Source organism: Condylostylus longicornis, unplaced genomic scaffold, assembly GCF_029603195.1.
Source record: "Condylostylus longicornis isolate FDR11 unplaced genomic scaffold, ASM2960319v2 ptg000254l, whole genome shotgun sequence".
Taxonomy (NCBI): domain Eukaryota; kingdom Metazoa; phylum Arthropoda; class Insecta; order Diptera; family Dolichopodidae; genus Condylostylus; species Condylostylus longicornis.
Genome location: NW_026578219.1, coordinates 68,569 through 192,500, shown reverse-complemented (window position 1 = coordinate 192,500; position 123,932 = coordinate 68,569). Strand labels below are relative to the sequence as shown.

At 30.5% G+C, this 123,932-nt stretch overlaps 1 protein-coding gene and 1 long non-coding RNA gene across 4 annotated transcripts; one reads left to right on the top strand and one right to left on the bottom strand.

Annotated features, from left to right (window-relative positions):
- Positions 1-22,153: 22,153 nt before the first annotated feature.
- LOC129616629 (pyruvate dehydrogenase (acetyl-transferring) kinase, mitochondrial) lies at positions 22,154-91,931 on the bottom strand. Of its 3 annotated transcripts, XM_055532252.1 has the most exons (8): positions 91,840-91,905; positions 91,577-91,758; positions 54,655-54,862; positions 54,408-54,598; positions 54,001-54,347; positions 53,665-53,889; positions 53,500-53,598; positions 23,552-23,890 (listed from the first exon to the last, which is right to left on the bottom strand). In XM_055532252.1, the coding sequence occupies exons 2-8, from the start codon at positions 91,677-91,679 to the stop codon at positions 23,834-23,836; spliced, it is 1,230 nt and encodes a 409-aa protein (XP_055388227.1). In that variant the 5' UTR covers positions 91,680-91,758; positions 91,840-91,905; the 3' UTR covers positions 23,552-23,833. The 3 variants fall into 3 exon arrangements, with proteins under 3 accessions (XP_055388228.1, XP_055388227.1, XP_055388226.1); XM_055532253.1 differs by lacking the exon at positions 23,552-23,890 and adding an exon at positions 22,154-22,460 and having other exon boundaries at positions 91,577-91,931; XM_055532251.1 differs by having other exon boundaries at positions 91,577-91,931.
- A 2,547-nt stretch (positions 91,932-94,478) lies between these two features.
- Positions 94,479-95,257, top strand: LOC129616630 (uncharacterized). The gene is made up of 2 exons (XR_008697570.1): positions 94,479-94,624; positions 94,701-95,257. It is a non-coding gene; the product is annotated as an uncharacterized LOC129616630 (long non-coding RNA).
- Positions 95,258-123,932: the final 28,675 nt, after the last annotated feature.

The window sequence follows — 123,932 nt, the reverse complement described above, 5'->3', positions numbered from 1 at the left end:
CCTATATGCGTTGAATCATAGCTGAACATACGAATAACTAACACAACTATAAGTAACGCAGGGACAAATTTGATTTTTATGGAAAAAGCTTAAAATTTTATATACATATGTAGATCTTTTATTTATACATATACTTAGTTTAAAAGCTTAAAATTTTATATACATATGTAGATCTTTTATTTATACATATACTTAGTTTCTCTAAATTGTAGGATTACCCCTGTGATAAGTCGCTCACAGGTAAGTACGGACTGTACGAAGCCTTTTAGATTTCCTCATGGGTTACAAGATGGAACTCAAAGTAATTATTTTTATATATTTTATAGTCGTGAGGCTCAACGTGTTAATTTTGTTTTTCTGTTTTCAGAAATATTTGAAATTAGTGCGATTCGCACGAGGGGCTTCTAGTACGCAATATATTACAATAATACGATGGTAATTACTAATTTGTGGAAATATGGAAAAAAAAGTTGTAACTTGGTATTATAACTCCCACTTATAGAAATATAAGTTACTATATACAGTATTAAGATTACATATACATACATATCAAAAGTAGGTACAAATTATTCCTGTAAGATAGTATTATATAAAATAAAGAAAAGTACAGATAAAGAAAAGATTTAGGCATAAAAAAATACTAATATTATTCAAACATATGTGCATTTGTATATATTAAAATTTAAAATTTTAGAATTTTCCGCTCGAGCAATGAGAAATGAAGTATTAATATCATGATGTCACAAATCATCTCATGTGTTTGGAAAAATTTGACATTTACCCAACCTTTTCCGGTTTGATCTAAAAAATATGTTAGAGTATTATATTTTCAAATATTATTTAATTTTTTGTTCTGTATGGTAATATAAATTATAAAAGAAAGACATTTTTCATACACATTTCGTGCGCAACATACACATTTTATCAAAGCGTATCAATTTGAAATTCTTTTTATCAGATTTTTCTAGAACTCTACCTAATTCAAAAACCCTATCTAAAGTCTTTTTTACGAAGTCTCTAGCCATTCCAGAAGTACCCACACTTTTTCACAACTTAGTTTTTCTGGGACTCTATTCGCAAAACCCTATCTAATACCTTGTATCCTAACTCTCTAGCCTTTCTAAATGTCCTCGTCCTTTTTCACACTTTAGAAGTACACCTAATTCTCTTTTTACACGATAGAATGGTTCCCGAGAAATTCGTGTAAAAAAAAATCCTGTAAAAAAAGATACTGGCTAAGTACAAAAATAATAGATTGGTTCTAGACCTCAAAAAAGTTGAAATACACTAAATTATACAAAAAAAAATATTGTCGTAGTTATTTTAAGAATTTATTTTCGTTTTAATTCATTATATAAAATAAATCATAATGAAATAAGTTAAAATTTAAATTTTAGAAAAAAATATGTACATATTATATCAGAAATTCATTGATAAAAAACTTAAATAACAAGAGTACAACCATAACAAAAATTTAAACATTAAACAATTTTATTTATTGTCACTGTCTGATATTGTTGTCTTTTAATAATCATAATTATTTGAACAGTTACTGTTACTTCTGGCTCAATCGGAATACCAGGCTTGTTTTAAGTAGAAAAAAATTTTCTTTTGTATTCGTGTTATTTTAAATTATATCATGTAAAAATAGAAATATTTTTTGGTGTTTACTCGTGCTGTTTCAAATTCGTGTAAAAATAATTATTGTAAAAACAGAATTGGGTCTAGTTACATATAATATAATTTTAGATGTAGAAGTTTTTGGGTTGTTTAGAAGTACTTCAAAAACACCGTTTTATGATTAATCCAGACAAATTATGTACTATTTAACACATTCCTTTATTAGCTAAAGGAAAAAATGAAAGAAACACCGAACTTAAATCAAAAAAACATCAAAAAAATTAAATCAATAGAAAATTTAAAACGATCACGTCGATATTTATTACTTCTATTACGAAGCTATATAGTGTCTGTTAGGTTTGTCAAATTTAAAAAGTTTTGACTCAAAGTATTTTGAAATAAATTTTTTAACTAGCAAACACTTTCCTTAATTCTAAAAAGACGTTTTTAAAAATTTGAATTAAATGAATTATTTTCCTTTTAAAAATTTTTGTGCGAAGTTGCGGATTCACAAAATTATCAATTCAATTTTTCAAATATTTTTTAATCTGTAGAGTGAAAGAATCACAAGAAATAGCAAAACATATAATGTGAGGCCACCAAGCTAAAGTTATTTTCCGAAATATTGCAAACTGAGCACATTCTCTTAATAAGCTATGCAAACAATTTTTAATGCTTTATGTTTTCGAAGTATTCCGGTTGTAATATGTTTTTTTTTTGGAAATTTTTGAATATACTCTGCGACTCTGCTTTTAAGTATGTCTTAAAAAACGATCCAGATTATAGTTTTGATTTTTTCTAAGTTTTAAGTAAAAATGTTTGCTTGTTTGTTTTAGTTTTTTCTTTTAGGGAAATCATATTATGATATGTTGTTTGAAGAAAAATAGTATACGTATTCCGAATTATACATTTTTTAAATATAAAAAAAATTTTCATTCTTGAATTATAATTGTTGTTCAATTATTTTTATAGCCGTACGAACGTATGTTCAAAGGATATACTAAATTTGCCTTGCTGTTTGTAACGCTAAGAAATGGTCTGAGATATAGGCTCAAGTATATATTTTAGATTAGCTTCGAATTCTGAGTCGATTTAGCTAAATTTAACAAATTTTCACAAATGATTTATTATAGTAAATTCCAGAACCCTATTTAAATTGGTTATGATCGTGGTACTGGTTCGGATACCTGGCATAAAACTTTCAAATTTATTTGGCTCTTTTTCAGAGAATATAAAAGCTGTGGTATTGAAATTTCACACAAACGAATATATACTTCAAAATTTTTTTGACTATACCTCAGGAACTATAAAAGCTGCGGATGAAATTTCGCACAAGCAAATATATTGGTAGAACCAATGTGTTTGATAAAGTCGTTGAAATTATGCGGCTCCTTTTGGTAGCCGCCATACAACTTGAGAAGTTATTTGGCTATGTCTCAGAAACTATAAAAGCTGGGGTATTAAAATGTTCCACAAACGAATATGTTAGTAGGGCCAATGTGTTTGCTAAAAGTCGTTAAAATTGCTCAGCTCCTTTTGGTAACTGCCATACAACTCTATAAGTTATTTGGCATTATATCAGAAATTATTGGAACTATAATATAGAAATCTCATGAGAACAAGTGTATTATTAGGGCTGTTATGAGTGATAGGGCTGTTATGTTTGGTCATATCTTAGAAAATATTGAAAAGCACTGAAACTTTTCAAAAGACACAAAAAGTACACAGTACAGAAATTTTGCATAAATTAATATGGTAATATGGCAACTTAAAGTCATAGTCTGTCCTATAATCAGCAATGGGATATTCATAACTCCCACACAGGATAACAAAATCGAACGGTCATCACAGAGGTGACACGGTTAACTCTACGTTTTCTTTTTTCAATCAAAATTTGAATTATATATATATGTACGTATTTTTGTTAGCAAGTAACCCCAACATTATATTTCATATAAGAAAATATGTACCTCATATTAAAAATTATTAATAGGCACATATGCCATTTTAGCGAATTTTCGCTATATCCAAGGAAATTTTGATTTTTTTAAATTAGAATAATGAAAAAACAACTAAAGTGACAGAAAACTTGATCAATAGAAAATCAAATTTGATTTGTAAACAGTAATTCAATTAATTGTCCAATTTTGTTTGGTTTCTTTCATGTTTGAAAATAGTTGACGTTTACTTTTCCATCTATTGAAAAATTTGAAAAATATAATGATCTTACAATATTTCACGAATTATTGTATGTATTTGTTATAATATAAAGAATTTAACAATATTTACAAAAAAAATCTTTATACATACAACCAAATAAAGACGGAAAAACTTAAGGTGGGGCTATTTCGGGACTACAAGTACCAGATTTTTCTGGGATCTTACACATAATATCTATCTAATGCTTTTTGTCACAAGTCTCTAGCACTTCTAGAAATACCCATACTTTTTCACACCTCAGAGCCAGCTATATAAACATACTAGTCGTATTGTGGGTGTTTGCATTGCAAGCATTGCAGCTGGGTTTGCTTCGTTTTAAGATTTTTATATTGCACCCTGCAAGGCTAGCAAAATTACTTATTCGCGGTTTTTTATTGGTTTGCAATGTCATAATTTTCTTGGACTCTACTCACCAATATTCTTTACTCACCTTTTTCAAGTATCCAGCCATTCTAGAAGTTCAAATAAAGTTAACCATTGAAGCAAATCAAATGACAAACATATGCTTGAAAAAACACCAATTTACTGTTTATCTTATATACATATCTTATTTTAAATACTATGCAATATTCCTCACCTCCTTACCCAATCTGCCGAGTGTCTCCTGGGAAGCTTACTTAGCAAGGGTGACGAGAGCGGAGATTAATTCGGGTTTCGTTGGTTAGGAAGCGCGCAGGCGGTAAATACAGAAGCGTCTGACCTAGAATAGGCGGCTCCCTGGTCTGCGTCTGATCCCTGAGGGACGGCAGTTTTTGAATCCTGGCAGGAGATATAAAATGCAAACATGAATCATTTGTGCAATAGAAGAAACAAAAGGATTTAGTACCCTAGGTGGTAATCCAACTACGTTGAAGAATCTACCCCCTTCGGAGGTCGGCTTTACAGATTCTGGGGAGAGCCATTTATTGCATTTGATTTATCCATTCAGGAGGAACGCGAAAACCCGGCGTTCACCACCTACTTCTGATGTACGGATTTTAGAAAAGAATAATATAATAGAAAGTGGACTACCGAACACTCAAGCTCCACAAACCGAGAAATAAATAAACATGAGTAAAGCTCAAGCCAAAAAAAAGTTGATCAGAATGCTGACATACATAAAAGAATTAGCCAACTAGATCACCTCTGTGTGGCTTTGAAAAACAAGGTTCTTCAACTGAGGACTGAGAATGAGAAGCTAAAGAAAGAGAAACATGGGGAAATTAAAAGCAATATGTCTAATGATAGTAGTCATACAGAAAAAGACGTTACACCACAAGCAAAGCAGGTGAGGTCAATCTTAGACGCTTACTCAACAGATGAGGAAGAACTCGCCATTTTTTGCCCCTGTTGCATCTTTGTTTTTAATAGGAGCGAGATGTTTGATAGGTTGCTTCATTTTCTTTGTTGCCCTCCACAGAGGAGTATTTGGTTTTCCCACACGCCGTCAAATTTTTCACACCTCTTTCTCGCCCGCCTGCTTCATCTTACTTTTGCTAGTATATGTGGAGGATATTTAATGCCCCCCTTCTAATAGCATTAATTTTGAAACTACTCCAAGCCAACGGTTTGAAACATTTCTGCCGTAATTTTAAATCTGGGGTGACAATATAATGCAGCCACTCTAAATTTTTGCTTAGTCGAAGTGATCTGAACCGCCGTTATTTGCATTCCCTCGGTTTGCATCTGGTGCGGATCGCAATGGACCACATTTTCTTTTATTATTATCGCCGTTCCGGCCTTCGCTATATTTCCAAAGTGGTTCGAGTTGTAAATTTTATAACCTGGAAACCGAATCCTGCTTCTTAAGGTCATATGTGTTTCAGTTACGAGACACACGTCTATATTCTGTGTATGTAGAAAAACTTCAAGCATGTCCTTTTTATTTGCAATACCATTGCAATTCCATGTTTCTTTTTTAAAATTACCTCGCACCATCATTTACCAGGTCTTTGGGTACTCGATTTTGTCCCTTCGCTCTCTAAAATGCTCAATCTCTGAGAGATTTTGTCCATCACATCTAGAATGTTCTGCATCATATTTTGCACTTTATACAAAACATTCACGTCACTGGCCCTTGCGTTATTGCTCCTGCCATCGTCATCAGTTTTCGTTTGGAGAACGTTCTTGTATGTTACATCTTTTGAGACTATTCTCGAGATGAATCGCCTCGGTGGCCGTTCAGAATTCTTCAAGTTGTTGTTGCTGTTCTTATTTCTACGTTTTTGCAGTTCCTTAGCTACAACGCATTCCCTATAGTTTGCTGGGTGGACCTCCAAGCAATTGGAACACTTTGCTGCAGTACTCTTTGGCTTACTACAATCTGATGTTAAGTCCCTGCATGCACGTTTAACACAATTTGGTTCTCTCTGGCAAAATTTTTCTGTATGGACCTTTGACACCTTTTACACTGCGGAATGGTCCTATCCTTTCGAAGTGCCTCTATTATAACTTTCATCCTCTTTATGTGATCGATTTCATAAATTTTTTTCATCTCCTCTTCTTTTGAGAATGTTAACATAAACAGCGGTAGAGGCACCATAATGTTTTTCCCATTTTCTTTCATTTTTTTAATTTTATTGGTTACATCTAAGATCTTGTAACCCCTAGAGCTTAGGCCTTCTTTTATATCTTACAACTGGGATGAAGATTTCTTACCATGGTCTTTTGTTGGTCTGGCCTGCTTGTTTTCATAGGTATGCCATTCTAGTCCAGATTCATTCATGGCCCTGTTAAGATTCCTGTAGTCTATTTCGGAATTTACAATAAGCTTAAATTGATTATTATTCATTTTAACCTTATAATTGATGTCCTTATTTTTTAATGTTGACTCTATTTGATTATAGTCAACCACATTACTTATGACTACTCGAGGCGGCCTAGAGTTTTTCGTGACATCGCCACGACTTTTAGAATCAGGAACATCTGCTTTCTCAGCGTTGATCGTCACCTGAACCACTTCTGGAGATGATTCCGCTTTTCTTTTTTTACGGGACCTCTTTTGCTTTAAAATCCAATCTGTTTTTCCGGCGAGTTCTTCCTTATCTGTTGAGTAGGCGTCCAAGATTGACTTCACCTGCTTTGCTTGTGGTTCAGCGTCTTTTTCTTTATGGCTACTATCATTTGACTTATTGTTTATGATTTGCACATGTTTCTCTTTCTTTAGCTTCTCATTCTCAGCCCTCAGTTGAAGAACCTCGTTTTTCAAAGTCACACAGAGCTGTTCTAGTTGGGTAATCCTTTTATGTGTGTCAGAATTGTGATCATCACTTTTTTTGGCTTGAGCTTTACTTATCCCATATATCCTTATTGGTCTGTGGAGCTTGAATGTTTGGTAGTCCACCTTCTATTATATTATTCTTTTCTAAAATCCGCACATCAGATGTAGGTGGTGAACGCCGGGTTTTCGCGTTCCTCCTGAGCGGATCAATCAAATGCAATAAATGGCTCTCCCCAGAATCCGTAGAGCCGATCTCTGAAGAGGGTAGATTATTTAACGTAGTTAGATTACCACCTGGGATACTAAATCCTTTGGTTTTCTAAATTGCACAAATGATTTATGTTTGCATTTTACGTCTCCTGCCAGGATTCAAAAACTGCCGTCCCTCAGGAATAAAACGTAGACCAGGGAGCCGCCTAATCTAAGTCAGACGCTTCTGGACTTAACGCCCGCGCGCTTCCTAACCAACGAAACCCGGATTAAGCGCCGAGTACTCGCTTTCACCCGCTCTCGTCACCCTTACTAAGTAAGTTGCCCAGGAGACAACGGCATATAACTATGTTACCTACCTTCTGGGAGTTGAGAGTCGGATTTGTTGGCAGAGCTGATGTTTTCAGAGAGCATTTCCTAGCATTTTCAGCTTCACATGTTAGGAAAATGTGAAACTAACTAGGACCCATGCCAACTTTTGTCCCCCGACGAGGAAATGAAAAAAATTTAATAAATCGATAACATAAACCGGATGAAAGTTAGATAGAGACACTTTGAAAGGATAGGACCATTCCGCAGTGTAAAAGGTGTCAAAGGTATGGGCATACACAAAAATTTTGCCAGAAATAACCAAATTTTGTTAAATATGCAGGCAGACACTTAACCGCAGATTGTAGTAAGCCAAGGAGTACTGCAGCAATGTGTTTTAATTGTGTGGAAGCCCACTCAGTAAACTACAGGGGATGCCTTGTAGTTAAGGAACTGCAAAAACCTAGGAGTAACAACAACAACAATTTGAAGAGGAATTGTCGCCGGCTACCGAGGCAATTCACTTCGAGAATAGTATCAAAAAATGTAACATACAAGGATATTCTCCAAGCGGAAGCCGATGACAGTAACGCGAGCAATAAAGCAAGGGCCAGTGGCGTGAATGTTTTGTGTAAAACGCAAATATGATGCAGAGCATGCTAGATATGATGGACAAAATCTCTCAGAGGTTGAGTATTTTGGGGAACGAGGGAAAAAAATCGAATACCAAAATCCTGGTAAATGATGGCGCCATTTCTTTTTCAATCTACTGCGAAGCCAATGTATTGGCCAACCGATGTCAATAAGTGTCCAGATTTAATAGATTTCTTTATAACAAAGCGGATTGCGAAAAAATTCATTGAGGTGCATCATAAATATGATCTGAACTCCAATTACTCGGTGCTTATTATTAAACTTAACAAAAATATTGTAATGAAAAGAACGAAACCTCTGCTGACAAATAGAACTACAGATTGGTCAAGTTTTCATTTAGAGATTGTACGACAAATGGATCTAAGGAAAAGAATAAGAACAACCCAGCAGATAGATGAGGAGGACGATAATTTTACTAAAATTATTCAAAATACGGCTTGGAGTAGTTCGAAAATTTATGCTATTAGAAGGGGGCATTAACTATCCTCCACATATACTAGCAAAAGTAAAGCAAAGAAGGGGGTGACAAAGAAGTGGCAGCAAACACATCGCGTGTTTATCCTGCTGATAAAACTAGATATAATCGTGAATTGCAACAACTAAAACGTTGTATTGGAAAATGAAAGGAGGATTCGGTTGCCAATTATGTTCAAAATTTGACGGCGTGTGAGAAAACCAATTGCTAACTGTCGAGGGCAACAAAAAAAATGAAGGAACCTATCAAACATCTCGCTCCTATTAAAAACAAAGATGAACGTGGGTAAAAACTGACAAATACAAGACAAATGCGTTTGCTGATTATTTGGCAGATATATTCTGTCCGCATGACAGCCAAGGCTTGCATGAAAATGAGGAATCTGCTTTTGTTGGGGTTAGGGTGACTATTTCAATTGTCTAGGAAAGAGATATTATGGAGGGAATCAGGACTCTTAAATCTAGAAAGGCTCCAGGCTTTGAGCTAATAACGGCCGATATTTTGAAAAAAATTACACAAAAGGGGTATAACGATGTTTACGCGCCTAATAAATGCGTGTTTAAGGCTTAATTGCATGCCTAATATTTGGAAAGTTGCAAAGGTAACTATGCCGTGCGAACTTGGCAAACCTATAGACGAGGCGACTTCTTATAGACCAATCTCATTGTTGCCGATAATTTCAAAACTGCTAGAGAAATTGTCATTGAGAAGGCTTCAGCCAATAATTGAAAGTAAAAAGTTAATCCCGAATAATCAATTTGGTTTTCAAAAAAATCACTCAACCTTAGATCAGATTCATCGAATAACTGACCTAATAGAAAATTCACTGGAAGAAAAATCAATATATTCTATCATATTTTTGGACGCAGCCCAGGCCTTTGGTAAGGTTTGGCATTATGGACTACGTAAAACGTATCATTTATTTCTTGGTTTGTGTTTCTAATTATAAAGAGTATAAAAGAAAAACGTGCTTTTGTTATACAAAAATTTTTTCAGAAAATCTTAAAATAGAGCTATTTCGGGGCTAAAAAGTTCCAATGTCAGATTTTTCTGGGACCCTGGAGGCAAAACTCTATCTAATGCCTTTCGTCACATGTCTCTAGCCCTTCTAGAAGTACCCGTACTTTTTGGCACCTGAGAAGTAGCTATATATATATAATGTAAGATAGAATGGTTTTTGAAGAGTTATACGAAATATGAATAAAATATAGAATTATGAAGGGAAATTCAAGGTACTGCGTAGCCTAGTGGGTAGCGTGGTAGTCTCATAACCACAAGGTTATTAGATCGATGCTTGCCTGGGATGTTGTAGTATTTTTCTTTTTTTGGATTATTTAAAACATTTTTTTTTATTTTGTTTAAATTTTTTGCTTTATTTTTTTTTAATATATAACAGATAAATATTATTATAAAAGTTTAAAGAAAATTTCCAAAAAAATATTGTTATAATAGTTAAGTACATAAATATGTATGTATTTTTTTTTTTAAAGCTTCCTAACTAATTTTTTTTAAGCTTTCTATATGATTTGAATAATATTCAAAACAGTGGTTTGGCATATAGAAAAACATGATTATTAAATCATGGTGGTAACATACAGAAATAAATTTTTCAAATAAAGAAAAGGTTTAGGCATAAATAAAACAATATTTTTATTCAAATATATGTATGTACATGAATGTATTAGAATTTAATATTTTAAAGTTTTTGTTCAAAAAATTAGAAATAAAATTTTAAACACAAACATACATAATTATGAATATATACCTATTTTTTTAAAACTGCGAGTGAACATACAGAAATAAATTTTTCAATAAGGAAAAGGTTTAGGCAAAAATAAAATTATAATTGTATTCAAATATATGTATGTACATATGAATGTAATTTTTCAAATAAAGAAAAGGTTTAGGCAAAAACAAAATAATAATTTTATTCAAATATATGTATATACATATGAATGTATTACATACGTACATACATATATTCTGTATGTATATTTTTTTAAAGCTTGCTGACAAAACATAATATTCAAAACAATAACAAATAAAGCATTAATATTCAGATACCACAAAACATCTGATGTCTCATAAAAGCTGACATTTATTTAAGTTTATTTCGATTTTTCGAACTTAAAATATGTGAGATCATTATATTTTCGAACATTATTTATTTCTCGTTCTCGGTTTGTGTTTCCAATAATAAAAAGTATTATTTATTTGTTAGTTTGCGTTTCTAGTAATATAAAGTATAAAAGAAAAACGTGCTCTTGTTATACAAAAATTTTTTCAGAAAATCACAAAATAGGGCTGTTTCGGGGCTAAAAAGTTTCAATGTCAGATTTTTCTGGGACCCTAGAGGAAAAACCCTATCTAATGCCTTTTTTCCCATGTCTCTAGCCCTTCTAGAAGTACCCGTACTTTTTGGCACCTGAGAAGTAGCTATATATATATAATGGTCTGAAAGGTTTGCGTAGCTGCCATATAACTGTAAAAGCTTAAACTAAATATTAATTCAAAAACAATACTTTATACTCAGATTCTCGTGGTACAGAGTATAATTCCGTCGATTTAGACCTGTTTTTTCCTTCTGAAAAACATTGGAACTTCAATTAAACAATTTTTGAAAGGGCTAGTAAAGAGATTGAATCAACATACGAGTATTATACTTGATTTTGTATTTTATGTACTTTCGGAATACTATGCATTCTAAATTTAGAAAAAATAGAATTTTTCTTATTTTTACTATTTTAGTTTTCTCTAACCCTAAGCTTTAATTTAAGTCATCAAACGTTAAAAAGTCTTTTTTGGTATAGAGAAAAAAACCATTTCAATTTGAAGGTTTGAAAGGCTTTTAGAAAAAGTATAAACTTCCAAGATTTGTGTCATTATTTTGTTATTATTTTTGGTCTTTATTGATTATGAAATTAAAACTTTTTATATATAAAAAAAATAATATAACCTAATAATTATGTATTAATTGGATTCGATGAAGTATAGAGTTTGTGTTGGCGGTTTAAAAAAATTGGATTGAAAAAATTGTGTGCTGCGAATATTTACCAAAGCTCCGAAGCTGTTGAAACTACAGTAAAGTTGTGTTCTCAAACTTGTGTGTAAATTGACCGTCTGATGGGGGTCAGATTTACCGTTTTCAAGTAATAGCTGTTAAACATAAAATTTGTACTTATACTTTTTGTGAAAGTGCGAGATATCACCTAACTTTTCACGGAAATCAGATGTCAGCATTTGCATTTTTACCATGGTCAAATTTACATTTTTATCCATATGCAGAGATGTAATTAACTGGTTTCCTTAAAATTTAATATTTGAATTGAGGGCTTTAAAAGAATGAATTAATCGTTTTTTTGGGAATATCAAGACGCGAAAACCAAACTCTAATTAGGAGCCAGTTTCGCACTTTTTGTGGTTATACACTTTCGAATGGAAGGTCTATAGTAAATTTATGCTGGCAAATTTACTTTTTTCTAGATATGTGAACGAAAACTTGGCTAAGACTTAGAAATTGAAAGAAGTCTTTAAAGGTCATTTTCATAATAAATTGCAACATCTGCGCTAAACAAGAAAATGCCTTGGTGTTAGTTAAGTACTTTATTGTGATTTGTATAAGACTTTTATTTAAGGGAATAGTCGAGAATGAAAAGTAAAAATTTTTTGGTTGATATTCTAAAAAATATTGTTAAAGTTCTTGTTATCGTAAACGCAAAAAATAACGTCTGCACTTACTCAAAGAAGTGATGACATTGGTTCCACTTTATAATCGGTGAGCAAATTTAAAAAGCTCATAGAACCTGCGTTTACCAGCGAGGTAAGAAGGGATGTTACTTTTATCTTATATTCTATTCTAATTCTAATTTAAATCATATATTATACCTATGTGTGTATGTAGAAAAAGATCTACATACACATAGGCATATAAAACATATTAGGTTTATGAATTTTACTAATACAACATCATAGTTGCGGAATTAATAAGAATGTGCTTATTACACTACTAATTTATCTTAATGGAAATTTCTTCATGCAACTGCAGAACAGATGGATGACGTAATCAAAGGAACGAGTTAAAGGCAGAAAAATTAATTAAAAAATTTTTCTCCTCAAACTGGACTTCAACCAGTGACCTACCGCTTTCTAGGCGGACGTTCTACCAACTGAGCTACAGAGGCATGAAGAAATTGCCGACGAAATGTTCTCTACATTGCTTATACTGTAATTCACATGATTACTAAGTATTTGTTTTGTTTACATTGATTGCTACATACAATCTACTATTGAAACACACAATAACAAGAACATATATATTTATAGGATTGTGCCTATTGCACTAATTAAATTATGAATTTTACTAATACAACATCATAGTTGTATTATCATAAATTTCCATTAAGTTAAATGAATTCATTCTATTTGATGATAAACAAGTTTTAAAAAAAAATTATTTTTCTTAATCTTTAAAAATCTTATTTAAAGAAATGTGGTTAAAAAAATTAATCAATGAGCTATGAAAATAAAAAAAATATATCAGATTTAATAAAAAACAATATGATTGGTCTTAAAGTAGATATAGCTACTCGAATGGAGAAAAAAATTTTGGGGATTAATATGGATTACATAAAAGATTCTGAAATATGCACTAACATATTGGGAATGTTACAGCTAAAAAGAAGACATACTGCACAATATTTAAAAGAAGAAATAATTATAAATTGTATTAATGGTTTTGGTATTGGCTTAACACAGGTATATTCTAACACAACTGTTAACAGTAGCAATGTGATAAAAACTTCAAAACTATTACAAGAATTACAAGAAGAAATGCATTGTGACGGATCAGATTCTACTGATAGCAATGATTACGAATCTGAAACAATTCAACTTTCAGCATATAACGTTTTACAGCCTATTGAAAAAAACGTGAACAAATGCAATAGACAGTAGGGCCAATGTGTCTCATAAAAGTTGTTGAAATTACTTGGCTCCTTCTGGTACCTGCCATACAACTTCAAAAGTTATTTGGCTATATCTCAGAAACTATAAAAGCTGTGGTATTGAAATATCACACAAGCAAATATATTAGTAGGGCTGATGTGCTTGATAAAATTCGTTAAAATTTCTTGGCTCTTTCTGGTAGTTGCCATACAACTTCAATAGTAGTTTGGCACACACAGTTTTTTGAAAAACACATTGTACTGAAATTTTGCATAAATTACGAGTAATATGGTAATACGGTAACTTAAAGTCCCATTGTCAGTAATACGGTAACATAGTCTGTCCCATTGTCAGTCATGGCATCTTTATTCGCACATAACTCTATTTCTATTTTTTTCTCGTTTTTTCTATTTTTTTGTTTTAATATTTCGATGTATAGCAGAAATTAAAAAAAATCTCAATTGATGGGTCTGCCAAAAATCTGAAAATCGTAAAATTTTTTATATTTAAAAATTGTACGCTAGATTGGATGTCTTTTAAATATATTTTTCAGGTCTTTCCTTCAGATCATATTCCTTTGAATCTCCGATAGGGAAAACGACAAAAATGATCCTTTTTATATTTTTTTTAGCAATATTTTTTATTAATTTAACTGCGAAGTGTTATGCTGCAAAAACATAATGCAATAGGCCTTTTCATAAACGCAGTCAGTATATTGCGACATATAGCGAGAGTTGCGTTATATTTGCGTTTATAAACAAATTTGCCAATCAAGTTTGTTCATAAACATTGCTAACTTATCACAAAAATATTTAAATTATCATGGCTAAAATTATTAGATTTAAATTATCAGCTGTACGTTTCTTATTTACTAATTTTTGCAGTTTTTTTTAGAATTCGTCTGTGAATTGTTGTACTTAAAAATAACAACATTTCTTTTTGTCTCAGTTTTCTTTTTTTGTTTTTCCTAATTTTTATTTTTCCTGAAATAGAATTTTCAACTATTTGGCCCAAAATAAATAAATTTGTTTTGTCAACGATATTTTTTGTTCATGAACACTATAATGGCAAATGTCTTTATACAACTTAAAAAAACGTATGTTCGAAGGTTATACTAAATTTACCGTTTGTAACGCTAAGAAATAACGGTCTGAGATATATACTCAAGTGTATGTTTTTGATCAGCGTCGAATTCTGAGTTGATTCAGCTTTGTCTGTCCGTCCGTCCGTCCGTCCCAACGATAACTCAAAAACTAATTGAGCTAAGTTCACCAAATTTTCAAAAATGATTTATTGTAGTAAGTGCCAGAACCCTATTTAAATTGGACATGGTCGGGGTACCGGTTCGGGTAGCTGCCATACAACTTCAAAATTTATTTGGCTATATCTCAGAAACTATAAAAGTTGTGGTATTGAAATTTCACACAAACGAATATATTAGAAGGGCCAATGTGTCTCATAAAAGACCTTGGAATTACTTGGCTCCTTCTGGTACCTGCCATACAACTTCAAAAGTTATTTGACTGTATTTCAGAAACTACTAAAGCTATGATATTGAAATTTCACACAAACGAATATATTAGTAGGGCCAATGTGTCTCATAAAAGCCGTTGAAATTACTTGGCTCCTTCTGGTACCTGCCATACAACTTCAAAAGTTATTTGGCTATATCTCCGAAACTATAAAAGCTGTGATATTGTAATTTCACCCAAGTGAATATATTAGTAGGGCCGATGTGCTTGATAAAATTCACTAAAATTTCTTGGCTCTCTCTGGTAGCTGCCATACAACTTCAATAGTAGTTTGGCACAACCAGTATTTTGAAAAACACATAGTACTGAAATTTTGCATAAATTAATATGGTAATACGGCAACTTAAAGTCATAGTCTGATCCATAGTTAGTTATGGCACATTCGTTATTCGCAAATAGGATAACAAATTCGTACGAGTATCACAGAGTTGACAAGGTCAACTCTATTTTTTTTCTTGTTGAAAATAAATCTGCAAAAATAATTATTAATTTTACTATTTATACCCGTACAAACGTATGTTCGAAGGGTATACTAAATTTGCCTTACCGTTTGTAACGCTAAGAAATAACGATCTTAGATATAGACTCAAGTGTATGTTTTTGATCAGCGTCAAATCCTGAGTTGATTTAGCTTTGTCTGTCCGTCCGTCCGTCCGTCCCAATCATAACTCAAAAACTAATTGAGCTAAGTTCACCAAATTTTCAAAAATGATTTATTGTAGCAAGTGCCAGAACCCTATTTAAATTGGACATGATCGGGGTACCGGTTCGTGTAGGTTGACAAGGTCAACTCTATTTTTTTTCTCGTCAGTATTATATTTAAATTGTTTAATTTTTGGTTTTTTATAAGGGTTCATAAAAATTTTTTTTTTTTTTAAATTGTTGAAATTTTGATTTATTTAATTTTGAATTACGGTTTGAGTTAGTTTAAAAAGAAATTTTTTTTTTGTGTTTGGATTTGTTGCCGTTGAATACCTGAGAAGGTAAACAGTATATTCATAAGTTATAAGTTATATTTTTATTTTGTTTTCCCGTAGATCAGAGAAAACTTTTGTTTGATTATAAGAAAAAGTATTTTTTTTTTTTGTGAATCGAAAAAAAAGTTTTATATTTTTTATTTTTATATTTTTACTTTAACTTTTTATACTGGACGGAAATCCTACCGACTGCGCCAGTTTTATGTTTTTTTCTTTTTAATTATAAAAAAAACTCACTTTATTTAATTTAATTTTTTATTAACCAGTTTTATGTTTATATATATTTTTTAATTATTATAAAAAACTCACTTTATTTTATTTAATTTAATTTTTATTAACCGATTACATGTTATTGCGATTAAAATCTAACTTGAACTGCCACGATAAAAGATTGATATCGCATAAGCTTGCAATATGATACTTTAAATAATTAAAATTTGCAATCAGCAAAACGTGTCTTGAACTTGGATAAGAAATATGAATTTTGTTCTTATTATTTAATGCAATATTATATGTAGTTTAGATATTTTATTATACTTAAGGTATTTTTATGGGAACGGAAGTTTGAAAATTTAATGGTTTAGGTGATATTACCGACGAATATATAACTTGCACGGATTGGTCAACTTTTGGGATATATCAGGCCTCGAGAACTGCACTTTTTAGTGGGGCTGTTTTACATTTTTGACCATTTTGAAAAAACTATTCAACCGATTTACTTGAAATTTCATATATAATCTTCATTCAACCGTCCGCGAAACCTTCTAACTTTTGTTTAATACTTTATAATAAACCTTCTAACTTTTGTTTTGTTTAATATTTAAATTCCTGGTGTTAAAAAAATGAACATAAAAATTTTTTGGAAAGATCAGGGCTCGGAAACTGATCTGTAGGACGATTTTACATTCTTTACCATATATCTACAGGACGAATGGATGGAATTTTCTGAAATTTGATATTTGAGTTCTGGTTGTTATCAAAACTAACTGGCGAGCATTTCAGGGAAGTCAGGTAGCACAAAGCGAAACTCTACCAAGAGCCAAATTTACATTTTTCTATGTACATATGTCAACTTACTAGCTTACTAAAGCCCTCAAAATTGGAAAGAAGCATTTAATGGGCATTTTTATAATATTCTGTAACACTTTCACTTAACTAGACAACACACATTGCGGTCGGTTACGTGCTGACACGAAGGTATGTTATTAAAGCTTAGAGGATTGGTACCTTTCCGATTCGTGAAGTTATTTGAATAGCATTTTAAATGTATCCTTAAATAAGGGTCAATGCAGTATTCTAAGTCCTATATTATAGCAACTTTATACAAATTATTTGCTATAACTGTAGAATGTAAATGTGATTCCATTTGCCCACGATACAGCAATATTGACAATTGGGTTTATGTTGAACAATCGAAAACAAATCATGTCAACCTAAAATTATTACATGTCGGATCAGTATAGATTTACAGATTAAAAATCTATTTTGAATAGCACAAACTGGGGTTTTGAATAAAAATAATGATCTATTAATTTTCTGTTACGATTATGGTAACATAATAGCAGAATTAAAAGGTCTAAAAAACATAACAGAAAGTTCCGTTGTTGTTAAAATAGAAAAGTATATAATATTGAACACATGATCATGTAAAAAAAGTTATAAATAAGGCCGACACTTATTATTCATGTATTTACCAATTACATACATACTATAGTATTGCGAATTAAGGTAAAAAGAATATTGCAGATTACGGAATACTTAATACAAGGTAAATCAACGAAAAAAGTTACGATACTCGTATACATTGATTATAATAGTAATATTAACTAAAACTAAAGCTGTTTTTTATCGTTGTAAATTTAAGATCGTACAAACTTTATTAACGTCTTTTAAATTTTATTTTTAGCACTTTTACAAAAAATTTTTGAAAAAAAGTGTTTATTAGTTTCACTCTGTCCGTCCGTCCGTACGTGGACACTTTTTTTGTTTACAAAACTTCTACACGATTGGATATAGAAAGCTGAAATTAAATATGTACATAGATCCCCAAAACCCTAAAAATGGGCTTTTTTAACTATTTGTTGCAAAGCACCATAAGCATTTCTGAAATTTTGTAAACGTAGAAAGGCAGTAGCTTGCTTCCCCTAGCGCGATATACTATAGTTAAACTTTAGAAAAACAAAATGACCGTTCAAATTTACCGTGATCTAAAGTTCAGGGGCTTTAAGGCACTAATAAATGCTTCATTTCGTTAGAAGAAAATTTTTTTCCATCTCCACCCCCTCTCAAGTTATCGCCTCTTGAAATTTGTAAAATTTGAATTTTTGACGCCTTATATTTCCGAAACCGCAAGCATTTTCAACTTTCTATAAACGAAAAAAGCTAACGGTAAATTCCATGGCATTAAAAAATATAATTATTTTTCTTAACTCACACAATTAACCCTTAAAATGGAGCATTATGTTAACCCCACTTTATATTAATTTTTGCTTTATTTCAAAGACTGCATAAATCGTTCATCCTAAATATATGCAATCCTATAAATAGTTTCGTTTATGAATGAAAATAATTTTAATAGTATGGTGGATATACATAGACTGTATTTAAAAGCAATATTTTCACTTATTGAAGGGAAAAGTGCTACAATACAAACCATTGGTTTGATCCAACTTTATTATACCCTGCACTTCGTGAAGGGTATATTAACTTTGGTATGGAGTTTGTAACTACTTAAAGGAGTCATCTGCGGTATGGACATATATATCTATTCTTGCTCAGCGTAAAATTCTGAGTCGATTTAGACATGTCCGTCTGTCGTTCCGTCCGTCCGTCCGTCCGATCGCCCGATAACTCAAAAACGAATAATGCAATCGGCACCAAACTTTCACAAGTTTTTTCTTTTGTGCCAAGGACGAGCTCTATTGTTATTGGACGAATTCGGACAACGGGTTCGGGTAGCTGCCATACAACTCAAAGAGTTTATTTTAATTATTTCAAAAACTAATAAAGCTATAAATATAAAATTTTGTATACATGTGTCCAATTATATTCTACACATACTCTAAAAATTATAATGGGTTAGCTGCACCGGTTCGGGTGGGTGCCATACAACTCCAACAGCAAATTTTTTATATTAGGAAAAATAATAAAGTCAGATTCATGAAACTTGGCAGTCATGTGTCCAATTATAGGTCAAATATATTTCTGAAGTTTTAGAGGAATTGCTTGACAGGTTCGGGTACCTGCCATACAACTCCAGAAGCTAATTTTAAATATTTGGAAAAATAATATAGTAGATACATGAAACTTGACAGTTGTGTGTCGAGTTATAGGTCATATATATTTCTGAACTTTCGATGGAATTGATTAACAGGTTCAGGTACTTGCCATACAACTCCAACAGCAAATTTTTTATATTAGGAAAAATAATAAAGTCAGAATCATGAAACTTGGCAGTCATGTGTCCAATTATAGGTCAAATATATTTCTGAAGTTTTAGAGGAATTGCTTGACAGGTTCGGGTACCTGCCATACAACTCCAGAAGCTAATTTTAAATATTTGGAAAAATAATAAAGTCAGATACATGAAACTTGACAGTTGTGTGTCGAGTTATAGGCCAGATATATTTCTGAAGTTTTGGTGGAATTTCTAGACAGGTTCGAGTAGCTCCCATACAAGTTTAGAAGCAGACATATCCGTGAAATTTCTATAGAATGGTTTCACAGGTTTGAGTAATTGCTATACAACAACGAAAGGTGCAGGGTATAAATCAATCGGTTTATACCGACTGAAACGTTTTTACTGCCAAGTTTCATGAATCTAACTTTTTTATTTTTTCAAATATTTAAAGTGCGCTTTTGGACTTGTATGGGAGCTACTCGAACCTGTCAAGCAATTCCAACAAAGCTTCAGAAATATCTTTGACCTATAATTGGACACACAACTGCCAAGTTTCATGAATCTGACTTTATTATTTTTTCAAATATTTAAAATAAGGTTTTGGACTTGTATGGGAGCCACTCGAACCTGTCAAGCAATTCCACCAACACTTCAGAAATATCTTTGACCCATAATTGGACACACAACTGCCAAGTTTCATGAATCTGTCTTTATTATTTTTCCAAATATTTAAAATTAGCTTTTGGAGTTGTATGGCAGGTACTCGAACCTGCCAAGCGATTCCACTAAAACTTCGCAAATATATCTTATCTATAATTGGACACACAACTTCCAAGTTTCATGAATCTAACTTTATTATTTTTTCAAATATTTAAAATAAGCTTTTGGACTTGTATGGGAGCTACTCGAACCTGTCAAGCAATTCCACCAAAGCTTCAGAAATATCTTTGACCTATAATTGGACACACAAGTGCCAAGTTTCATGAATCTGACTTTATTATTTTTTCAAATATTTAAAATAAGGTTTTGGACTTGTATGGGAGCCACTCGAACCTGTCAAGCAATTCCACCAAAACTTCAGAAATATCTTTGACCCATAATTGGACACACGACTGCCAAGTTTCATGAATCTGACTTTATTATTTTGCCGAATATAAAAAATTTGCTTTTGGAGTTGTATGGCAGCCACCCGAACCGGTGCAGCTATCTCATTAAAATTTCCCTGCACTTCGTGAAGGGTATATTAACTTTGGTATGGAGTTTGTAACTACTTGAAGGAGTCATCTGCGGTATGGACATATATATATATTCTTGCTCAGCGTAAAATTCTGCGTCGATTTAGACATGTCCGTCCGTCCGTCCGTCCGTCCGATCGCACGATAACTCAAAAACGAGTAATGCTATCGACACCAAACTTTCACAAGTTTTTTCTTTGGTGCCAAGGACGAACCCTATTATTACTGGACTAATTCGGACAACGGGTTCGGGTAGCTGCCATACAACTCAAAGAGTTTATTTTAAATATCTCGAAAATTAATAAAGCTATAAATATAAAATTTTGTATACATGTGTCCAATTATATTTTACACATGCTCTAAAAATTATAATGGGATAGCTACATCGGTTCGGGTGGCTGCCATACAACTCCAACAGCAAATTTTTTATATTCGGCAAAATAATAAAGTCAGATTCATGAAACTTGGCAGTCATGTGTCCAATTATAGGTCAAATATATTTCTGAAGTTTTAGAAGAATTGCTTGACAGGTTCGGGTACCTGCCATACAACTCCAGAAGTTAATTTTAAATATTTGGAAAAATAATAAAGTCAGATTCAGAAAACTTGGCAGTTGTGTGTCCGATTGTAGATCAGATAATATTTCTGAAGTTTTGGTGGAATTGCTTAACAGGTTCGAGTAGCTCCCATACAAGTCTAAAAGCTTATTTTAAATATTTGGAAAAATAATAAAGTCAGATTCATGAGCTTTGGCAGTCGTGTGTCCAATTATAGGTCAGACATATTTCTGAAGTTTTGATGGAATTGCTTGACAGGTTCAAGTACTTGCCATACAACTCCAAAAGCTAATTTTAAATATTTGGAAAAATAATAAAGACAGATTCATGAAACTTGGCAGTTGTGTGTCGAGTTATAGGCCAGATATATTTCTGAAGTTTTGGTTGGATTGCTCTACAGCTACGAGTAGTTTCCATACAAGTCCAAAAGTTTAAATATTTGGAAAAATAAAGTCAGATTCATGAAACTTAGCAGTTGTGTGTCCAGTTATAAATCAGACATATCCGTGAAATTTCTATAGAATGGTTTCACAGGTTTGAGTTTGTAATTGCTATACAACAACGAAAGGTGCAGGGTATAATTCAATCGGTTTATACCGACTGAAACGTTTTTACTTGTTTTTATATTAAATTGTTTTTTAATATAATGACGAGAAATAAAATACATATTTTTATTTTTCATTAGTTTAATAATCCACTTTAATATGATTATTCTTATTCTATTTTCTTATAAGATATATTATATAATAAATTACAATATAAAATGAAAAATAACTATAAAATAATATAAGGTATTATCTATGTATAAATTATATGTTACATTTAAGATTTCATTTCATTGCATATTACTGAAATATTGACAAAACGTGGAATTAAAAAGAGAAATTTATGTAAGACTGTATAGCTTACAGATTAAAATTGATGAAAATTTATTAAATTATTGAATTTTGTTGAAAAATGTAATATTTTTTTTTTAAAGTAATATACAAATAATAATTTCAAATAACAAATAATATACAAATAATAATTACAGAAACTGCACAATTTGTTTACATTTGTACATTTTGTCTGAAAAAAATTGTGTTAAGTAACAAAAAGGTTCTCGGGACGGCAAATTGTCCGGTTTTTCTGAAAAAATGAAAAGTGAGAATGTTTGAAATCCGAAAGAAAAAAAATCTGATGGATTGCATAAAATTATGAAAATTTCCATTAAATATTTATTTCAAATTCTAAGAAAGATAAAAGTTGTCTTTAATTAATGTACCTAGAAAAATGTAAATTTATTTCTGTTCCAAAGTTTCTCAGTTAATTTTGTTAATAACCTGCACTTAAATATTAAATTTTTAAAAGAGCCTTCAAGAAGAAATTTGACAACTCTATGTTATCTGAAACCATATACATATATTAACGACACGTTAACCTGTTAAGAGATACTAGGATTTGTATGTTAGCAATTATTTTCAAATTAAAAAAAAAAAACACCTCTACATATGAGAAAAATTAAGCACATACAAGTTAAAAAATATTCCATCGTGTATCATTACAAATCTGTGTGTGTGTTCCATGTATTAAATTTTTTGCACATATGAATTTTTTGTATATCACTGACCTCAATAACAAAAAATACCATGTTATGACAAATTCTGAAAAAAGCCAACATTTGATTTCTTTCTCGTTTCGTTTGAAAAGTCTTTATCTATTTGGCAAAGAAAGACTTTTAATTACAGTTAAATATATTGTATTTACAACACAGACATCTTTTTTCTCAAGACTCCGTAGTACACCATTTACTAATCCATACATACGGCGAGTTCAAAGTTGTTCATCATATTTTTTGTCATGAAAAGTATTCTTACATTAGGTGTTTTCGAATAAGTTGGAAATGATCAGGGTGATTTTGGATGTTTGAAAAATAAAAAACGATTAAATACAAAGAATATGCAGAAATTATTTTATTTCGTTTAAACATTAACAAAATTAAATTTCTAGTTCTTAAAAACTAGTTACAGGTAACAAATTACATTATAATAAATTACAGGTAACAAAATATTTTTCAGTTAAAACTAAAATAGTAAATACCTAACAAAATATTTTTTGAAAAAATTATTTTACATAACATATTTACATAAAAAAATAAAATTTTAAATCCATTTTTCTTAAAACTAGTAATATTTGAAAAGAAAAGCAATTAATTTTATGACATAAATGTACCTATGTATTCAACTAAATTCACAAATTTTCTATTATATATTATAATTTTCTCTTATTAGAAATTAAATTACCTATTTATTTAAATTGTTCAAACCTTAACATTAGAAGGTAATTGATTAAATTATATTTGCCACAGGCAACAAAATAAAATTTAAAGCTCTTACAAATTAAAAATACTTCGGTGTGTCGAATTCCTTTCTTCTAATGCTTGTATACATTTATCTCTGATGACCTCGTTCTTTGGCAAAGTCAATGTAAATATGTATTTCTGTTCTACTTTTTGTCGTAGACTACTGTTTCTGCATCCTTCGACGCAACACCCTCGGGGCATTTATATGACGCAACACCTATTTATTTGAACGTAATCAAATATATTATTATATTTTATTTAAATATGATTACAATATAAACATTAAAAAGTACACCGAATCTAATATTAAGTCATTTTTTCTTTTTAAATAAACTTTAGTACTATTTTTTCACATTCACCTTTGTTTTATACTAAATATTATGAACAAAAGACAAAATTTAATTAATATAAATTTTAAATCTTCATTTTATTCAATAACACAAAAAATTAATATAATTATTTACTAAATTAAAATTAAAATTAAATTTTTAACAAGAAATAAATTTATTTTGCTGCTCATAAATCATAAATACGAAATTTATATGTGTATTAAAGAAATAAATAACCTATTTTCTGAACAACTTTGGATACACACATACGCAAAAATATTAACACGTGTTGTACATTATAGGAGTTTATGTTTTACAATATTCATGGGTTATTATGGTTTGCGAAGTGATAAGTATTTTCATTAAAAAAATTTTCCGAACTGCTTCATTCGGGTCAACTTCGATATAATTCGCACGTTTTTCCTTAATTTATTTTCTATTGAAATTATTTTTTAGTTCAAAAAAAAATATTGAAGAAGTAGGTCCTTTTGGTTTTCTTCATATTTTTACACCCTGCACTTCGTGAAGGGTATATTAACTTTGGTATGGAGTTTGTAACTACTTAAAGGAGTCATCTGCGGTATGGACATATATATCTATTCTTGCTCAGCGTAAAATTCTGCGTCGATTTAGACATGTCCGTCCGTCCGTCCGCCCGTCCGTCCGTCCGATCACACGATAACTCAAAAACGAATTATGCAATCGACACCAAACCTTCACAAGTTTTTTCTTTTGTGCCAAGGACGAACTCTATTGTTATTGGACTAAGTCGGACAACGGGTTCGGGTAGCTGCCATACAGCTCCAAGAGTTTATTTTAAATACATATTTCAAAAACTAATAAAGCTATAAATATAAAATTTTGTATACGTGTGTCCAATTATATTCTACACATGCTCTAAAAATTATAATGGAATAGCTGCACCGGTTCGGGTGGCTGCCATACAACTCCAACAGCAAATTTTTTATATTCGGAAAAATAAAGTCAGATTCATGAAACTTGGCAGTCATGTGTCCAATTATAGGCCAGATATATTTCTGAAGTTTTGGTTGAATTGCTTGACAGGTTCGAGTAGCTCCCATACAAGTCTAAAAGCTTATTTTAAATATTTGGAAAAATAATAAAGTCAGATTCATGAGCTTTGGCAGTCGTGTGTCCAATTATAGGTCAGATATATTTCTGAAGTTTTGGTGGAATTGCTTGACAGGTTCGAGTAGCTCCCATACAAGTCTTAAAGCTTATTCTTAAAATTTGTAAAAATAATAAAGTCAGATTTATGAAACTTGGCAGTTGTGTGTCCAATTATAGATCAGATATATTTGTGAAGTTTTAGTGGAATTGCTTGCGAGGTTCGGGTACCTGCCATACAACTCCAGAAGCTAATTTTAATATTTGTAAAAATAATAAAGTCAGATTCATGAAACTTGGCAGTTGTATGTCGAGTTATAGGTCACATATATTTCTGAAGTTTTGGTGGAATTGCTTAACAGGTTCGAGTAGATCTCATACAAGTCTAAAAGCTTATTCTTAATATTTGGAAAAATAATAAAGTCAGATTCATGAAACTTGGCAGTTGTGTGTCGAGTTATAGGTCACATATATTTCTGAAGTTTTGGTGGAATTGCTTAACAGGTTCGAGTAGATCTCATACAAGTCTAAAAGCTTATTCTTAATATTTGGAAAAATAATAAAGTCAGATTCATGAAACTTGGCAGTTGTGTGTCGAGTTATAGGTCAGATATATTTCTGAAGTTTTGGTGGAATTGCTTGACAGGTTCGAGTAGCTCCCATACAAGTCTAAAAGCTTATTCTTAATATTTGTAAAAATAATAAAGTCAGATTTATGAAACTTGGAAGTTGTGTGTCCAATTATAGATCAGATATATTTGTGAAGTTTTAGTGGAATGGCTTGCGAGGTTCGGGTACCTGCCATACAACTCCAGAAGCTAATTTTAATATTTGTAAAAATAATAAAATCAGATTCATGAAACTTGGCAGTTGTGTGTCCGATTATAGACCAGATATATTTGTAAAGTTTTGGTGGAATTGCTTGGCAGATTCAGGTCCAATTCATTTTAAATATTTGGAAAAATTATAAGGTTCAAAAGCTAATTTTAAATATTTGGAAAAATTATAAGGTCAGATTCATGAAACTTGGCAGTCGGATGTCCAATTATAGGTCAGACATGTCCGTGAAGTTTCTATAGAATGATTTCAGAGGTTCGAGTAATTGCTACACAATAACGAAAGGTGCAGGGTATAATTCAATCGGTTTATACCGACTGAAACGTTTTTACTTTTTTTATTTTTATTTTAGTATATTAAAAGAGGAATTAACAATTAAAGGCATTCAATTGCTCCTTTTCAGGCTCTTCTAACTGAAATTTTAAAAATTATTTTTTGCATAATTATAGTTGATCTTTAATAATAAAAAAATTTACTTTGGTAGATTTGGTTAAATAATATTAGTTATCATTTAAATGTAACCAATAGCAACAAATTATTGTTTCTATACTATGATTTTTTTAAACTTGGAGTAATTCTGCAGCATATACAAAATTTTAATAATGCTTTAGACATTTAGAAGTACTACGATTTTCGAACGTAGCATTTTTTTATCCAAACTTATATAAACTTCTTTTCAGTAAAAATTTGAAATGAAAGGAAATTAAGCTTAGTGTTTGGTGAATTTACCCTATAAAAATTTTTCAATTTTAAATTTATTTTGATTTTTTTTTCGTAATTTAATTCAGTACCTCTTTAAATGGCACTTAGGAAGGTCCTTACTGACTGATTTTCTATAAATTTTTGATAAAATTTATTTTGAATGCAAATTTCTTTCTTTTGACAATTTTTTTTTTGCAAACATCAAAATAAAACTCCATTATTATTTACATAAAAATATTTTTAGGTATTTTTAGATGTAAACAACTTAAAACATAAAAGGACGGTGATAACTTTTTTTCTTAATTAAACTCTACAAATTTTTTTGAAAACCATAAAATGGAAATGCGAATTTCCCTCTCTACGCAGTGGCCTTGTACTTACCAGGGAACAGGTTGAACATTCGCCAAAATTAGACATACAAAATATTAATGAAATGGTTGTATCGAAATTTAAAAAAAAAATACACTTAAAATTATTAAAAAAGTGAACAAAGTAAATAATATAGGTATTTTATTGTGACACTCAGTAGTGAAGACGAGGATGGATAAGGATACGGTATATAAGTGATCAATCAAATCCATTGTCTCAAACAAATTCCATAAAGATATTATTAGTATTATCCATAAAGATATTATAAGATTAGTATATTCAATAAACATGTTCCTTTTGTTTTGTCGTGAAAAAATATGTTTATTAAATGCAAAAGATACTGTATAGATATTGTTTATTGAAAAAAAAGTGTTTCTTTAATTACATCAACAAAAATGCTACATATAAAAATTATAATTGTTATTTAATATTTTTATAATGTTATACATATTTTTTATCAAAATATCACAAAATTAAAAATTATTCTTAATAATAAATTAATATAAAAAGTGCATTTGAAAATTATTTCATTAATCATTTTCCGAATATGTATACATGAAATTTCAGCTTTTTATCTTCAAGGATGTAGAAGTTTTACAAACAGACACGCGGACAGATGGACGAACGTACGGATAGATAGAATGAATCTAATAAAACTTGTTTTCAAAAGTTTTCTGGAAAACTAATAACAACAAATCTTAACAAATGCGATATGCATAGCTCAGTGCTCGAAGTGAGGCGGGATGGAGTGGGATGCCATCCCAGTACTTTTAAATAATTGGAAATCCATCCCACTACTTAATAGGAGAGAAAAATGCGTTTCGGAACATGTTTTTTAAAATTTACGAAAATTTTCTAATGAATTTTAAAAATTTTTTTAACAAAAAATTAAATATATGTAATTTTAAATAAGACCGATTTCAAATAGTAACGTATAATTTTTTTCTATTAATGAAATTTTCGTTACTACATAGTAGTCTATGCATTTCTTTGGTAACAATTTGCACAGTTTTTGGTTCAATTTTTAGTTGATTTAACTTTGAATATAAATATTCTCGTTAGTTTACTTCAACAGTTTGGTAAATTTTGTTTAGTTTTTTTTTTAAAAAAATAACTAAAATAATACTTTTTTTTTTTATTTTTTTTTTATTTTTTTTTTTTTTACCATCCCACCACTTTGAGTATCCCACTTCGAACACTGCATAGTTCTTAATATATTAGAATAGAATAAAATATAATAATAATAATAATAATTACATTAACTTAAGGGTTAAACAGGGTTGATATAAATTGGATTCTAAAAAATGGTACAGCGAACCTAAAATCATGATACTGCAGACAAAAAAATGGCACTTTTTTACCGACCGTATTGTGTAAACAATAGGTAGGTTATGTGATGGCAACAAATTTTGCATATCGAGTTTTCGGAGGGAATGCACTTCTCCGTAGTAGGGAAGTGTAAGTAAACTATTTTTAGCAAGCTGTCGGTCCGTCGGTCTGTCGGTTTGTCGGTCTGTCGGTCTGTCGATCTGTCGGTCTGTGTGTGCACGCGTGTATCTCAAGTTCTCCTGAACCGATTTTGATGAAATTTTATATGTAAGTTTATTTCCACCATGGCACGGATTGATCAACTTTTGGGATATATCAGGCCTCGGGAACTGCACTTTTTAGCGCGCCTGTTTTATATTTTTGAACATTTTGAAGAAAGTATTCAACCGATTTACTTGAAATTTTATATATAAGCTCAGCTCGACCTATAAAATAATACTTTTTTTTTATTTTTTTTTTTTTATTTTTTTTTTTTTACCATCCCACCACTTTGAGTATCCCACTTCGACCACTGCATAGTTCTTAATATATTAGAATAGAATAAAATATAATAATAATAATAATTACATTAACTTAAGGGTTAAACAGGGTTGATATAAATTGGATTCTAAAAAATGGTACAGCAAACCTAAAATCATGATACTGCAGATAAAAAAATGGCACTTTTTTACCGGCCGTATTGTGTAAACAATAGGTAGGTTATGTGATGGCAACAAATTTTGCATATCGAGTTTTCGGAGGGAATGCACTTCTCCGTAGTAGGGAAGTGTAAGTAAACTATTTTTAGCAAGCTGTCGGTCCGTCGGTCTGTCGGTTTGTCGGTCTGTCGGTCTGTCGATCTGTCGGTCTGTGTGTGCACGCGTGTATCTCAAGTTCTGCTGAACCGATTTTGATGAAATTTTATATGTAAGTTTATTTCCACCATGCCACGGATTGATCAACTTTTGGGATATATCAGGCCTCGGAAACTGCACTTTTTAGCGGGCCTGTTTTACATTTTTGAACATTTTGAAGAAAGTATTCAACCGATTTACTTGAAATTTCATATATAAGCTTTTCTCGACCGTCCGCAAAAATTCCTCACTTTTAGAAGAAATCAGGCATCAGCAACTGGACGTTTACTACGGGCGAAATATACATTTTTGCGTATATAAAGGGATATAATTGACCGATTTCATTAAAATTTAATACTCGAATTCCTCATGTTAAAACAATGAACATATAAATTTTTTGGAAAGATCAGGGCTCGAAAACTGATTTGCGTGTAGATTTTACATTTTTCACCATTTTGAAGAAAACATTTAACCGATTTACTTGAAAGTTCATATAAGAGCTTTTCTCGACCGTCCGCAAAAATTCCTCACTTTTAGAAGAAATCAGGCATCAGAAACTGGACGTTTACTACGGGCCAAATATACATTTTTGCGTATATAAAGAGAAATAATTGACCGATTTCATTGAAATTTAATATTTAAATTCTTCGTATTAAAACAATGAACATATAAATTTTTTGGAAAGATTAGGGCTCGAAAACTGATTTGCGGGCCGATTTTACATTGTTCACCATATCTACGGAACAAATTGATGGAATTTCTTGAAATTTAATATTTGAATTCTGGTTAACTGGCGAGCATTTCTGGGAATTCGGGTAGCACAAAGCGAAACTCTTTGCGCCAAAAAAACTAAGAGCCAAATTTACGTTTTCTAGGTATGTTAACTATAAGCTTACTAATGTCCTAAAAATTGGAAAGAAGTATTTAAAAGACATTTTTATAATATTCTGTAACACTTTCACTTAACTAGACAATATACAATACTGTCGGTTATGTGCTGATCACATCAGATTTTTTTATATTTGGATTACTCTGCAGCAATTAAGTTAATTCTCAATATTAAAATATTTAAAAGAAATGTACTTAATTCAACCAATAAATAATTCAAAATTTTACTTATAAAGATATTAAATTAAATATTTTTTGGCATTTTACAACATTGAATCGAAAATACACCAAAATTTATTAAGAAATTGATGTTAAATTAATACTTCATGACATTTAAAGGTTTTACGAACAATTCCACGAAATTTCAAAATGAAACCTTTTAAAAACTTTCAGTATCAGCTTAATCAAAACGCGAAAAACAAAACGGACTTTTAAGGCAAAAAGAAATGAAATGCTAAAAATATTAAATCTTTCAAAATTTATAACGTTGACCAATCTGAAAGTGTGTAAGTCGCAATCTTTAAGAAATTTTATTCAAAGATCCTACTTTTCTTAAAACAGGAGGTGTCTTATAGTTTTCGCAAAATCTTAACTTTAATTAATTGTGCCCACTATTGATTCGGAGAGATATTATACTATATAGATTATTTTACGTTGTAGTATCCACATCAGCCACATCTATCACGATCACCTTCATCGCGTTTATGGTTTTAAATTATTTCTGTTTTACGTATTTAATTAAGTTTTCCTCTGTTTTTTTTTTTTTTTTTATTGGTGTGAAAAGAAATTTTTTTTATTGGTTTTCCTCTGTATTATTTCTTTAGAAAACAAATTTCTTTTGAGAAAAATATCAAAATCTAAAAATTTTTAATCTAAATCAAAAAATAGTACACTTTAATAAAAATTTATTTGATAAATAGTGAATATTGGCATACAATTACAAGTCAAAATTTTGAGATGAGTCTAAAATATGATACCATGAAAATAAAAGTTAAATTGAATATAAAAGTTAAGCTTAATTTAATCATGCCAAATATTAGAATTTTTCTTCTCAATTTTGTGTTCAAGTCTAAATTAAAAACTAAATATTAATAGAATATATTTCTATGTTTTTATCATAAAATATAAAAATAAACTAGGTTAATTTTAAAACTGTATAATTTCTTCCACAAATCAAAAAAAAAACTGCAAGCCTTTTTCAATGTATCTTTTTCCAAAAATTAAAATTAACTTAAAACAATAATTAATAATTAATATTTCCTAATATTTTTCAGTCCTAATATTTTTCAAAATCAGAGTGGCTTCAGACACAATGTGGGATGAAACTGGAAATTAATATCACTGATTCTAGAACATTTACATAACCGACTGCAGAAAAAAAAAAAACTTTTTTTGTGGCTTAGTCACCTCTTCTTCTGAATCCCTCATATTATCTTATTTAATATATTAATCCATCTCCATATACAGAGTGATTCTGTAAAGAGTACATTATTATATATCATTTTTTAGGGCATCAAAAATGGGTAAAATTTTTGTTTGGAACTGGTTGTCAAAACTGAACGGTTCCCGAGATACAAGAATTTTAACGAATTTTCACAAAATTTTTACTCGTCCAAGCTTTTTTGCTTATAGTTTTCCTTCCGAAAAAGGGATAGAGGCTTGAAATGAATAGTTTTTGAAAGGGCTAGTGAAGGTCTTTAAAGCATCATATTACCTGATTTTGTATTATACATATGTATATAGTTACGGAATATCAAGCATTCGAACTTTGGAAAAGCACAAATTTTTTCCATTTTGTATTTTTTAATTTTCTACATCCCACAATTTAGTGTGAAAGTTTCAGAAACTTTAAATTCTTTTGTTACAAAACTTTGACTACTTTTTTAGGCTTTAATTTAAGTTCCTAAAATATTAAAAAATATTTTACGGTACAGAGGATATAGCATAAAAACCATTTCAACGTCAAGATTTTAAGGTCTACTAACATGTGAAATATCAAAAAACTGACTGTAATTTTAATTTTTATTGATTTAAATATTCGTAATTATCAACTGTTAGTAATTTTTGATCACAATAGTGGCTTTGAAGAGCAATTGATATTTTTAAAAACCATTATTTTGGTAAAAAAATAAAAGTTTGAGATTAAAAAATAATGTATAATACCGCACTTTTTACTGAATCATCCTGTATATGCAGGGTGCTCGAAACTCAATGGAGTTCCGTAAGGTAGTGTGATAAAATGACTTCAGACAAACAAAAAACAACAAAAGATATTTCGTTACGGTCAAAAAGTCCTTCTCGATTTATGGGGAATCAAAGTTGGAATATGAAAACCGTCTAAGTTTTACGTTTTTATTGATATTTGACAAGTAAAGCCGACTTACACTCTCTGTAAAAAAGCGAGATCGTGTTTCTCGCTTTTTTACTTACTTTTTTTTCACTTTCAAATCAGAATTCTCAGTATATTCTAATACATGTTTCACTTTTCCAATAAAATTACAAATTTTTTTAATTGGATTTTTGCATTTTTTCTCAAATTATCGACTGAACGTCTCACTTTCAAAAGCAAAGAGAATAAATTTTGTATGCATTTTAGAAAATAACGAGATACGCAAAGCCAAATAATTCATCTCACTCGAAAATTACATTATACAAGTACATATATGATAGTTACTCACTTACTTCCCGTTTTCCGAGTAAAATAGCGAAATAGACGATCAAACTCTTAGTACACTCATTTCAGAGGTAATAAAATTGCCCTTCTGACAGTGAATCAGTTGTTTCATGGTTTTTTGTTTTAAACATAGCAAAGTCAAAATTAAAAAAAAAATGTTTTCAATAAATTTCATAATCAATAAATTCCTTCAATCTTCATATACTTGTAATTACACGTAACTAACATGTCTCTTTTTTTTAAAGTAAAAAAGCTATCTTCTGTTTTCGGCAAGAAAACCCTTTTATTCTCTTATTAAACTACAACAATTTAAAGTTTAGTTATAATGCTCTTTTTATTTTTTTTATATCAATTTATGTATAATTCTTGTTATCAAAATTATAATCACTATATTTAATTTATATATTTAATCTTCTTAATTTTATGTACTAAATCATACATTTAACAAAAACAAACTGTTTAAATATTTTAAATGGCACTTGCTTCTAGTTTAATTTCAACTAATTTGCACTGTTATTTGATATAGAAGACTTTCATGTAGAAGAATATGTATACTTGACTTTCTACTTTCATATAGAAGAATATGTATAGAATTTCAACTCATTTTAATTTATTTTTTTAATTTATTTTTCGATAGTAAATTATATATGTAATATATGTCCTACCATGAATATCGTTCGTAGCTCCGAAAATCTGAAAGTTACAAATTTCATATTCTCAATTCTGAAATACTAAAATTCTACTACTATTACGTTCATAGTTAAAATAACCCTCAATAGTCTACGAAAGAAATACTCACACGTAACCAGCATTTTAAAGAGAGTGATTGTTTTAAGTATTCAACTTTTCAATCTTTTTGTTTGAATTTGAATTCTTCATAAACACCTACCATGAAACGAAATGAATTCATATTCGCTAAAAAAAAATTTTGTCCACTTTTCAAAACAGCTCAAAACAAAAAAAACTGCAAAACTCTGTTTTTAAAAACGATCCCCTTTTATGAAAGTTTTGTACTCAAACAGCAACAAGAAACATAAATAAATATTTGACAGTTGAAATAAAGTACTGGTTTTGGCACTCCGGAAAATTGTGTTGCTATTGCTGATTCATACGAAAGGAATTTGTGATCATTTAAAAGTCTACGTCGTACCTAAATTCATAATTCGTAGAATTCTACGAGAGGAAATCGTGAAATCGTGATAGGGCTGATTATGTAGATAATTTAAATAAACATAATCAAAACAAATTTAAGAGCATATGTAAAGATTCAAAAAAGTGTGTGCCAGTGTTTGCGAGATTTAACGTAGTGAAAACAAAACAAAAAATTTACATTATTGTAATGAAATAAAACAACGCTTAATTTCAGTATGATAAATAAAAATTGCAATAGGATTCCGCGCTATAACAATCTTGCAATCGTTATTTTCGTGTGGTTCGTCGACAAAATCTTGCCAGGTAAACGTACTTATATTTTATCTGTATACCATTTTTGCATAGGAGCATCCCAAATCCCGGAAGCATAATTGGGTCTCAGAGCTCTAATGAACCGTGTTACCACGTGCCCGTAAAGCGGATTTAGGTTGCCGATGAAGCCGTTCCACCATTCCGTTTGGCTGAGGAATATAAGTTGCCGCGTGAATTTGAATACCAAATATTCTTGTAAGTTCCGTAAATGACGTAGATTCGAATTTAGAATCTTGGCCTGTTATAATTCTGAATGGAGTTCCGGTTGGTGGGATGTAAGACTCATGCCGTCACTAAAAACAATCGATCAGAAGACCTCCCGTTTAAATCTCCCCCTGACTCCTTGTTTATGACTTAGTATGCCAATGAACTTTGTATTTTTGCTAAGTCATAATACTTAATTTTCATTTTCGGCCAATAATACTTATCTGCTATCAGCTTAGGCAAGACACAAATTCTCTGATGAGAAAAACTATATAAGTTCTCGAATACACTGCGACGCATAGGGTTCAGAATGTAAAGGCAATTTCACAAGGTAGAAACCTCGCAATACACGTCCAACTCAGAAAGCAAAATTTTTTAAAGTTTGAAATTCGAGGACCAGTCAGAAAGTAGGGCTTTCAACTCCCCGTCAGTAACCTTAGCTTCAGAAACGTTTCTAAGATGGACGGTGAACTTCCTGTATGAAGGAAAATCTAAACTATATTCCCGCGATGAACTTTCAGTGACAACATTATTGTGAATCAAGAAATCCAATTGAGAGACACAGAAAAAGCATTACGACCTGTTAATTTTAACATCATATTCGGATAGATGTTTCAAAAGGATTGGCAGGTGTTGCTAATTACTGCTAGATTGTAGAATCGTTACGCACACATCTGATCAACTAAACTATTGCGTCACTTCAAATCAAATCCGTTATATAAAAATTCCAATGAGTTTGTAAAAATTTGCCAACTGTTCGATTAAAATATACTCGTACATGTGTGCGCATTTGAATATAAACCTATGGAATACAAACAGTTGTAAAACTAAAAATGGCATATCTATCTGAGCCCTATTAGTGTTCAAATTAAATCTTAACTTGTTGTTAAATTGCACATATGTAGTTTTTGTTAATAGTATAAGAATAAAAAATTTAATTCTTAAAAAACTGCATGTGAATGAACATAGGTTTACGTCCAAAATATATATACCTTATGTATTGGGTGTGATATATGCGTGTTTTTTTAAATCCAGTAGTTCAAAATTTTATTATATAATTTTATTTATAATTATACATTTATTATGGTTACATTTTTGGTGTAGGTGGTGTAATTATAAATTTTGCATTTAAGTTTTTATATTAAAATTTTTATTAACATCTTCATTAACTTTTATATTAAAATTTTTATAATTATCATTACTAATTTTTGCATTATGTATTTAATTTTTATTATTCAATATTGTGTTTAATTCGTTGTAACTTATTAATAATTGCATTTTGATAATGCAAAAATATTGTTTTATTCTTTTATTTAAAAATACAACATTTGAAAATTTAGTTATAATGTTCTGTATTATTATTATAGTTATTTATGTATAATTATTGTTCTTAAAATTATTATATTCACTATACATATTTAATCTTATGATTTTGCATTTGTTCTTCTTAATTTTATGTACTAAATTTATTTCATGTATTTAATTAAAAAAACTTTAAATATTTTATTTTAAATGGCACCTGCTTTTAATTTAATTTCCATTTAATTGCAATGTGACTACCTTCGTAAAGAGAATATGCATGTTATAGACAGGCCCGACCCTTCTTTATTCAGTGCCCTGAGCGGTCTCTAAAAATGCGCCCCCCCTTCCATACCTCCCCCCCCCCCCCCCCCTTTAAATATTATGAACAAAATGTAATAAGCATTGCACATTATACATCATAAATCAATTTCTTGTAACTTTATCTTTTATTTTTAAAAAACTCCATCATTGCAAATTCTTATTCATAATTTTAAATTTACAAATGAAATTTTGTATTTTATTTCACAAATTGTCAATGAAGCGGTGTATAAAAAAAGTTTCAACTTGCACTTAACAATTTGTGAAAAATTAAAGTGTCAGTCTAAAATTTGTGGCTTAAAAACTAAGGTTTTTGTGTATAAGCTTTTATATTTTTCATTATATTTTTTAAGATTTTATTAAAATAAATGCATTTATTGGTATTTACAGACTTACATACCTGCATGAGCTTATGATAAGTTTAATTTCAGAAAGTCGCTCAGAGTATTTTAATTTTGGAAATAAATGTATGAAATGAAATTATGCACTATTTCATCTACTTTTATTTTTTGGACACTATATAAATTGAACATTTTTTCAACTCAAAATAAGTAGTAGATATTACCAATTTATATTTAATTCTTTAATTGATAACATTTTTTACAAAAAATGAAAGCAAAACATAGTAGTAGAAATTCGTTGTAATCAGAAACTTTGAAATTCATTCAAAATTTTTTGTTATTAAACAAGAAAAATATATTGGTACACGGGTTATTCTACAGAAACGTGCTTATTTGATGTCCCCAAATTATTTTAGTAAAAAAATAAAAATTTTTATATTTTTTAAACTTCCTAAATTTTCTGGCGGACTAACAGTTCGTTACCACGAAAAAAAAAATTTTAATTTTTTTATTGTTCTAGTAAAAATGTTTTTGATAAGTTACGATTTTGTCATTAGCGGGCCTGTCGCCAAGCCTACTATATCAGCTAAACATCTAAAAATTCGTTATTTCAAATTTGATTTTTGATTTCTAGTAATTTCTAATGAAAACAGAATTAAACAAGTTTTTCTGAAAGCATGCCGCATTCACAATTCTCTTTTTACTTAAACTTAATTTTTCAAAACATAAAATTTTTGAGCCTCAAAAACTTGATGCATGGAGATCAGTAAGTATTTAGTAGTTACTAGTGCAAGGTCAATACATGCCTTTTTTAATGTAAAAAGTGTGTTTTTTAGAATTGAATAAGAAAAAACTTAAGCGTTGTTGTAATTTTCGTGGTAAGTAATTTAAAAAATTTTTGAAAGTTTTTATTTTTTTTATTATAATTTGAATAATATTCAAAATAGTTTTTACCAAATTTTGTTGGACGTAAGTATATGTAAAACTTTTCAATTTTCGAAAAAAAACCCCATAATTTTTCATAAGAGTGGTGTCATTAGTATGAGCATGCTTGTTTTGAAAGCTTACTTAAAATTTCCTAGCTAACCTAACTTTTCCTAACCAAAACAACTTAAATAAATACGTAAATGCCAAATTAAATGTTAAACCAATTAAAATACGTAATGAAGAAGAATATTATATTTACTATATTATGTCATAAGATGCCAGAAAAGAAAACTTCAAGAGAAATGATGCTACAAAAAAAACGTCGCAGAAAAACGACATCGTCAAAAAATTAAAGAAGATTTTTGAAATTTTGATCGGTTCGCAATGAAGAAGAAAAAAAGAAAAAACATCTACGTTATTAAAAACTAAAAAAGGAAAAGAAAATTTTGTCAATTAAAGATATGACTAAAATGCAACAACGACTTCAAAGAAAAGTTTGGAAAACTAATAAAAGAAATTCAGGTGCAAAACAAAAAAATCTACAGCGTTTTAATGAAAACTTAAAATTGATGAAGAATCTTTAGAACTCCATAGAAATGATCAGCATAAATATCGAAACGAATTCAAGCCAAAAATAGGAAGCAACGTTCAAGAAAACTATTAAAAATAAAAAGGGAAATTAAAAAAAATAAAGTTAAGAAATATCAAAAACGTAATGATAGACTTGAAAATAAAAAAGAAACATCTGCATTAGAAAAAAAGAGTTGATATTATTTTAGATAATGGACCGATTGCAATTTCCCAAAATTTACTTATAAGGAAAGCCTTAAAAGAACAATAAAAATTTAACTATAGAATTTTGAGTTCTGTAAAAGCAAAAAAAAATTTTTCAATAATTTTGTTTCCAGAAAAATTAAGAAAAAATAGAAGTTAACTTCAAATTAAATTTTTTTAATTTAAAGAGAGCAACAACCACAACACTAGGAATAAACTGTAACAGAAAATTCATGGCAAACTTAGTTTTGAAAAGAGCAAATGAAACAAATTGAAAAGGGAGCGCAAAAAAAATTTTAAATAACTCTTTACAGAACATTCATATAAAATTTAACAAAAAAGAGAAAAAATAGAGTTGACCTTGTCACCTCTGTTATACCCGTACGAATTTGTTATCCTATGTGTGAAAAATAGACCATAACTAACTATGGGACAGACTTTAAGTTACCATATTACCATATTAATTTATGCAAAATTTCAGTACTGTGTTTTTCAAAATACTGTGGGTGTAAAAAACTACTATTGAAGTTGTATGGCAGCTACCAAATGGAGCCTAGAAATTTCATCAACTCTCATTAAACACATTGGCCCTACTTCGCTCTATTCGCTTGTGTGAAATATTAATATTACAGCTTTTATAGTTTCTGAGATATAGCCAAATGACTTTTGAAGTTGTACAACAGCTACCAGAAGGAGCCAAGCAATTTCAACAACTTTTATCAAACACATTAGTCCTACTAATATATTCGCTTGTGTGGAATTTCAATACCTTAGCTTTTATAGTTTCTGAGACATAGCCAAATAACTTTTAAAGCTGTATGGCAGGTACCAGAAGGAGCCAACTAATTTCAACGATTTTAATCAAACACACTGGCCCTACTTATATATTCGTTGGTGTGAAATTTCAATACCACAGCTTTTATAGTTTCTGAGATATAGCCAAATAAATTTTAAAGTTGTATGGCAGCTACCTGAACCGGTATACCGATCATGTCCAATTTAAATAGAGTTCTGGCACTTACTACAATAAATCATTTGTGAAACTTTGGTGAACTTAGCTCAATTAGTTTTTGAGTTATCGCTGGGGCGGACGGACGGACGGACAGACAACGCTAAATCAACTCAGAATTTGACGCTAATCAAAAACATATACTTGAGTCTATATCTAAAGCCGTTATTTCTTAGCGTTACAAACAGTAAGGCAAATTTAGTATACCCTTCGAACATACGTTCGTACGGGTATAAATATCCAGATAAACAATGCAGTTATGCTATGTTTTGCAGAAGTTGCCCTTTTTGCAGAACCATATGAAAGCGATTGTGAGAATTGTAAATGTATACTTCACGCAAACATGTAGTTTGTTATTTCGACTCTTTCAAAAAATAAAGTTATGGTTGAAAAAAGTACAGCAGAAGTTATTAATTCTTGTTGCTGCTCTCCACCTAAATCAACTCTTTTGAATTCAAGCAGTAGAGTTGTGAAAAAATCATAAAAAAAGTATAACTGTAATGGTAGATGATTTGTTGAAAGAATATAATTCAGTGTTACCGAAATTTTAAACCCACGGTAGAATCATACACCAATAACAGCAAATTCAGAACTTAGAAAAATTACTCGACCAATAATACTAATGAAATCGCAAGTTTCCTTTTCGGTGGATCGAGAAAACAAATCACGCTTCATATTGTTGTAGCTTACTCAAAAATTGGGAATGAGTCCAAAACAACTTCCTTCTGCACACTTACCTCATCCTTATCTCACGATGTTTAAGCTTTTTGTACCCAACTTTTTGGCGAAGTATTTAAAAAATATTTTTTGGGAATAAATAAATTTACATGGAACTATACAGAGTCTGACCATGGAAAAGGAGCGCCGGACGGGATTGGTTGTTTCTGTAAGCAAACAGCCGAACGCCTTGTTGCTTTCGGGAAGGATATGACAAACATACTAACTCTATTGAAACTTTTGAAATCGAACTACAAAGCAATTTTCATAATTAGCAAAGAAGATATTGAAAAGGTAGAAAAAACCATACCAACAAAAATCAAGCCGTTTAAACCTAGGACTGTTGAACTTTTATTTTTGATCATTTTGAATTAATATTTTTATTTCAGGAACACTTGCAGTTCATTAAGTCGTATCTGGGAAAACATTTTCAACGTTACATATGAGAAAATTAAGTTGTTTCAAGTGACAAAATAAGAGTTCTCACTTTGACATTGGAATTACGAAGTATGCAATGACAACAAGGTTGCAATAAATTTAGATGATACAAATGCAAATAATATGAAAAGATTAAATTTTTGAGATGTTTATTCTTCTTCGCCATCTTCATCGTCTTCGACAACTTCATCACTAGCTTTGAATCACGTTAAAACGGGGTGTTTCTTGCTTGTAGAATTTTCAGGACAAAAAAGTCAAAAATAAAATGAAAATTTAATATCATTGAATTTTCTCTTGTATTTTATAATTCCCAAAACACAAAATTCAAAATAATTAAAAATATCGTACATCGAGAAAAAACCAATATTAAAAACTCTTAAAAGTCCAAAAAGTATTGTATAATGATAATGAGCAAATTTTTGAATTTCAGAAAAATCTACCAGTGTATGAACTCTAAATTTATATAAATATTTGCATTACTTTCGATTTTAAATTTCCTATTTTGTTGTAATATTTTTAAGCATTATGATATATTTATATCAAATTTTGTATTTGTATAGTTGGATTTCCACGTAACATTTTATTGCGGAATTCTAGTTATTAAGCTCATATCGACTTTTATAGCACTTTTTATAAGCCTATTAAGGAAACTGGTCTTCTTATTGTTGCGCAACCGAAACGAAATCTTTTAAGTAGCATATAACGCTAAAGTGGAGAATTTTATAGGGCTCCGCAGCAATTGCTACAATATTTATAGCACAAGTAGTTTTATAAAGGTCGAATAGAAGTTCTTTTAAGACTGCCGAGCAAAATTATGGCATCTCTAATATAGATGCACATGAGCTCTACAACACGTAGATATTTCTTTTAATAGTGTAATTTATGTATGATACAAGACTTATGTATGTCAGTGCATGCGTGTGTCATTTTTTATATTAATATAAAAAAAAACAAAAACAAGTGTTAAATAAAAACAAAAAAGAAGTAAATAAAAAGAAGAGAAGTAAGAAGTAAAAAAGAAAAGAGAAAAAATTAATAATAAGAAAAATATTTATGAAAAGAAAAGATAGATATAAAATTTCAAATTTTTTAAACTCTGCCATTTTTTAAAATTTGTAGTAATTTCTGAATCTATTCAAGAAAAATAACCAATTCTTTTTGTGAAACGAAAGCAAAAAATCTGATGTGGTCAGCACATAACCGACCGCATTGTATATTGTCTAGTTAAGTGAAAGGGTTACAGAATATTATAAAAATGTCTTTTAAATACTTTTTTCCAATTTTTAGGACATTAGTAAGCTTATAGTTAACATACCTAGAAAACGTAAATTTGGCTCTTAGTTTTTTTGGCACAAAGAGTTTCGCTTTGTGCTACCCGAATTCCCAGAAATGCTCGCCAGTTAACCAGAACTCAAATATAAAATTTCAAGAAATTCCATCAATTCGTTCCGTAGATATGGTGAAAAATGGAAAATCGGCCCGCAAATGAGCTTTCGAGCCCTGGTCTTTCCGAAAAATTTATATGTTCATTGTTATAATACGAAGAATTTAAATATTAATTTCAATGAAATCGCTCAATTATTTCTCTTTATATACGCAAAAATGTATATTTGGCCCGTAGTAAACGTCACTTGCTGATGCCTGATTTCTTTCAAAAGTTAGCAATTTTCGCGGACGGTCGAGAAAAGCTGTTATATGAACTTTCAAGTAAATCGGTTGAATGTTTTCTTCAAAATGGTGAAAAATGTAAAATCTACACGCAAATCAGTTTTCGAGCCCTGATCTTTCCAAAAAATTTATATGTTCATTGTTTTAACACGAGGAATTCGAGTATTAAATTTTAATGAAATCGGTCAATTATATCCCTTTATATACGCAAAAATGTATATTTGGCCCGTAGTAAACGTCCAGTTGCTGATGCCTGATTTCTTCTTAAAGTGAGGAATTTTTGCGGACGGTCGAGAAAAGCTTATATATGAAATTTCAAGTAAATCGGTTGAATATTTTCTTCAAAAGGTTCAAAAATGTAAAACAGGCCCGCTAAAAAGTGCAGTTCCCGAGGCCTGATATATCCCAAAAGTTGATCAATCCGTGGCATGGTGGAAATAAACTTACATATAAAATTTCATCAAAATCGGTTCAGCAGAACTTGAGATACACGCGTGCACACACAGACCGACAGATCGACAGACCGACAGACCGACAGACCGACAGACCGACAGACCGACAGACCGACAGACCGACAGACCGACGGACCGACAGGTTGCTAAAAATAGTATACTTACACTTCCCTACTATGGAGAAGTGTATTCCCACTGAAAACTCGATATGCAAAATTTGTTGCCATCACATAAACTACCTATTGTTTACACAATATGGTCGGTAAAAAGTTGTTGCCAAAAAAATTTTGTTGACTTTTTTGCATTGTACCTCGAAAAAATACATCCCCATTCAAGAATATGCGGTATTATAAAAAAGTAAAATAATTTTTTTTTAAGGCAATTTTAAAATAAATATGAAAATTTCGCAAAAGTATGTTAAAAAGTTTCTAAGGTAAAATTTTGACATACATATTTAAATAAAAAGTTATTTTGCAAGTTTTTACTTGAATTTAAGTAAAAATTCACTTTTAAAATTTCAAAAATTTACCACCATCTTTTTCATTAAAAGAATATGTCCCTAAGATGGTCTTGTTCTTATAAAATAATCATTGTTATGGGGAACCTTAAATTGTTTGAGTTAGATAACAAATGCTGATTAAAGATTATTTTTGTTGATATGGCACTTCTGACATTTTAGCATTAATATCAATCTAGCATTAGAAGACTTAGTGTTGGTGAACAGCAAAATGTCATTGCAAAAACTCAAAATGTCTGAATATTTTTTTTCAGTATTATAATCACATGGTAGTGTTGGACTTTTTTACATAATCATTTGCTTCTTTCTAGTCTGTTTTTCTTTATTTAATTTAAAAAAGAAATAAAAATCTGCAGGCTGCTTTTTGAATACATATATATATTGAATACAAAATGTGAAGAAAACAGAATCCATGGAATAAATTTTCAAATTTATATCTTATCCACGCGCTAACAATGTGGTCTCAGAAAAGCCGTACCACTTTCTGGAACTTTTTTGATTTTTTGTTATATTTTTAGCTTCAACTTCAGGATCCGGGAGTATGCTTTTTAAATTATAACAGTAAGAGTTATATCAGGATCGGGGAGTATGCTTTTTAAATTAAAGCAGTAAGAGTTATATTATGGTAATTTAATTAGAGAAAATTCTCTATAGAAAAATTTTGTACAGATTAAAATATATTTAATTTATTTATTTTTACTTTATCTCAATGTTACTTAAAAAAAATGGTTTGCGATCACTACTTTGCTTTGACAAATTGGCTGTCATTCGTTTTGTATTATGCGTCATGTTGTAGTAGCGCTCCCAATATATAAACAACCTAAACCCAATTATAGTTTTACTATGGGAAATAAATATACTTTGAAAGCAACTTTTGATCTATAACGGGAAAGTTAATGGTCCAATAGGAAAAATTATGTATCAACATTTGTTTATCAATTTATGAAATATTGCCAAAATGTAAGAATGCTTATTTAAGCTATTTAAGCTATTTTTTGTGTTTAACGAAAAAGTTATACAAGATTATGAAAATTATTTTTGGTCTTTGTTGTATATTTTAATAAAAATTACTGTATTTGAAATTTTAAGAAAGTTGATATAATTGAAAGTAAAGAGCCTGTTCCTACAACTCTAAAATATCTTTAAAAATGCTTTGTGAAAAGTTTTAACGCTATAATGTTTAATATATGCTTATTATATGTTAATTTTATTTGACGTATAATAAACTTTGCTGGCGCACAATGTCAAGAGGTTTCATAAAAACTGTTTCCAGTATGATGCTTATTAAATTTTGCGTTTTGAGTTAATTTTTTAAGTTTAATTTTTTAAATTTTTTAACTCTAGACCTGGCACCAAGATCTAATAACAACTGTTGTTTAAATCGGAATGAATAATTGTGTTAACTATTGACGGCGTTTGAACCAATGTTCTTGGATGTGCTTGCAGCATGCTTGATATTGTAAAGAATAGCCCAAACCTTAAGATTTTCGCGAAATCGTACATACATATTTTGAAATATCCAAATTTACTTGATTTGTCTCATCTTCACTATCGGAACTGCTAATTTTGTCATCATCTTGCACGTTCAGTAAATCAACGTTGTCAGTAACCATGTAGGAATCATCAGACCATGGTCTGCTATCAGCCAAAATATTATTGTTTTCAATACAGCTTCTAGAAGCTGATAAAACATCATTTTTTGCACATTAAGTTCTGATTTCGGTTGGTATTTCCGTAGAAAGAATTTCAATAAATTTTTTTTTTAATTTTTCAATAAAATCCGATGCTGCTTTTAATTTTTTTCCAAGTTTTGGTATATTTGTCCATTAAATACTATTTTTCTGCAGGTATTTTTAAATACTCGTAGCTATAAAATATCACGCACAATTAAATGTCAAAAATAAAGACAAAAGACAAAAGTCAAATGACTCTTAAAAGAGGGATACAGGAACACCACAAACAATACAAAAGCTATATACATAATTGTAAATTTAATGTTTCCTGTCAATTTGAAATTCCTATTGGCGCACTTGTAATTATTCATGGGAAATATAATAGGTTTTTAAAAATTATTCTTTTGCAGCAATTGTTGGCGAGGATTATAAAAACAGTTTTATAAAAGTAATTTTCCCCTTATAAGAAAAAAACTTGGGAGTGTTAAAAGAGCCTTGAAAAGACGATTTCCAAAATTTAGCGCACTAAAATGTTACGTGGGTTGTTTTAAGTTTAACGTTTTTTTTTTATTTTTTAATAATTTTTGTTTTTAAATATTTATTTTTTCAATCTATTTTGGTTTTTTTACCGACCGTATTGTGTAAACAATAGGTAGGTTATGTGATGGCAACAAATTTTGCATATCGAGTTTTCGGTGGGAACGTACTTCTCCATAGTAGGGAAATGTAAAAAAACTATTTTTAGCAACCTGTCGGTCTGTCGGTCTGTCGGTCTGTGTGTGCACGCGTGTATCTCAAGTTCGGCTGAACCGATTTTGATGAAATTTTATATGTAAGTTTGTTTCCACCATGGCACGGATCGATCAACTTTTGGTATATATCAGGCCTCGGGAACTGCACTTTTTAGCGGGCCTGTTTTACATTGTTGAACATTTTGAAGAAAATATTCAACCGATTTACTCGAAATTTTATATATAAGCTCAGCTCGACCGTCCGCAAAAATTCGTATGTTTTGGATGAAATCAGGCATCGGCAACTAGACGTTTACTACGGGCCAAATATACACTTTTGTGTATATAAAAAGAAATAATCAACCGATTTCATTGAAATTTAATATTTGAATTCCTCATATTAAAGCAATGAACATATAACTTTTTTGGAAAGATCAGGGCTCGAGAACTGATTTGCGGGCCGATTTTACATTTTTCACCATATCCACAGAACAAATTGATGGAATTTCTTGAAATTTGATATTTGAGTTCTGGTTGTTACCGAAACTAACTGGCGAACATTTCAGGGAATTCGGGTAGCACAAAGCGAAACTCTACTAAGAGCCAAAGGACCTTTTTTCTTTTGGGCACAAAATAAACAATTATTTACTTATTTATTTATTTATTTATTTAGGAAAGGGAGAGAAAAATAGGGGAATACTTAGGAAAGAAGAGGGAAGAGCAAAAGGGCAAGTAAAATAAATGACGAGCACAACTTTGAAATAATAATAACAACAAAAAACCACAAAGTTTAACAAAAAAAACCGACCACCAGGCAATATAATAGGTAATAAAGATGATATAGATAAATAAAGACGAGAGAGAAAGATAAGAACAAGAAGAAACGAAAATAATACTACAAAATTAAATTAGACCAAAGTTTAAATCCAAGAGTACCCTTACTAATAGCAGGGTCAAATACTAAAGAATTAGAATTAATAGAACACAACATTCTAGTGACCGGCTTATGCCTACCATAATCAAAAGAGTGATAGCGAACATTGTCTAACTCCACAAACCTAAGATTCCTTACGTTATCCCTAATAGAAACCTGCCCTAACAAAGGAGGAGCCACAATGGCCTCTGATAATAGCTGATGGATAAACACTATGTCCGCCACAATCCTTCTTGCCCCCAAGGACTGCAAATCGATCAACATTAACCTAGCCTCATACGACGGCATCCTAAAAGGATCAGACCAGGCCAAACCCCTCAAAGTGAAATGCAAAATTTTCTTCTGAACAGATTCAATACTTGGAGTCATCTGCAAAACTATAAAGCGCGTAACCCACAACAGAACCAAAAGCGTCGTTAGTCGCAACTAGAAAAAGTATGGAACCCAAATGGCTACCCTGCTGAACACACCACCCGGCACAGTAGCCATCAGACAGAGCAGAACGGAAAGAAACCTGATAAAGTCTGCACGCCAGCCAACTTTCTCAGTATAACCTGATGCGGAATAGTATCGAAGGCCTTACTAACATCCGTAAAAATAACATTCACCTGACCAGCCCCTTCCATAATATTAAAAGTATCCGAGACAAACTCAACCAAATTGGTAACAATCGACCTGCCCCTCTGAAAACCATGCTGACCATAGTTAATAAAAGGACTACAAAAATACTTTCCAAAAGCTTCGGAATAGCTGACATCTTAACGATAGGCCTATAATTACTAACCGAAGAACGTAAACCCGTCTTATGAACTGGAACAACGTAAGACTCCTTCCAAGCGGAAGGAAAAACAGAAGACATCAACGATAGGTTAAATAAAGAAGTAAGAGAACCAACAGGGCTATCAGCGCATCTATACAACACCACACCCGGAATCCCGTCAGGACCAGGAGACCAGTCACCACCCAACATTTCCATGGCCCGCAGAACGCAATTAAGGCTCAGAACAATACTATCAAGAACAAAATTATCAGCAGGCACACCGACAATATCAACAAATGCAGCAAAATCCGAAGATAAACTGCCCACATCAACTGGGGCAAAAACACTTGAAAAATTACAGGCAAACAAGTTTGAAATGACTAAAGGATCACCACTAAGATCTACCAGAAAATTCGAGAGAGGATGGATAACCATCAGACCTATTCTTAGAATTAATAAAATCATAAAACTTTCGCGGATCGTCAAACGTATTATGCCGAACATCATTAAGATATGTAAAATGCAAATCACTACAAAGAGACCTAAAGCCATCATACGAGTAGGCTGAGCAAAACCTGACATAATTCATCGAAGACCTCGAAACCACAAAAGCCCGCCAAGCAGAATTCCTAACAATTCTAAGACACCGCAACTCAGTGGCATACCAAGGAGGAGAAAACACACGTAACTTATTTCTAACCACTGACACAGAAGCACACAAAAAACCGAAGACGCACAAATAAAACTTGTTCAACACTCGCACCAGCCAAAAAAATAGATTCAAACTCAACCGAGCGCAACAAACTATTCAATAACTCGAAATCAACCCTGCAAAAAATAAACACAAGACTATCTAAAGCACCTACCAACACAAAACTGTCTAAAGAACTCATACCATCAAGCAGACGCAACCTGAGCAGACAATTCCCTGTAAGTCACAGCCTTACGACCAGCATTCAAACTATGGGTGCAATAACAAATGACAATATACGAGAACGAGAATATACAAAACTTGCGAGGAGGTGAAGTTGGAAAACATGCTTTTTTAGTACCTAAAAGCTGGAAAAGCTTCAGATTTCTATACTACCTATTTTATAGAAGAACACCGATATCAAAAACTTGAAAAAGAACGGGGTTTAGGTAACGGTTAATTTAAGCAGACGTTTCTTTTTAATAGTCGGTTATGCTGCGCCGCTTTAAAACATGTCAGCAGCAACTTTTTTGTATTTGAATGCTTGTGGTTTCTTTAAAATGGCTCTTTGAGAGGTTATAACTTTTAAAGCAAAAGGGAAGATAGCTAAAACTTTTCTTCAACTGAAGTAAGTTTTTAGTAAAAAACCATTTGTATATAATGAAATTTCTTTCTTCAAGGGTGTACAACTTTTGAAAACGAGTAAAACTAGCATCAAATAAAAGTATATCATTTTTGAAGTTATTTAAATATTTTTTTAAAATTCTCAAAATATAAAATTTTTATTTTTTATTTTTTTTTAATTTTGTTTTTATGTTTATTTTTAAAAGAAAAAAAGTCCCTTTTTAATTTTCAGTTTCTAAAATATTTGATGTCGGTGTACGTCGCATTTAACCAAAACCTCTTTCAATTTAGAATCACTTACATCTCTTCAATCTTTAGAATATTTCTGGAACTACTATCCCATAGGTATTCTTTTCTTTGAATAAATTTAATGAAATTGTCGTTAACTAATATTTTTGAAACGTTTTTAATATAAATTTTCAAAAATTTTATAAAAAATAATTTAATTAACTACAAAAAAAATTTTAAAATACTAAAATTTGCTGGCCTGAATAAACAGCTGAACAGTGCACATAACGACAAAAATTTATTTTCATTTTATTTATTTTTGTCAAAAAGGTTTGATAAGAATTAGACAAGACTTTACTCTTGTCGATTTTGCTCGATTTGATTGGGCGTTTATACACATCAAATTTTCATCAAATTTCCATCCAATCAAATGAAATCGTCAAACTTTCTTTAATGTGTACACGCCACCTTAGGTATATTAAAGCCTTGCTTTGAGGAACGCCATTTGCGGAAAATTTTGGCTATTAATGTCATGCTTTCGTGTTTGCAACTTAAGTAAAATTTGGTTGAATTCGCATTTGCAGGTCTAACAAAGATCTGCTAAGACAGCACGTTGTTGCAGTTTGCTGCAAAAAGCATTCCTTTTTACTGGTATTTTGTTTTAACATAAAACATTTTTCTGCTTTTATATTCATAACCTTCATTATCAAGGAATTTGTTATTGGGAGAGTAGAGGGACATCAATGAGATCACAAGGTTTTTTTAATTACAGTGCTGCTGTAGCAGTTCTATTGCAGTGCAGTTTTAATTAATAAGATCTCTCACAATCAGAATTGCACGAATGATCAGCCGTTTATGTCCGACTAGTTGACAAATGCCGAGAATAATAGCAGCACAAATAAACAAGCCAAGAGTGACAATATTAACAGGTCACTCCTGTCAATATTCTTGGGATTGCTGATTACCCCAAGTTATGCAAATTGCTGAACGCCGTCATTTTCAACTATAAGATAATAATGTACTAGGTAATAATGTATTTGGTGACTAATGAGTAATAACTAATGGTAGTAGTTTGGTAACTAATGGGTAATAATGTATTTAAAGTTAACACTGAAAGTCCTTTCAGTTATCGCACTCTACTTAAGAAACTAGAAGAAGACAAAATCCAATGTTTTTCATACGAAGATAAGAATGATAGATGAAAGTTATGGCCAGTGATCTTAAGATCACTGGTATCTAAAACAACAAGGTCTTTAAGTTAAAGGTACCACCAACATTATGAAAAAAAAAGGTTGGAAAATGAAAGGGGAGAAATTTTCCTTGTTAATGCTAACGTTCAAAAAAAAACAGGTCACTCGAAAAATTTATGATATTAAATGTATTCTCAGTCTAAGAGTACGAGTAGAAATCAGTAAGGAAAAAGATATAGGCCAACGTGTTTTCAAGAGTTTAATCATCCCAAATCTTATTGTAAAAAGAAATCCATATCCAGTGTGGTGCAAATCACCATATCTCTGCATGAAACAAAGGCCGCGTACTTTTGGGGATGTGAGATTGCTAAAGCTCATTCTGAGTACCATCGGGGATGTGAAGAAACTTGGTCTTAAGTTCAAAACATAAATCATTAGTTCCTTCCAAGATTCCTCCAATGCATCAAGTCCAACCAATGATCGCCATTGTGTTTTTAACACCTCAAATTGCTGAGCAAAAAGCAGCTATCAAACCTTCAGATAAAAAAACTTTCGCTAAAGTGGCCGCGAAACCTACAACAGACGAAATTTTAGAATTGATATTCAGAAAACATGACGATCAAACAGTCCCTGAAAGACAACTTAATAATAGATTAGATAAACTATAAAATAAAATAAACTCGACATTAAATAAAAGATGACTCAAACTCTGATGGTCCTCTGTAACATATCCAAGAACTTGAACTGTTTCTTAAAAGAGAAAAAATTGACGCTAATTGTTTGGTTACAGAAACTCGTTTTACTAAGTAAACCAACCTAGAAATTTATGGTTGTAAGTGATATAACGCAGTTTACCCAGATATCAAAACCAAAGCCGGCTCATCAAAGCTTCATTTATAATTTATATTAAGAATAAGAATTTGATGATTTCCTCCATTTGCTCTCCCCAAGATATAACTTAAAAATAGAGAACTACAAATAATGCTGGTCTACAAGGGCAAGGGTTTTCTGATCGGCGGCGATTTTAACGCTAAAAATAATTTTTAAGGTTAGAGACTTGCTACTCCCAAAGGTAGAGCCCTATATGAAGCAGCAGCTGGAATGGGCTGTGACTTTTATTTCACGGGAAACGCGACGTACTGGCCGACAGATAAAAACAGAATTCCATACCTTCTGGATTTCTTCATAAGTAGAGGAGTCTCTGAAACTTATATACATGTAAGCGAAAGTTACGATCTGAGTTCTGACCATTCTCCAGTTATCTTGACGATCTCCGAAACATATGCCTAAATTCTCATAGCAAATATGTCCAAATTAACAAACAAAACAACCAAATTTTCTCAAGGGCATAGTTGAAAACAACACAATTCTAAATCGTACCTCCAAGAAATATGTTTAACTTGAAGATGAGCTATTTATCACTAACGTGCAACATATATGTATTTATCACTAACGCGCAAAACGCTGTTTAGGAAGAACGATGGTTCTATTACTGACAATGCCGAGGATACCGAAATGCTTTTCCTTCGGACGCACTTTCCGGAATTCTAATTAATACAAGCAGATTTCCACAGGAGCTGCGAGTTCAACTCGAAGAGCGGACGAGTGCCGAAGAGCTGGGTTAGGTGCTTGTCTGGAAGAATCTTTGACAGGCAGAGAGTTAGGTGGGCTGTGGGGTCTTTCAAACCCCTACAATTCTCCGAGTGGAGATAGAATCTCTCCCGCCATGTTGCAGGAGAGCTTAGGAGACCCGGTTCCCCTCCTCCGTATAAGGCTATGCGGGAAGCCAAGCCCCAGTGACCTCAGGGGTAACCTAAGCATTATTAGGAAGATCAACAGCATACACGACATGGAATTGCCCTTTGGATCCGTTCCGAGGAAGAGGAACATGGTAAGGCCTTACGTTGTCGATCTACGTGAAAAGCGGATCTGGGACGATTGGGGCTGCAACTTGGCCCTAAGGCCGTGGTCTCCATCATTAGTTTTCTCCTTCTCCATCATTAGTATTCTGCTCCATCATTAGTTTTGCATCCTTCTATACAGAAGGATGCAAAACTAATGATGGAGCAGAATATTTGTTGTCAGACAGTAGGGCCATTCTTGGGACCCTTTTGCTATAAAAAGATTACTTTTCTTAGTCAATGCATCTCGTTGACAAAGTTGTCAGTCTCCCTTTTGCCGGCTATTAAAACTATTTGAAAGGGTCTTATCAAATCGTCTGAAGTTATTAAAAGCAGAAATATGATTCCTGATTTCCAGTTTGGATTCCACTATCGCCCATTGGAGAATACAGAGTATTGCTCTACAAACTTTTTAAACTTTGCCCAAAAATTCGATAGGTTTTGGCAAAAGGGTCTGAACTTTAAAATAAAAGAAAATCTGTCGGAGCTGTTTCCTAGACAAATCTTATCTGGCAGACAGATTGTTCAAGGTCAAATTTGAGGAGGAGTACTCAAGCTTCAAAAATTGGGTGCTGTTCTATCAAGGAAGTGTCCTAGGACAAAGGGAAGAGACTGGCAACTGGTAGAACTGTTGTAGAAGCTTCATGTAAGTTACAATAATCTTTAAACAAAGTATCTACTTGGACCAAAAATACAAATTTCAGCTTAATGAATTTAAGTTCATGTAAACTACACAAATAAAAAAGGCGAGTCCATTACAGCTCTATTTAACGGTTTAGAAATTCCGTATGCCAACGAAGTAAAGTACCTTGATACCTTAACCAATGCGAAACTGAAATATAAAGAGCACGTTAAAAAAAAAGAAGACTGGCCTGAATATCAAATATAAAAAAATGTTTTGACTGTTGGGAAGATACTTCGAGCTCAATATTCACAAAAAACTTTTGCTCTACAACCGGGTTCTCAATCTGTATGGACTTACAGTATTCAGCTTTGGAGCTGTGCAAAAGATAGCAATATTAAAGTTATTGCTAATGCTCTATGATACGTAAGTAACTATACTCTGCATCGAAACCTAAATGTTAAAACAGTCAAAGAGGAAATAAAAAAACATACAATCAATCATCAATTAAGAGTACTCCAGCATGACAATTCCAAGATTCTGCAACTTTTGGATATTGGTCAAATGCCAAGACGATTTAAACGTATGAGACTCCTTGAACTAACCAGCTAAACAAAGCAACATTTGTAAGAGGGAACTCGTCAATGGATGATGCATTCATAAACCTTATTTCAACCCAGAAAAATTGCTTCTTTCATAGTTGCAATAAAATAAAAATAAAATAAAACAAAATTACAGCGTGGAGACAAATTTCCCAAAATTGAAAACAAATCTTTTTAGATTATTAACTTAAATATGTATATTTTATAAAACTTTAAAAACATAGATATATGTATAAAAAATAAAAAGTATTTCCAATATAGTAATTTCATAATTTAAAATCTCTTTGAAATCAATACTTGTCTTTGTAATTTTTTCAGCATAGTCTTCTACAGCTGATATGTGTTCCTTGCTTATAAATATGACATTTTTTACAAAATTATATAGTAAGCTTGGAATAAACAAAAAGAATTTTCAAGACCTATAATGTTTTTCGTCATAAACTCATAATTAATATATACATATGTACATATACATGTCTAACTAACAATATTCAATCTTACAAAAACGATAGCACGTAAAACAAAAATTTCTTAATAAAATTCTAATGAACCGCAAAAACTGCAAACAATTTGAAAAGCGTTTAAACTTTTTGACTGTTATACATACTTATATTTTACTTAACGAGTTTTGTTTTGTTTGCGATTATTACCTGATTTGACCAATCCCCTGTAGGAATGGTTGCTTTGTAAAATTTTGAGCTTGTTTTATTAAATATTGGTAAAAGTTCATTTGCTTCATCAGATAAAGCCTAAAATTTTTTTTTATTTAAGTTTTTAATATTCTTATACAATGTAGTACATTGTCAACAAATTACCTTTAAATAAATAACAGCATCAGTTCCAAATCCTTCAGTTGACAATAAAATCAAATCACCATGTAAATAACGGGCATATAATCGTGATATTGGTAATCCATATCCATAACCTGCTAGTGGAACTGTATAATAATCAGATTTTGAAGGTTGAGGAGCTGTACTATACATATATTTAAATAAATGATCTACCGAGGATCGTGGTATTCCACCGCCTTCATCTGACATCTATATAAGAAAATTGAAAATGAATTATGTTTTATTTAATCTTGTCAATGGCAAAATATTCTTAAATTTAAATAAAATTTTTCTTCCAAACTTATTTATATGAACGTTAACCTTTATACAAATATCTTCATGGCCTCTAGAGATCAAAACTCTCACAGGAGGTAATTGATCTGATTTATCATGATCATGATGTTCTACAACAGCTCTCATTGAATTTTTAAATAATTCAAATAAAATGTGATACAAATGCGATGGTACGTAACAAGTGTTAATTGGTAGTAAATTATCAATTTCATTGTGTTCTGTAACTTTTAACTCAGGGCTGCATAAATAATATTGGTCACATAAAAATCGAGAATTTTCATATGCATCTCGAACTACCGCTGATATATCACAAGTTGGATCCAAGCATCCAATATGACGACCTTTATCTTCGTTCAGTTGTCCAAACAACATTGCTGAAGAAGTTTGACTAATAAATAATTAATTGTTTAAAAAAAATGGGTTCTTAATCTTACTGTGTTGATTAATCAACATCCTTATACTTATTCGAGACATATAGAGTCTATCTAAAAAATATTGTATTGAGGTTTCCATAGTAGCTTCTACACTGTCTCCATATGTTTCTTTCATCTCTAAAACACCTTGTGCCATTGTCTGCACAACATCCGAATGACGATTGCGAATCATTACTAAAGTATTACAAAAACTTAAAAAAACATATTTATTTATTTAAACGCTTATTGTAATATAATAATATAATACTTTTGCAAAATCTTGGGAGTCGGCTCTGACTTTTCAAATTGTATAATATCCTCAAAACTTTTGGCATACCACTGGCTAACTTGACTGCATGAATTCGTTGTTAAAAGCACTTCCGGCAAAAGAGCGATTTCTTTCATTATATTAGCTAAACGAACTGGCAATTCCTTTCTTAAAAATATAAATGATTTCTGTTCACATGCATTTCGACCTGAAAAAACAAAACGTCTTGTTTCAATATTAATAATAAAAATATAAGTATTGATAATTGCCAAATATCATAATTCTTCCACATATACTTCAGCTCTTTTTCTTTATGTATTTTATTCGTTTCATTTTCGAAAAATTATTGTATGTGCTGCTCACTAAGATACTTAAAATATCCAACGAAAATTCGCAACTTTATTAATTTTAAGATTGTGAGCGAGTCTTGCAGAGATCATTCTTGGAAAAATTTGTATAAGGGGGGGGGGGAATATACTCATTTTCTACATATAAATAAATGCTTATAACTTCCAACTCACATAACATAGAATTATCATTAGGACCTTATTTTACAGACGATTGATTATTCTTCATTTTTAGCACTTTTCCAAAAAAATTTTTGAAAAAAGTGCTTATTAGTTTCACTCTGTCCGTCCGTCCGTCCGTCCGTCCGTCTGTCCGTGTGTCTGTTTACAAAACTTCTACACCTTTGAAGATAGAAAGCTGAAATTTAATACGTACATAGATCTTCACTAGAAACTTATTTCCGTAGAACAAAATTTTTACCTATCTCCCCCCCTCTAGAAGTTATACCCCCCCAAAACCCTAAAAATGGCCTTTTTTAAATATTTGTTGCAATGAAACTATAAGCATTTTTGAAATTTTGCAAACGCAGAAAGGCAGTGGCTTGCTTCCCCTTGCGCGGTATACTATAGTTAAACTTTATAAAAACAAAATGGCCGTTCAAATTTACCGTTATCTAAAGTCCTTTTTTTTCAAATTTTTGATGTCGTTTTTCTTCTAGACCCCAGACTGTAGAAGCTTGAAATTTTAGGAGCTTTTAAATATTAATAAATAGTTCATTTTGTTAGAAGAAAATTTTTTTCCATCTCCACCCCCTCTCAAGTTATCACCTCTTGAAATTCGTAAAATTTGAATTTTTGACACCTTATATTTCCGAAACCGCAAGCTTTTCCAAATTTTTATAAACGCAAAAAGCTAACGGTAAATTCCGTGAAATTAAAAAATATAATTATTTTTCTTAACTCACACAATTAACCCTTAAAATCGAGCATTATGTTAACCCCTCTTTATATTAATTTTTGCTTTATTTCAAAGACTGCATATATGCGTCATCCTAAATATATGCAATCCTAGAAATAGTTTTGTATATGAATGAAAATAATTTTAATAGTGTGATAGCTATACATAGACTGTATTTAAAAGCAGAATTTTCACTTGTTGAAGGGAAAAGTGCTACAATACAAACCATTGGTTTGACCCAACTTTATTAGTCTTACATCTAATTTGATTCGAGATATGTACACCAAATACATTCATATTCAGATTTTTTGTTTTTTGTGAAATTTTTTTTACAAAACTCGATATTTGTCGAAATTTCTCGAAACTGTGGCTCAAATCAAATTAAATTTAAGACCAAAAATAAAAAACAATCAATCGAACAAACAACCTGTAAAACAAGCGCCCAGCGATAACTCTATGTTGTATAGTTTACAAGCATTTATTTAACTGCTGTGATTTAAATTAATTAAAAGTACAATGGAAAATTAGTAATAAAATTTTTACTTTTTTTCGTCTACGTAGTTAAACACGAGCAAAATTATTTTTACTTTTCACATAAGTGTAGAATTCTAATTACCGATCGTATTGAGGTATCGTAAGAAAATGTTACCAAAATAACAATGTGGTTCTGTAATGTAGGCAAAGCTACACAAATTCTGATCTGGTAATCACAAAGTTTATTTCTTTGAATGTTGCTCAAAATTACAAGAATTTCCTTTAGAAAAGTTTTAAGTTTTAAATTTTCCTTTTAAAATTTAAGAAAATCAGTGAGCCTTTAGGCTAATTTTTTGGATAATTGAAACTTCCATTTATAATATTAACCAACGACGACTAAAAACAACATTTTTTTTCTTGAAGGGTCTTCAATAGGAAAAATGTTACTTTTAATATTAAGGAGAATGAGGATATTAAGAATGTTTAGAAGAAACAAATTACTGTTTAATACGTAAACATTAATTTTAATAACTTAATTTATGTAAATGTAAAAACATTACTCTACATAGTCTAAATATTAGATTTTATGTTTTAATTGGAAAATTATTAATTTTATGTACTGATTTATCACATCTATAATATTTAATTTATAGGATAAAACCATTAGTTCAATAATTTTTTTTTTATTTAAAAAATATAACAACAATTTAAAAACATTAAGAATTTGAGAGTTTACAGAAAAGCTACCAAATTAGAGTTAGATAGAAATCTACCCGAATGGCAACCCTGCTGATCGTAAAAAAAAAATTTGTATATTGCTTCACTTTCGCAACCATATGTTTGCGATTTCTTTTTATATTTTGCCTTTATTTTGTTTTTGTTTTTTGATGTATAACAAGAATTAAAATCTGGTGCAGATTGCAACAAAGCTCTGAAAAATCTGAAAATTGTAAAATTTTTTATAAACTCATTGGAGGTTTGGTGTATTCATCGAACACTACTAGACGTGACATATCTTTTATAAAGACTGTTCTAAGTCGTTTTGTTACAAATACTAGTAGAGCGCATTTAATTGCAGTAAAAGGAACCCATCGATACTTGAAAAATATTATGCCTTATTCTATCACCTAAAAATACGATTGAAAAAAAATTGAGTATTTCTAGAAAATTATTTTCGGGATATGTTGTTGATGTCTATCGGCCCTATAATTTGAAAATCTAAGAAACAAAAATTATCACTATCAACAATGGTGGCACAACCTCAAGGCATAAAAAAAAGTCATCTATGCAAGAAAAGTACCAACAGAATTTAATTTGCCTTAGTATAACACTGTTACATCAAACCATTATGAAAATCAAAGCACAGTGCTCTTTCATCAAATGACAGCAATCTTCTTAAATCAAGATATATCGACATTCGACATCATTAACAATTTTTACCTATCTCCATCGTCTAATACTTATAGTTACCTAAAATCGTAAAAATGCCATTTTTGAACTATTGCAGCGAAACCATAAGTATTTTTCAACGCACGAAAGTTGTGGCTGGCTTCTTCTACCGCGGCATACCATATTTGAACTTTGAAAAAATAAAATGACTGTTAAAATTTACCGTTATTTAAAATCAGTTTTTTCCATTGCTCATGCTAAATGTATGCAATCTTTGAAATATATTCGTATATGAATAAAAGTAATTTTATAAATTTAGCATACAGATTGAAGTGGTTGAAGCTAAAAAAATGCCGTTACTGAAGCTGCAGAAGGAGTAATAGGAAAGAAAACTAAAAACACTAATGATTGATACGATCACGAATGTAAAACAGTCAATAAAACAAAGAACCAAACCCCTACAAAATACATTGAAAGACCTACTCGAAGTAATCTCTTACAATATCGAGAAAAAAAACCACAAAGCAAATACGCAATAAGGTTGAGGAAAGCTCGGTTCAATGAGCCGCAAAACAATTCCTTTCGTGTCTCCGCTGTTCTAATCAAGTAACATACATGAAACAAGGGGAACAGTTGTCGAGTTTTGCGCCTGGAAATATACTACAATATAGAGTTTCAGGGGAGCTAGACTAAATGAGTTGCCAAACAATTCTCTTTTTGCGCTAATTAATTAGAGATACATTCTTAAAATTAAAAGGCTCGGTTCGTTGAGCTTCACAACAACTTGGAATTTCATTTGACATTATCGAATGTTGTGCCCAGAAATATACTTCAATGTGGAGAATAAAAAATTTTCTCATAAGCTTAATAGGCCTGTTACACGCAGCGCAAAAGCGATAACGTTCGTTTCTGTATAATTTATTCTTAATATTATTGTTTTGTTAATCATTTTCTGCAAAATGAGATATTCAGCAAAGAAATATAATTCGTGCATGAATCATATTACCGCATATGAAATAAAGTAACACTCTAAAAACTAACACTTTTTTTTGTTTGGTTTTACTCATAAACCTAAGTAGCCAAAAAAGTTTTTACGCATTTATATTATGTTTCAATAGAAAAATAATGTATATGTAAATGTGTACATATGCGTATAATAACTAGGATTCAATTCGTTTACAGCCGCGGTGATCGCTCGGAAACCGAAGCCTGTTATCATATCTATGGAGCTAATTGATAACTAAAAGATGGAGGTATGTTAACTAAAAGCGTACCTTTTAAATACTCCTCCCTAGACAATACCTTGCGGTCATATGTTCGTATCAGATTATTTATTGATGTAAATCAACATAATGCTTGCAAAAAATATTATAACTTATTATGTTAGTTAATATGTTATGTTCACGTAGAGCCTAATGTGTATATTACCTCTGTATGTTTAGCTTCATCTCAATATAAATTTATTGTTGCAAGCCATTACTAAATTTGTGATACTAAACATGTGATTCATGCACATTGTACTGGTACCAGAGCCAACCGATAATGCATAGAGACGTAAATTTTGTATTTTTGTTTTGAAACTTCAATTCATGTTCATTTCAAATCATTACTTATTGATTTACTTTAATGAGCACTGCGGGAATATGGATGTAATTTTTTATATTTTGCGAGCCAACGTCTAAGTGTTAATTTTCTTTCCTTTATTAAATGAATTACTAATGTACATGCATTTATATTTAAACACGTTGAATGTCAATGTATTACCAGTGAGCAAATCTAAAATGCCAAAAATGGTGAACATAAGAAAACTTGTATGTGTTGAATGGTTGCTGAACATACAAATAACTGACGCAACTATAAGTAACGCAGAGATAAATTGTATTTCTCCAGAAAAAAAGGCTAAAATTTTATATATATAGCTCTTTTACTTATATATACATATACTTACTTTCTCTAAATTGTAGGATTAGCCCTGTGATATAGGGTCTTAAAGTAAGTCACCACAGTTGAGCACAGACTCTACGAAGTCTTTTAGAACTGTTTTCAAAAATATTTGAAATGAATTCGATTCGCACTAGGGGCTTCTAGTAACAATTATAGTTCAGATGGCGTTGCTGTATATACTAGAGTAGATTTATCTTCTAATTGTAATTCAATATCTATAAGTATCGAGCATATAGTCAAATTAACATGCGACCTCGACGGTATTAAATTCACGATTTTTTCAGTTTACAAGTTTCATAACATGACTCTCCATTACTTTTACCGACCGTATTGTGTATACAATAGGTAGGTTATGTGATGGCAACAAATTTTGCATATCGAGTTTTCGGTGGGAATACACTTCTCCATAGTAGAGAAGTGTAAGTAAACTATTTTTGGCAACCTGTCGGTCTGTCGGTCTGTGTGTGCACGCGTGCAACCGATTTACTTTAAATTTCATATATAGGCTTCGCTCGACCGTCCGCGAAAATTCCTGTTTTGGAAGAAATTAGGCATCGGCAACTAGACGTTTACTACGGGCCAAATACACATTTTTGTGTATATAAAGAGAAATAATCAACCGATTTCATTGAAATTTAATACATTAATTCCTGGAATTAAAACAATGAACATATAAATTTTTTGGAAAGATCAGGGCTCGAAAACTGATTTGCGGGCCGATTTTACATTTTTCACCATATCTACGGAACGAATTGATGGAATTTCTTGAAATTTGATATTTGAGTTCTGGCTGAAACTAACTGGTGGGCATTTCAGGGAATTCAGGTAGCACAAAACGAAACTGTACTAAGAGCCAAATTTACATTTTTCTAGGTATGTTAACTATAAGCTTACTTATATCCTAAAAATTGGAAAAAATTTCATTTAATTTGTTATTTCACATGTTTTAGGAAATTATCTAAATTTTTTCAAAATACCTGTTTACGATTTACTTTGTATTTTAAGTGTCTTGCGCGTGTAAAGTTAAAATTATTACTAAAATTTTTGTTGCATGTATTACTATCATACTCATTCATAGAAATTTGTGCTCATTGTTACTATACCTGCATGATAACAGATTTGCTGAATAATTCTCTTGTCTCTTTATCATCTTCACTTTCAATAATTCTCACACAAATTCTTGTAATTGAATTTTATTATTTTCTTGAGATATGATATCTGAGATATGGCTAACTAGGGAAGAAACTAAATACTTCAATATAAAAGGGTATATGCCATATTTTTCAAATAGAAATGAATCTTATGGTGGTGTAGCGATATATGTTAGTGAAAATATAGACTCAGATTTGGTAAGCGAGGAAGAATATGATAAGTCACATTTCTTAATAACTAAATTAACTGGCTTAAGGGTGAACATCATTGCTGTTTATCTTTCTCATGAGACGCGTGTACAGGATTTTATTGATAAAATACAAGATATAACTAATATTAATAGGAACGCAATAATTATAGGTGACATGAATATTAATTTGCTTGACTACAATAATGTGCAAGTTGAAGCATACACAAATAGTTTACTCTGCAACGGGTTTTTAATATATAACAAATGTACTCCTAAATATGCTACGAGAATTACTGAATCGACCAGGACTGTAATTGATCATCTGGCTACCGATTTGGTCGGGTACGAATGTAATTTTATAATCAACAATACATCTCTTTCTGACCATGAAATGTTCCTTATTAGCATGAAGCTGAAACCATCAATTAAAAATCAGATAGAAATTAGAACTGTTCTGGACTATGAAAATATTGTGACTGATAACTTTTGGTCGCACCTAGATATGTACAGTGATTTTGACCATTTTAGTAGGGACCTACAGGAACTTATTCTAAAAAATACTAAAACTATCGAAAACAAAAAAGGCAAAAATTCGAAGAAATGGATGACGAAAGAGATATTAGATAAAATAAGGGTGAGAGATACTTACTTCAAGTACTCTCGTAAATACAGAGATAATGGGCGAATTCTAGGTTTATATAAAAAGATGAGGTTGGAAGTTAGTAAACTTATCCAACAAGCAAAAAAAAATTATTTCTCTAAAGATATCGACGCACAAGTAACGGGCCCCAAACTACTGTGGGATTATTATAAAAAACTTATTTATAATACTGATTCCTTTAAATCGAATACAAACATTAAGTCCTTGGCGATAAATGGTGAAATTGTTAGCGATAAAGGGAGGGTAGCGAATATCATGAACTCATATTTCGTTAACGTTACTGACAATATTGATGCTTCCTCACTCCCGGTGGATCATACTTACATTAGTGGTACTAATCGAACTATCCATAATAATTTCGGTTTACATCCAACAAATGAAAACGAAGTCAAAAAACTTATTTCTGAGTTAAGGATTTCAGCAGCAACGGGACGCGACAACATCTCCTCCAAATTTATAAAAAAATTCTCTTCCCAATTATCATCTCCTTTGGTTAAAGTGATAAATAACGCTATATTGAGGTCTCACTTTCCACAGTGCCTTAAAATTGCTATTGTAAATCCGATTCATAAGGCTGGCTCGAGAGCGAATCCATCTAATTATCGTCCAATATCTATATTAAGCGCTCTTTCAAAAATATTTGAAACTGTAATAAAAAATCGTCTCAAACTGTTCTTGTCTAATAACAATATATTGCACGAAGACCAATATGGATTTGAAAACAATTCTAATACCTCTGCGGCTTGTCTCTGTCTTACGAACTATATTAGCAACAACATTGACAGCGGTAAATATGTGGCGTGTATATTTCTGGACTTTCAAAAGGCATTTGACTGTGTAGATCACGAAATCCTTCTGTTAAAAATGAATAGTCTTGGGTTTTCCCAACCGAATGTAGAATTTTTCAAATCTTACTTAACTGACAGAACACAAAGGGTTAAAATTGGAAATGTGCTAAGCGAGTGTCTCAAAATAAGAAACGGGGTCCCTCAAGGCTCTGTCTTGGGGCCAGATCTTTTTAAGATTTATATAGATGATATTTCACGACTTAATCTTAAGGGCTTCCTTCAATTGTATGCTGACGATGCTGTTGTGAAATATTCTTCAATAACTGAAATTGAATTAAGGATGAATATTGAGCACGATTTAAATTTAATAGGCGTATGGATAACCAAACATAAGTTGAGCTTAAATATTGAAAAAACAAAAATTCTTTTGCTAGGTAACAAAATGTATGGCCAGGAACAGTTCTTTTACGGAAATGAAAAAATTGAAACTGTTGAAAAATTTAATTATTTAGGTTTGGTCATTGATAGGAAATTGGGGTGGACTGATCATGTCCAACACATTATAAATAAAATATCTCCGTATCTTTTTCTCCTACGCAGATTGCGAACTTATATTTCCGCTGATGCACTTTATAAAATATATTCTTCGTTTATAATGTCACATATGGTGTATCTAAATACAATATGGAGTGGTGCTAGCCAGCAGACATTGAATCGACTGGATATCTTGCATAGGAAATCCATTAAGATAATCCATTTTTATCGGGCTATGCATCCCACAAACCTATTATATACCGGGCGGTATTTAAGTTTCGATAATATTTGTAAGCGTGAAGTATACATTACGGCTTTCAAAATTATTAATAATCTCATTAAGCACAGCTTTATTTTGAATAGAATGATTGATATACATACACACAATACGCGTAATAAATCAAATTTTTACCTCTCGTTATTTAGAACTAATCAACATAAGAACAATTGTTTATACAGGTGTTTGAAATTGTTTAATGAACTTCCTGCTAAACTGAAACAAATTGATTAAATAGGAATTTTTAAGAATGAAATAAAAAAATTTATTATTAACAGAAACTGAGTAGTTTTGAAGAGTTAAATGTGAGATGTTAAAAATACCTACAGATATATTAAGATAATATGTAATAATACCTAATTGAAATTTTTTTTTTCTTTAATTGAAAAGTTTAATGGTAGAATATGAAATTATCATATTTTATCATACAGCTTTTATTTATATAATGAATGAAATTATTATTGAAGTAATCAAACTGATATGTAACTATGATTATTTAAAACAGCAGATAGCTTTTTTTTTTTTGTTAAGTATATTTAAAATAAAAACAAAATTTTCTCGATTTTATTTAAGGTTAAATTAATATAGGATCATACAGCTCAGGCTAAGATCCGTATGTATATATAATGTTAGTTATAAGTTAATGAATTTATATTACATTGAAAATTATTAACTAATAAATAAAGGAAAACAAAAAAAAAGTATTTGACAGACATTTTTTTAATATTCTGTAGCACTTTCACTTAACTAGACAATACACAATGCGGTCGATTATGTGCTGACCACATCAGATTTTTTTAATGGTTTTGACGATATTCTACAAAAAAAAAATCTTGTTATAATTGGAAAAATGGACATTGACTTATTAAAGGAAATCGCCCTTGGTAGAGTTACCGGCGCGAATTACAAATTCTTGTTCTACATGTATAGGTCACATTTTTTTGAAATTTTCTAATGATCTAAATCATAGCGAATTTGAAAATGGTAATTTGAAATTAGGTATAATTGAATTATTAATAAATAATTTGAAATAATATAATTGAATATCATTACTTTGAATATGTTACCTCTAGTTCCTTATTCGGATTACAAGGAAGACGGCAAATAAGAATTATAAACTATGATCGTTTAAACAGATTTTTAGATTCGGAAAGTTGGGATAGTCTTTTTAATGAATTGGGCGCTTCAATGGCCTATACTGGTTTTATTAAAATATTAAATTTACACATATCAAATAGTTCTAAGTAGCTATCTTAATTTAAACTGTCTTAAAATAAGAAGAAACTTAAACAATGGATAGCAGATTTTCTTTTAACTAAAATAAAATATAGGAATAAAGTGGCATCAGCCTAATAATGTTGAATAAAAAACTTCTTTTAAAGATCTTTGCAAGGAAATGAGTATTACTATAAAAGCAGCGCCAAATCTATAATATAACGGAGTCCTGAACTTTCAAAGCAAAGCGGTAGTTCAAGTTTGAGTGGCAAACTGTCAATAATATTTTAAACAAAAACTCAACGAATATACAAGTCAACGAAATTGTAATTAGAGACAATAAAAGCTACTAACAAAAATAATATTGCAAATGAATTTAATAATTTTTTGTGAATTTAGCTAAAACTTTAAGTTCACATAATGTAGGTCAAACAAATTGTTATGGCACAACGAATCTGTTTAATATACTAGGTACGAAGATGCATTTTAATACTTTTGAAGATATGGATATATTGGTTGAAGAAGTATATCAAGCTATTGCTGAATTAAGTAACAACAGAAATAAAGATAGCCAATTTAGTAAACATGAAAAATTGTAGTTCCTGTAAAAAGCATTTAAGAAAAAATGTAGGATTTATGGCTCAATATATAAAAAAGAAACACTATTTTTAAATATAATAAAAATTAATCTTTAATTAAATTATTAAATTATAATGAAATATATATAAAATATTATTTAATTCGATCGCGCACGTCTGCTATGTGTTTTACGTCTAACCGTCACGGATGCTTATAAGCGAAAAAAAACAAAAAATAATAGAAGCGTACGTCAAGTTGATCTTGATATATATGATAATATGATTAGTTATGAAAAGTTACAGGAACATAGACGCATAATAGTTGTCTGAAGTTATGTAGTAGAACGATTAGTGTTGAGCTGTCATTTTCAATTCCTAAATTCGGCCATTCTGATAATCAGGGCTCAGCACTGACAAATGTTCGACCCATGGTTTGATGTATTCGGCGCAAGTTGATGTGATATTCGGACCTTCATGGCTGCCTTAGCGACATCATAAATACCATTCGATTTCAACAGAGTAATTCCATAAGGTCCCAAATATTTGGACTTCAATTTACTTCCAGGACCCACTTGAATTCGTTTAATAGCGACAAAGTCACCTTCTTTGTATATATTAGCTGTTTTACGGCGTAAATTATATGTTTTGCGATTTTCCTCTTGCACTTGCAAAATGTTTTCTCGAGCTTGTAGCCTGGATTCATCACGTTGTTGCATAAAAGTTAATTGGAATTCTTCTTCAACTATGCTTTTTAAACGAAGATCCTCGGAATTTTTCATTGTAACACCAAACATTATTTCGAAAGGAGTGCTATTAATACTGCGATTATATGTGGAGTTTATGACACGTTGAAGATTGTCTACATACTTGAACCGTTTACTTGTATTTTCAGATGACAATTTAGTTTAGATTGGTCCTTTCTATTTGATCATTTGCTCATGGAAGTCCGGTTATTACGCAATGATGGTTAATTGATTCTTGTTTACAATATTCTTGAAATTCATGGCTTGTGAAAGCAGTGCCTCTATCAGTTATAATTTTCTCAGGATTACCAAAAGATTTTTCCTGGAGCTCTAATTTTGTTATAACTTCTTTTGAACTAGTTGACTTCGTGGGATAAACTTAGAAAAATCATCCACAACTGCGAGTATATGATTATATATTTTGCTAGTGCTTTCCAAAGGGCCAAGATGATTCACATGATAACAGCTCAATGGCTGCGAACTTTTCTTGATATTATATAAAAAAACCTTCTTGCTTTCCGGATTTACGATTTTTTAAAATACATTCAATACAATTTTGCACGTAGTTCTCCACTTTGACCCTCATGTGTTCGAAATAATAATGTTGTTTTAACTTTTCCAATGTCCTCAATACTCCGAAGTGACCAAAATTATGTATTGTTCTTATAACTTCTTGCTTCATAACAGATGGTTCCACAAGAACCTCTGCTCCATTAACGAATTTATAAAGTACATCATTCCTCAATAAATATTCATCAAAAGATTCTTTTTGTACTATTTGCTTTATTGCACGAATATGATCGTCTAACTCTTGTGTCTTAATAACTCTACATATTACCTCCTCATGTCGATTTTCTTCAATATTGAGAACCACTGGGGTAATAGGGTGCCTACTTAGAGCGTCTACATGTTTTAACCTAGTTCCAATTCTATGCTCAATCGTATAATCGAGAGATCACCAAATTACAAGAGAGCCCATCTCGGCGTCAAATCTTTTTTACTTATCGTCATTATGAAAGCAGCGCTAAAATGATGTCCAGCTAGATAAATTCTAAATTTTTTTAAAACGATTATCATTGCTAGCACCTCTAGCTCATAGCTTGTATACTTTTGTTCCGCCTCAGTAGTTTTTTTACTGGCGTAATAAATAGGATGCATCAAATTGTCTTTACTCGAATATTGAACTAAAATGGCACCAAAACCATCTTTGCAATATGTTTATGTTTCTCGTCTATGTGGAGTTCTATTACAACACCGCGTTTAAAAATCTGTAAAACTGGGTCTGATGTCAACATAAACTTTAATTTATTGAAAGCTGCTTTTTCTTTATCTAAAAATTGAAATTTTATATTTTTCTTAATTAAATTAGTAAGAGGAAGTGCTATTGATGGAGTAATTAGGAATGAACTTTCGAATGTATCCACTCAATCCCAAGAAGTAATTCCCTTATGTTTCTCGGTTCAGGATACGACAAAACTGCATTGACTTATTCTGTTGACGGAAAAATTTAATTATTTTCAATTATATGCCCCAATAATTTTATCTTTTATTTCAGAAACTGGCACTTATTAAAATTAATTTCTAAACCATACTTAGATGAAACTTCAAATACTTTTTCCAAATTACAAATGGCTTCTTCTTCAGTTTTCGCTGCAACAACCACATCATCAAGATAAAGAGAAACTATGCCTTCATTGTACAACTCCCGAAAAATTATATTCAAAAAACGTTAAAATACTGCCGACGAATTACAGAATCCGAAGGGTACTTTTAAAAATTGATAATGACCTTTATGTGTAACAAATGCTGTGTACTTTTGACTTTCTTCTTCTATTGCAACATGAAAAAACCCATTTTTGAGATCTATGGTGGAGAATACTTGATAACCCTATAGTCTGTTTATTTGGTCTTATTTGGTTTATTTGCTTATTAATTTCTCGGTAATCGATACAAATTCTGTGTTGCCCGTTTTTCTTTTTCACAACAACAACTGGACTAGCGAATTCTGACACACTTGATCTTATAATTCCATCTCGTAACCATTCCTCTACTTGTTTGTCAACAATATCTCTTTCGGGGTAGGGAAGCCGTCTAGGTCTTTGAAATATAGGCCTTTCATCTTTTAAAATAATTTTCATTTTAATGTCTGCTTGTTTGGTTTTCATTGGTTTGTAATTATAAACCAAAGCCTGAACTTTTTTCTTACAAATATCGTTACCAATATGATGCAAATCGATTTCATTTTTATAATTAACAGCACTTATTTGAAAAATATCTGCCTCGTTGCAGCCGTCATTAATTTTTTTTTTGTCCTTTTTCACTCCTAGGAGGAGTATAGGGCTAGTGCATGATATCTATCATGCCCTAGTTTCTATAGTCATAGAGAGTTAGCTAGGTAGGTGACTAGCCTACCTTATTTTTTTTTTTTTATTTATATTAAATATTTCAGTTTATTAATGTTTACTATTTATTTTTCTTAGTCTTTTAGTATCGAATATTATGTGTATTTGAAAATTACTTGTATAATATTTATTAGTATGACATATTAACTTATATAATATTGAATATAATTTTTATAGTGACCTGACCGGGGTTTGAACCCGAGACCCTTCGTTTAAAGGGCCGGTGCCATAACCACTGCACCAATGGTCAGCCGTCATTAATAAGACGTTGAATTGAAATACCACTCGCAGTAATTTTCAATTCAATAGATGATATAAATTCAATACCCAAAATTGCTTGATATTTAGTAGAATTGGTTGGTACAATATACCAATATACATTATAATCTTCATTATCTATTTTTGTCGTCACCATAAAAGAGCCAGGAGTATGCACCTGCAAATTATTTTGACCAAATCCATTTAGCATAATACGGGAAAATTTCATGTCCAAATTTCTTATATTTTTAACAACATCTTCTCTTATAATATTCAATTCACAGCCGGGGTTAATCAATACTTCAATTTCTAGCTCCCTTATTTTTATTAATTTACACATTTTTCTCATTTTTGTAGATACAATATTGTTCACATATTTATTAACTTTAGATACGCCAGAAATTTCTTCGCACTCTGTTGATTTGTGCATCGGAAACATTTCAAACCCAAACTTCTTACATCGGAAACATTTTAAACCCAAAGACTTATGTCCTTGTTCGCCACAGTTAAAACATCTAAATATTTTTACTTCTCTTTCATCTACCTTTTAAGCACTTGTATGTGTACTAAAATTTCTAAAATTTTGAGGTGCATATCGTCTTGTGTTTTTATCAGAATTTTTTTCAAATTGACGTGTTGATTTTTTAAAATTTTCGTAGTCTTTAATTTTCAACTTAAAGTCTTTTATATTTTTTGATCCAAACAATAAAACTTTATTTGCAGGTAAATCGTCTATTCCTTCAATAACATATTGTATAAGTGAATCGTCTCCAATATTACCACGGCTAGCAATTTGTTTCATTTCAATATAATATTCATAGTTTTTTGCATCTTACGTGACGCTAACATTCGATGTAAATCCACTAAATTCACCTAACAAAGCAAATCTCAAACTTTCCCAAGAATTCAATCCGCTTTCTCCAAGAACAAATTTCTTTGCAATTCCGTCTAAAGATTTTTTCGCAAATATAAATTTCTGCAATTTATTCCAACCCATTAATAGTGCAACGTCTTGAAAATCATCTACCCAAGTCTTAATGGGATAATCGTCCTTCCCATTGAACTTCCTAATAGAATCTTCTACATCACGAAACGTAATACCAAAATTGTATATTTATTTTACCAAATTTATTATAATAATATGTCAAGTGTAATATGTTTTTATATCAATACAGGTAACGTGCAATTTCTTACCATTCAGTCGAACTGTATTTTTTCTAAAAAAAATGCTTACACTACCAAATAAAAGCAAAACTTTTGACAAGAATATACATGAAATTTCGAATACAAAATTCACACAAACACAAACTATATGTTATGCGTCTATAAAAATAAAATTGAAACAAATGTTAAATGTGTGTACGTGTAAAAGAGAAACCAATACTATATTTGACTATTGCAAGAAAGAGTTAACCGTATGTATATATGTACATAAAAAAAAATTTTTTGTGTATGTATGGATATTAGCTTTTAAATTCTAACTGTAAACAGAAATTTTGCAAATCTATCAATTCTATCTATCTATCAATTTTGTAACTCTGGTTTTATATTTTATATGCAAATATTTTCACACTTTATACTAATTTAAAAATTCACAATTCTTATGTTTTATCATTTTTTTTCTTGAGGATATTATCCACAAAGTTAAGCTTTCACTTATTTTTTAATTCAACACACATATATGCACTAAACAACCTGATCCCGGTTGAGCCCCCAATTTGTAGGATTTATGGTTCAATATATAAAAAAGAAACACTATTTTTAAATATAATAAAAATTAATCTTTAATTTAATTATTAAATTATAATGAAATATATATAAAATATTATTTAATTCAATGGCGCACGTCTGCTATGTATTTTACGTCTAACCGTCACGGAAGCTTATAAGCGAAAAAAAAAAACAAAAAAATAATAGAAGCGTACGTCAAGTTGATCATATCATATCATATGATCATATTCATATATCAAATATAGGCGCATAATATGATATGATAGATGAATATAGGCGCATAATAGTTGTCTGAAGTTATGTAGTACAACGATTAGTTAATTGAGCTGTCACTTTCAATTCCTACAAAAATGAAAATAAGATTATTTGCGATGGAAATTGTAAAGCAGTTTCCACATAAGTTGTGTAGGACTGGGTATTGAAGAATTCAAGAAATTATCCACTAGCGATGAGATATATTGGTTTTGCCAAAGTTGTAAAAACCGTCGTAAAAATCGTCGCTCAACTTTAATTAGTAACGAAATTAGGACACCTTCAATACCCAAAGATAGTATAGATAATGATAAAAATACATCTGTAAATATGAACTTAAACGAAAAAACAAACAAAATATTGGAAAAATTGGAATATCATGACACCTATTTCAAAAGTTTAAATGAAAACTTGACTAAAATAAATGATATTGTTGATGGTTTAATTGAGGAAAACATAAACTTACGAAACGAAAATCAAATAATAATGGGTACAATTAGGAAAAATGCATGCAGTATTGAAAAACTAAAGCAATATGTGAAATACCTGAAAATATGGCTGACATAAGAAAGGTAAGCAAAAATGTTTTTCAAGTATTAAATGTAGATGTTAGAGACGAACAGATAGAAAATATCAGCTCTAATAATAAATTTTCGAAAAAATCTAAACAACCTAAAAGTATAATTATTGAAATTAACGATTCTAGTATAAAACCAAAAATATTGTTGGCAAAAAAAAACAAAGGAATTAAATCGTCTCAACTATTTACTAAACTTCCACCTAATACTCCTGATTCGTATGTTTATATTAATGAAAAATTAACTAAATATTTTAATTATTTACATAAAAAAACTAGGGATTTAAAAAGAGAAAACAAAATTAAATATGTGTGGGTGAAGGATGGCAAGATTTTTGTGAGAAAAGAGGACAACAGTAAGAGGACAAAGTATAGATTGCCTTTTCACCCAGAGAATATTAGAATAAACAAAATCAATGAACTATCTTTTAACAATAACCACAGCTTAAAAATTATGTATATTAATATTAGGAGTATAAAAAACAAAATAGATGAGGTACTATACTTACTAGATAAAGTACCCAATTTGATTCATATTATTGTGTTCACGGAAACCTGGATTGAGAGTGATGAAAAAAATCTAATTCATATTCCAGGTTATAAAAATGTAATCGCTTGCAGATCCAATCGCAAGGGTGGTGGTGCTGGAATTTGTATTCATAAAACACTCTACTATAATATAATTGATGTCTTTTGCGATAATTTCACAAGTATAATAATTGTTAAAATAACTTCAACACAAAATAAACAATGTAATATTATGGAATTCATAGAATTCGCCAATACAAATAAATGAATTTATTAATAATTTTTTGAAAATCAAAACATGAAAATATCTCAACTTAATTACGACATCTCTGATCATGATATATTGTTTATTGAGACAAATTGTGTTAGTAGTAATAAGCCAGGTAGCAATAAAGTTAATTCAACATATGTAAAAATAAATTATAATACACTGAGAGAAAAACTACTGAATGAACAATTATTTAGTTTGGAGTACAACTTGTCGAAAAATGAAAAATTATACTATTAAAAAAAATATAACTTATACTTCAGTAACTAAATATAAAAAAAATATTCTAATGATTGGATTGATAAAGAGGTCATTTCATTAATCCAAACGAAAAATTACTGGTATAGAAAATTAGTGAACAATTTTAATAATGTACAAATCAAGGGTTTATATAAGTACTGGTTAAACAAATTAACTAAAATGAAAAACCTGAAAAAAAATTATATTATGAGAAAAAATTTCAACAGTGTAATAGTAATACACGAAGGGAAATTAAATAATTAACAAGTAATATAAAACCAGATACGAACAAGTTTTTAAATGATAGTATGGATGAATATGCAAAATTGGATAAATTAAATAAATTTAATCAATATTATAGTAGAGTAGGAGAAAAATTATTTAAAGAAATCGAAGTATTTACATTTTACCCCTTTATTACTACCAATCAAACTTTTCATTCTAAACGAGTGTCGATATAAAAAAATGCATAAAGCGCCTAAATAATTCTAATTCTTCAGGTTCTGACAATATTAAACCCAAAATAGTAAAAACGTTCTACAATGAGCTGACCCCGTACGTTACGTCTATAGTAAATACATCGTTGGAAACATATTCTTTCCCACAGAGTCTAAAACAGAGTAAAATAATACCAATATTCAAAAGTGGAAACGTTGAAGATATTGAAAATTTCAGACCAATCGCTATATCTTCAATTTTCAGCAAAATATTGGAAACTATAGTTAATCTTCAACTTACTCAATACCTTAACAAGTTTAATATAATAAGCAACAGGCAATATGGTTTTCGTCAAAGATCTAACACCGAAACGGCCTTGTTTGATCTTATAAACGTAATTCAACAAAATCTAAATCAAAGGCATAAAGGTTGCAGTTATTTTTTATGATCTTACTAAGGCTTTTGACTCTGTTGACAGAAATATTTTAAAGAGAGTTCTTTATGAGATAGGAGTTAAAGGTGTGGCATACAAATGACTCGAAAGCTATTTAAGTGATAGAAGTCAGTTTGCTGAATTGGGATCTCTAAAAAGTAACCATGAGTACATTGATTACGATGTAGTTCAAGGAAGTTCGCTTAAACCCACTTTATTTTTATGTTATGTCAATGAATTAACATGCAAATACTTGGGGAAATATTTATGTATGCTGATGATTTGGCTATTGTGTATTCTGGTAATGATTATAAAAATATAGAACAGTATGTTAACGTAGATAATGATATAGTTTTAAAAAAGATAACAAAATATAGGCTGACATAAATCACATAAATCTAAATCTTAAATATAACGAGAAAAAATATAGTTGACCTTGTCAACTCTGTGATACCCGTACGAATTCGTTATCCTATGTGCGAAAAGAGATGCCATAATTGACTATGCGAAAGACTATGACTTTAGGTTGCCGTATTACCATATTAATTTATGCAAAATTTCAGTACAATGTGTTTTTCAAAATACTGTGTGTGCCAAACTACTATTGAAGTTGTATGCCCGAAGGAGCCTAGCAATTTCAACAACTTTAATAAAACACATTGGCCCTACTAATATATTAGCTTGTGCGAAATTTCAATACCATAGCTTTTATAGTTTCTGAGATATAGCCAAATAACTTTTCAAGTTGTATGGCAGGTGCCAGAAGGAGCCAAGTAATTTCAATGATTTTTATAAGACACATTGGTCTTACTAATATATTCGTTTCTGCGAAATTTCAATACCACAGCTTTTATAGTTTCTGAGATATAGCCAAATAACTTTTGAAGTTGTATGGCAGGTGCCAGAAGGAGCCAAGCAATTTCAATGATTTTTATAAGACACATTGGCCCTACTAATATATTCGTTTGTGTGAAATTTCAATACCACAGCTTTTATAATTTCTGAGGTATAGCCAAATAAATTTTGAAGTTGTACGGCAGCTACCCGAACCGGTACCCCGATCATGCCCAATTTAAATAGGGTTTTGGCACTTATTATAATTAATCATTTGTGAAAATTTGGTGAACTTAGCTCAATTAGTTTTTGAGTTATAGTTGGGACGGACGGACAGATAAAGCTAAATCAACTCAGAATTTGACGCTGATCAAAAACATACACTTGAGTCTATATCTAAGACCGTTATTTCTTAGCGTTACAAACGGTAAGGCAAATTTAGTATACCCTTCGAACATACGTTCGTACGGGTATAATAACACTACAATAGAAAAAGTTAATAGTTACAAATATTTGGGCATAATGGTAGATAAAGACCTTAGTTGGAAAGTACATATCGACACTGTCATCAAAAAATGCAGAAGAATAGCGGGTATATTTAAAAAGAGTTGTAATGAATTACCGACCAAAGTGAAACGGTCTATTTACTTTAGCATGTTCCATAGCAATCTTTCATACGGTTTAATTATCTGGGGATCATCATCCAAACAAAATATTAATAAAATACAAACTTTGCAAAACAAGGCAATTAAAAACTTATACAAGGCTAGAACACCAACTTGTGACTTATATAATGATTCTAATATATTAAATATCATAGCTCTTTTTGAGTTTATATATTGAATAAAATAAAAAAAAAAAACAAAAAATCATGTACAGGCGATTGCTTTAATAATTTATTGAAAAAAATTAATCGAGCTAAGTCCGGTATTGTGTTACATATGCAATTTAGTTGTACATATTGGTATGTTTCCGTCTGCAAAATTGCGGAAGTAATACCTCTTCTTAAAAAGGGTTCTAAACTAGATATTTCGAGGGTTCTAAACTATATATTTGTTGCCCTGTGTAGGAAAATTGTTTGAAAAATTAATAAAAAAAAGAACGCATTATAGTATGGATTTTTTTGATATGATACCATATAAAAATTATCCTCGGAATTATATTCTGGTCTGAATGATAAGTTTTATGTTGGGGGGTTTATGTTGAATTTCCTTGATTCTTATTTGTAAAATAGATTACAAAAAGTAAAACTTGATAACGTTTTCAGTAATTTAGCAAATCACTTCAGGGGTTCCTCAGGGCTCCGTTTTAGGACCTTTATTATTTCTGATCTATATAAATTCTTTGTTTAGTCAGCTCTTTCGTGGGAATATAACTGGTCAACTCGTGTTTTCTATTAAAGAACTATTGTTCAGTATAACTGCTTTTAAAAATTTATTATGCTTTTACCTAGTCAGTTTTTCAGGCTCACAAATGTATACTGAGAATCATTCATGCAAAATCTAGCCTTTTTCAGTGCTGGCCTTTATTTCAAGCAAAAACCATTCTGCCTTTAAGACATCTTTATGGGTATAAGTGCTCAATTAAATTTTATAAAATAATTCCCTACCTTCACGTTTTTATAGTTCTAACGGGCTAAAGATAGATAATCAAAATTTGGTTCGTGTTCTCTTAAGTTGGATAACACATAAATTCTGGATGAATTCGTAACTTTTCGTTTATGTAAGACAAACGATGATAACAAAGATATTTGCGAAAATTTAGATTTTAAAATAGAATGTTAAACATACGATTTCTTTTTTTAGAATTGAATGCCATGCAGAATTTTAAAAAACATTTCCCGAATTGTTCTGGTGTTGTTGCTGTGGTTTACGATAGGATTTATGTTAAGTCAATATCTATTCATGGTGAATCTGTAGTAGATATACGGCCTGACATGAGTCCCAAAAAAAAACTAGTTTTTTGTACCTTCCTTCTCCGCATAATCTTGCTGCGAATTGTAAAATCCTCTTATCGACGCAGATGATTTATAACTGTCTACGCAAAGAGTGGTAGATATTCCTGCAGAGTGGTTCTTGAGTAAAAGCTACAATGCGGCTTATTTTAACTATAAGGAAGAATTTACTAAAAATGAAATGAATGAGTTTAAATGAGTGACTTTACCTGATATTTATGATAAAATAAATCCCTTTATGTTACAAATACCTAAGTTCGTTATTGATATGCATATTTCAACAATTGATAAGGTATCGAAATTTTTAAAAATGTTATAGCAAAAAAATATTTTAAATGTAGTTATAAAGAATTTTACAAAAATAAGGTATCTAAAATAATATTAGATTATTTATGTTGCTCATTAGGTAGACAATGGTGTACTTCTACAATTAGAAAATTTTAGAATAAGAAAAATAATGAAATTAAGAAAATGTATAAAATAATAAAAAAATAAAAATATGTAAACTAATACTAATTAAAAAATTTTCTGTTTTGTCAAATCTATTATTGTACAATATTAAAGTTAAATTATATTAAAAAATTATAACAACAAAATAAAGTGAATAATGACAAGAATGTATGCATAAACTGTTGTATCGAATCTATTTCTCGTCTTTTATTAAATACAAGAAAATTACATCACAGGAATAGGAAAATAACAACACGAATGTGTGCATTCTCTTTTTTTTTTAATATTTATTTTGTATACATAAATCCACATAGATACATAAATCTGTATCGAATGAAATAATTAAAATGTTATCGGTTTTTATATGAAAAATGAGTTTTCAATAAAAAAAAAAAGAAAATGTTTTAAATTTTTTCGTGCTTTAAAATATTAAATTAAATCAACAAGTTTTGGTTTGAAATAATAATTAATCAATATGTTTTGCAATTATTATATTGTTAATAAATATTAGTAATAAACACCCAGTAAGCTATAGAGGCTGTAAGATAGCAAAAAAAAATTAGGAGCAAAGAAAGTCAAAAGTGAACAACAAAACAAGTCTGCACGATCGAAGAACAAGCGAAACAACAAAATACAACATATCTGCTCCATCTGTAACACATAAACAAAATAAAATATCTGATACATATTCCGAAATAGTTAATACGAGTAGAACAACTAAAAACTATAGCAGCTAAACTAGATGTCCAAGAAAATTTTAAGAAGAAAAAATTCAAAAAATAAAAAATAACAGAAAATGAATAATATGAAAATAATAATGCAAATGCGCTACAGTCCCGCCTTAATGAATTAGAACTATTTCTGAATCAAAAAAATAATATAAGAAATTATCATTAATTCTAAGTAATTAAAAATAATGTAAGTCACAATGAAGAACCAAAAAAATCAACTGCCAGTGTTCAAATGACAACGGTGCGTGTTAATATTAAAAATAAAAGTTTGAATATTTCTGCTATCTGCTGCCGTCCAAGTTATAGCTTAAAAGGATTTTATCGAATTATTTAAAGACATTGGCGAAAATTTTACAGTGGAGGAGACTTTAACTCAAAACATACTTTTTGGGGATCGGGACTGATCACATAAAAAAGACTTGAGCTGTACAATGCAAGCAGAATAAAAAAATGGATCATATTATCATCTGATACACCAACCTATTGGTCCGCCGATATTAATAAAACACCTGACATAATAGATTTTTTCGTCACAGAAGGAATTTCAAAAAACTTTTTAGATGTTAAAGATACAGAAAACTTATCTTCGGATCATTCACCTGTGATATTAACTTTAAGTGAAACACCGTTGACTAAAAAAGAACTACCAAAGCTTACAAACAATAAAACTAATTGCCATTTATTCAAAGAAAAAATTACAATATATATAAATTCGATTGGCAGTATTAATATTAATAACCAAAACACTTTAGACATAGAAGTTGAGCGATTTACTGCAGACATTCTGCAAGCAGTATTTGAAAGTACACCACTTAACACAACCAAATCTAACTAACATAAAAGCACCCACAGTAAGTGCTAAAGTTGATAAAAGAAAAATTAGATGAAAATGGCAACAAACCCGATTTGCAGACTATGAAACAAAATTAAACAAATTAAATAAAATTCAAATGCAAGTGTGTAAGTTTCAAGAATTAAACAAGCAAAAAAGACAAAAATAAATTATATTAAAAAATGCCACCGTAATGACTCAAAGTATCGTTTATTAATTTCCTTTTGAGTTCTATGACTTTGAGAAGTTTAAAGTTGTTATTAAGACTGTTATAAAAGTTGATTATTAAATGCGTTGAAGTTGAACTTCCAAAGTGCGCTGTATTTTTACGATTAGTGTGTAACAAGTTCCTGTTCCTGGTATTTATGAAATGTAATTCGCTTCTTCGGATCAACATAGTGGAAATATGAATCTCTTGGTTACAAAGCTCGTGAATATGTACTCGTAATATTAATCTGATTTTTACCCAATTCACATATCAAAAATTCCATTTTATTGTGAATAATTTCTGATCTTTCGAGCCAATTAGAGTTAAAAAGACTTTTCATAGCCCTATTTTGAATTATTTCAAGCATGTTAATATTTTCTTTATTAGGTGTACCGCATATTTTGATTCCATAACTTACATGACAATAAAATAGGAATACAACACTGATTTCTTAACGTTTTCCGGAACAAATTTAGATATCCTCTTCAATACCCCAGCTACGTGCAGGTTTTTACGTCCCATTTCAAACAAGAATCAATCCACAAACCAAGATATTTAAATTCTGCTACATGCTCCAACTTTTGATCATTTAAACAAATATTTAATTCCGATGCTATTGGGAAAATATTCATATATTTAGTTTTCTTGCATTTATAATGAGCTTTTGCTCAGCCACCAATTTGGCAATTTTATCTAATTGACAATTCATTTTATATTCTGATTCTTTTAAATTATCAGCTTTAAATACCACACATATGTCATCAGGATACAAATATATATCCACAATATCACTAATTTTTTGAATACTACCCATATAGAGGCTAAACAGCAAAGGACCTAGTATGCTACCTTGAGGAACTCCTAAATTAACACCCATACTTCTGCTATGAATATCGTCAATTTTTATAAATTGTGACCTATTTTCTAAATATGATTGAAACTAGTCATATTGTGTGCCTTTGACCGCAAATGCATATAGTTTTTTCATTAAGAGGCCATGATTTACCATATTAAAAGCTTTCGATAAATCTATAAAACTTTAAACCTTTGTTATAATGTCCATTGCCGAAGTCTCAGTACGTGACTTTGCTATGAAACCAAATTGTTTGTTCGAAAGCAAAACATATTTAAATACAAAGTAAGATGGCCATGTGCTATTTTTTCCAAAATTTTAGATAACACTGAAGTTATGCAGATAGGCCTGTAATTATCAAAAGAGCATTTTATTCGAGACATAATTTTCCCTATCTTAACCATTTTAAACACTGACATAATTTTCACTATCTTAGTGCTATTGGGAACTATACCTTCGATCATTGATTTATTTAATATAGTTGCCAAGGGTTCACATAATCTTTTACAGTAAAATGTAAACATAGTTGACGACATATCATGCAAATCAATTAATTTAGCATTATTTAACGCATTTATTACGCGACATACTTCGTGTTTGTTAACAGTATCAAATTTAAATAACTTGTCAGTCCTAGAGAATTCATGAAATATATTCACTTCGGCTTTGGCAGCCAATTTTTCACCCACTGGCGAAATGTTCGTAAAGTTAATTTTTTTTTAGTTTTTTTAGTTCTGTTTTCTTCACTCCTCCTAGGAGTGAGTATAGGCCTAGTGCATGATATCTATCATGCCCTAGTTTCTATAGTCATAGAGAGTTAGCTAGGTAGGTGACTAGCCTACCGTATTTTTTTTTTTTTTTGTTTTTTATTTACATTAAATATTGCAGTTTATTAATATTTACTTTAATTACTTTTATACTTTATTAATTTTATTTTTCTTGAAAATTACTTGTATAATATTTATTAGTATTGCATATTAAGTTATATAATATTGAATACCTGATCGGGGTTTGAACCCCAGACTCTTCGGTTAGAGGGCCGGTGCCATAACCACTGCACCAATGGTTTTTTTTTTTTTCTATTTTATTCAATCCATTCAACAATTTACTTTGACTTTTCTCTTTATTAAACAGAATAATGTTAATACAGTTCCATATTTTAGCAGAATCATTTTTACAGTCTAAAATAATGTTTCTTTTTTTGACGTCGTAATTTCGTAAATAAATTTCTATAGTATTTAAAATTTCCCTCTACATATATATCATTTCTATTAGTTTTAAATTTATTGCACCAAAAATGTTTAGTTTGTGTTACTACTATCAACTCTTTTTCTATCCAATTTTTTTTAATAATATTGAACGTTTTTTATTAAATTTTCTAACAACTGTTGCCTTAACAACTTTTTCTTTAGTTTTTAAAACAATAGGCTCTACAATAGACAATAAAAGAATAGGCTCTTCTTGTAATAGTTGACTCATTTTAGTCAGATCCGTATTTTTAAACTCTATTAAAAGTTAAAGAATTGTCATCGGTCAATCTGACATTATATTTATTTATTTCTATTACAATAACATTGTGATCAAACAAATCTATTTTTACATGCGATAAGGTTATTTTTTCGTTTAAATTATTTGTAAAAAAGTTATTAGTTAGTGTTATATTTCTTGTTGGTGAATTATTATTACATTTATAAAATGAATGCAGATACAAAAAATTTAAATAGTAATTTGTGTTGTTAGTGTTTTCCAATAAATTGATATTAAAATCACCTGTGATATATGTGTTTCTATTACTATTTATTTTTATAATACACTGCTCTAATTTATTATAAAATATTTTCAAATCTTCCTTGATCATACTTGGTGATCTATAAATATTTAATATGTTAAATAAATTATTTTTTTTTACGAAAAAACCAATGAAACTGTTAGAATCATCACTAAATGAGTAAATTTCTCGGTTAGTTTTTTGTTTATTTTTTGCTCGTTAGTACGACAACAAAATATAGAGTTATAATTTATAAAATTGAAGTACTGTTTCATCACTCTTTAACCAAATTTCAGTCACACAAATTACATTAATATTATTGTTAAATGGTTCGCTAATTAGTTAAATATCGTTATTAATACTTCGAGCATTTAAATAAAGAATGTTTAGGTTTTTGTTATTGTTATCAATGTTTATTTCAGAAAAGGTATTATAGTGCTTATTACCCAAATAAGAAATAGATTATTATTATTTTTATATGAAAAATCTTTCCATTAATGTCCTTGCGGATAAATATTTTTCCATTCACTCCTAAGTAAAAGCTATTTTATTTTGTTTTTTTTTTTTTAACTCTCTAGTTTTCTTAAATAAGAAATTATATATAAAGATTTTGTAAATGTTATTTTATATATAAGAAATTATATATAAAATAACATTTACAAAATCTTTCATTTAAATATAATGGATGGTTGCTGTTATCTTTTAAAATTAAACCACTATGCAGAAAATTTTAATTTTTTTTTGTAACTTGTACTTTTCCAACAGCTCAATTTCAGATATTTTTTTTGAAAACTCAATCTCAATTGGTGAAGGGCCACTAAATTTATCAATATAATTAATTCCTGATATGTCCTTAATAACATGATCATTAGGATTCAACTCAAAAAATTTTAAAATATTTATCGCAATATTTTCATGATTTTCATTCTCCACCTCTTTAATACCACATATGTACTTTAATAATATTGCTATATTTACCCTGATTATTTTAATGAATTTTTAACTCCATATTATTTAGTTTGTTTTTTAATATGTCCACTTCATTATTTAAATTCATATTTTCTGAAATTAAGTTTTCAGTTATTTTTTTATAGTTTTCTAAGTTTTTTCTTAGGTTTTAAATTCATATGAAGATATTTATATTTTTTGAAGCAATACATCCATTTTATCCCATAATATTTATATAAACAAACTTTTTACTATATCAGTAAATTTTGAATTGGATAAACCAGTACACATCCAGTGAAATGGTTTACCACAACCCCCATCATAAATTAAATAATTAAACCACTTAATTTGCAAGTTTTATTGCATTTAATACAAAGCTGTGTTTAACTATTTGCCGCCATTTTTTTTTTATCAGAAACTATTTTACAGACTTAGAAATTCATACAAAAAAACGTGAACATTTTATTTTTCAACATTTCGGCTTTTCAAATTCTTCTATTCATTTTTTTGAATGGGAAATTTTTAGTTTTCAGTTTTTAAAAATAAAATATACTGAAATACATACATACATATAGAAGTATGTACAAAAACCAAATATTGAAATTATAATTTCTGACGTGAACCAATATTCTTTTTAAAAAACTGAAAAATAAAAATTTCTTTTAAAAAATTTAATAAAAAGCGTTTTTACGTGTGCGTAAAAAATACAAAAACAAATACAAATATTTTTGTTAGAAATACACAACCACAACATTATAATAAATTTAACAATTCAAAAATTTTCCCAAAATTTAAAATTTTTAAAAATTTTGAAATCATAATTATTCAGCCCGTAGGAGTATGATTTGATTTTCAAAAATTTTTTTTGAAAAGGGCACTATGATTTACTGATTGCGTTAAGTACATTAATACGTACACATTTTGTCATAGTATAGACACTCAAACATAGATGTTTGTTTTTTATGAACAAAATAAATTATTTACAAATCGAAAAGATTTCTTATTAAAAGTGGTAAGAAAATTAAAACAGTTGGTTCAAACTTTAAATTGTTTGTAAAGTAGCAATTTTCCAAGTGACAATAGTGTTTTTAAAAAAAATAACATTATGCGTTAACATAATACTCGAATTCAAGGCTTGATGACGCACTTTTTTTGTTAGCTTCCATTTCTAGAAATTTGAAAAAAACTTGCAGTTTCGGAAATATATGCTGCCAAAAATGCGACTTTTACAAATATGGAGATGCGAAAACTTGCGAAGGAGTGGAGTTGGAAAAAACTTTTTCTCTAAAAGCTATAAAAGTTTCAGACTTTTCTCCACAAATCTAAAAAAAAACAAAATCTAAAAAGACAAGTAATAGATAAAAAATTATAAAAATTTATAATTTACTTGCTAAAATATAAAAATTCAATTCACAATTTCAAACAACTTATACATTTCAAAAGTTATTTAAGTTATTAACACAATAAATTTTAATCAAATCTTTATTCAAATATAATCTTTGGAATCACTATATGGTGCATCAAACAAATTTAACTCAATAAAAACTCAATTCCTTTATGGTCGAAATTAAATAACCATTTTTTAAGCGTTTTTTACAAAAACTGGCAAAATTCGAACTCTTCTGAGATCCAATGGTGCAATTGAGATATAGAAATGAGAAAAATGACAAAGTCTAGCTGTTGGAGCAACTGCCATATTCATATTATTATGAAATTTCACACAAACGAATATATTAATAGGACCAATGTGATTGATAAAAGTCGTTGAAAATGCTTGGCCCCTTCTGGTAGATGCAATACTACTTCAAAAATTATTTGGCACTATCCCAGAAATTATTAGAATTGTTATATAGAAATCTCGTGATAACAAGTGTTTTATTAGGACTGTTATTCTGATAAAAATCATTGAAATTTCTCGATTCCTTGTGGCACCTGCCGTACAACTTCAATAGTACTTTCGCCATATCTTGGAAAATATTGAAAAGTACTGAAACTTTTTACACAAAAAGTACATAGTACTGAAATTTTACATAAATTAATATGGTGATATGGCAACTGAAAGGATTAGTCTGTCCCATTGTCACCTATGGGATATTCATAATTCATTTTATTATAATACGTGTAGACACTCACACATAGATTTTGTTTTTTATGAAGAAAATAAATTATGTATTTACAAATCGAAAAGATTTCTTATCAAAAGTAACTAACAAAATTAATAATGTTGGTGCAAACTAATGGTTTTTTAAGTAGCAATATGCCAAGTGAGAATACTGCTTTTAAAAAAAACTAGAGACGTCAACATAATGCGCAAATTCATTGTTAATTGAGTCAGTTGCGAGAAATAATTATATTTTTTGGTGAGGTGGCATTTATTGCTAGCTTGCATTTACAAACACTTAAAAAAGCTTGCAGTTTCGGAAATATATGCTGTACTTGCGAAGGGGGGGGGGATTGGAAAAAAAAAGTTTATTAGTATCTAAAAGCTACAAAAGTTGCAGGCTTCTACGCCCAATTTATAAAAGGAAACAGATATCAAAAATTTGAAAAAAAACGGGCTTTAGGTAACGGTTAATTTTTTGCTTTTGGAAAATTTTGAAAATGTTTATGGTTTTTTTAAAATAGGTCTTGGAGATGTTAAAAGGAGAAAGAGAGGGAGATAGCTAAAACTTTTCTTCTACAGGAACAAGTTTCTAGTAAAAATCCTTTTGTAGATTTTGAAATTTCAGCTTTCCATTCTCGAGGGTGGTGTAGAAATTTTGCAAACGGACGAAGGGAAATCATAAGCACTTATTTTCAAAATTTTTGAAGAGTTCTAAAAAAAAATTAAATGAAAATTAATAAAAGACGAAACAGTCAACTTCATTAGCATTAAATTGATTAACATCATTTTTAAAATTTAATTTTTTTTTATTTTTTTACGTTTTGCTTTTATGTTTATTTTGTAACCAAATGAAATAAAATTACTGCAAACCATTGGTTTGTTGTGTAGCACTGTTCCCTTTAACAAGTGAATATACTGCTTTTTCTAATCATTCTATGTATACCTACTACATTATTAAAATTACTATCATTCATATACGAAACAATTTCAAGGATTGCATACATTTAGGATGAACGATTTATACAGTCTTTAAATAAAGCAAAAAATTTTAAACTCAATTTTAAGGGTTGAGAAAAATAATTAAATTTTTTTAAGAGCACGGAATTTGCCGTTAGCATTCTGCGTTTATAGAAATTTGAAAAAGGTTGCAGTTTCGGAAATACAAGGTGCCAAAGATTCAAATTCTGCAAACTTCGAGAGGCGATAACTTGAGAGGTGATGGAGGGGGAAAAAGGTCTTCTAATGAAATGAAGTATTTATTAGTATCCAAAAGCTGTTGAAATTTTAGACTTTTACAACATGTGGCCTAGAGGAAAAATAACATAAAAAATTTGGAAGAAATGGTTTTCAGATAACGGTAAATTTTAACGGCCATTTTGTTTTTTTAAAGTTCAAGTATGATATGCCACGATAGAAGAAGCCACTATATTTCTGCGTTTGCAAGATTTGGAAAATGCTTATGGTTTTACTGAAATAAGTAACTGAAAAATGCCATTCTTACGGCTTTAGCGAGATATAAATTTTAGAAGATAGAAATGAGTTTCTAGAAAAGACCTATGTGCGTTTAAAATTTCTGCTTTCGATCATCAATGATATAGAAGTTTTGTAAACATATCCACGGAATGACGGACGGACGGATTCATAATTTGTAATTTTATTAAATTTTTAATTTTTCGAAGAAAACATTTGTTTTGGTTTTGTTTTAAATTGAAATTACTTCGGATGACATCATTTTCCCAGGACCGGATTTTTTTTTAAGCAAAATGAGTTTGGATTTGATAAAATGCAGAATACAAACAAATATTTTAAATTCACCTTTTTTGTATAATTACAGTATTCTAGAAATGATGAAATGAGACGTCCCGATGCTGTTGAATTCAGAATGTGAAATAAAATATTAGCGTGAATTATTTATAACATATATTTTTTTGAATGAAATAGTATGTGAAGGTCAATCAATGAATACGGAAGTCATATTAATTAAAATTTGTTAAAAATTATACTGTTTTAGAGTCTTTATAAATTTATATATATTTGTTGTTATTAATATTGTTTAGAGTTGTTCAGTAAAATTGTCAAACGAAACTGATAATATAAGAAATTTTTTAATATGTTCATTTTTGAGGGTTATAAAATACTAAAATACTTATAAATATTTCCAATATATAAAATAAAATTATTCAAAGAAAAAAAGCAATAAAGAATTTTGCTTAAATTTGGTTTTTTTTTCACAGATATTTAAAATGATAAATATTTTGAAATAATATCTACTTTTTACTTTAAAAAAAATTTTTAACTTATCCTTCTCAAAAATTACAAATTTTTTATAGTAGAGGCCAGACAAGAAAATAAAATAAATATGCTTCTTTTACGACTTCTGTTAGGACACAACTAGAAAAAAATTGGCTTCATTGTTTTTTTAAGATGCTCTCTTCTTTAGTATTTCTAATTCGTTGATCTTCAAATTTAAAAATTTCATGACTTTGTTAGTTTTCTATTTAACGCTAGAAACATATAATTCTAACAACTTTCCGTTAGATGTCAGGGCTAAATTTATAAGCCACCCTTTTTTCCCTGGTGTGTAGATTTCTGTTTTTTTTATCTCTATATTATGTTAAGTAGATCTTCAAATTTAAAAATTTCATGACTTTGTTAGTTTTCTATTTAACGCCAGAAACATATAATTCTAACAACTTTCCGTTAGATGTCAGGGCTAAATTTATAAGCCACCCTTTTTTCCCTGGTGTGTAAATTTATGTTTCTTTTATCTCTATATTATATTAAAACCAGGTTCAAAAGACCTATCTAGTAATTTTATTTTCTAAATATGCAAGGACGGAGAGATTCTATTAATTATGCACATCAAGCAATATACTGTACAAATTATCTAGCGTGCCAAATCGAATGGCGTCTATCATTTGTGCCTCCTGGTAAAGTTGGCTGAGATGAATAACTTCTGTATTTCGTTATTAGTGTGTAGTATAGCTCTGGCTTTGTGATTTAACGCTTGAATTGTAATCTCCTCATGTACGGTATTAACCTTCAAGTCACGATTTATAATGCCATCTCTTACATATCCCATCCCCACAGTTGCACCATCATATAATAATGCAACCCCACAGTTGTATTCCATATGTCCAAATTGGCTCGATAATTTGCTTTTATATTAGGAGTTTGTTATTGATGTTAAATTTTTGTACTTTTTAATTTCATTTTTCTTTTTTTTCATTACGTTCTCCTTTTATTTTAATTTCACGTCAAGCGTCATGCCAAGATATTTTGCAGTATTTGCATATGGTACCTATGTTGCATTGATTACAATTCTTTTGTTCTATTTTTTTGTTGGTAAAGTTGATGTGGGTGGATTTGCCTTCGTTTAATCTAACTCGCCATACTTGAGTCCACCTAAAAACTTTGTTAGTTCCCTCTGACTTTCCGTAGCCTCTTCTACTGTGTCTCTAGTACCCAAAATCGCCGTATCATCAGCAAAAGTAATTAGGGTGTAGTTTTCACTAGTGGATATATCATTGGAAAATATCAAGGACACTGCCCTGAGGAATGCCAGCCTTAGTATAAAAATAATTACAAAATTGCTGATTTATTACTCATATCACAAGATGGTCGATTATGGAATTTTGAACCTACTTCATGTAAACCGGGACGAATCGGATCTGAAAGGATCACATTTCCTCCAGGTGTTACTAGATATTCTAAATCTCGAGGACTTACAGTTGTTGGAACAATGAGACAAAATAAACGAAGCGTTCCACCAAAACTTTGAGTATCGAAATTTACCATTGTATTCGTCAACATTTGCATTAGGAGAAAATACGGTTTTGGTTTCCTACGTTGGAAGAAAAAACAAATGTTCCATTTCGCTAAGTACTTTTTATGATTCTAATGATGTTGGATGCGGACCTAGAAAATTTTCGGATATTATTGACTACTATAACTAAACAAAGAGAGGTGTAGATATAGTAGTCAAAATGGTTTCATGTTATAATGGTAAACGTCAGACAAGAGATGACCTATGGTAGTTTTCTTGAATATCATTGATTTATCAGCATTAAACGCGTACATAATTTATAACGAAAATAATTTTAAATTAGCAGGAAACGCAAAAAAAATACAAAAGAAGAATTTTTCTACATCAATTAGGGATTTCACTTGCAATATCATTTTGTACAGTCAGAATTATACAAAAAGTTCGTCAGTAACTTCTGGTAACAACCAGAACTCAAATATTAAATTTCAAGAAATTTCATCAAAACGTTTCGTAGATATGGCAAATTATGTAAAATCGGCCCAGGATCAGTTTCCGAACCCTGATCTTTCCAAAACATTTATAGATTCATTTTTTTAACACTTCGAATTTAAATGTTAAATTTCAATGAAATCGGTTGATTATTTTTCGTTATATACGCAAAAATGTATATTTGGCAAGTAGTAAACGTCCAGTTGTTGACACTTGATTTCTTCCAAAATCGAGGATGTTTCGCGAACGGTCGAATGAAGATTATATAGGAAATTTCAAGTAAATCTGTTGAATATTTTCATAAAAATGATCAAAAATGTATATCCCAAAAGTGGATTCTTTGTCATTTTCTCGAACTTGTGATACACGCGTCCACACACAAACCGACAGGTCGTTAAAAATAGTTTATTTACACTTCCCTACCATACAAGTACTTTCCCACCGAAAACTCGATATGCAAAATTTGCCTCCATCACATAACATATCACAAAACCTATTACCATTACCAATAAGTCTGATAAAAATAAAATTTACTGTTTTTTTATGTTTGATTACACGAAACTAAATTTTATAAGCATAGGTAGTTTACTATTTTCGAACCCAAATCTTCGCAATTAGGGAAATTAAAAAAGTTAAATTTGTTTATTTGGACAATTCGCCGAGAAATATGGTAAGAATTAAAAAATAACTAATTTCTATCACCAAAAATATGCAAAGACTGTTCTTATAGTGTCTTAGAAAATTTGTAAACAGCTGGATGTTAAAAAAATAAAGTTGGGTCAAACCAATGGTTTGTATTGTAGCACTTTTCCCTTCAACAAGTGAAAATTCTGCTTTTAAATAAGTCTATGTATACCTATCAAACTATTAAAATTATTTTCATTCATATACAAAACTATTTCTAGAATTGCATATATTTAGGATGACGCATATATGCAGTGTTTGAAATAAAGCAAAAATTAATATAAAAAGGGGTTAACATAATGCTCGATTTTAAGGGTTAATTGTGTGAGTTAAGAAAAATAATTATATTTTTTAATTTCATGGAATTTACCGTTAGCTTTTTGCGTTTATAAAAATTTGGAAAAGCTTGCGGTTTCGGAAATATAAGGTGTCAAAAATTCAAATTTTACGAATTTCAAGAGGTGATAACATGAGAGGGGGTGGAGATGGAAAAAAATTTTCTTCAAACGAAATGAACTATTTGTTAATGTCTAGAAGCTGCTAAAATTTCAAGCTTCTACAGGCTGGGGTCAAGAAGAAAAATGACATCAAAAATTTGGAAAAAAAGGACTTTAGATAACGGTAAATTTGAACGGCCATTTTGTTTTTCTAAAGTTTAACTATAGTATATCGCGCTAGGGGAAGCAAGCCACTGCCTTTCTGCGTTTGCAAAATTTCAAAAATGCTTATGGTTTCATTGCAACAAATATTTAAAAAAGGCCATTTTTAGGGTTTTGGGAGGGTATAACTTCTGGAGGGTGGGAGATAGGTAAAAATTTTGTTCAACGGAAATAAGTTTCTAGTGAAGATCTATGTACGTATGAAATTTCAGCTTTCTATCTTAAAGGGTGTAGAAGTTTTGTAAACAAAAAAAGTGTCCACGGACGGACGGACGGACAGAGTGAAACTAATAAGCACTTTTTTCAAAAATTTTTTTGGAAAAGTGCTAAAAACTGGCAAGTAGGAAAAAGAACATTACAATCACTACTCAAAAAGCAATACATACTTCATTTTTGATTGTTATGTTTAATTTTAAATTAATGCCTTACCCAGCATTTACACATACAAGTTACTTGCAAGCAAGTTTGTATAATATTAATTGTCAATTAGTTTTTCGAAATGTCAAATTACTTGCTATTATGACGTAGGCGTTTAGCAAGTTAATTTTTGAAAATGTCTTTGAGAAGAAAACAACTAGCAATATATATAATTGTTTATAAATTTTAGAAACCATAAGTTTGCTAAGTTTAATTTTTTCAAAACAAAATTCAAAAATTTTAAATTAAAAAAAAAAAAAAAATCAAAACAACAAATTTTTTTTTGTGAATTTCTCAATATGTCAAATTACTTGCTCAAATTACTGGCAGCAAAATTTTCTTGCAAGTTGAACTGCAAGTAAACAAGCAAGTAGAAATATTTCAATGTGTTAGTAAAATTTTTGTATGTATTGCAACTTTCTTGCAAGTAACTTGTACGTGTAAATGCTGGGTTAGAAATATAAGAATGTACATGTAGATGTACATATGTACATACACATAATTGTTATGTGAAATACATTCATTCTGGCAAATTATTCAAAAGTATTACGATTTACCTTACAAATTACCGTAATCAAATTCAAAATTTGAAAGTAATTTTATTAAGAAAGTTATAAAATGTTGGATTAATATTAAAACATCTCAAAGAATATAGACGTACACATATTGAAATAAAATAAAATCTGATGTGGTGAGTACATAACCGACCGCAATGTGTATTGTCTAGTTAAGTGAAAGTGTTACAGAATATTATAATGTCTGTTAAATACTTCTTTCCAATTTTTAGAACATTAGTAAGCTTAAAGTTAACATACCTAGAAAAATGTAAATTTGCCTTTAGTAGAATTTTGCTTTGTGCTACCTGAATTCACAGACATGCTCGCCAGTTAGTTTCGGTAACAACCAGAACTCAAATATGAAATTTCAAGAAATTCCATCAATTCGTTCCGTTGATATGGTGAAAGCTGTAAAATCGGCCCGCAGATCAGTTTTCGAGCCCTGATCTTTCCAAAAAATTTATATGTTAATTGTTATATGTTAACGAAGAATTTAAATATTAAATTTCAATGAAATCGGTTGATTATTTCTCTTTATATACGCAAAAATGTATATTTGGCCCGTAGTAAACGTCTAGTTGCTGAGGCCTGATTTCTTTCAAATAGGAGGGTTCGCGGACGGTCGAGCGAAGCTTATATATGAAATTTCAAGCAAATCGGTTGAATAGTTTCATCAAAATGGTCAAAAATGTAAACAGACCCACTAAAAAGTGCAGTTCCCGAGGCCTGATGTATCCCAAAAGTTGATCAATCCGTGCCATGGTCGAAATAAACTTACATATAAAATTTCATCAAAATCGGTAAAAATACACTTCCCTACTATGGAGAAGCGCATTCCCACCGAAAACTCGATATGCAAATTTTGTTGCCATCACATCACCTACCTATTGTATACACAATACGGTCGGTAAAAAGTAAAAATAATTGCAGGAAAATAATTGCAAAATAGTGTATTTCACAAAAAGAAAAAGATAATTACATACATATTGTATGTAATAATTGATACATAAGTATTTATATAATACAGTATCATACCTATTTTTATATTAAAACGAATGGCTATATGTATATTCAGCAATTAAATAGTAAGTATTTTCATTTTAAGTGTTTTAGTACAAAATAATTTAAATTTTGTCAAGATTTTCATACTACCAAAGTATCGATAAATTATTTTTGCCTAACACAATATAATATACACACATATGTACATATGCATGGGCTTACATAAAATACTTAGTTTGAGGATATAAGCTATGTATAAATACATACATACGTATTACGTACCTGTATATATATGTACATACATTAACTAAAAAAAAAAAGAGCAAATCATTAACAAAAGTTAACTTACCGAAATCAATAAATTGCTTAATGGAAAGCGGTGATGGATTGAATTGAGAATAGAAATCTAGAAATGTTTGTACACTCCGGAGCCTTGGCAAAATAACCCTCATTTCACATGTACGTGTATGTATATACTTTTTTTGCAAAAAATAAAACAATAAATCGAACTTCTTATTAAAGCTGTGTTATCTAGTGAAGTTAAAGTATAAAAAGTTTTTCTGAGAATTTTTATTTTACACAAAGTGTTGTGAATTAAATTAAATTTATTACAAATTCGTTAAAATGTGTCAAAGATTAATATCTTTGCAACTTCCAACTCTACTAAAATGTGAAATTTACAAGACAATTTTTTCCCATCCCATTTATACTAACAAAAAAACAATTCATAATATTGTCCACACCAGCATTTTATTGCCAGATTTATATAATTTTTCAGAATTTTGAAAGGTCTACCAGATGACCAGATTTCTTTCCCAAAATGCCAGATTTTTCGCATTGTAAAAATCTAATCACTCTAAATTTTTCCTTTTGTGAAATTTGTTCTTTTGTTTAAGTAATAAGAAACGATTGATATAAGTATAAATTAATATAAAAAAAAATTTATATTAAATAGAAATGTCATCTAATTGACGGTGAAGCTGGATAATAATCATCTTATTGTGAGTTCTAATAGACAGCGACTGTCTATTTCACTAGTCGAATACTAATTTTGATACTGTTTTTACAAAGAATAAGGTTGATTTTATTACGGACATACACTACAAGTTCAGCTTCATTTTAAATGTAATTTTGCCCTGATAGCTCACAATGAAATGGAGAATTGGTTAAAAACCTATCAACCTTGATTTGTACAAGTATGTGCTTAAATTAAACATAAAAGCTGTTTTTTTTTTGTCAGATTGTAAGCCAGTTTTTTTTATATTGCCAAATTTTTCAGATTGTTTGGGAAATTTTTAGATTTTCTGTAAAATCACTCAACTTTAATGTAATTAACGTGGCAAAATGAAAGGCTGCATAAGTAAACACCTAGAAAACAGAATTTGTCATTGTAAATCGTTTTTTTTTAAGCCATTGTTGTGTTTGCAAATGCTAATAAAAAGTTTGTCAGAGAAAAGACTTGCCAAAACGATTGCAATTTGCCTAGATAGAAGTTTGTTTTATTTTATTACTTTTAATCTAACGAGCTTCCATTTTTAGGATTTTTATTTTCGGAATGGATATAGACGATATAGAAGTTTTGGAGGATTTGTTTCTTTTGAGATTATTAGAAAAAGAAAAACATATTGACACATAACAATGCTATGTTTAAATTGTGACACATAAAAATAAGATGAGCGTATTTATTTTGGGTCACGTATAAATTTAATTGCGTATAGCAGCATGCGACCCCCATTTTACTTCAAAATTTGTCCCATTATACTGCTTGCAAGAAAAAAATTTATTCGATTGCGACTATTAAAATTTTTCAAAAAAAAATTCATGTATTCAGTCATAGATAATAAATATAGAAACATAAAATTTCATGCAAATTTAATATTTGTTAAATCAAAACAATCAATAAAGTCAGTTCAAAATGTCATTTCTCTTTTAAAACATTGCCGACCGTTATAAAAAATCTGATTTTACGACCGATCGGGGAAATCCCTCCGTGTGACAATGTAATGCAATGGAGTACTGCATACGTGGATTTAAGCATATTAAATATATATATTTTATATTATATATTTTGATGTTCTTTTCTCTTCGTTGATCGCTATATATAACGGTATATCAGCAATATTTCTGATGAAAAGATATTGCTGATATTGGATCATAGCTTATAGTACCATCGTCTACAATTTCAGTCTGAATACAATTTTTGTACTAAGCAGAACAACTCTATATCTTTTTTGTGATATATTTTTGTAATATAATAAAAGACCTCAATAAAATTTCCCAGGAAATTGAAGATGCTTTTGATGAATTTTACGTTGATATTGAATCAGAGTTTTCAGAAGACGATGTTGATAGAACCAAAAATGCGCGGTGGATAACTTATATCATAGAAAAATAAGTAATTGATTACTTATTTCTCTATGCTTATATTCAGTTGAAATTCGTGCGGTCGGCAATGTGTTAAATAAGCCATGCAAGAAACTCGAGTGGTTCATACTCATACTCACATAGTACAAAATTTGCCGACGTCTGGCATAGTATACATATAGATACAGCCTTTACTAACAAATACGGAAAACTGAAGTGGCTTGAACTGAATTCATTAAATTTTTTGAGTTTATTTAATTTTTGGTTGAAGACCAAAGCGAAACACAACGAATTAGAAATATTAAAGGAATGAGCATTTTGACAAAACAATGAAATCAAATTCTTTTTAGTCGTCTTTTTCCTTTATTCAAAGTGCTGTCAAAGTCATAACAGTATTAATATTATTTTATTTGCCCTCTAATGTAGAATATGTGTAATTTGTAGATAGATAAGTAAAAAAGATTTTTAAAATAAAAACAAAAAAATTTTTATAATTTTCTATATATGTAATGTATGAAATATCTGTATATTTGAATATATTTATTTTATAAATTGAAATAAAATATACAATATCTTACCTTGGACTGAATGTTTTTTTTAATATGTTCCTTTTGTAATATAAAATTGCTGCTTTGACTCTAGCTTATTTTAGGTAGGGTGTTTCGCAATTTTGATTGTTTCATTTATTCTAAGAAAGCAATGCAACTGAATTTTAAATTATAATTGTTAATTACACTTTTAAACAAGATGAGAAAGGTTAAATTTAATGTGTTGAATTCGAAAGTAATACTAGTAAAATTTGGAAGCTAAGAAATTATTAATTAAATTAATGTTAATTTTAAATGAGTAAAATGCAAAAATTTAAAGGATTTTAAGTACAGTAAAAAATTCATAAGAGAAAATAACATGATTATTTAAATAAATTCGGAATTGTACAAAATTTAATATAGAAACATGATTTTAAATACAAAATTTTAAGAAAGGTTTTAAGTCCAATAAATTTTAAAGCTTACAAAAAAAAAACAATGTTATGGTAGACTGCTGAAATTCTTTAATTAATAAATTACGGAATATGCAAATCAACTAAAATGTAAATTTTTATCATCTAGGAAACCTACATATTGGCCAACTGTACTCCAGATCTCAGAGATTTTTCTAATCATTCTAACATCAACCTGATTGTAAGTGAAACAATAATTTTAAAAAACGAACCGTTGTAGCTCTCAAATAAGACCACGAACTGGTGTGAATTCCCTCATGGTCTATGCCGCAGTATTAACTTAAGCCTTTCATTAAGAGCAGCTAATCAACTGGAAGAGGAAGCTAACAATTTCATTGTAAATGTACAAAGGCAGTCTGGAATAACACATCAATCAAAAAGGCATACACTTACCGTAATCGCTTACCCAAAATGCCAGAGAAAATTATACTCTGTAGAAATGAGTAAATTTTTAAATTAGGGAAGAAAAGAAAAGCCGGTAAAAGATAGAAAATGTATTACTGTCCTCCAGACAAAACCAGAATTATCCAATTAAGTAACAAACTAAAGAAACTTCTACAGGCCAAAAAAAAATTTTATTTTTATTCTATCTTATATTATATCATTAATCAACAAATTATGTAAATATCAATTATTTAACTATGAAGAACAAAGCTTTTACTTTTATTGTGTATTTTCTTTTTTTTTGTTTTGTTTAGTTTTTAGTTTTGGCGATGCTATAAGGTATTAAATCTACTAAGATAGGTCTGATATATTGTAATGTTTCAGTCTGCTTCTGTGTATAATGTTGAGCAAATTTACGGGCAGCTGGTTAGGACGGTTTAATAATCTGGAGTAGTAATTTACAGGTACTAGTTTCAAAAATTTTCTCCACGGATTCAATATTTAAATCCTTTCGGATGGAACTGTTTTTCACGTACCAAGGAGCATTAACCATTTGACGTAATACTTTTGCTTGAAACCTGTTAGCTTGAATTCTCCATTTTTTTTTTAACCATTTGTGTATACAGTTCAATCCAGTTTGAAGTTTCTTTGATGCAATTTGAGAACTATTTTGTGAAGCTAATAGAGCCGTATCGTCGGCAAATGTTGCTATAGTTATGTCATCTCTACTTGTAGGTAGATCTGCCGTATAAAGCAGGTATAGCATGGCTTTTGTGAAGCACGCTACCTTAAGGCACTCCTGATTTTATATCGTAAAGCCGGGAAATTTCACCATAAACTTTCTGTCTATCAGGTATGACCTTAAAATTAAATAAAAGTGATAAGGTAAGTTCTTTTTTAGCTTATAGAAAACACTTTTATGCCAAACCTTATCAAAAGCTTGAGAAATGTCAAGAAATCCCGTCAAGGATTTTTTCATCGTACTCTTTTTTTTCAAAAACTTTCGGGATTTTTCAAATAAGTGATGAATTCACGATAACAAATTTTTTCAAATAAGTGATGAATTCGCACGATAACTCAAAAACGAATTATGCAATCGATACCAAACTTTCACAAGTTTTTTTTTTTGTGACAAGGACGAACCCTATTGTAATTGTACTAATTCGGACAACGGGTTCGGGTAGCTGCCATATAACTCAAAGAGTTTATTTTAAATATTTCAAAAACTAATAAAGCTATAAATATAAAATTTTGTATACATGTGTCCAATTACATTCTACACATGCACTAAAAATTATAATGGGATAGCTGCACCAGTTCGGGTGGCTGCTATACAACTCCAAAAGAAAAATTTTTTATATTCGGAAAAATAATAAGGTCAAATTTATGAAATTTGTCTGTCATGGGTCCAATTATAGGTCAAATATATCTCTGAAGTTTTAGAGGAATTGCTTGAAAGGTTCGGGAACCTGCCTTACAACTCCAGAAGCTAATTTTAAATATTTGGAAAAATAATAAAGTCAGATTCATGAAACTTGGCAGTTGTGTGTCGAGTTATAGGTCAGATATATTTCTGAAGTTTTGGTTGAATTGCTTGACAGGTTCGAGTAGCTCCCATACAAGTCTAAAAGCTTATTTTAAATATTTGGAAAAATAATAAAGCCAGATTCATGAGACTTGGCAGTCGTGTGTCCAATTACAGCTCAGACATATTTCTGAAGTTTTGATGGAATTGCTTGACAGGTTCAGGTGCTTGCCATACAACTTCAAAAGCTAATTTTAAATACATATTTGGAAAAATTATAAAGTCAGATTCATGAAACTTGGCAGTCGGGTGTCCAGTTATAGGTCAGACATATCCGTGAAGTTTCTATAAAATGGTTTCACAGGTTCGAGTAATTGCTATACAATAACGAAAGGTGCAGGGTATAATTCAATCGGTTTATATCGACTGAAACGTTTTTACTTGTTTTAATTTTAATTTATCCGATGAAGCTTTAATCGATTGCCAAGTTTTACGGAGTTTTCTTTTACTTTTTATTTTTTCCCTATGAGCTATCGTGCATACTTCATACGTTTCTACGTTTTTTTATGCTGGAGTTGCTTTTTTTCAGCGTATCCACCACCACGAAATTAATTTTTTCAATTGCATAAGATACATCTCCGTTTGTTTTCACTAAAAACAAAGGAAGATGTATCTCTTTTAGTTTAAAGTGATTTGGGTAAAAACCTTTAGTAATGCAGAAGTCGATTAGTATCATTTCATTTTTCATTTTTTCATTTCATTTTATTTATTTCAATTACTTAAACTAATATTACAAAGGTATTCCATATAATATTTATATTGCATCCATCAACTGCATACTAGTATTGAATATCATAAAAAATAAACTAGATAATAAAACAGTAATAACAAAAAAAAATGTAATGCAATTCAAGTATGATAGTCAAGGTAATTTTTTTGGGATCTGACGGCCAATATGTTGGTGTACTCGTTGATGCGTGGCACAAGTTGTGTTCTGCATTGCCATATATTTGTTGTCTGCCTGTATATGTTGTGATTATTGATCCTCAGTGAGTGTTTTTGCGTTGAAATCCCCTCCTGCAATAAACCTATTGCTTAATGTTTTAATGTAGTCACTGTATTGGACTTTTGTGATACTATTTCTGGGCGGACTATAAGTGCTGAGACTGTAATATGACCAGTGAAATATTTTATTACAATACTGGTTGCTTCTATATGATCCGTTATATATTTATCTATTTCGTGGTGTTTGATATTTTTCCTTATTAAAATTGCATAGCTACCATGAGCTTTGCCGTTTGGACGATTTTTAAAATAAGGTACATAGTTATATATATTAAAATAATAAAAAAAATTAATATTGCTATTTTTTGTTAAGTTAAATTCGTATTCATAAATGTTTTGAGTTCGTTTCTGTGTAGACTAAGGCTGTTTGCATTCCAATGAAGAATATTCAACAATTAAAGCATTAGCTAATTATTGTGACTAGTGTTGTTAGTACTTTTAGCAATGGACTTATCTGATCTTAAAGTTATTTCATTACCGTTTTCAGATCATTTATATCACTTAAATTTTTGTGATAAATTTTTTGATTCAGTTTAGATATTTGTTGGTTGTCTACAGTAGTTGACTGCTGTTGCATTTTTATAGTTTTTGTATCCTCAATGTCGCTCTAGCTGCTTGCGAATATGATAATGATGTTGAACTTAAGGCGTTGGTAGGGGTGAATTATTCGTTGGTGTTTTATGTATGTAGTTTTGTGGTTTAGTTCTCGATAAGGGATACCTCTTTTTTTGTAGATCTTTATAGTAAGCATAACCTTTGTAGTTTACGGGATGATTTCCTTGGCATAAAACACATTTGATTTTATCAGTTCTTCCTTTCGCTTCGCAAAGTTTAGTTAGATGAACGCCTGCAGATTTGATGCAATGGAAGTCCCTGCTATAAAATCTGTAAGTATGACTGTAACTTTGACATCTAGTACATATTAACTCTTGCATGTAAGGTATCTTTAATGTTATACATAAATATTTTTGTTGTTGCTATTAGGAGATAGGTCTACATAGACCAATTGCAATCGCTTTCCATCCGACCTTCTTTTTATAATGCGCACATTATTTTCAAAAACTGGTATGCTGGAATTTGTATGCTGGTTAATTCTGTTGAGGGGTGAAGACTCCTCAATACCAAAATGTAGAGACCAAAAACTAGTCCATCAAAAGCAAATTGAAAAACCTAGCGGAGAAAAACTCCGTAACTCATTGTGGAAAATTACTAAAAAACCCCAAACTTCAAATACTCCCATTAATAAAAGAAGATAGCACATGGGTTATCACAGACTTGGCTTGTTCCTTTGCAAGTTATTTAGAAAACATATTCAAACCTCTTTCACAGCAGACTATCGACGAAGATATTTGCCAAAGAGCAATCTAAGATGAAACACCTGTTAGAAAAATAACAAAATTAAAAATAAATGATTAAAGATAAATTTACAAAAAATATTAAAGATAAATGGATACAAGCATTAAGAATTGGACACCCAGGAAGTATTTTTATTTTGGAGAGCTTTAAATATAATTTTTGCCTGAGCCAAATATAATTTAATCAATTCTCTACTAATGTTAAGATTTCAGCAATTTAAATAAGTATGCAATTTAATCTATAATAAAAGAAAATTAAAACATTTTATGTAATTTAGGTGAATACATACATATGTAGGTACATTTGTACGATAAAATTTGTAGGTTTTCTCAAAAAATATTACTAGTTTTAAGAAAAATGGATTAATAATTTTATTTTTTTCATGTAAATATATTATGTAGCTTAAAAAAAAGGTAAATTCAAAAATGTTTTTACAAAAATAGCTTTTTTATGAATTTACTATTTTTGTTTTATCTGAAAGATGTTTCGTTACCAGTAATTTATTATTAAAAACATGAAATAAAATTTTGTTATTATTTAAACTAAATAAAATAATTTCTGTATACATATATGTATTTTGTATTTAATTGTTTTTAATTTTTCAAAGATCATAAATCACCGTGAACATTTCTAATTTATTCGAAAATTCCTAGTATAAGAATATCTTTTTTAGCAAAAAGTATGATGATCAATTTTTAATACGCCGTATGTATGCATTAGTACATTGTGTATTTCGAAGCCTTATATAAAGATGGCTGTGGTACAAGCCATCTTAATATTTTTGCATTTGTGTGTATAGGAAAATGAAGATTTATAGATGCATTTGTGTTATTAAATAAAATGAAGATTTATAGATTATATTAATAAAATTTTTTCTTTTGTTCGTAATATTTAACACCAAAAGTGCTTTTAAAAAAATTGTGCTAAATTTATTTAAAAGAAAAAATTGACTTAAAAAATTGGTAATATTTGGTATATTTTTTTAAATTTTTATTGTACGGATATTGCGTCGGATGTTGCATTTCTATAAGAAGCAATAGTCTACGAGAAAAGTTGAACGTAAATGCTGTATATACATCTACTTTTCCAAAGAACAAGGTCATCAAGAATAAATAGATACCTACAAGCATTAGGAAAAAGGAATTCGAACCCGACGAAATATTTTTAATTTGTAAGAGGATTAAATTTTATTTTGTTGCCTTTGGCAAATATTATTTTATCAACTACCCTTTCCAATTATCAATTAATTTCCAATTAATTTGAATTTTATATAATATAGTAAGATATGAGTAACATTACACAATATCTATTAGGCCACCAAGCTCAAACAATAAGTTAAAAATAAATTTCAAATTTATATGGAGTTTAAATGGGAGGGGTGACGGAAATTATTTGTGTGGAGGAAATTGATCAATATTTTTAGCTCTACTGATTCTACATATTTTTTTAAATTTAAAATTTAAATTTCAATAAAATCGATTAGTAAATTCCATATGAAGAATGTATTTTAAAAAAATGCTATTTTTAGCGCAGGAGGGTACTGAATTGGAGAGTAAAGTTTTGAATAAGAAATTTAATTTAAAAAGAAATTGAAAAACATAAGTAAAACAATAATTATTATAATGTAGATGGCTTTTAAAACCATACTAAATAAAGTGAGAGTCACAAAAAATACTCAGAAATTTCACAAAAAAAAATAAAAAAATATTTCAATCGGCATGCTTCGAAAACATAAAACATTAAGAATTGTTTTTGTAATTTTTTTCCGATTCAAAATTTCGAAAAATAATTTCAGCTTGGTGGCCTGATGGATATATATTTATATACATATATGGCATTAAAGAAAACAATATGTGTTTACTTTAGACATAATAATTGAATAAATAAAAATAAACAAAGCAATTTAAATAACTACTTATGTACTTTAATATTTAACAAAAGAAAATTAAAAAATTTTGTGTAATTTTGGTGAGTGCATTTATGTGATCAAATATTAAGTAATAGTTTTAAGAAAATGGATTTAAAATTTTATTTTTTTTATGTAAATAAACACATATGCTATGTAGCTAATAAAAAGTGAACTCAAACATTTTTTACAAAAACAATTTTTTAAGTATTTACTATTTTTATTAGAAGGTAATTGATTAAATTATATTTGCCACAAGCAACAAAATAAAATTTAAATTTCTTACAAATTAAGAATACTTCGTTGGTGTCGAATTGCTTTTTCCTAATGCTTGTATCCATTTATCCCTGATGACCTCGTTTTTTGGTAAAATACGAGCAAATGTACGTGTAGCGTTTACGTTCTCCTTTTCTCGTAGCTTCTTCATCCTTCAACGCAGCCATAATCTTTTTTATATGAAGGTAATCAAATATTCTATTACATTTTATTAAATACAAGAGTTTATAACACATACCAAATAATTCTAATTTATTAAGTGATTTTTTGTTCTTAAATAAATTTTGGTATTATTTTTTTCCAAATCCACCTTTGTTTCATAATCAATATTACGATGAAGAAAAATTGAATTAATGCGTAAATTATAAATATTCATTTTATTGAATAACACAATAATTATTATAATTGTTTACTAGATTTAAATTAAAATTAAATTTTAAGCAGCAAATAAAATATTTTATATGTAGATAATAAGAAGAAAACATATTTTCATTTATTTAAAGTAAAAATGTTAAGATATCAATTAAACATAAAATTTTTGAAAAATGTTTTTATTTTTTTAACCTACATTACCCAATTCGGGTTTTTCCTAGCAAACTCTTCGCGAACCATAATTTCATTTCGGTGAATATTCGATTAAGCCATTCGCTTCGCGTGCAAACTTATCGCACATACGGCTACTAGAATAATACATATAGCTTCATACAATACGGCTACCAGAATGTAGGTGTATGTCATCCAAAGTAATCTTATTTTAAAACAAAACAAAAACAAATGTTTCTTTCCACAATTAAAACCTGAATAAATTTACGAATTATGAATCAAACTTAACAGTAACTGAATAAATATTTCATTTAATTATTAAAATAATATTCACATACACTCGTTTTTTAAATTGGAAACTGTGCGCGTTTTCCTTCCTAGTGTAGTAATTTAGTTTTATGTCCCACTTTATACATACATACATATATATTTTTTTAATCGCTTATTTAATGATAGTTCTTTTTCATAACCTTTTTTGAATATATTTTGTAATTCTTCATTCATAAACTACACAAATTCAAAAAAAAAATTAAAACTATCTTTGTTTACTGTTATACTACCGCCGCTTACTTTTGCAGAAAAAAACACACATTTGGCATTATATTATACACATTTTTTAAAAAGCTTCCCATTTAAATTCTATTGCACGAAAAAGAAAGAAAGGTAGGAGAAAAGAAAAAATGAAAAAAAAATCCAAATTCATATTTCAGTATGGTTTCAAATGTTAATGAGGAAGGATGTATGATTTTTCATTCACATTTTGTATTTCCCAATAAGGTAAGTTGAGATGTGTCGGCTAACAAAAATGTTAATAAAAGTAATATAGGTTGACACATTTCAACAATTTGAATTATCTCATTTCGGTTATTTATACGTTACTTATAGAATTGTTTCAAATAATTTCAGTTTGTTTTTAAGTCATTAAGAATAAATATGTATGTACCTAGTTCCAATCAATTTTGTTTTAAATAATTATTTTAAAACTATTGCAAACATGTTATACTGAGAGCTTCAAAAATTTTGCTGTGCTCTTCTTTCATATTTTATTAGCAGGTAAACAAGAGCAATCTATTTATAAAATGGCCCTGCCTGTGTACAAATCTTAATAGTAAACGCAAACGGACAAAAACTTACATCAGTACCTACTATCTGTCATTTTACAATCGAAGTTTTTGAGTCATTTGCTATAATACTATTTATTTCAAAAAAAAGATATTCGAATCCGGTCATAAAAATATATTATTGTCTTTTCCAAAACCTTTTAAATACTTTTTTACTTAGGTAATATATTAAGTTTTAAAAATTTTTCTCACAAATTGAGGTAAAATTTAGAAGTGTATATAAAATTTGTATTTAAAAAATAATATTTGATTGTATTTTAGATATTATATTAATTTCCTTTTCAAATTTTTTTTTTTAACTATGTATTTATTACAATATTTAATAATTATCTTTCATTAATTATATTTTCAAGTTAACACCACAGTTACTTCCCATATCTTGAGTTAAATTACCCTATGAGGAAAAAAAGCTGTTCACTTAAAAATAATGAAATGCTTTCAGTAACATATAAAACGTTGAAGGCGAAGGTTGTGCTTGTTGTTTTTCCGCTGTTTTATATGTATTTCAAGAATTTTTAAATAATTATGAATGAAAATATTAATATATTTTTTTTGATTTTTCAAATATATTTTCGAAATTTTATCTGCTTTATAATAAGTGTGAATTTATTTTAATATTTCTTCTCAAAAATAAACTACTTCGATTTAAGAAACCCATATAAAATAAGGTCGTGCTTGCAAGTTTCTCTCTTAGCATTGGGACTTGTTGGATATAAAAACATTATTTTTGGCATAAGAAACAAAGTGCGCTTATATGTTTCAACTATTTTTGTTCGAAAGTTTTTGCTTATTAAAAAAAGTTGACCAGCTCAGTTCTTCAGAATTAGTTGAGATCAAGGTTTTTGTTTGTATTTATACAAGTACTAATTTTTGCTCAATTTTGTAAAAATACTGCAGTCCGAACTTTGAGTGGAAAGCAATCTAAATTTTAAACTAAAGGTGAATTCATTGGTATGTCTTATGTATTTTAAATAGCGATAAGGGAAATAGCACGGTGGTCATGTACAAAAATGACTATATTGAAACGATGAATGAAATAGTAGATGACGATAATATATATAAGGTTTTGAGTAAGGACCCTACCAACGTTTTTCAAAGCAGAGCAAAAATACTTGTAGAAAAATTATACAATAAGAAATATATTAATGGGCTAGAGTACACTAAAATGAAGAAATCGAACTCAATAGCTCCAAAATGACGAAGTGATCTGAACCGCTGGCATTTGCATTCCCTCGGCTTGTATCTCTTGCAGATCAAAATGCACTATATTTTCTTTTATTATTATCGCCTTTTCGCCCTTCGATATATTTCCAGGTGATTAGAGTTGTAAATTCTATAACTTTGAAACTGAATCCTCCTTCTTAACATCATATTTGTTTCAGTTACGAGGCACACGTCTATATTCTATGTATGTAGAAAAAATTCAAACATTTCTTTTTTATTTGCAATACCTTTCAAATTCCATGTTGCTATTTTGAAATTACCTCGTGCCATCATTTACCAGTTTTTTTGGTATTCGATTTTTTTCGCTCGCTTTCTAAAATACTCAACCTCTGAAATATTTTGTCCATCATATCTAGTATGATTTTGGAGAACGTCCTTGTATGTTACATTTTTTGATACTATTCTCGAAGTGAATTGCCTCGGTAGCCGGCTACAATTCCTCTTGAAATTTTTGTTATTGTTATTCCTACGTTTTTGCAGCTCATTAACTACAAGGCATCCCCTATAGTTTGCTGAGTGGACCTCCACACAATTGGAGTACTTGGCTGCAGTATTCCTTGCACACTTAACAAAAATTGGTTTTTTTTGGCAAAATTTTTGTGTGTGCCTAACCCTTTGACACATTTTACACTGCGGAATGGTTCTATCCTTTTGAAGTGCCTGTATCTAACTTTCATCCTGTTTATGTGATCGATTTGATAAATTTTCGGCGGTAGAGGCGCCACGATGTTTTTCCCATTTTTTTAATTTTCTTAATTTTATTGGCTACACCTAAGATCTTGTAACTCCTAGAGCTTAAGTCCTCTTGTATGTCCTCCGGTTTACAACAGGGGTGAAGATTTCTTACCATGACTTTTATTGGTCTGGCCTGCTTGTTTTCATAGGTATGCCATTCTGGTCCAGATCTCTTCATGGCCCTGGTAAGATTCCTGTAATCCATATCGAAATTTATAATGAGCTTAAATTGATTGTTATTCATCATTTTAACCTTCTAATTGATGTCCTTATTTTTAGCACTTTTCCAAAAAATTTTTGAAAAAATGTGCTTATTAGTTTCACTCTGTCCGTCCGTCTGTCTGTGTGTCTGTTTATAAAACTTCTACACCCTTGAAGATAGAAACCTGAAATTTTGTTTGTACATAGATCTTTACTAGAAACTTATTTCCGTAGAACAAAATTTTTACCTATCTCCCCCCCTCTACAAGTTATACCCCCCCCAAAACCCAAAAAATGACCTTTTTTAACTATTTGTTGCAATGAAACCATAAGCATTTTTTAAATTTTGCAAAAGCAGAAAGATAGCCGCCTGCTTTTCCTAGCGTGGTATACTATAGTTAAACTTTAGAAAAACAAAATGGTCGTTCAAATTTACCGTTATCTAAAGTCTTTTTTTTCCAAATTTTTGATTTCATTTTTCTTCTAGACCCCAGCTTGTAGAAGCTTGAAATTTTAGGGGCTTTTAAACAATAACCAATAGTTCGTTTCGTTAGAAGAAAATTTTTTTCCATCTCCACCCCCTCTCAAGTTATCGCCTCTTGAAATTTGTAAAATTTGAATTTGTGACACCTTATATTTCCGAAACCACAAGCTTTTTCAAATTTCTATAAAAGCAAAAAGCTAACGGTAAATTCCATGACATTAAAAAATATAACTATTTTTCTTAACTCACACAATTAAACCTTAAAATCGAGCATTATGTTAACCCCTCTTTATATTAATTTTTGCTTTATTTCAAAGACTGCATAAATCGTTCATCCTAAATATATGCAATCCTAAAATAGTTTTGTATATGAATGAAAATAGCTTTAATAGTGTGATAGGTATCCACAGACTGTATTTAAAAACCGAATTTTTACTTGTTGAAGGGAAAAGTGCTATAATACAGACCATTGGTTTGACCCAACTTTATTTAATGTTGACTCTATTTGATTATAGTCAACCACATTACTTATGACTACTGGAAGCGGCCTAGAGTTTTTTGTGACATCGTCTCGACTTTTAGAATCAGGAACATCCGTATTCTCAGCGTTGGTCATCACCTGGACACCGAAGATGATTTTCTATTTTTACTGGACCTCTTTTACTTTAGTATGTCAACATTCTGATCATCATTTTTTTTGGCTTGAGCTTTACTCATGTTCTTGGTTTGTGGAGCCTGATTGTTCATTAATCCACCTTCCATAACTTTATTGTTTTCTACAATCCGTACATCAGATGTAGGTGGCGAACGCCGGTTTTTCGCGTTCCTCCTCAACGGATCAATCAAATGCAATAAATTGCTCTCCCCAGAATCCGTAGAGCCGACCTCCGAAGAGGGTGGATTCCTCAACGGTGTTGGATTACCACCCGGGGTATTAAATCCTTTTCTCCATTGCACAAATGTTTAACGTTTGCATTTTATACCTTCTGTCGCCTATTCGCCTATGCCAGATATTCTGGATTTACCAACCGCGCGCTTCCTAACCACTGAAACCCGGATTCAGCGCCGAGTACTCGCTTTCACCCGTTCTCGTTAGCCTTACTAAATAGGTTTCTCGTTTCTCAGGAGACACCCGGCAGATAACTATGTTACCTACTTTGTGGGAGGTGAGAGTTGGTTTTGTTGGTAGAGCTGATGTTTCCAGAGGGCTTTTCCTAGAATTTGTAGCTTCGCATGTTAGGAAAATGTGAAACCGACTAGGACCCATGCCAACCTTGTCTCCCTATCAAAAGATAACATAAAAAGCGGAAGTTTAACTGAAATATATTTTTTATTTTCTTTTTTCCTTTTGATTTTCTTTTTGCAACGTCTAGACATTTAAGGCTTTTGCTAATGAGCTCTTTTTTATATACTCTGGCTCACACGATGGATGGAGATTTCTAGTCATAACTTTAACTGGCCTTGTCAGTTTATTCTCATACGTGTGTCACTCCAGTCTAACCTTATTTGTAGCTTTTGTTAGTAATCTGTATTCATTTTCATTTTTCACATTTATTTTTAATTGATCATTATTCATCATTTTGACCCTAACGTTTATTCTTTCTTCTTTTAATATCTTAACTATGTGGGAGTAGTTTTAAATGTTGCTTAATATAACCGAAGGAGGCTTGTACTTCTTTAGATTTTCAGCCTTCATGCTAGGACTGGTTTAAATATTTGTTTCCACTGTCTTTTCTGAATTTATTTCAGGAGACTTTTCCATTTTTTGCTTCTTTGCATTATTCTGTTTTAGGATCCAGTCAGTTTCTCTAGCCAGTTCTTCCTCGTCGGTTTCATATACACAAAACTTCTGCATCTTTGTTCTTCTTTTCTGCTGATGCAGATTTTATTTGGTTTTTTAAATCTACATTCTCTGCCTGTAATTTGCAGATTTCGTTTTGTAGAACCTTGTAATGACTCTCTTGCTCGGCTATTCTCCAGTCTAGAGTATCCAATTTACTCTTCTGTATAATATGCTTTCTCATATTACCCTCTTGGGTTTTAATTTTTTTGTCTTCTACAGACTTATTAGAATTTTTCTCAGAGTTATCATCCTTAACTCTGCCATTTTGGTCGGCAATCACCAATGGAGGTGATCGAATGACTGCCGATCTCCTTCTAAATGGGTCCATCAACGCCGATCTACTATGCAATAAGTGGTCTCCCCCAGAATCCAGGAGACCAGCCTCCGAAGAGTATGAATTTTCCAGCATTACTGGATTACCACTTGGGGTATACAATCCTTGTCGCACCTGGATTTCTATTTGGATTTTAGTGGACTCTTATCACAAGCATACCTTACTGCGGATATTTCGTGGCCCAATCCGCCGGAATGTCATAAAACATGTGGATCTTTCAACTGACGGCACCACAAACATCTTTATGAAATAAACGATATTATTTTGCTGAAATAGTAAAGAGCAAATTTTCGCTTTAAAACAACAGAATATCTTTTAATATTAAAATATATTCGTTTGTAATAATTCTAGCAGCTCCAACCAATAAATTAAACCCTAAAGTAACAATAAAATTTTCTTACACGACATATAGGATGTCACTCCAATGTCAAAACACCAAGTGTTGATATTTAAGATATTACATGTAGAAGTCATATTTTAAGAATTTGCTTGTTAATCGGCTTATATGGCGGCCCTTTCTATTTGAAAAAGGACACCTGAACTCTCTTTTTACACGCAAAACAATCACCTTTAAATTTAGCTTATATGTATGTATAAAACTTTCCGTGGTCTGATTAAACGTTATTTTCATATATTACGTTTTTAAATGGATGATGAGTTTCTTCTAATTTAATCCATGTTTTTTACGACTTACAATTTTAAATGTGCGCAGTTATTGCCTTAATCGCAGGCAGCATCTTCTTTGTAGTCATTACAACTAGTAACACGTGCTCACATTCCAAAGTGTGCCAATACGCTCTTCATCTGAATTTATAAATCTTCATAGTTCCTCTTATTCAGATTATCGATTCGATGAAATGACATATCTTTGTTAAACAAAATTTAAATGCGATATTTCACAAAACAAAAGAACAAGGGTATTGCAAAATGTAAAATAAATAGTAGAAACTACAAATTTAATACTGACTACAAACGTAACTATAACAATTAGAACGGAAAAATTAAGTTAAGGTTACCACGTAATGGACCCAAATATTAAACAATTTTGCTTTTTATAGAGCTTCTTTGGCCTCTAGCATGCACAACTTTCTACCAAGTTAAAATACCTCTGCTAAAAATAATCGAAAAACAAATAAAGGTGGACCAAACTATGCACATAAAAAGTAGGAACCTAAAATGCATCAAAGATGGTAATTAGTCGAATTGATTAACCGTTAGTTTTGGTCTGTCGTGTTTTATTGTGTGTACACTCTGTGAAGGAAAGCAGAAAAGTGCTGACACTGCATTTTAGGCTAAAACGAGAGGTCTCGTTTGCTTCAGTCTTTCTGTCATAAGCCTTTTCCCTATTAGTCGCGGGATCAATATTCAATATTCCTTCCACACAGTACAATAATATACCGGAACCTTACTTTCTCACTTACTTGGGTACACCTAAATTCCATTGAATGACACTAATGCGCACATACCAGAGAGCACGAAACAAATAAAAACTTTTCAGAATGAGGTTCGTGACCAGATTACGAACCCTTTATGTATATTTTTTTCGAAATTTTTCTTAAACTTTTATAATAATATTTTTCTGTCGGATATTACAAAATATAAAACAAAACATTTAAACAAAATAAAATTTTTTTAAATAATTCAAAAACTGACATGGCAAATGCGTTTGCAGATCATTTGGCAGATATATTTTGTCCGCATGACAGTCAAGGCGTGTATGAAAATGAGGAATCTGCTTTTGTTTGGGATAGGGTGACTATTCCAATTATCAAGGAAAGAGATGTTATAGAGGAAATCAGGATTCTTATTTGAAAAAATTACCCAAATGTTATAGAGGTAAAAAAGAAAGAGAAGTTATAGAAGAAACGGCCTATATTTTGACAATGGAACCTGAAAGGGGTATAACGACATTACGCGCCTAATAAATGCGTGTATAAGATTTAATTACGTGCCTGATATTTGGAAAGTATAATTATGTTGCATAAGCCTGGCAAACCTATAAACAAGGCGTCTTCTTATAGACCAATCTCATTGTTGCCGATGATTTCAAAACTGTTAAAGAAACTTTTATTGAGAACGCTTCAGCCAATAATTGGAAGTAAAAAGTTAATCCCGAATCATCAATTTGGTTTACGAAAAAATCACTCAACCTTGCATCAGATTCATCGGATAACTGATCTAATAGAAAATTCACTGGAAGAAATATCAATAAGGTCTTCGATAAGGTTTGGCAGTGTGGATTAATAAAGAAACTTAGACAATTACTACGAAGGTAGTATGTTAACCTGCTCGAATCTAACCTGACTAACAGGGTATTTCGAGTTAAATAGGAAGAGGAATACTCTTCACTTATGGATATTGGAGGTACCACAAGGGAGTATATTTGGCCGGATATTATACTTGTTATACGCGTGAAATAGACCTGAATTGGAAGGAGTGACTGCCACATGTGCTGATGATACAGCAGTTATCGCAATAGGACGGAATGAAAATGAATCTGCACAAAATACAAAAGACATGATGAGATCTTAAAATGGACTAGAAAGTGGAATGTAAAACTTAACGAGATGAAATCAGTACACGTGAATTTCACTAATAGGAAAATTGACGGCTCCTTTTCGGTTCGGATAAATGGCGTCTTGATTCCGTCCGCAAACACGGCGAGGTATTTGGGAATGACGTTGGACGCAAAGCTCAGATGGAAGGAGCACATAAAGAAAAAGAGATATCAACTCGAAGAGGAATACAGAAAGTTTGAATGGCTTTTCGGAAGGCGTTCTAAGTTGACCATATGCAACAAAGTTTTGATATATAATCAAATATTTAAGCCTGTCTGGGCTTACGGTATTCAGTTACGGCGCTACGCTGCGCAGACTCATATCCAATCTATTCAAAGATTTCAAAATAAGGTATTACGGGACATTGTAAACGCCCCTTGGTATGTCCATAATGCCGATGTACACAGGGTCTCACGATCCTAAGTGTCACAGACGAAATTAAAAAGCAAGCAGCCAATCATTAGATGCGATTATCCAATCATGTCAACATCGAGGCGGCTCTTATGTGCTCCTTCCATCTGAGCTTTGCGTCCAATGTTATTCCCAAGTACTTCGCCATGTTTGTGAACGGAATCAAGACGCTATTTATCATAACCGAAAATCAATTGTTAATTTTCCTATTAGTAAAATTCACGTGCACTGATTTCACCTCGTTAAGTTGTATATTCCACTTTCTAGTCCGTTTTGAGATTTAATCATTGGCCTTTTGTAATTTTTGTGTAGATTCATTATCATTTCGTCCTATTGCGATAACTGCCTGTATCATCAGCAAATGTGGCAGTTGTTACTGCTTTCGATTCAGGAATATCACACGTATATAACAAGTATAATATCCGGCCCAATATACTTCCTTGTAGTACCTCCGATCTGATATCTCTAAGCAAAGAGTACTCCTTTTCGTGTTTAACCCGAAATAGCAGGTAAGATTCGAGCACGTTAACATACTGCCTTGATAGGACTTGTCTAAGTTTTTTTATTAAACCACAATGCCAAAACTAATCAAAAGCCGGGGCTACGTCAAAAATATGATAGAACATATTGATTTTTCTTCCAGTGAATTTTCTATTAGATCAGTTATCCGATGAATCTGAAGCAAGGTTGAGTGATTTTTTCAAAAACCAAATTGATGATTTCGGATTAACTTTTTGATAACAATGAGATTGATCTATAAGAAGTCGCCTCGTCTACAGGTTTGCTAGGTTTGTGCAGCATAATTATCTCTGCAACTTTTCAAATATCAGGTACGTAATTACCTTATACACGCATTTATTAGGCGCGTAAGCATCGTTATAACCCTTTTGGGTAATTTTTTCAAAATATCGGCCGTTTTTAGGTCAAAGCCCGGAGTCTTTTCAGATTTAAGAGTCCTGATTTTCTCTATGACATCTGTTTCCTTAACAATTGAAATAGTCATCCCCGACAAAAGCAGATTCCTCATTTTCATGCAAGCCTTGGCTGTCATGCGGACAGAATATATCTGCCAAATGATCCGCAAACGCATTTGCTTTCTCTTTATCAATTTTTGCCCACGTTCTATCTTTGTTGTTAACAGGAGTAAGATGTTTGATAGGTCGCTTCATTTTTTTTGTTGCCCTCTACAGTGAGTAATTGGTTTTCTCACACGCTGTCAAATTTCATCATAATTGGCAATCGAATCCGCAAATTGCTGCGATTCGCTATTATATCCATCCTTATCAGTAGGATCACGCGTTTGCTGTCACCTCTTTCTCGCCCCCTGCCTTGTCTTACTTTTGCTAGTATGTGTGAAGGATAGTTAAAGCTAACTCTAACTTCTAATAGCATTAATTTTCGAACTACTCCATGCCGCATTTTGAATAAGTTTAGCAAAATTTTCGGCCACCTCATCTATCTGCTGGGTTGTTCTTATTCTTTTCCTTTGATCGCTTTGTCGTTCAATCTCTAAACGAAATCTTTTCTTTCGAACCGATCTGTAGTTCTATTTGTCAGCAGAGGTTTCATCCTTTTCATTACAATATTTTCGTTAAGTTTAAGAATAACCACCGAATGTCGGAGTTCAGATCATAGTTATCATGTACCTCAATGAAGTATTTCGCAATCCGCTTTGTTATAAGGAAATCTATTAAATCTGGACACTTATTAACATCAGTTGGCCAATACGTTGGGTTCGCAGTAGAGTGAAAAAGAACCCCGAGCCGCCAGTTACTGTCCTCAGTTCTCTTCCTCTAGTTGAAGTATGCCTCGAACCCCAATCAGTGTGCTTGGCGTTAAAGTCACGCCGCAATATAAATCTGTCACCTAGGTCGCCCATAACGTTCTGAAACATTTCTGTCGTTGTTTTAAATCTCGGGTGACAATACAATGCAGTCACCCCAAATCCCTGTTCGATCGAAGTGATCTTAACCGCCGGCATTTGCATTCCCTCGTCTTGCATGGGGTGCAGATCGCAATGCACTATATTTTCTTTTATTATTATCGCATTTCCGCCCGTCGCTATATTTCCAGGGTGATTAGAGTTGTAAATCCTATAACCTAAAAACTGAATCCTGCTTCTTAAAGTCATATGTGTTTCTGTCACGAGGCACACGTCTATATTCTGAGTATGTAGAAAACCTTCAAGCATGTCCCTTTTATTTGCGATACCATTGCAATTCCATGCCGCTATTTTAAAATTACCCCGCGCCATTATTTAGCAGTTTTTTTGGTACTCTATTTTTTTCCTCGCTCTCCAAAATGCTCAACCTTTGAGAGATTTTGTCCATCATACCCAGCATACAAGGCATCCCCTATAGTTTGCTGGGTGGGCCTCCAAATAATTGGAGCACTTTGCTACAGTTCTCCTTGGGTTACTACAATCTACGGTTAAGTGCCCGCCTGCACATTTAACACAATTTGGTTCCCTCTGGCAAAATTTTTGTGTATGGACATACCTTTGACACCTTTTACAATGCGGAATGGTAGAATCAGGAACATCCGTTTTCTCACCGTTAACCGTCACCTGGACCATTTTCGGAGATGATTCCGCTTTTCTTTTTTTTTACTGGAGCTGCTTTGCTTTAGTATCCAATCTGTTTCTCTGGCGAGTTCTTCCTCATTTGTTAAGAAGACGTCTAAGATTGACCTCACCTGCTTTGCTTGTGGTGTAACGTCTTTTTTTATGACTACTATCATTAGACTTATTACTTTTAATTTTCCCATGTTTCTCTTTCTTCAACTTTTCAATCTCAGTCCTCAGTTGAAGAACCTCGTTTTTCAGAGCTTCACGGAGCTGTTCTAGTTGGCTAATCCTTTTATATATGTCAGCATTTTGATCATCCCTTTTTTTGACTTGAGCTTTACTCATGTTCTTGGTTTGTGGAACCTGATTGTTCGTTAATCCACCTTCCATAACTTTATTGTTTTCTAAAATCCGTACATCAGATATAGGTGGCGAACGCCGGGTTTTCGCGTTCCTCCTGAACGGATCAATCAAATGCAATAAATTGCTCTCCCCAGAATCCATAGAGCCGACCTCCGAAGAGGGTAGATTCTCCAACGGTATTGGAGTACCACCCGAGGTATTAAATCCTTTTCTCCATTGCACAAATGTTTAATGTTTGCATTTTATACCTCCTGCCAGGTTTCAAAAACTGCCGTCCCTCAGGGATCAAACGCAGACCCGGAAGCCACCTATTCTAGATCAGACGCTTCTGGATTTCTTGACAATATATTCTGGATTTCTTGACAAAATGTTATTCTATAGCATTAAACTTTTTACAGATAGGGTATTTTCAAAAACATATTTAGAACGGAAACCCGCCAATATTGGTTTGTAAGGGTAAAGCTTTTTTAATTTCATGTGAAATAAGAACAAGAAAAAAATAAAATTATCAATAAAAAGAGTTCATCTGACAAATCGCATTTTTCAGGATTTGAAGCTGAGATTTTTTACGTAGAAATCGTATGCTATACGCATTACCTTATATAGTATTAATATTAACTAATTTCTACCTTCACGCGTTTTATTCGCCTATATTATAAAATCCAAATACATACGTGCAAGGATTTTAATAGCTTATTATTTTATGCGTATACAGTAAGTGATCGTTTAAAGTGCTTATTGTCATAGATAATTTATGATTTTACGTGACATTACTCAAAACATTAGATCTCAAAGAAACTAACTAAGTGTTTAATTATGTACTTTTTCGTTATTATTTTATAGAGCTTTTCTTATTTTAAGTTTTATCTTATTATTTATTAGTGAAAAATATATCTAAATATATATTACAGATGTATTTTTGAAGAAAAAAAGTAAACTTAAAATATCTCACAAACAGAATGGACTCAATTTTAAAACTACAGACATAATACTTGCAGAGCTAGCAATGTAAGCACACACGACATTTACGAGTATTTACTAGTATTTTATTAGTTTATTACATTTACGAGTATTTAATACATTTTTTAAATTCATTTAAAATTTTTATAGATTTAACCTTTTATTATTTATTTTTATTAATACACTTAACTATGAACGGTATGGACATATATATATATATATTCTTGCTTAGCGTAAAATTCTGCGTTGACTTAGCCATGTCCGTCCGTTCAAACTTTCGCAAGTTGTTTCTTTTGTGCCAAGGACCAACCCGGTCGTAATTGGACCAATTCAGACAACGGGTTCGGGTAGCTGCAATACAACTCAAAGAGTTTATTTTAAATATTTCAAAAACTAATAAATATATAAATATGAAATTTTCTATACGTCTGCCCCATTACATTTTACATACGCTCTACAAATTTTGGATGGTTGCAGCGGTCTGGGTGGCTGCCATACAACTTAAAAAGAAAATTTTAAATATTTGGAAAAATAATAAAATCAGAATCATGAAACTTGGCAGTCGCGTGTCGAATTATGCGTCAGATATATTTTTGAAGTTTTTGTTTAAAAGCTTGATAGGTTCTGGTAGCTGCCGTACAAGTCCAAAAGCTAATTTTAAATATTTGGAAAAATAATAAAGTCAAATTCATGAAACTTGCCGGTCGTGTGTCCAATTATAGGTCAAATATATTCTTGAAGTCTTGGTTAAATTACTTGACAGGTTCGGATAGGTGCCATATAACTCCAAAGGCTAACTTAAAATATTTGGACAAATAGTAAAGTTAGGTTCATAAAACTTGGCAGTTGTGTTTTCAATTATAGATCAGACATATCCGTGCAGTTTCTATGGAGTGGTTCCACAGGTTCGAGTACTTGGTATACAACAATTAAAATAGGTATTTCAAGAACAAATTTCAAACTCAAATTGCCAAACGTATAATTCAATTGGTTTATACCGACTGAAACTTTTTTACTTGTTTATTTTTAACTTATTCATTTAATATTATATATGTCTAAGCGCGGTGACGTTCCGGAAAAGAAGAGCAAGTATGGCTTGAAATTCTTCTTATTACAATTAAAAAGAACTGGTGTGGTGAATATGTTGAAAATGTCAATCAACTTTATGGACGATCTACATATAGGATATTTTAAAGAGTTTATAAAATTTATTTCAGTGATTCAACATTTTATTGGTGGCGTAACCACAACATCACCCTTCCCCTAGATTTTACACAATTTGAAAATTATAAAAAGATAAAAGCTAATATTGTAAATGAGTAGTTTTAAATTTAATGTAAAAAAATTGTTATTACTATATACATATAAAAAATTTAAACAAATCTCGAGTTTTGTTATTGTTTATATTAATTTAATTGCCTGAACTGTTAGTTTTTTACAAAATTATATTTATATCTTAAATGTTAAAAAAAAAAAATTTAAAAGTTTTTCGGAATGTTAGAGAAAATAAAGAAATATCAAGATTGGTTAAATGTGACACGACGTGTTTTAGTCATTGAGTGTTTAGATTTCAAATTATTTTACAAAACAGTGAATGCAGACTTCAAAATCTACGCACAATTCTATATGGACCGTCGTATAATGTGTTTTAATTCTACCTACACACGCGAAAATATGTTCACAGGTGCCTAAATTCATTGGCACGTAAACATTTTGTTCGACTTACCTCGGGGCGGTCAAGATTATCTTCTTAATTAATAAGAGATCCATAATCGAGAAGACGATAAGATCTTTCATGTCATTGATGAAAATCCTGCCTGGAAAAATTAAATTTTGCACATAAACCATTTCGGCAGGAGAGTGGCCTATGTCTTCTTCAACCGCGGTCTTAAAACCAAGAAGAATAAGGGCCCGAATAAGCAAAGCCGACTTGAATTGACAACGAAAACGCTCGACCAAACCGTTTGCTTGTGGATGGTAAGGGGTAGTATGAATTCTGTGTGCACCAATAAGTGAAGTTAGTTCCTTAAAAATCTTTCACTCAAATTGTGTACCTTCATCGGGTGTAGTCCGTGATGGTGTTCCGAGTGTAAGAAGATAATTTTTAGTAACGCCTGAACCGATCGCCACATGTCAAGATATAGCAAAAATTGTCCGAAACCAACAAAGGTCCCATGATATCCATATAGACATGTTCAAACCGAGCTGACGGAAAGTCAAATTTTTCAATTTTCGATCTCGTGTGTCGATAAACCTTAGATTTTTGACAAGCCGCACACGCTTTTGCCCAATTATCCATATCCGAATTAATGCCCGGCCAAAAATGCTTTTGAGTTACCAGTTTACGCGATGCAAGAATTCCGGGATTAGAAAAACCGTGTAGGTGCTCAAAAACGATCTTACACAAGCTGCTAGGCACGTATGGTCAGTTCGTTGAAGTAGAAACTTCGCAGTATCACTCCAAGTCGGGAAAAGTAATTTTTACGTTACTGAAAGGAAGTATTTTTATCGCGAAGCAACGCCTTAAATTTTCTTCGTCCTTTTGCTTGTCCGAAAAAGCCTGATAATCGATATATTGCTTCTTTATCGCGCCATTTGCGCTTCATCGACTCGCGATAAACAATCCGCGATCACATTTTCGCTACCTCGAACGTGTTTTATATCAGTTGTGAACTGAGAAATAAAATCTAGATGCCTTGCTTGAAAGGGGCTATGCTCGGCCTTTGTGAAAAGCGCTAGAATGAGAGGTTTATGGTCCGCGTTCCTAGCTGCGGTCACGAAATTATTTTAACACCGCTCCTACCACAGTTTCGCAAGCATCAGCAGCGATGCTAAACGTTCCGTTTGATAGAGGGTAAGTCAGTAGAATTACGTTCGCGAGGGAGTGTTTAACGCTCGAGAAAGAATCGTTTAAGTTTGCCGGCCAGAAAAAATTTTTAATAGTCTTAGGTTCCTTGAGCAGCTCTGTTAGATAGGTAAAAATGCGAGCCAAAAACCTAGCGAGACCGGTTATGAATCTATGATAATAGTTAACCATGCCTATAAACCGGCCGATTTGACGTACTGATATGGGTGTAGGAAAGTTAACTATAGCCTCAATACGATCTCGTGACAGGAAAATATCTTGAGGTGAAATATTATGAATAAGGAAGTCTAGAGAGGGAACGCCGAAAACACACTTTGAAGCGTTGATTCGTATATCATATTCGAACAATTTTGCAAAAAGAGAAGCCTCTTTATGCTCCTTCATGCGATTGCTCGCGACCAAAAAAAACGTCGGGGTTATAAAAACGAAGGCGAGGCCTTGCAAATTTTGATCCAGTGGAAGGTTTGCGCCGCTTATCTTAATTCCAAAGGTTAACGAGCGAATTCGAATAAACCGAAAGGCGTCGTAACAACAGTTTTATGAACGTCTTCTGGCGCGACGGGGTTTAGATGATATGCTCTAATTAAATCGATCTTAGAAAATATATGTTTATTAATAGGCTCTAAATGTTTGAGAATGGGTTATCTATTAGGGACAGCTATCAAATTTAAACGACGATATTCGCAGTATGGGTCGTTAGGCCATACCATTTTTCTTTCTCGCCATATGCAGGGGCGAAGCGACCGACAATGTGGAGGGCCTACATATTCCCAGTTCCAACATATGAGCAAATTCCATTTCCGCCAACTTATGACGGGTCGCATTCAACTTACGGGGCGAACCGAATGGAAGCGGACTTTTAGTTGCGATACACCAAGAAATGCCTGAAATGACTAAAATAGTTCGAAATTATGCATTAGGAAAGGATAATTTTTAAGAATATTACCGAATTCGTCATTAATCACGTAATGTAGTTGAGTGATTGTAGCTTCCATTCAATCGATAACCTGAATTGATAAATTTTTTTTGGACCCACGAATCAGTTTTAAAAATCCACATTGATAATTGGTCTGCCAACTGCAGCCACAATTAATAAATGCGTAAAACTTTGCTCAAACCAAAGTCAAGTTTGAGCAGCGTAGTTCCGTAGGTATCAATGGGAGTACTGTTTGCTGCCGAAAGTAAAAATTCAACTGGTTGTGTTCCCTGACTAACATGCATATTCGGTAACAACGAAGCATCAGAACCCGTGTCTACCAAAAAAAAAATGTTGTTATTTACATCCCTAACAAAAAGATTGCATGAAGGACGAACACTGTCATTAGCCGCATCAATAACAACTTTACCTAGTTTAGGGAAACTGAAGCAGCGAGTTTGAAGCAGCGTTATTTTTGAAGTTAACAAAAAATTTGCAAGATTCGATACATTTCTTGGCATTACTCCTAAAACGCATTTGCGTTGCGGTCTCGTGTTTAGTTTTACTAACATATCTTCGTTCTTAGTAGTTATAAATCGCTAGGCGTAGTCAATTCCCGGTTCGAATGCCTAAAACTGTTTGTTTTTGTGAACCCCGATATGCTAACGATGTTCGAATTCTGGGAGACATCGTGAATTCTATCCGCCAAACTAGTGAGTTTTCCTAGTGGCTTTTCACCCAGATCAGTCAAAGGTACAGTTATATTTTCGGGCAAGCGTTGAAGCTACAAGTTCTTTATGATGTTCTCATTAAAAGAACTACCCGCGAGCTGTCATTGACCTAAAAACTTTCCACGTATCACCTATATCTTCTTTATTTAAAAATATTTCTAAACGCTTGATTTCGGAAATGGAATGTCTGTCAATGAAGACCTGTTCAAGAACTTCGTATGGTTCGAATTCCGAAGGGACACTTAAAATATGAATGACAGACCTAAAGTTCGCGGCGCAAAGGACGCAGCCGTTAAACAATATTTCGTTTCACTTTTCAAAATTCCATTTATATGAAATTGAAGCTTTCCTTGGATAAACCGAGTTGCCGAATTCGCAGTCCAAAAATCTGGCAACATGAGCCGAACCGATTTTAAAATTCTGTTTTCCGATTCTACAAACGGATTCAAAGACGTATTTAATATTTCTCCAGAAACTTCATAACCAGGATTCGAGCGATCCGAAATGGATTCGCTTAACTTTTTGTTAATAATAAGCATAAATTGCAAAAATTAAAAACAAAAAAAAGGCGAAATTAATTTGGAAGAAACAAAAGAATTGATTATTGCGATTTTTTTTTTTTTTTTCCTTCTTCACTCCTAGGAGGAGTATAGGGCTAGTGCATGATATCTATCATGCCCTAGTTTCTTATAGTCATAGAGAGTTAGCTAGGTAGGTGACTAGTAGCCTGCCGTAGTTTTATTTATATTAATTATTTGAGGTTATTAATATTTACTGTTTATTTTTCTTAGTTTTTAGTATCGAATATTATGAATATTTGAAAATTACTTGTTTTTTAATATTTATTAGTATTGCATATTAAGTTATATAATATTGAATATAATTTTTTTTATAGTGACCTGACCGGGGTTTGAACCCGAGACCCTTCGGTTAAAGGGCCGGTGCCATAACCACTGCACCAATGATCAGATTATTGCGATTAGCCAATATAAATTAAAGTGAAAAAAAAACTAAATTTAAAATTTGAAAATTTACATAAAAAAATAATGTAATAATAAAAAAAATGTATTAAAAAATTTTAAAGATAGTATAATAACGTATTATTTAAAAAAAAAAATTTTTGAATAAACAAACATATACTCGTATTTGTATTTTTCAATTTCAGGTGAAAAGAAAAACGCTGTTTTTGTATTATTTTAATCTCCTTAACAAAAGATTTAATTTTCCTAAAAAGAAATTTCTACAAAAATAGTCTCATCAGTTATAGCTTAAAAAACATAATTTTTGTTTAAAATATATATGTATATTTATAAATTTTATTAACAATGTAAAAAAAATTAAAAGAATTTAAAACATATTACGTGAATAAAAGAACTCTGCGGTGTTGTTGATGTAATGATATTGCTATAGATAAGTGTTGCTACGATGAAGAGCATAGCTATCATAGATGTTGCTATGAGTATATTACTGGGGAATGTTACTATGGTGATGTTGATATGTTCATGTTACTGCGATGATTGTTGCTATGATGATCGTATATTTCCTGCTTGTTACTTTTCGTACTTTTCGAACAATGGTTACTGAAAATTACGTTGCTGCGGTATAAGCCTTTAGAGGATTTTCGGCTCGGTTTAGGGTGTGGTTTGAGTCGAACACTTTTGTGATTGTTTTCCGCCTTTTTTTAATTTTTTTATTGTTTTTTTGTTTTTGTGGAATGTAATTTTTTTTCTAATTTGAATAATGGTGTGAAGTGAGTGCTCTTATGTTATTTTTGTTATAAAAAAAACAATATGTATATATAATGTAATTTTTTATTATATCAAATTTAATTTTTGTTTTCAAAACTAAATTTTTTATTATTCAGTTAGGCGCTTTTCTTTTGTGTGTAATTGAAACAACAAAAATTTTTCAGTGAGATTAACTTTTTCTTTTTTGATTTTTTATTTAACAACTTTAATATTATTAAAATTAAGCTCTTATTATTATTATTATTTCTTATAACTAAGTTCCACTTATTAATGTTCTTTTTCTTTTTATTATTATTATTTTTATTATTATTCTTATTGACAACTTTTAATTTAATTTTTTATTTAACCAACTTTATTGTAATTACTCCGAAAAAAGACTAAAAAAGTAAATCTTTAAAATATTCTAACATGTGCTTTATTTTTACTGTAACAATATCAGTTGAAAAAAAAGTTACTCATGTTTATAATAAAACTTAGGTAATTATGCATTTTTGCATATTCGGCGAATTAGGTAAAAAAAAAAATAAAAGGAAAAAAAAACTAGAATGTAGCATTCTAGTAATACTTGATATTTGTGAGAACAAATATTAAAAATTCTAGGAAAGAAAAAAAATTAGTTATAATAACTTATGGAATTTAAAAGGAATGTGGTGTGAGAAATAAAATTTACAAAAGCGGTACAGGATGATTCAATATTGGTAGTTGAAATGAGGGTGACATAACTCCTCCCTCCTCAAGTATCGGGTCCGCACGATACTCTTTTACTTGCGCCGATTGAAGTATATTCGTATTCGATTTCTTTTTTTTTATTGACAAGAAGAGGAAGAAACTTAAAATTATGATGATGATAATAATTATCACATCGGAGGTTATACTTGTGTGCCATCTCCACGTGCTACTATTTGCTATCATTTTAATACGTTCAGTATTATTTATGTTTTGAAGGAAAAGATGGTTTAAATGAAAGTTATTTATTACTTCTTGAACTGTTATATTACGTTCGATATTTGGTAATATTTGATTATAATAAGTCTCTTGCCTATTCCAGAAGGAGTAATTTCCTACCAAAATCTTACAATTATTGAACTTAATTATGTTATTGGCTCTTATTCTTATTATTTGCTGATGTCCGCAATTGTTAAAAAGTGTGGTTTCTCTTAAATTTTTTGTTACTACGAGTATAATATCGGTTGAAATTAGTTTGATTTCTTCAGTAGTATTTTTGTGGTAATTGCAGTGCATTTTTCCTGCGTTAATTAAGTTGGAAATGCATGAGTCTTTAAATTGAATTAAGTCTTTTTTCATAATGTATTTCTTATCGGAATCTACAAAAACTTCTTGTTGTGAAATAATTATTTTATTAACATCTGTGTCGAGTTCTAAACTACCATTTTTATTTGGAATTTTTTCTAAAAGAATTCTTTCAAATTTATTTTCAGTGAATTGAGGAATTGAAATCACGAAGACTATTAAATTTTCCTTAAATAAAACACAACTCTTTATATATGCCAATACCTCTATTGTTACATTATTCTCTAATATTTCTTTCTCTGTTAGAATATTTTTTGACAAAATTTCTAGCTTGCTACTTAAAACTATCTCTTTAATGTTTGAAATTTCTTTAATTAAAATTTTCATATTTTCGTTTATTTCATACATAATATACAGAAATTTTAAGTCATTACTAACTTTAATAATATTACTTTCCAAATTTTTTATTTTTTCAATAATTTGATCTTGAATTAAATTGATATGGTCTGTTATATTTTTTACTTGGTCTGATATTTCTTGGTTAATCGAAACTTGTTTATTTAAATTTTCAATAATATTGTTTTCGTTTTGTTCTATTGTTACAAAGTGTTGCTGGATTTCTCTTCTATCAGAGTCATCCATAGTACCAGTTAAGAATTTTAAACCATGACCTACTATATTAAACAAACCTCTCTTACTTACGTGATGAGGAATTATGCTGTTGAATTCTTCCTTCAGTTTTCTTAAATTGTAAATGACAATCCTCGGCACTTCTGTTCTATGTGAAATTTCTTCAATATTTAGTTCTATTTTTCTTATACATTCTTCATACTGAATTAGACTTACTATGTGGAAAATTCGTTTGTATTGTTCGATTACCTGTAATTGCTTTTCCCTGATTAAAGTATAACCATTACCAGTATTTATTTCATCTATCTCTATTAATTTTGTTGTTACGTAACCCAGTGATAATATTAGAAGAAGAAGTGTAATTCCTACGAGTAAAGTTAATTATATCTAATTACCTACTTTCGAATTTATATTGTTTTTTGAACTGACTGTTATATCGCGGTAAATTTTCATTATTAATTTTCAAATGGTCTTCACCTACACTTTCAGCATTAACTTTTTTAAAATATGGTTGTAATTTTGTAACTCGATTTAATTTTAAATATTTTGAAGGTTTGGTTGGTTTCCTTGTTCTATTACATCTGGTAATTATTTTACTTTTATAATGTTCCATTTTCTGTTTAATCATAGGATAAGTACTTGGGTCAATATTTCCATTAATAAAGTCAATAGGTCTTTTACCTGTTGCAGAGTGTATTGTCTCGTTATAAATCTTTCAACTTTTTAAAATTGGATCTTCGTCAGAAGGGGTAGCCTGTTCTTTTTCAACTACATTTAATATTCTCATATGTTCATTTAGCGTGCTGTGAAACCGTTCTATGTCGACATTGCTACTATGGTTATTGGGTGTAGTGAAGTGTATGTCAATGTTTTCATTTTTGAGGAAATTTATAAATTTTACACTATTGAAACTCTTTTCACGATCTGTAATTATTAACTTAGGCTTACCAAAAGAGGCTATGTATTGCATAAAAGAATTTCTGATATCTAGCCAGTTTCTAGACTTCAAGGGCAAAATTTGAGCATGTTTAGAAAATTTGTCGATAAAAGTTAAAAATGGGTTTCCCTTACTGGGGAACCATACGTCCATATGTACAATTTCTAGCGGTTTATCTGGTGTTTGAGTAATTTTAAAAGGTAATTTAGGAGGGTGTCTCTCGTACTTAGCCGAATTACATACATAACAATTATTTAAAATTTTTTGAATTTCTAACTTGAATTTGGGAAAATAGTATTTATTTTTGAGACTTTGACATACACTATTAATGCCTCTATGATTCGTTTTTATGTGGTGGTCGAGAATAATTTCGTGTATTTCATAGTCTATTATATCGTCCAGTACAA

Bases quoted from the DNA above. Each gene is read 5' to 3' on its own strand.
- LOC129616629 (XM_055532251.1), bottom strand. From the start codon at position 91,679: ATGAGGGTTATTTTGCCAAGGCTCCGGAGTGTACAAACATTTCTAGAT. The intron at 54,599-54,654 runs GTATTATATTAT...TGTTTTTTTAAG, and splicing joins ACTCCCAAGATTTTGCAAAA to TTTTTGTAATACTTTAGTAA. The intron at 53,890-54,000 runs GTTAACGTTCAT...TTTCTTATATAG, and splicing joins ATGAAGATATTTGTATAAAG to ATGTCAGATGAAGGCGGTGG.